The 144,179-nt window shown below is 39.2% G+C and overlaps 5 protein-coding genes, 3 long non-coding RNA genes and 1 pseudogene across 11 annotated transcripts; 3 read left to right on the top strand and 6 right to left on the bottom strand.

Annotated features, from left to right (window-relative positions):
• Positions 1 to 15,247: 15,247 nt before the first annotated feature.
• Positions 15,248 to 17,224, bottom strand: LOC127939396 (zona pellucida sperm-binding protein 3-like; annotated as a pseudogene).
• Positions 17,225 to 17,767: 543 nt separating this feature from the next.
• Positions 17,768 to 19,194, bottom strand: LOC128026025 (zona pellucida sperm-binding protein 3-like). Its single transcript, XM_052612731.1, has 8 exons — positions 19,044 to 19,194; positions 18,858 to 18,979; positions 18,685 to 18,788; positions 18,439 to 18,616; positions 18,256 to 18,373; positions 18,104 to 18,189; positions 17,943 to 18,031; positions 17,768 to 17,875 (listed from the first exon to the last, which is right to left on the bottom strand). The coding sequence occupies exons 1-8, from the start codon at positions 19,044 to 19,046 to the stop codon at positions 17,808 to 17,810; spliced, it is 768 nt and encodes a 255-aa protein (XP_052468691.1). The 5' UTR covers positions 19,047 to 19,194; the 3' UTR covers positions 17,768 to 17,807.
• LOC128026066 (uncharacterized) lies at positions 19,077 to 23,725 on the top strand. Its single transcript, XR_008186324.1, has 2 exons — positions 19,077 to 19,238; positions 23,642 to 23,725. It is a non-coding gene; the product is annotated as an uncharacterized LOC128026066 (long non-coding RNA).
• LOC128025906 (zona pellucida sperm-binding protein 3-like) lies at positions 22,170 to 24,048 on the bottom strand. Its single transcript, XM_052612512.1, has 8 exons — positions 23,448 to 24,048; positions 23,259 to 23,380; positions 23,087 to 23,190; positions 22,841 to 23,018; positions 22,658 to 22,775; positions 22,506 to 22,591; positions 22,345 to 22,433; positions 22,170 to 22,277 (listed from the first exon to the last, which is right to left on the bottom strand). Exons 1-8 carry the CDS (start codon positions 24,015 to 24,017, stop codon positions 22,210 to 22,212), a joined length of 1,335 nt encoding a protein of 444 aa, XP_052468472.1. The 5' UTR covers positions 24,018 to 24,048; the 3' UTR covers positions 22,170 to 22,209.
• A 2,469-nt stretch (positions 24,049 to 26,517) lies between these two features.
• Positions 26,518 to 39,796, top strand: LOC128026119 (uncharacterized). Of its 2 annotated transcripts, none has more exons than XR_008186354.1 (2): positions 26,518 to 26,930; positions 39,551 to 39,796. It is a non-coding gene; the product is annotated as an uncharacterized LOC128026119 (long non-coding RNA). The 2 variants fall into 2 exon arrangements; XR_008186353.1 differs by lacking the exon at positions 39,551 to 39,796 and adding an exon at positions 33,268 to 33,513.
• Positions 39,797 to 41,848: 2,052 nt separating this feature from the next.
• Positions 41,849 to 49,860, bottom strand: LOC128025932 (zona pellucida sperm-binding protein 3-like). 2 transcript variants are annotated; one of them, XM_052612556.1, is made up of 8 exons: positions 49,333 to 49,860; positions 49,144 to 49,265; positions 48,972 to 49,075; positions 48,726 to 48,903; positions 42,334 to 42,451; positions 42,185 to 42,270; positions 42,024 to 42,112; positions 41,849 to 41,956 (listed from the first exon to the last, which is right to left on the bottom strand). In XM_052612556.1, the coding sequence occupies exons 1-8, from the start codon at positions 49,792 to 49,794 to the stop codon at positions 41,889 to 41,891; spliced, it is 1,227 nt and encodes a 408-aa protein (XP_052468516.1). In that variant the 5' UTR covers positions 49,795 to 49,860; the 3' UTR covers positions 41,849 to 41,888. The 2 variants fall into 2 exon arrangements, with proteins under 2 accessions (XP_052468516.1, XP_052468522.1); XM_052612562.1 differs by lacking the exon at positions 42,334 to 42,451 and adding an exon at positions 48,543 to 48,660.
• Positions 49,861 to 58,937: 9,077 nt separating this feature from the next.
• LOC128025803 (xenotropic and polytropic retrovirus receptor 1 homolog) lies at positions 58,938 to 96,425 on the top strand. Its single transcript, XM_052612329.1, has 15 exons — positions 58,938 to 59,357; positions 65,591 to 65,642; positions 84,045 to 84,146; positions 85,132 to 85,352; positions 85,862 to 86,011; positions 86,155 to 86,238; positions 86,330 to 86,411; positions 86,612 to 86,808; positions 87,125 to 87,304; positions 87,447 to 87,615; positions 87,710 to 87,904; positions 88,182 to 88,342; positions 88,464 to 88,591; positions 92,039 to 92,260; positions 94,844 to 96,425. Exons 1-15 carry the CDS (start codon positions 59,289 to 59,291, stop codon positions 94,896 to 94,898), a joined length of 2,067 nt encoding a protein of 688 aa, XP_052468289.1. The 5' UTR covers positions 58,938 to 59,288; the 3' UTR covers positions 94,899 to 96,425.
• An 8,301-nt stretch (positions 96,426 to 104,726) lies between these two features.
• Positions 104,727 to 107,160, bottom strand: LOC127939413 (lipoamide acyltransferase component of branched-chain alpha-keto acid dehydrogenase complex, mitochondrial-like). Its single transcript, XM_052536121.1, has 5 exons — positions 107,149 to 107,160; positions 106,784 to 107,045; positions 106,495 to 106,565; positions 105,425 to 105,496; positions 104,727 to 104,843 (listed from the first exon to the last, which is right to left on the bottom strand). Exons 1-5 carry the CDS (start codon positions 107,158 to 107,160, stop codon positions 104,727 to 104,729), a joined length of 534 nt encoding a protein of 177 aa, XP_052392081.1.
• A 2,271-nt stretch (positions 107,161 to 109,431) lies between these two features.
• Positions 109,432 to 114,398, bottom strand: LOC128026085 (uncharacterized). 2 transcript variants are annotated; one of them, XR_008186338.1, is made up of 4 exons: positions 114,073 to 114,398; positions 112,910 to 113,031; positions 112,710 to 112,810; positions 109,432 to 110,937 (listed from the first exon to the last, which is right to left on the bottom strand). It is a non-coding gene; the product is annotated as an uncharacterized LOC128026085 (long non-coding RNA). The 2 variants fall into 2 exon arrangements; XR_008186337.1 differs by having other exon boundaries at positions 112,910 to 114,398.
• Positions 114,399 to 144,179: the final 29,781 nt, after the last annotated feature.

Here is a 144,179-nt window from a genome sequence, read left to right on the forward strand (position 1 = left end):
CCGGTATTACATATATTCAGTGCACACTGACTGAAGTAGTTTAAGTCTTTGGTTCTTTTAATTGTGATCATTTTGGCTCACATTTAACAAAACCCCACCAATTCACGATCTCAACAAATTAGAATATGGTGACATGCCAATCAGCTAATCAACTCAAAACACTTGCAAAGGTTTCCTGAGCCTTCAGAATGGTCTCTTTGTTAGGTTCACTGGGCTACACAATCATGGGGAAGACTGTTGATCTGACAGTTGTCCAGAAGACAATCACTGACACCCTTCACAAGGAGGGTAAGCCACAAACATTCATTGCCAAAGAAGCTGGCTGTTCACAGAGTGCTGTATCCAAGCATGTTAACAGAAAGTTGAGTGGAAGGAAACAATTTGGAAGAAAACGATGCACAAACAACCACCAAGAGGATTTTCAAGCAAAATCGATTCAAGAATTTGAGTGAACTTCACAAGGAATGGACTGAGGCTGGTGTCAAGGCATACAGATGTGCTCAGGAATTTGCTGAACCACATACAACGTCATAGGTGTCTTACCTGGGCTAAGGAGAAGAAGAACTGGACTGTTGCCCAGTGATCCAAAGTCGTCTTTTCAGATGGGAGCAAGTTTTGTATTTCATTTGGAAACTAAGGTCCTAGAATCTGGAGGAAGGGTGGAGAAACCAATAGCCCGAGTTGCTTGAAGTCCAGAGTTAAGTTTCCACAGTCTGTGGAACCTGTTTACTGCACCTGTTTACGAATACATTTTGGATCACTTTATGCTTCCTTCTGCTGACCAGCTTTTTGAAAATGCCGATTTCATTTTCCAGCAGGATTTGGCACCTGTCCACACTGCCAAAAGCACCAAAATTTGGTTAAATGAACACGGTGTTGGTGTGCTTGACTGGCCAGCAAACTCACCAGACCTGAACCCCATAGAGAATCTTTGGGGTATTGTCAAGAGGAAGATGAGAAACAAGAGACCAAAAAATGCAAATTAGCTGAAGGCCACTGTCAAAGAAACCTGGGCTTCTACACCACCTCAGCAGTGCCACAAACTGATCACCTACGTGCCACGCAGATATGCGGCAGTAATTAAAGCAAAAGGAGCCCCTACCAAGTATTTAGTACATGTACAGTAAATGAACATACTTTCCAGAAGGCCAAAAATTCACAGACATTTTTTTTTTATTTGTTGAGATAGTGAATTGGTGGGTTTTTGTTAAATGTGAGCCAAAATCATCACAATTATGTGCTGTAGGGAATATTTTTTTTTACATATTTATTAAACCTGTCCTGACAGTAGAATATGAGACAGATAATCTGTGAAAAAAATCAAGCTCCTCTGGCTCCTCCCAGTGGTCCTATTGCCATTTGCAGAAACTTTTTTTTTTTTTTTTTTTTTTTTTTTTTTTATTGAACCACACAACAACAAGATACATACTCTAGCAGAGGAACAGAAAACAGTACAAACGATTACAATAAGGGGCATATTCAGGAAAAAAAAGAACCAAACCCAGCCACATATACATGTCACGAACAAACAAAAAAATAATAATAAAATAACAAGGGAGCTATAAATTAACCTGTAGAAAAACAACCTATATAAACAAAGGAGCAGGAGCAAAAAAAAAGTTTGAAATCATTGATGAAACAATTAAATGACGGCTTAGAATTTTTCCATTTACTACAGTGAATATGATATTTACACAGAAGAATGATCACATTAATTAAGTCCGATAGGGACAGATCCGAATTATCCACAAAATACAGAATATCAACAGTATCAAGCAAAAGAACACCATCTATTTTTAGAGACAACCAATCCTTTCCAAAATTATTTGGTAACCGGACAAAAGACAAATAAATGTTCCACTGTTTCCTCAAATTTTCCACAAAATACACAAGCGTCCACCACGAATTTAAATCGTTTTTTAAGAAATTCAGCAACTGGATAAATATTACGTCTTATTTTAAAATGAGTTTCTTTAACTTTGGGAGAAACAGGCCATCTAATAAATTTTGAGACAGCCTTTACCATAGTGGACTGAGATAGAAATTCAGGAACCAGCAGTGGTTTGTTAAAATCTGTATATATTTTAGATCTTAACACCAAACCCATTACTTTATTATTACATTTCTTATCAACTAAATCTAGACCATTAATCAGTAGGGCCGGAAGAGAAGGCATGCTATTGTAATATTTTAAAATACCACAAATTAAATGTAAAAGGGGAAGAGGAACGGCTTTACAGATTTTGTCAAATTCTTTTGTTGTACAAGCCAAGTTGTATTTCTCTTTGAAACACTCAAAACTAAGGAAATTACAACTGTGATCAAGGATATCAGTCACAAATAAAATGCCAAAAATGAAGGATTTGTTTATGGAAATTAGACAATCTAAGAGGGATTTTATTAACTTCAAAATCACACCTTAAAAGAAATTCCAGGCCACCTAACTTATGGAACAACCTTCTGGGAATGTGGAACCACATTGAATTTGGTTGAGAAAGAAACTCTTTAATCCACTTAATCCTAAACACACCTACTAGTGCCTCAAAGTCAATGGCCTTAATTCCACCTTCATTATAATCTCTGACTAGTTGAGATCTCTTAATATAGTGGGTTTTATTTCTCCATAAAAAAATGGAATAAAACAGAGTTGGCTTTACTAATATTGCTGGAGGAGACATAAAGAGAGTGACAAGGATAAGATAATTTGGATATACCTTCAGCTTTAGACAGAAGAACTCTACCAAATACTGTTAAATCTCTGGTTAACCAATGACTTAGGACTTATCCGTAACAATTATTCGATTGGCAATATTTACATCTTGTCTTCTAATTGGGTTTTTAGATATTGTGATTCCTAAATATTTTACTTCTTGAACAACTTTAATATTACTAATGGTAGAATCCACACTTGTATGAACTGGAAGTAATTCACATTTATTTAAATTAAGAGTTAAGCCAGAAGCTTTAGAGAAAGTTTGAATGATATTAATTGTTTTTTCAACCATAGATTTGTCTTTTAAAAAAATAGATGTATCATCAGCAAATTGGATTAACCTAAACTCTTTATCAAATATAATAATACCCTGTAAATAATGTGAATTATTAATAAGTAATGTTAATAACGGAGTAGTCAAAATGAAAAGTTTTGGAGAAATGGGGCAACCTTGTCTTATTCCTCTTGACACTATAAAACTAGAAGTCATACCAGAATTTAACGAGACATTGCTACTAATATCAGTGTAAAACATTTTGATAATGCTACAACATTTCTCTCCAAAACCAAGAAAACGTAAAGATTCTAAAAGGAAGGGATGTTCAATAATGCCTTAAAAAAGTCCAAAAACATAATATAACTGTCTGTGTTAATAAAGTCACTATAGTCTAAAATATCCAGTATTAATCTAGTATGGTTATGAATATTTCTACCTTTTATAAAGGCAGATTGACATTCATCAATAATTTTAGCCAAACCTTTATCCAGCCTTCTCCAATAAACATGTGCTAATAATTTGTAGTCATCACATAAGAGTTATGGGTCTCCAGTTGTCCAGCAGCAAATGATCTTTATTGGGTTTAGGGATTAATGTAATGATGCCTCTTTTCATGGAAGGTGAAAGGTTGCCCCTAGAAATACATTCTAAAAAAGCATTATAAAGCAAAAGTCTTATGTCTGTCCAAAAGTGTTGATAAAAAGCCACCGATAAATCATCTAAACCTGGCGATTTACCCTTTGACATTATAAAAATAGCAATGTCGAGTTCTTCTATTTTAAGGGGCTCCTCCAAATATGATTTGAAATCCTGTTCTATTTCCTCTTTTCTTAGTTCTTTTATCTTTGTGAAAAATAATGAAGACTCAATACCGGAGAATTTAGAATTATACAGATTGCAATAAAAAGTTCTTATTTCTTTGTTAATCTGATCATCATCTTCAATAATTAAGCCATTGATTGACAACTTCTGAATCTTCTTTTTAGTTTGTCTTTGTTTCTCCAAATTAAAAAAATACGAAGAATTTTTTTCCCCTTCTTCTAACAAACTGATTTAAGGAAGGAAAAGGATAGCAAAACTGCACAATGATCGGTTAAGGGAGAAACTGAAATGTCACATTTCGATACGTTGTTAATTAGATTATTAGATATCAACCAGTAGTCAAGTCTAGAGCATTGGGCCTTATTAGAAGAACTGAACCATGCAAATTGTGATTTATGAGGATTACTCCATCTCCAATAATCTGTTAAGTGTAAATCTGAAATCAAATCTGAAATAACTTCCTCATAACAATGACAATTTGCTTTTGGAGGAGAACGATCGAACCAAAGATCATGAACTAAATTAAAATCCCCTCCCAAAATAATTCTATCAACAGCATAGGTGATTCTCCATTTTTTGACAGACTCCTTAAGAAAAACAAGCAATTCCCTATTCAGTGTTTTTTGGTTATATCCATAAATACACAGCAAAATAAAATTAACACCTCCCTGTTCAATTACCACCATAAGCCAATGACCCTTTGAATCACTTAGGTGGCACATAACATTACCTGGTAGCCTATTAAACAGAACCATGACACCTGCAGAATGAGATGTACCATGACTCAAAAAAACTGAATCCCCCCACTGATTCTTCCAAAATTTAACATCAACTTCCTGAGAGTGAGTCTCCTGTAAAAAAACACAATTCGTCTTTTGCTCCTTGCAATAAGGAAAAATAGCCTTACGTTTTAAATTATCTTTTAGCCCCCTACAATTTAAAGAAAGAAATGATAACACCATTAATTCGAACCTCAATAAACCAAACAATAAGGACGATGCGCAGGAACGAGAAGAATATTTTCCTTTAAATTCTCAGCAACAAAGAAGATGCAACAAACCAGAAAAGCACTTGTCATCAAGTCAAACATTACCTCAGATTACAAGGCATTAAATCAGTCATTCGGGGTCCACACGCTGGTTATCAATCAAAGCGTAACCTTCTTTAAGGAACGCTCGCGTCCCCCTCTTCCGAGCCTCTTGAACCAACGGCCATAACTTTGCCCGAGCTTCCCGGTCTTCTTAGGAAAAGTCCTCCTTGAACCGAATATGCATTTCTTTGCAAACTCTCGCGTCCTTGGACTTTCTCCACACATCATCACATACATTTCTCATTCCGAACTGAATGATGATAGGCCTTGGCGTGCCATCACTTCTCTTGATCCCCAAACAGTGAACAACATCCACCGTGTCTCGTAGCTGATCAACAGAAAGCGGAACCACTCTGGTTAAAATCCCAATCACCAGTTCTCTTGCATCCTCTCTTTCTTTTTCTTGTAGACCTATCATCCTCAGATTCCATCTTCGATTGTAGCGAGCTTGTTCCTCGTGGGCTTTCTTGAGCGAGCTGTTCACTATCTGTAATGCGGCGACTTTCTTCTGCAACACGGAGATTTCTGCCTTGTTCTCAGAGATGGCGCCCTTGTTAACTTCAATACGCTTATCAAAGTCTTTCAACAGCTCGGTCTGCTCATCCACTTTTTGGGTTAACAGTTGTAAGGCACTGAGAATAGCCATACTAGTTTCACCTTCTTCCACGGATCTCAACCTTTTTAGGAGCGGGCTATCAATCGGCGTGTGAGTAGGATTGGTAGATTTTGAGCTGGCTACAACCATGCTTTCTAAATCACTATCGTCGCAAGCCTCGTGCAGGACTAACAGATTATAGTTTTGAACAGACATCTTCACAAAACAAAAAAAAACAAAAAAGAAAAAAAAAACCTTCAGTGCGAGTGATAAATACTCCAAAGGTATTAAAACAATACTTCCAATGAAAATTATATTTGCTGCATCTTTGAATGTCAAAATCTGGGAACTAAATAACAACTAATATACAAAAGTTAGACCTCTCATTCTGCCATCTTGGACACTCTCTGCAATTTGCAGAAACTCCATCGTTCCCGGTAAAAAATAACCAATCAGAGCTGCGGTCCGTAACTTTGTTTGTGTTCAAAATGTAGAAAAATGTATATAATAAGCGAGTACACCATGAAACCATTTTCCAAACCGTGTTTTTAGCTTGGCCTGAATCACTAGGGTGCACCTATAATAAGTGTTTATATTCGGACTATTTCAGATTGCTTCGGGATACCGCGGCGGAGTAACCCAGTACCTTTGTGATTCTTCATAGACATAAACAGAGAGAAGTAGTTCCGGCTATGATGTTCTTCCGCAAGACGCAAGCAGTTCTGTTTATTAACCGCTAGAGCGTCAAAAGTTCCCTACCGCAGCTTTAAAAGAACCAAAGACTGAAACTACTTAAGAATCTAATAAATAATTTATTTAATACATTTCACAATTTGAGTTGAATTTCTGAAATAAATGAACTTTTCCATGACATTCAAATTTTTTGAGATGCACCTGTATTTGTAAAAACACGAAAAGTCTAGAAAATACATTTTTGTTAAACATAAATCAAAAGGCCATGAAAGTATTTAATTATATAGGCTAATACTTTTAAAGTATTTTATTTCCATTCAAATTGTATTCAGCTGTAGACCGCTTTCATTTTCATAATGGGTATTATATATGTTACTATTAGAATTATTAATTATTTTGCATTGAATTGATAACCTTCTGTTTCAATAGGTCTATTGCAACAACATGTATACATGGGGAGTAAAAATGTTCTAACAGGCCATTTGTTACTTCCATTCGGATTCAGATTGGGAGCCAAGTCCTGTGGTTTCTAAGCCAAAAGCAGACAACATCAGTCCAAGTGCTCAGTTTGTCACGGTTGTCCTTGGCAACCGCATGGCCAGCACAATCAGGTACCGTTTTGCATTCAGTGACATCTGGATGATGTTCAGTGAAATTGCTTTCCATTCAGGTAATAGATGTTGAATCATGCTGCATGATCTTTCTTTTATCTCCAGTGCTCCTTTTCTTATTTGTTCACTTTTTCATGATTCATTTTAGCATAATAATAGCCTCCTATAAACAAAGTAGCCAACCTCTGCAGTTCAAAATGCCTAAAATTAAATTCCTAATCACCTAAATTCGCCTTTCAGATACAGCAGTGTACAACACCTCTCTCTTGTTCCTTGTAAACGTAAATAAACTCCAGGGATTCAGCCAGGTGAACATTGTCTTAACCTTTTTCAGCTCGCGGCCCACACAACCACACAAACATTTGCGCGGCCCACTTAAAAAAATTAACTGCCCCCGCTATTGTTGGGTTAATAACTAATTACTCAGAAGCTAGATTGTTAACTGTATTTATTGAATGAACTAGGGCTGTGAGACATGGACAAAAAAACAATTATTTGATAAATGTTGACACACACCGATATGCTTTTGCAGTCATAAATGCATTCAGGATTAATTTGATACATATTTCCAAAAGAAAACCAATTAGAGCTTTATCAAAAAGTTGTAACGTCTCTAGAACAGACATAAGTCAAAAGTATCACTAAAGATGTAACAGAATGTGGGGACTTTTTTTTTCTTTTTTGCCATGCATTGTGAATAGAGCTCATTAATTGTAGCGGGGCCTCAGGTTTTTGCAGTGTATACAGTATGTGTATGCAGTCAGCAGCAAGAACTAATAAATATAACCTTAGAGCACATTAAAATAATGCATTAGCGTGAATCTCTGTGTTCGCACGCAGATTTCCTTTGCGCTGTCACAAAACCAGACGTACTTGCTCAGATGCACGCTTCTCTGCGCGGAGAGAGTGTGCACACTTAAAAAGTGTCTCCTCTCACTTAAACTACGTCCTGTGCACTCACAATTCTCTATGCTCATGTGTTAGATATTAATTATTTTCGCACGTTTTTATTTCTAGCCTTTTACCACGTGCAGTGTGAATGCTCTGATCCGTTAACATGGGCTCGGAAAAAAGGCCCATCACAGACAGTGTGTGAACCTAAAGTTAGGCATATGGCCAGTCTGTTCTGTTCTCCCGCTAGGCGCAGTGCATTCTGATTGGATTGGATAGCATACTATGGGAGGTCAGGTCCGCGGAAAATCTTGCTATAAAGCGATTTAGAAATCGCGCACGCTCAAATCGTGATTTTATGACGATTTCTATTAGATCACAGGTTGAAAACCACTGAGTTAGAGCATAAATAATTCTCAAAGTTCAATGCAAAGAAATCACTGTTTAAGGACTAAAAAAAGACTGGTAGGGACTAGAGATCGAACGATATGGGTTTTTCTATAGCCGATGCCGATGTTTAGAGGTCAGGGTCAGCCGATGGCCGATATGTGCTGCCGATTTTTAGGGCCGATATCTTGGAGTTTTCCCCTTGATTTGCATGCTAAAATGTCACACTAATAATAAGTGGATGCACAACACATTTTTTCTAAACCTATCATAATTTATTGAGCACTGACTTGAACCATCTCTTCATTCATCTTAATTTAGTGCACTAAAATTAATAAACTGACCAAGTATTAAATATATAAAACAGGTAATATATATATATATATGTCAATCATTTACATAAAAGTTTTAGAGCATTTACATTTATCAAGTAGAATTTTTCAAGTTTGTTGGAACATAAATGTAAACTTAATTATACATTTAAATAAATACAATTTTAGAAATAAAAATCAATTAAACTGAAAAATATAAAAAAATAAATATATAAAAAATACATAACAGTAGTGCTGCAAAGACACTAGCAACCAGCAACATTTGTGTTTGGTATAAATGACACAGAACATCTAAAGTGCATTCTAATTTCGAACTTACATCGCAGTCTGTTCATTATTAAAATAAAGTAGAGTCAACCAAACATTTAAAAACTTACACTGGTCTGTTTAAATACACCCTATACCGGTCCTCTCTGCTGTTATGCAAAGGACGTTTTTGCTCATGTGAAGAGGATGATTTTTCCGTCTAGTTTATGTCACACCCAGGGGCGGCTATGCTTTGACTAAGCCACACCCCTTCTCAACTTCCACCTCGAGGAGGTCCCCAAAGCCAACCCAATGGCCAAACAACACGAGAACCAGTAAGTGATAAAACAATCTTTATTTAAATATTTAAAAATAGCTTGGGGAATAGGGAAAGGGCAATTAAAACTAAACTCTGACTCGGTCCTCCAGATGGGCTATGGCCGGGAAGAGGTCAGGGAGCAAGGGGGCCACGGGGATCCGGGGCGTGGGGTTCGGGGCCAGGCCAGAGTCTTAGGTATCCGTAGCGCCCTCCTTCTTCCTCCTCTTCGCTGAATACAACTCACGGTAAGTACTGGTTCACACAGTTCGTTCTCGGGGTGCTCACTCTCTTTCTCTTCCTCCACAGGCAACGGCTGGGACGCATAGGCACAGTTAATTCGGCTTGGTTTTGCTCTCACCTCTTCACTGATTTCAGCTCACAGTAAGTACTGGTTCACACAGTTCGTTCCTTGGGTGCTCACTCGCTTTCTCTTTCTCCACAGGCAGCGGCGTAAGTACAGGTTTCCTCGGTCTCTCCTCGTGTTACCCACTCTCTCTCCTTTTTTCTCTCCACAGGTATCAACTTGGGCACAATAGCACAGTTAGTTTGCTTTGAATGGCTCTCACCTCTGGGCTGGACACAGCGTACTGTAAGTACAGGTTTCGCTCTATTTCTCCTCGCGTTATCCACTCTCTCTCCTCCTCTCTACAGGTATCAACTTGGACACAAAACACAGTTACTCTGCTTTGGATGGCTTTCACCTCTGGGCTGGACACAACGTACTGTAAGTACAGGGTTCGCTCTATTCCTCCTCGTGTTATTCACTCTCTCTCTCTCCTTTTCTCTCCACAGGTATCAGATTGGACACAAAGCACAGTTAGTTTGCTTTGAATGGCTCTCACCTCTGGGCTGGACACAGCGTACTGTAAGTACAGGTTTCGCTCTATTTCTCCTCGCGTTATCCACTCTCTCTCCTCCTCTCTACAGGTATCAACTTGGACACAAAACACAGTTACTCTGCTTTGGATGGCTTTCACCTCTGGGCTGGACACAACGTACTGTAAGTACAGGATTCGCTCTATTCCTCCTCGTGTTATTCACTCTCTCTCCTTTTCTCTCCACAGGTATCAACTTGGACACAATAGCACAGTTAGTTTGCTTTGAATGACTCTCACCTCTGGGCTGAACACAGCGTACCGTGCTATCTCCGGAGATCTGAAGCACGCTCACAACATATACTGTACTGAACTAGGCTAGAACCAGCAGTCTCCTTGTCCTCCCGCGGCGGAGTGCGTGAAGGCGGGGGTTTATCTGACAGGACACACGGCAATACACAGCAACCCACAGCAATATACAGCACCACGTCAAAATTATAGGTTTTCACAGCACGAAGACTCACCCACCACACTCAGTGTACGAAAAGGACACCCGTCTTCCTTCACTTCGCTTGGTTCGGATCTGGCGATGGAATATGCGGCCTAGCTAGTGATGTCGTCGTTGTGACTACTTCAATAAGTATTCCTTCGGCTCTCCCACCACGCTATATTAGGGGTAGGGCCGCCCTCCTCCTCCTGGGGAGATCTACACAACGCCAGGTCAATATACAGGACACTTTCGGCTTGCTCTTAGTACTCACATCAATGCCGCTTCCAATCCCCTTTTTCACGTCGTCTCAATTCGCCGTATAATCCGTTCACTTCTCAACCTTTAAGGTTCGCGATGTCTTCACAATCATACAATTCCAGCCTGAGGGAGAGAGAGAGAGTTAGACAGCCACCAGCAGCGCACCAAGGCGGGCACGACACAGTGCTTCACACACACCAGAAAGAGCTCCCAGACTGTGAAATAACTTGGCCTTAAGTACTGCCTTGTCCAGCGTATCCTCCAATCACCAACCGCTGTCCCTAACTAGGCACAGGTGCATCGAATTCCCTGATTTTCCCTCTTACGGCGCTACCGGAAGTTCCGGTGTTCTGTTTTTCCGGTCCGGGCGGAAACACTTCCGGGCGGAACCAAACTTCCCGAATTTTGGTTCCGCCCCTAAAGATCGTCACCTTGTGACATTTACATTAAAAAAAATATTATAGTTTAACATTCAGATACATTGCGAATATGGAAACATTTGGATATGTGCAGAACGAGACGTGAGCAATAACCTCCAAATACATCTAGTCAAACCCGCGCTCGCTCGTCCTCGTATGGACTTAGTGCACATGGCATAATATCTTCTTTTTAACATAATAATAAGGACTTCTCATCTCCCAGTCTGCTGTGATGAAGTGAGCAGTTATCATCACAGAGCTCTCCGTCCCCCTGGACGTCCACCCGTCTGTCGTGAGCGCAACAGAGGATGCTCGGGATAGCTCATCCACAACTTTTTTCTTCTCCTGTTCATAAAGATCTGGCACAATCTTTTCACTCTAACCTCTTTCCTTCATCATTATATCTGACAGGGAAGCCAAAATGCGCGGGGCGTTCAAGCTCCTCCGCTCGGCATTATCACTGACTGTGGACTGAACATGCGCAACTTTTTTTTTTTTTTTTTTCATAAATCAATCCGCGGGTCACGCGTATTGCCGAACTGAAGATATTGATCTGAACGGATCACGGATCAATGATGATCCGTTGCACTACTACTATAGTGTCATTTGAAAACATTGCAGTTGCGTTTCAAAATACAACAACGAGCACCACGAAACCATTTAAAGAGGCGCATTCAGCGGTCTCCTTGACAGAAAACATTCAGCAAAGTAAAATGATCTCAAACGTATGGCGCGCTCTCTTCATTTTATCAAACGATCATAATCACATTTATTCATTTTACAGTCCTGCTACTAGCATTTTATTAATACTAAAACCCCTTTAATTCAGGTGAGAAAGCTTTTTTTCCAAGTGGCTTTTGCACATAATAATAATACCGCTGCAGACGCATTTTGCAGCATTAAGGTTATTGCTTGACCGTTAATTTAAACGACGATCGATCATGGAAATTATCAAATATTGACATCCCTAAATAAAAATGAGTTGGATGGAAAACTGGTTATTGTCTGCATCAAACCATGCTTCCGAACACATGTGATTCACCGTTCTGGGCAGCTCCAGGACAGCTGTCTCTCAGAGCGCAGTGCTGTCTGTGAGCGGGGCGGAGTAACGGAGCCCTCAATCACGCTGCAGTGTTTGTAAGAGCTGACAACTTCTCCACCCCATTTACAGAGTGAAATTCTCTGACTACCTTTATCTCGCAGGTCTGTTGTTGAATCTTCCAAAAGCTTCACATGCAGTGGCTACAGCAGCACTTTCCACCGCGCCAATAACAGGGGGCTGTCCGCAGACGTGCCTGACTTTAAATCGGCGCTACTAAACACGGATATCGGCCGATGCCGATATATTAAAAAATGACAAATATCGACCCGATATATCGGCCGAGCGATATATCGGTCGACCTCTAGTAGGGACCACAACAAGCCTCTTCCCAGGATTGAGACATCACTAACCACAATGTTTACGTCAATCTGCCCATTAGGGCTGCACGATTAAGACAAAAAAATCATAATTGTCGTTTATTCCCTTGAAATTGTAATAGCGATTATTCATTACGATTATCACAATTTACACTGAATGATGTTTATGCCATTGATGCAACTGCATGGCATATTTTTATATCAAATAAGATGTGCTTTTCTATAGTATTAAGCCTCAAATGTCAAATATACATCGGATTGGTTTCTTCTTTAAATTATATAAAAATAGGAATGCTATTACAATGATATACTTATGCTAAAACATTGAAAAAACCCTTTCTAACTTGCAGAAAAAAATGACTCTGAAGCAGTCAGAATAACATAAGTGGACTTTGAACAATTATGTAATTGTGGCATCCATAATTGTGATTGTGATTAGAAAATTTTTTAATTGTGCGGCTTTACTGTCAATGGGATGGTAATGGTAAGGACGCGTGATGTTTCCGGACAAAGTGCAAAGCCGCCCAAACGGAGCACAATTATGTATTATGTAGAGGGAGTGGCTTCATAGAACCAGGAACTCAACAGAAGGTTCTAATGAGAACAGAAACAGCGGTGTAAAATAAAAGGTCAAATATGTTAAAATAATGTGCTTTTTTTAACAACTAAACATAAACACGTGTCACATTGCACCCCAAAAACACAATCAAGCTGATAAACCACTTTTTTAAGAGTGGGTGGCAAAAGTAATTCAGTGAAAGATGTGACCAAGACAAAATAAAATAAATAAATAATGATAATAAAATGTACCTGAAATGCTTGCTTCAGGGCAGACATACGCTCTCCCATGGCCCCAGTGGAGGGTTTGTAGGCTTCATAGTTACCAAGAGGAGAACCAGCACTACTATTGCACTCCTGTATGAATAAATTTAAGATATTATATAGCTAATGCTTTTATTATATTTCTAATAAGTGTGGTTTCTGTCCGCAATTGCGAAAAATAATTGTAGACAAAATAACATGGGGGGTGGGCAGAATAATAAAAAAAAAAAAAAAAAAAAAAAATTGTTATGAAATTACTATGTTACTAAATTACTAAAACATGACTATGAAAATTGTCATAGTCACACTGAAGGCATCAAGGGCTATTTGACCAAGAAGGAGAGTGATGGTGTCACCACAGTCACCGGACCTGAACCCAATCGAGATGGTTTAGGGGTGAGCTGGACCGCAGACAGAAGGCAAAAGGGCCAACAAGTGCTAAGCATCTCTCAGGGAACTCCTTCAAGACTGTTGGAAGACCATTACCATTTGCCAAGAGTGTGCAAAGCAGTAATCAAAGCTAAAGGTGGCTACTTTGAAGAACCTAGAATATGACATTTCACAATTTATTGTTATGTATATAATTCCATATATAATTTCCACATGTGTTAATTCATAGTTTTGATGCCTTCAGTGTGAATCTACAATTTTAATAGTTATGAAAATAAAGAAAAATCTTTGAATGAGAAGGTGTGTCCAAACTTTTGGTCTGTACTATATATATATATATATATGTGTGTGTGTGTGTGTGTGTGTGTGTGTGTGTGTGTATAAAAAAAAAAAATATACATAAAGCAAGCAAGCAAGCAAAAGTAAAGTCAAACTAACAGTGGATTCAGATCCAAGGCCTGGTCTCTCTCTGTAACCCAGGCCTCCACCTCCAATATTTGGCTTCTTCCCTTTCCCTCCCTTAAACCGGGACTTCCTGAACCAGGGATTCTAGAGAAAAAAATAACAACAGTAATGTAAAGTTGATGAGCAAGTCTGTGAAACATGTTGAATCAAACATGTTGTATCACAAGCTGCATCACTGTGTGGTATGGCGCCTGCAACGCGTCCTGCGGAAAGACTATGCAACGCATAGTGAGAGCACCTGAGAAGATCATTGGTGTCTCTCTCCCCTCCCTCCAGGACATTTACAGATCCCGCCTCACTCGCAAAGCCCTCTGCATTGCAGGTGATCCCACCCACCCATCACACAGCTTCTTCATTCTGCTGCCATCAGGGAGGAGACTGCGGAGTCCCCAGGCCAGGGCCAGCAGACTGAAGGACAGCTTCATCCACCAGGCTGTGAAGCTGAACTAGCTCCTGAACTTTCCCCCTTTCACCATGGAACTGACGTCATTCTACTACCTCATCAGTCAGTTAAACAAAATAACTGCTGTTGAGCCCTTTGTCAGTTTAATCAGACTGAATAAGTCTCTTTTTGCACTAAAAATCTTTTATCTGCACTGTTTGTTCACTTCACTGATTTGCACTCTATCTGCCATGTGCCTTGCACTGCTTTTTACATTCCCTTATTGTATAGTTGTATCTACATTTTATATTTGATCTAGATTTTTAGGCTCTACTGTTAGTGTTATCTGTATGCACCGGGGGTCTGAGAGTAACGCAATTTTGATTCTCTGTATGTATGTACTGTACATGTGGAAGAATTGACAATAAAGCAGACTTGACTTGACTTGATTTCAGGTCATTGTTTTACCTGCATTGCCAGGTCCATCAGCTCCTTTGGAACACTCTGATTTGCTCCCTCTAAATTCCTAACCAAGTCACCAGCAAATTAAGTGTCTTTAGAGGTGAGCAGAGTGTAAGCTAAAGCCTTCTCTTCTGCACGACCTATTCTACCAATTAGATTTGTATGTGTGTCAATGTCTCGTGCTTCATCATAGTTCACAACTGTACGGATAGATGAGATATCCAACCCTCGAGCTGAGAAGTGCAAGACAAATTTGAATTAATACATAAAAGGTGACAAATGGAAATAGTTCATTTATTCTGAACAGATAAAACTAGACAGATAAAGTAAGAACAACTAAACGGCAACATCAGTAGCTACTAATATGGGCAGATTCTTCTTCAAAGTCAGCGATGAGTTTGTTCCTCTCGCTCTGATCCATGTCTCCATGCAGCAGCCCTAGGATATAACCTTCCTGATTGAGATTTGTAGCCAGTTCCTCACAGTTAGTCTTTTTAATGACAAAAGATGAGCACAGAGCCAGCTGATGTGAACTCAACACAACACAAATGGGGTCAACCAAAAATATCTTGTGCCAGCTTTTCAATTTTCTTCCGAAATGTTGCACTGAATAACAAAGCTGTGAGAGATCAGAGGTCATGAAGAGCTAGTAAGTACAATTAATGCATTGGATTGGGTTAAGGCAAGAATGTATAAGAGCTTTAAAGTAGCAAATTAATATAATATGAGAGGTAATTACTCTGTCGATCAGTACTCGTTGGAAATATAACACCCCTTTCCATAATCGTGAGCTTCATCTTTCATCTTAATTTACTAAATTATGTCCTTAGTTTTACCATCAGTTCAAGCATGAAATGGGAACACAGTCGCGTGACAGAGACAGTGATGAATCTCGAATGTGTTTGCAGTACACAAGACATGGACAGTTAAGACAGCTGACTCCACTGTGTGACCGTCTCTCTCTCTCTCTCTCTCTCTCTCTCTCTCTCTCACACACACACACACACACACACACACACACACACACGACATGAAAAAATTAGGGACTGGCATAGCAACATAGGTGTCCACAAACACAGAGAAAGGAACATGAATGTATGACCTTACGGAGGCTTCAAATTTGATGATGTCATTCAAGAAGTATTGATTAGAAGGCCTCTCAAATCTTCAATCATCTCCTGAGAAATTATATAAGTTAAGGTTCACACAAATATGGCACTAGTGAAAGTTGCATTCTACCAACCAGTCATTAGGACACCTAACAATCTGGAATTTAGTCCTTACCTTGTAGAGTGACACACAATACTAACTACTCACCCACTGCTCCTGATAATAGGACCACCATATGAAGCCTCAGTGTAGATGATGGAAAATGTATAGACAAGCTCATTTTTAGTCACCTATAAGGGTTAGGTGTTGCTCAGAGAAACCTACAAACATCCAGAAAACAAGAACAACATAGCATCACTGTTGGTGAGCTGTCACATCCATGCAGTTTAGACTCAAAGATGAACACTTGAGTAGAAGGCTCTTCTCCAGTTGCAGTACGTACAGCCTCCCAGTCTAAAAGCAGAGGGCATTAGCAGACATGTGGTCCCAAAGATGTCTTCCATCACCTCCAGATATTGAAGCCTCTCCAAACTGAGCTGCTTCACTGTTGGCAGGGACAGGATGGCACAACTCAAAGGGAGTGTGTTGCTGCTATGGTTCTTCTGGAAGGCTTGGAAAGCACCATGTCACTTTTGACACTGGATCCAGCAGAAGTTATTTTGACTGAACACCAAAAATATGTTGAGAAGGCTTTCCAAAGTCTCTCCTGGCTTGTCTCTGGATAGGAAACCTTTGTGGTGCTAATACAGTACTGTTATTAGCATCCTGGTTCGATGCTGTTGAAGGTTAAGCATTACATTGTTTTGCATTGATCTATCTTGCCATTGTGCTTCAGATGAACCAGTAAACACCAATAACTTTCCAAATACTGCTTGCCTAAACACTATAGCCATTTTTTTTTAAATCACAATGTTTTTTGTCTCTCAGCTGAATGAACTCATTAGGTGATTAGTGGAGTACTCAATCTGTGAGTGTCTTATAAAAAGAAATATACCACTGGGGAGGCTCCAGGAACAGTTTGAAAATATTTTAAACTCAAGCAGCCCATTGTTTTCATCTGTTAATTCTTAATCACATTTAAAATTGTTAAACCAAACACCTTATTGGAGGTTTTATTTGCTTTGTAAAAAAAAAAAAAAAGCTCAATACGACCAAGCACGTTTGCATTTCCACTAGGGTTTAGGAACGCTTTAGAGATGGAATCGTTCCACGTCATCTCATCAAGCGCTCACTGAATCTGCTCCTCTATCAAGGAGCGGGAACACCTGTACTTCCACATCCAGTCACAGCACACTTTGGGTTTCATAATGTGGGCCTTTTGATACAGGAACCATTTGATTGGTTCATGCCAGACTGGGCAAGTGTGAGGTCCTGTTCTTATAAACCTCCAAAACAAGATCAATACTATGTAAGGGAGCATAATAGGGGAAGTCATGGCCTGGTGTTTACAGAGATTTTCACTCCTAACCCCAGGGAGGTGGGTTTGAATCTCAGGCCGGCAATACCATGACTTAGGTGCCCTTGAGCAAGGCACCAAACCCCCAAATGCTCCCCAGGCGCCGGGTTTGTTCGCCTTTGAAATGTACAAATGGTCAAGTCACTTTCACCCCCCACTTAATAGAACCCCTTTATAAGACCCTCAAGATGGTAAACTTGACAGTAGTCACAAGCAGTTTGGCTCGTATGGGAGTGCCAGCAAAGCCACATAACAGGATTCAAATTGTAGATTTGAGGGAGAAAAGCGCAAGACAAATGCACAACCCATTAAGATCCCTTTAATAAAGTCACAGCACTTCCAGTTATTTTTGGCCATAGCCAGATTCCTTAACACTGATGGGCCCAACAGAGTATTTATCCCACCGCAGATCTGAGGAACAAACAAGCAGTTAGAAGAAGCGGTGCATAAAAATAAGGTCAACCTAAACTAATCCGACCTTTATGGGGCTGGTCACTTCCTCTTCTGGTACTACATGTGGAGTCACAGCAGCCACACACCTGGTCAGAACCATCTGTAGACACCCAACTGACAAGACACCCTTAAGTTAAAAGCATTTCCTCAGTCACCTGTACACTTTGAGTTGGTGGGGGATCATACCCATTAGCAGAGAAGGAACAAGCTTTCTGTTCAGGATTTGGAGTCGTTGTTGCTACAGCCACCTTCACCATGCATGTGATGTAAACCTGTAGAGACTATCATTTGTAGATCATGATAGCACATCATATAAGAGCATTGCACAAGTCACATACCAGTCCACTGTCTGGTTGCTGGAACCTGAAAGCCTCTAGCTGAAGCTGCAACTTGTCACCTTGAGTTCGGGGCATGAAGTGAGATCTGGAGCCTGTGAGCTTGGCATCAACCAGGCACCTGGGAAAGGAACCAAGTTAATCTTCAATACACCTAGTGTGGGACACATGAGGTGCACCACTTACCCATTGTTCTCAATAAATGAGTATCTGGGGACAGATGTGACATCAGGGACTATTGTAGCCACACAGCTGTCCACAAACACACGGATGGGAACATGGCTGTATGAAAGCACAGATGCTTCAAGATTTATGATATCACCCAGGAAGTATTGGTTAGAAGGCCTCTCGAATCTCCAGTCATCTACAGAGACAACTTTTAGAACAGGTTCACAAGCACTGGATAGTTACAAGAGCATTTCGTACACCAACCGGTCATGAGCTTGAGGGAGAAGACGAAGACCTCCTCTGCAGCTTCAAGAGAGGTATATGGGACCCAATTGGGCACTAAGGAATCGCTGCTCACATTATCCTTTCTGCAAGGGAGTCAGACTATCACTTTACTCTGCCTTCAGTCCATCAGCAACCTTGAACCCTGACCTCACCTCGAATAGTGACACTCGATTCCAACCACTGCACTAATGCTCCGAACAATAGGAACACCAGATGAAGCCTCTTGTGGGGTGTGGAGAAGTTTGAAGGTGTAGACAAGCTCATCGTTAGTCACCTGAAGATAGAGTCCTGTTGGTCAAAACACTCCAAGCCACTGAAATGGAACATTGAAACCTCACCATCACTACACTGCCACATCCATGCAATCCAGACTCAAAAGACAAGCACTTGAGCAGAAGGGTCTTCTCCAGTTGCAGTACAGCCTCCCAGTGTAAGAGCAGAGGAGCTCACTAGCTTCCCAATCCCGAAGAAGTCTTTCTTGACTTCCACATATACGGAACCCTCTCTACACTGAGCCGCTATGCTGTTGGGAGGTACAAAGTGACTAGGATCAAAAGGGATGACTGGCTGCTGTGGTTCTTCTGGCAGGTTTGGAAACTGCCATGTCAGTTTTGTCACAGGACCAAACATCTGTTCTTTTGACTGAACACCGAAAACATCTTGAGAAGGCCTCCTAAAGTCACTCTTGGCTGGTGTTTGGACAGGAAGTCTTTGTCAGGATTGTGGGTAATGAAGTACTTAGCCAAGACATCGCGAATAAAAGGCATTTATATCAAAACAACGTTAGTGCCCCATGATCCTTTTGCGTTTATATGAGCATATACTATCGTTTAGTACAGCCGTAGCTGGTTTTAAGTCTACCATGTATGGTTATGTTTTTATGGCTTATACCCCAGATGTCAATGCAGAAATTGCATTGAATTTTTACTTCCGGCACCAGCTGTGGGGGCAGGACTGTGACGCTCTATAGGCTATGCCTACTGAATTGTCTTTATCATCTTAGTCTGTTATTAGGCCACATTAAGCATTCACGTTGTATTCATAGCCATCTGCGGGCCTTGTTGTACATTAAATAATAACTATATATCGAATTTGGTCTTTTAATTGAACTTAACGTATCCGAATACATTATGCCATTTTAAGAGTTTGTTTTTTTCTACAGGAGGAAAACACTTAACGAAAAACTTTGTGTATTGTATTAGTCCTACTAATTTAGTTTTAATCGTTTAATCACCACCACAGCGTCTTTTCTCCATTGGAAACAAGCACGATTTGTGTTGATTGCAAGTGACATCACATGTAGCGGAGAGTGCAAGTAGCGATTGCAAGTGACAATGGAATTTAGTTTCTTTTTTCTTGTCTTCACCACCTGGCTACTGTTGTAAAATGTTGAGAGATTCAAACAAAAAGTTATCAATAAATAGAAAAAAAAAATAATAATAAAGTCTGCAAGTGACGTCGCTAGCGGAAGCACAAGTGTCTGAGAGTGCAAGTCTGAGAGTGCAAGTGCAAGTCTGCAGCCAGACCCTTCTCAACAAGCCTGAATTTAGTCCTTACCTTGTAGAGTGACACACAATACTAACTACTCCCCCACTGCTCCTGATAATAGGACCACCATATGAAGCTTCAGTGTAGATGATGGAAAATGTATATACAAGCTCATTTTCAGTCACCTATAGGGGTTAGGTGTTGCTCAGAGAAACCTACAAACACCCAGAAAACAAGAACAACATAGCATCACTGTTGGTGTGCTGTCACATCCATGCAGTTTAGACTCAAAGATGAACACTTGAGTATAAGGATCTTCTCCAGTTGCAGTACGTACAGCCTCGCAATCTAAAAGCAGAGGGCGTTAGCGGTCATGTGGTCCCAAAGATGTCTTCCATCACCTCCAGATATTGAAGCCTCTCCAAACTGAGCTGCTTCACTGTTGGCAGGGACAGGATGGCACAACTCAAAAGGAGTGTGCTGCTGCTATGGTTCTTCTGGAAGGCTTGGAAAGCACCATGTCACTTTTGCCACTGGATCCAGCAGCAGTTCTTTTGACTGAACACCAAAAATATGTTGAGAAGGCTTTCCAAAGTCACTACTGGCTTGTCTCTGGATAGGAAACTTTTGTGGTGCTAATACAGTAAGTTATTGTTTTGCATTGATATATCTTGCCATTGTGCTTCAGAGGAACCAGTAAACACCAATAACTTTTCAAATACTACTTACCTAAACCCTAGAGCCATTTTTTTTAAATCACCAATATAAAGTTTTATTTTATTTTTTTTGGGAGTCTCTCAGCTGAATGAACTCATTAGGTGATTAGTGGAGTACTCAACTCGATCTGTGATTGTCTCATAAAAAGAAATATACCACTGGGGAGGCTCCCAGAACGGTTTAAAAAAAATGTTTATACTCAAGCAGCCCATTGTTTCCTTCTGTTAATTATTCACATTTAAAAATGTTAAACCAAACATTTTATTGGAGGTTGTATTTGCTTTGTTCACGAGTTCACACTTACATACAATTGGGAGGGTAAGATTTAATGCGTATTTGGCGTGCTGTCCGGAGGGAGGGCTCCGAGCTCGGAGTTCGGCCCGAACCCAGAGTACTCCCCCCTACCCTATGTAAGTGGTTTAGGATTAGAAGTGTGGAGAAGGGGTGGTGGGGGGATGCTGCGAGACTGTCAAATGAATTGAGGTGAGACTGCTGTATATATACACCTCTTACCATTGATTGCTGAGTGCTCTCCACCTGTGTTAATTATCTGCTCGTGCTTCTCCCGAACTTTGTTAATAAAACATCATTTAAAAAAAAAAAAAAAAAAGCTCTGTACAACTAAGCATGGTTTGCATTTCCACTAGAGTTTAGTATCGATTTAGAGATGGAATCGTCAGTTCATGTCACCTCATCAAGCGCTCACTGAATCTGCTCCTCTATCAAGGAGTGGGAACATCTGTACTTCCACATCCAGTCACAGCACACTTTGGGTTTCATAATGTGGGCATTTTGATACAGGATCCATTTATTTGGTTCGTGCTAGACTGGGCAAGTGTGAGAACCTGTTCTTGTAAACCTCCAAAACAAAATCAACACTACATAGAGCGTAATAGGGGAAGTCATGGCCTAGTGTTTAGAGATTTTGACTCCTAACCCCAGGGAGGTGGGTTTGAATCTCAGGCCAGCAATACCATGACTTAGGTGCCCTTGAGCAAGGCACCGAACCCCCCAATGCTCCCCAGGCGCCGGGTGTGTTCGCCTTTGAAATGTACAAATTGTGAGTATGGGTCACCATACTTGGAAGGTCAAGTCACTTTCACCTCCCACTTAATAAGACCCCTTTATAAGACACTCAAGATGGTAAACTTGACAGTGGTCACAAGCAGTTTGGATCGCATGTGAGTGCCAGCAAAGCCACATAACAGGATTCAAATTGTAGATTTGAGGGAGAAAAGAAAGCGCAAGACAAATGCACAACCCATTAAGATCACTTTAATAAAGTCACAGCACTTCCAGTTATTTTTGGCCATAGCCAGATTCCTTAACACTGATGGGCCCAACAGAGGATTTATCCCACCGCAGATCTGAGGAACAAACAAGCAGTTAGAAAAAGCGGTGCATAAAAATAAGGTCAACCTAAACTAATCCGACCTTTATGGGGCTGGTCACTTCCTCTTCTGGTACTACATGTGGAGTCACAGCAGCCACACACCTGGTCAGAACCATCTGCAGACACCCAACTGACAAGACACCCTTAAGTTAAAAGCATTTCCTCAGTCACCTGTACACTTTGAGTTGGTGGGGGATCATACCCATTAGCAGAGAAGGAACAAGCTTTCTGTTCAGGATTTGGAGTCGTTGTTGCTACAGCCACCTTCACCATGCATGTGATGTAAACCTGCAGAGACCATCATTTGTAGATCATGATAGCACATCATATAAAAGCATTGCACAAGTCACATACCAGTCCACTGTCTGGTTGCTGGAACCTGAAAGCCTCTAGCTGAAGCTGCAACTTGTCACCTTGAGTTCGGGGCATGAAGTGAGATCTGGAGCCTGTGAGCTTGGCATCAACCAGGCACCTGGGAAAGGAACCAAGTTAATCTTCAATACACCTAATGTGGGACACATGCGGTGCACCACTTACCCATTGTTCTCAATAAATGAGTATCTGGGGACAGATGTGACATCAGGGACTATTGTAGCCACACAGCTGTCCACAAACACACGGATGGGAACATGGCTGTATGAAAGCACAGATGCTTCAAGATTTATGATATCACCCAGGAAGTATTGGTTAGAAGGCCTCTCGAATCTCCAGTCATCTACAGAGACAACTTTTAGAACAGGTTCACAAGCACTGGATAGTTACAAGAGCATTTGGTACACCAACCGGTCATGAGCTTGAGGGAGAAGACGAAGACCTCCTCTGCAGCTTCAAGAGAGGAATATGGGACCCAATTGGGCACTAAGGAATCGCTGCTCACATTATGCTTTCTGCAAGAGAGTCAACTATCACTTTACTCTGCCTTCAGTCCATCAGCAACCTTGAACCCTGACCTCACCTTGAATAGTGACACTCGATTCCAACCACTGCACTAATGCTCCGAACAATAGGAACACCAGATGAAGCCTCTTGTGGGGTGTGGAGAAGTTTGAAGGTGTAGACAAGCTCATCGTTAGTCACCTGAAGATAGAGGAGTCCTGTTGGTCAAAACACTCCAAGCCACTGAAATGGAACATTGAAACCTCACCATCACTACACTGCCACATCCATGCAATCCAGACTCAAAGACAAGCACTTGAGCAGAAGGGTCTTCTCCAGTTGCAGTACAGCCTCCCAGTGTAAGAGCAGAGGAGCTCACTAGCTTCCCAATCCCGAAGAAGTCTCTCTTGACTTCCACATATATGGAACCCTCTCTACACTGAGCCGCTATGCTGTTGGGAGGTACAAAGTGACGCGGATCAAAAGGGATGACTGGCTGCTGTGGTTCTTCTGGCAGGCTTGGAAACTGCCATGTCAGTTTTGTCACTGGACCAAGCATCTGTTCTTTTGACTGAACACCGAAAACATCTTGAGAAGGCCTCCTAAAGTCACTCTTGGCTGGTGTTTGGACAGGAAATCTTTGTGGGGCTGATGCAGGTTTACTGGGGCCATATTTCTTGGGAATTGGAGGCATCCTAGAGTCGGTCTTCTGAACTTTTGCCCTAGGCATAAAGTCGCTTGGGCTCCAATAATTTCTCTCGCTGGGACTCCACTGTGCTTCAGAAAATCCCAGCACAAAAAGGAACACCAATCCAAATCCAACTTGCCCAAACCCCATTGTTGTTAAGTTTGCAGTTCAGTAATGTATTAGTGCTCCACCATCCAAATTTATACAGCTGAAAATCAGGATGGCTCCACCTCTCTCGTGACAAGTATCATTTTCCTCTATACCAGCTAATTTACTCAATCAATTTGTCACAGGTGAAAACCATTTATTTCTCTTTACTCAAAATAAACTATGCCCCATTTAAGGACATGTTGTATTGGAAGCTATACCAAATGATTGTTTACTTCAAATATAAAAATGACATAAATTCTCTAAAACACAACCAATATCTAAGCCTTTTTGTGTCCTCTTCTTATTAATTCAGAAACATGATCACAGACAGAACTGTAGAAGTATTTTCAAAATAATAAAGATCATTTTGTTTCTACACAGTCAGGCTTAGATTGTGACACAATTGCCTCACATCAGCACATCAATCTTCACAAGAGATGGAAAGGGAGCGAGGGAATGCAAGATCATAGTATAGTACATAGAGTTTATTGTAGATTCACTAAAATGTTTCTCCTCCTTCCCATTGTTTTATGACTTGGTTGATCAGTGTGTGTGGATTTACGGTAGACTTCCTTCCTTCAGCTTGAACTACTGCATTCTGAAAAAAAAAAACTGTTAATGGACATTAAGAACAACACACATTAAAACACACTGGAAAATGTCTGGATAAGTCTTAAACTAAATATATCGTTGACAAATAGTTTGTGAAGCACCGCACACACACAGAAAAAAGTTGGCAACTATTAACAAAGAGGTTTGGATTTTTTTTTGCTGTTATTTTTTTCTGTTACACAGCTAAGATTTCTCATTCGATTCATTTCTTCAGAAAGAAACAACTAGCGTGCCACTGAACAGTCACATTTACTTTAACACAACACTTAGGCTCATGGTGCATTCTTTTCATCTTGCCAATTCGTCCCCTTGGAATTATAAGGTTCTATCTGCATTCCAAGTAGTTTTGAGATATTGAGCTTCAACGTTTTTGCATTCCACCGTGTAGATAGAACCTTATTGTTTTTTAAATAAAAATCCCATAATGTATACAACATAAAAAAAATCTATCACATAAAGTAAATAAGTTGTCACAGAATAACAATATGGGAATAATTCAATTTTCACAAAAATGTCAGATAGAACCTTATAATTCCAAGGGGACGAATTCTCAATTCAAACTTGCAGAAACAGCCTGTAATGGATGCATTTATTTCTGGTAAATGACAAGGGTGATGGAGTGGAAGTCTCATAGGCACCATTAAAACAGCTTCAACTTACATACAGACATAAAGACAAGCAGACAGGTAAAGACACTGCTAGGGAGACTGGGTCAGCTTTGTATTCTGATCAAAGAACAGTTGACGGCTGCTTTCCTGTACACTTTAATTTTCCCATCTGGATTTCTTACGTTTGGGGGGATCAGGAACTGCAAAGCTGTCTTTATGTGTCGCTGAACTCTCGCCGCCATCTCTTTCTGACCGTCGCTCTCTGTCCTTATGGCTCCCTTCAACGTTTCGGCTTTGACTGTGACGATCTCTGTCACTTTGATGGTCCCTCTCTGCGTAGCGATCACGGTCTCCACCACTTTGCTTGCCACTGTGACGATAATGACTATCTCCACGATGACCCTTGTCGTCAGCATTCCTATCGCTACAAGATCCCTCTTTTGCAGAAGAGCTAGAGTAAGAGTCTGAAACTGAGCTCAGGGAGCTTGAGAACTTAAACTTCTCGCACTGGTCCACCCAGAGGAGCTGCTGGACTTTGTGGTGAGTTTTGGAGGAACACCAGATGCTGCCACAAAGTGGTTTTTATACTGAGCCTGAGGGAAAGCAAGAGCAGTCAAACTAAATCCAGAAATTGGTACATGCAACTACAGTATATATCTTTACTGAGTAATTTAAAGGGGTGGTTGAGTATGATTTCACTTTTTTAACATAAGTTAGAACAGAGATTAAAGATCCAAGGCCTGGTCTCTCTCTGTAACCCAGGCCTCCACCTCCAATATTTGGCTTCTTCCCTTTCCCTCCCTTAAAGCGGGACTTCCTGAACCAGGGATTCTAGAGAAAAAAAATAACAACAGTAATGTAAATTTGATGAGCAAGTCTGTGAAAAGTGTTGTATCAAACGTTGTATCACAAGTTGCATCACTGTGTGGTATGGCGCCTGCAACGCATCATCTGCTGAGAAATTATATTAGTTAAGGTTCACACAAATATGGCACTAGTGAAAGTTGCATTCTACCAACCAGTCATTAGGACACCTAACAATCCGAAATTTAGTCCTTACCTTGTAGAGTGACACACAATACTAACTACTCCCCCACTGCTTCTGATAATAGGACCACCATATGAAGCCTCAGTGTAGATGATGGAAAATGTATAGACAAGCTCATTTTCAGTCACCTATAAGGGTTAGGTGTTGCTCAGAGAAACCTACTGTAAGGACGAAAGAACCTGAGAGACTTTGATCTCCTGAGAAACAGACAATACAAACATACAAAGGCATCTTCAAGACACCCCACAGAGTGGAGGAGCAGGAGACCTCCTCCCCTTCTGGCCATTTGTTTCATTTCAAATCCCTTCACCCATTCTTCCTTCTACTCAGTCTGCTCAAAATGATTACATGAAAATGTCAATGCAAGTGAACTAACACTCATGTCTGGTATCATTGGAAATGTCTCAGTGCAACTGGTACAATGGTCTCAATCTTACAAAAGTAGATTAGAAGATGATACAGATCTGAAGAGTCAAGAGATATCTTGATTACTGTGATGGGAGTGTCCTTTCCTAGGGCCCTCCATGTAAATTACCCCCTGTTCCCATTGAGTTGTAAAACCACCCAGGCTTGGGACCTGAGTTAATGCAAATTCCAATTGTTAGTTTCTGTCTTCATCTCGGGGGATGTTTGTCTTGGTCTAAGGTATTTAAAGGATTGCAGCAAAAGGATCAGGGCGATTTCTGTAGCCAGAAAGCCAGTAGTGTGTTGTGTGTCTCTTCACTTCTTACTATGTATTTTCTAAGGTCAGGTATGCATATTTTACTTTTAGATTCATCTTTGAGAATTTGATGTTTTGTATTGATATGATTTGATGTGTTTCAATTGGATATGTAATTGGCAAAATACATATCTACCTGACTGTAAATAAATTGTTACATTTTGATTCTATTCTGTCTTACTCTGTAATTATTGACTAGTAGATTACGTTGTATCCTTGTTAGCAACATGAGCACCCGAATGAATGAGTTAATATAAAAATAGAGTTAACTAGAATAATCAAATGTCAGAAGAATATTAATTAAAAAGGCATACAACCAATTTGCATTTCAACCTAAATTCGAGGTCATAAGAAAATGGAGTCAGATTAAATAATAAAATGGAGTCAGATTTGAGCTTAACCTAAAATGAATAACTCTATGCGCTGAAAGACAGAACACGCAGGAAACCTTCATCCAGCACCGGATACCTTCCTTGGGCCGAGTGTCTGGACCTTACAAAGTGGTGACCCCGACGTGATCTCCCTAATTATGCGAGTGACGTCTTTCCAGTGCTAATTTCAAATTGATTCTCTCTGAAGATATAAGGTTTGAGCTTCTTCCCTGTCTACAACTGCTGTGGTAAGTTCATTCATTTTTCTTATTAGAAGTGTTGAGGGAAAGCTTTTTGCATTTCACATACAGACACATTTTTAGAACGGGTCGACATACCCATTGTTAGACCGGAGACCGTAGAAATCCGGTGGGGGGAAAATTAACCGGGAAACATGGCTTTTCAGGGACAATACAGTGACAGTGCAGATCAGGAGATCATGGAAATTCAGGCATTACAAATAAAAGACACACTTCTTAGTTTAAACGATAAAGGATTCAATCTTAAATGGAAAAACAATGAAATTGTAGCTTGGTTTTTGGCCGAGGGCAAAAAATTGGCATCTAAATCGAAATATAAGAATATCCCAACTGCTATCGTCTACCTGCTTCGTAAAAATGACCTCGAGACAATAGCTGAAAACAAACGAACAATAACAAGCATCAAAGAAATTGAAAAAGGGCGCTCTGAAGAATTGCAAAAACTAAGAGCACAGGTCGAGGCATTTACATTCGAAAGACAAGGTTGGGCAAGACAGAGTGAGATGATGTCAAGAAAACTCGAAGGGCTTCAAAAGAAACTCCAAACCGGCAATAATTATATATCAGCTCTTGAAGACTGCTGTAATAATGCAGGCTTCCCAGTGGCTGCAGTTAAGCAAGCGGCACTGGATGAAACCTTTGATTATGATAGAAACAGCGATAGTGACGATGATGATGTTGCCGCATTAGATTTTTAGAGAAACCGAGATCCCGTTCAGAGACACGGAGAACAAAATCAGCGAAGTCCGATTAAAACCAGAGCAAAATCCAGCGAAAAACCATCCAAATCAGTTAAAATTGCTGTACTCAAAACCATAACAAATACAAACGATGAAATAACCACGATTAGCCGCCCATTAACATGCGAAGAGTGTACAACACACAAACAGATTGTGGGAATGATGCCCAGAAGAGGGCCATTCCAACCCTATTGGGAAACACTGATGCTACAAGCCACAGTGTATAAATTGGAAACTAGGGATGTATGGCAAATCGCACTCTTAACCATTCCTGAAGAACTCCGATCTAAATTAACTCCTCAAATGAAATCTGGAGACATAATCAAGCGAAACAATAACGAAACTGACGAAAGTATCTTTGAACGATTAAAACAGGCATTGCTAGATATAAGGGGTCAAACAAGCGCAGATTGGAGCAGGATACTACAAATTAAGCAGGAAAGCAATGAACCATTTGAAACATTCGCCGAACGTCTGTGGACGACATACAAAGAATATTCCGGTCTAGAAAATGCAAGCCGTGATCACGAACCATTGTTACAACTCATAAAGAACAATGCTGGCACTCCAGTCCAAAATGCTTTGTTAAACGGAGCAGATTCAGCCGAAAACACATTCAGATTCGATTGTAGATTGGGGTTCAAGGATAGAAAACAGATGGAAATCAAAGCCCCAAACCATTGCATCTGCACAGTGGATGACAGAAGGGAATTATTCTAAAAGCAATGGGGCTGAAAAGCATGTCCACTTCTTGGAGGAGGTGACTTGCTGTGATGAATCTAGAACTTTTAGTTCAGAGGAAGCCTGTGCCACTGCTCAAGATAGTGTGCCGATTTCAGTTCTTAAGGAGATGCAGCACCATAATAGCGCAGAGTCGTGGACCAGTGCGCAAGGTGTAAAAAAAGCATTAGAGATTCATAAAAATCCTCAAACTTCAGGAGAACACAGCAAACAAACCTGTGGCAAAGATAGCAGGTTTTGTTCTTCCTGTCAGAAAATAGGCCATACAGAGGAAAAATGCTGGTCACTGGGAAGGGGTAGACCTCCACCTTATTTTCAGAAACGTAGGATATCACTTTCTAAAGGAAAAGATCAGGGGTTGACATGTAACAAGTCTACCTCTGGTAACACTCTTAGTGAGTTGACTGCATTGTTAATGTAAGGCCTTCAGCTACTGACTTCACTTACTAGTGGGTTAGCAGTTTAATAGCAATGAGTTTAATATGGAAACATCCAAATTTCAATAATCCTGCTTGCATTTTCAAATTTATAATTGTGCTGAACATTGTGAGCATAGAAAACACATTATAGTTGTTTGTGCTACTAAATGTACACATAGCTTAGTTTAGCTTATTATTTAAAAAACACATGACTGCTTTACTGTAAGTGTGTAAACACTTAGGTTTAAGGTTGTAGATGCTACATGCATTCTAGACCATGTGTCTTGTGTAAAATTGGAATAACTTTAATACTGGAATTGCATCGCAATTTCAAGTTGCATGTGTGTCTGTGTTGAATTTGTTTGTCTCCTGAGTGGTACACTCTGCTATTTTCTGTATAGCTGCAGTTAAACCATGTAGAGGAGCATAGAATAGCCATGTGGCCACAGTGTGATTTCATAAATGTCTCAATGAAAATGCTCACATGTGAGAACTTAAACCATGTGGCAGATTGATTTGCTTCACAGTGCCAAAAGGGAGGAAGTGTGATTTCATTTCAATAGTGTGGCACAAGCGATAGCAAACCAATTCATTGTTCACTGAGGAGCACCAACTAAAAATTTGATCTGATCAGAGAGAATGGCTAACATTATTTGGAAATGGAAACTCTGAATTTGCAACTAATCTTGCAATAATAAAAACATTTTATGGAAGTATTTTGAGCCAGATCTCACCTCACACTCGCTCTTAGAGGCTATTACCTGTTACAGCAACAGGACCAAATTTACATAACAATTGTAAAACTTCCTTTCCTTTGTTTGGAGCATGACAGCATTTACACAAAGCCACAGTCGTATACAGCCACAAAACACCATTTGATCTTTTAATCTTTTAAATTGACTTTAAAAATAATGAGAGGGGGGTGTAAAATACAAGAAGTTTTTATGTGCCACAGAGATCTGCATGTGTGAACAACACCATAAAACAACAATTGTAAAACAGACAACACCGAAACAGGTGAACACATTTCTGCCCACAGATCTGACTGTAATGAGAGCAACAGCAACTAAAGCCATGGACATTGGTCCATTGGAATGCATGATGACATGGGTGATAAAAACACCAATTAATCTAGAAAATGTCCCCAGTAGAACTGGGATCTCTAATGCTCATGACACAGCAGACTGTGAGGGCTCTACTGCAAGAGCAGCATCAGGTGTTACACACTCAGACTGCACTGAAACAGGAGCAGTAATTCAGATCTGACCAACCGAACTCCGTTTCATGTGACATCTGGATTAAAACTGCAGTACATTAGGATGAATGTAGTTAAAATAATTCCACATGCCTGGACATGAAACTGATGAAAAGTTCAAAATTAACTGTGGTTATCTTTGTATCTGTTTCTGTCACAGGTTGACCACTGCAATTCTTTGGAGGACAGATACCAGGAGGGTGTCTTGTCCCCTCTGCACCAAGCCGGGACAACAGAATTGTTACATAACCTGAAATGCGGGAGATGAATGTGAAGACACTTGAAGGAGCCATTCACACCTCACAGGAGAATATCACCACACACATATCTCCATGGCCTCCCGGATTAGAACCGGAACTAAATTTTTGCAACACAGATTGCTATAGATAAGACTCCATTCATCTCCCAGACATGACCATAGAACACACATTTCACCCATTGCATCACCTCATCTAGACTATCCAGTCTGTACACTACAATCAGTAGACAATGATGGCTTAGATCACAAACGTGGTACTCCACTAAAGATCTATTGTCCATCATCACACTGACAGAACCACATAGCCTCACACACACAGGACAATAGAATTAATTACATTCCCAAAAAATATAAAATATCTACTATCTGCAACTGTCTAAAAAACTAATGGAACAACACTGTAACACATTTGTACGACAAGTCACAGATCGATGGTGCAAATTTTTTAACACCGAGGCAGACAAGCCTTTACAATTTAAAATTTTGAATCTTTCAGATTGTTATTGGGGTGGTTGACAAGCCAGAGGGCCCCTGGTTTCCCAACACATCACTAATGACAATAAACATTATTAAAATGATCAAATATGAAGTGCCTGCACTTCATCTCTATCAATCAATTATAAAATTAAACATTTTACCTAACCATCAACTGTGACTTAGCCTTTATATCTTTACATCAGATACCCATTCTCACACACACACACACACACACACACACACACACACACACACACACACACACACAAACACACACACACACACACACAAACACACACACACACACACACACACACACACACACACACACACACACACACACACACACACTGTTACAAGGAATTTAGGATTTACATTGTAGAAAAATGTTTTAATCATGTTCTAAGTCACTTCTTAAAAACCTTAGATCATCTAAAGTGGCTTGCAATAGAAGATTCCTGAATTAACAGTGTGATTATTGTATATACCTTCATAATTGTGATTGAATGTTCTTATTGTCATTATATGACTTGTTTATTGATTGCATACCTCTAAATTTATGCTCAAGTTACTGACCTCTTGCTGCATTTCCTTTGAGTCATTCATACCAAAATTTATGTTTACATGGGACCACTTTTAACATCAGATGTACCACTTGCACTGCTGACATGAATTCATCAGGTTTCTTTTTTGTTTTATTGCTCTTATGTTAATTTATGACCTTTTTATCTTACTCCATGGGTGATGACATTAAGCTGATCCGAATTCAGTCATTGAATGGCCACTAAGATGCTTTTCAGGTGTCCCACACAAATCGGTGTGTAAGCAAGGAGAACACCTTCACCTACTGAAGTCTGCTTAAAAAACTGCACCGCTGGAGGTGAGAGGATTCACGAAGATGGGTCAGACTATCGTCCTAGAGAAGGTGCCATAAGGAACAGAGGTTTCTCCACAAAGGAATGACACGTTAACTGAACAAGTCGTAAAGGCTCAGATTGACCCACTGAACTGTGCTCACATGCTGAGCTCAACCACAGGTAGAAACCCTGGAGATATTCATCCACCTGCCAAACCCAAGCGACACACACATGCTGAGACTGAGTGTTCTGCAGATGAATACAGCCCTCAGAAGGTTTCTAAAGCTGCTTACATCACAAAGACAATTTTGAGATAACATCTCGAAGATAAACAATCATCTAACGGTGACCCCATTGGATTCATCTGAATGTGACCCATTGGGGGTCAAACGGAGGAACTGTAAGGACGAAAGAACCTGAGAGACTTTGATCTCCTGAGAAACAGACAATACAAACATACACGGGCATCTTCAAGACACCCCACAGAGTGGAGGAGCAGGAGACCTCCTCCCCTTCTGGCCATTTGTTTCATTTCAAATCCCTTCACCCATTCTTCCTTCTACTCAGTCTGCTCAAAATGATTACATGAAAATGTCAATGCAAGTGAACTAACACTCATGTCTGGTATCATTGGAAATGTCTCAGTGCAACTGGTACAATGGTCTCAATCTAACAAAAGTAGATTAGAAGATGATACAGATCTGAAGAGTCAAGAGATATCTTGATTACTGTGATGGGAGTGTCCTTTCCTAGGGCCCTCCATGTAAATTACCCCCTGTTCCCATTGAGTTGTAAAACCACCCAGGCTTGGGACCTGAGTTAATGCAAATTCCAATTGTTAGTTTCTGTCTTTATCTCGGGGGATGTTTGTCTTGGTCTGAGGTATTTAAAGGATTGCAGCAAAAGGATCAGGGCGATTTCTGTAGCCAGAAAGCCCGTAGTGTGTTGTGTGTCTCTTCACTTCTTACTATGTATTTTCTAAGGTCAGGTATGCATATTTTACTTTTAGATTCATCTTTGAGAATTTGATGTTTTGTATTGATATGCTTTGATGTGTTTCAATTGGATATGTAATTGGCAAAATACATATCTACCTGACTGTAAATAAATTGTTACATTTTGATTCTATTCTGTCTTACTCTGTAATTATTGACTAGTAGATTACGTTGTATCCTTGTTAGCAACATGAGCACCCGAATGAATGAGTTAATATAAAAATAGAGTTAACTAGAATAATCAAATGTCAGAAGAATATTAATTAAAAAGGCATACAACCAATTTGCATTTCAACCTAAATTCGAGGTCATAAGAAAATGGAGTCAGATTAAATAATAAGTCAGATTTGAGCTTAACCTAAAATGAATAACTCTATGCGCTGAAAGACAGAACACGCAGGAAACCTTCATCCAGCACCGGATACCTTCCTTGGGCCGAGTGTCTGGACCTTACAAAGTGGTGACCCCGACGTGATCTCCCTAATTATGCGAGTGACGTCTTTCCAGTGCTAATTTCAAATTGATTCTCTCTGAAGATATAAGGTTTGAGCTTCTTCCCTGTCTACAACTGCTGTGGTAAGTTCATTCATTTTTCTTATTAGAAGTGTTGAGGGAAAGCTTTTTGCATTTCACATACAGACACATTTTTAGAACGGGTCGACATACCCATTGTTAGACCGGAGACCGTAGAAATCCGGTGGGGGGAGAATTAACCGGGAAACATGGCTTTTCAGGGACAATACAGTGACAGTGCAGATCAGGAGATCATGGAAATTCAGGCATTACAAATAAAAGACACACTTCTTAGTTTAAACGATAAAGGATTCAATCTTAAATGGAAAAACAACGAAATTGTAGCTTGGTTTTTGGCCGAGGGCAAAAAATTGGCATCTAAATCGAAATATAAGAATATCCCAACTGCTATCGTCTACCTGCTTCGTAAAAATGACCTCGAGACAATAGCTGAAAACAAACGAACAATAACAAGCATCAAAGAAATTGAAAAAGGGCGCTCTGAAGAATTGCAAAAACTAAGAGCACAGGTCGAGGCATTTACATTCGAAAGACAAGGTTGGGCAAGACAGAGTGAGATGATGTCAAGAAAACTCGAAGGGCTTCAAAAGAAACTCCAAACCGGCAATAATTATATATCAGCTCTTGAAGACTGCTGTAATAATGCAGGCTTCCCAGTGGCTGCAGTTAAGCAAGCGGCACTGGATGAAACCTTTGATTATGATAGAAACAGCGATAGTGACGATGATGATGTTGCCGCATTAGATTTTTAGAGAAACCGAGATCCCGTTCAGAGACACGGAGAACAAAATCAGCGAAGTCCGATTAAAACCATAACAAATACAAACGATGAAATAACCACGATTAGCCGCCCATTAACATGCGAAGAGTGTACAACACACAAACAGATTGTGGGAATGATGCCCAGAAGAGGGCCATTCCAACCCTATTGGGAAACACTGATGCTACAAGCCACAGTGTATAAATTGGAAACTAGGGATGTATGGCAAATCGCACTCTTAACCATTCCTGAAGAACTCCGATCTAAATTAACTCCTCAAATGAAATCTGGAGACATAATCAAGCGAAACAATAACGAAACTGACGAAAGTATCTTTGAACGATTAAAACAGGCATTGCTAGATATAAGGGGTCAAACAAGCGCAGATTGGAGCAGGATACTACAAATTAAGCAGGAAAGCAATGAACCATTTGAAACATTCGCCGAACGTCTGTGGACGACATACAAAGAATATTCCGGTCTAGAAAATGCAAGCCGTGATCACGAACCATTGTTACAACTCATAAAGAACAATGCTGGCACTCCAGTCCAAAATGCTTTGTTAAACGGAGCAGATTCAGCCGAAAACACATTCAGATTCGATTGTAGATTGGGGTTCAAGGATAGAAAACAGATGGAAATCAAAGCCCCAAACCATTGCATCTGCACAGTGGATGACAGAAGGGAATTATTCTAAAAGCAATGGGGCTGAAAAGCATGTCCACTTCTTGGAGGAGGTGACTTGCTGTGATGAATCTAGAACTTTTAGTTCAGAGGAAGCCTGTGCCACTGCTCAAGATAGTGTGCCGATTTCAGTTCTTAAGGAGATGCAGCACCATAATAGCGCAGAGTCGTGGACCAGTGCGCAAGGTGTAAAAAAAGCATTAGAGATTCATAAAAATCCTCAAACTTCAGGAGAACACAGCAAACAAACCTGTGGCAAAGATAGCAGGTTTTGTTCTTCCTGTCAGAAAATAGGCCATACAGAGGAAAAATGCTGGTCACTGGGAAGGGGTAGACCTCCACCTTATTTTCAGAAACGTAGGATATCACTTTCTAAAGGAAAAGATCAGGGGTTGACATGTAACAAGTCTACCTCTGGTAACACTCTTAGTGAGTTGACTGCATTGTTAATGCAAGGCCTTCAGCTACTGACTTCACTTACTAGTGGGTTAGCAGTTTAATAGCAATGAGTTTAATATGGAAACATCCAAATTTCAATAATCCTGCTTGCATTTTCAAATTTATAATTGTGCTGAACATTGTGAGCATAGAAAACACATTATAGTTGTTTGTGCTACTAAATGTACACATAGCTTAGTTTAGCTTATTATTTAAAAAACACATGACTGCTTTACTGTAAGTGTGTAAACACTTAGGTTTAAGGTTGTAGATGCTACATGCATTCTAGACCATGTGTCTTGTGTAAAATTGGAATAACTTTAATACTGGAATTGCATCGCAATTTCAAGTTGCATGTGTGTCTGTGTTGAATTTGTTTGTCTCCTGAGTGGTACACTCTGCTATTTTCTGTATAGCTGCAGTTAAACCATGTAGAGGAGCATAGAATAGCCATGTGGCCACAGTGTGATTTCATAAATGTCTCAATGAAAATGCTCACATGTGAGAACTTAAACCATGTGGCAGATTGATTTGCTTCACAGTGCCAAAAGGGAGGAAGTGTGATTTCATTTCAATAGTGTGGCACAAGCGATAGCAAACCAATTCATTGTTCACTGAGGAGCACCAACTAAAAATTTGATCTGATCAGAGAGAATGGCTAACATTATTTGGAAATGGAAACTCTGAATTTGCAACTAATCTTGCAATAATAAAAACATTTTATGGAAGTATTTTGAGCCAGATCTCACCTCACACTCGCTCTTAGAGGCTATTACCTGTTACAGCAACAGGACCAAATTTACATAACAATTGTAAAACTTCCTTTCCTTTGTTTGGAGCATGACAGCATTTACACAAAGCCACAGTCGTATACAGCCACAAAACACCATTTGATCTTTTAATCTTTTAAATTGACTTTAAAAATAATGAGAGGGGGGTGTAAAATACAAGAAGTTTTTATGTGCCACAGAGTTCTGCATGTGTGAACAACACCATAAAACAACAATTGTAAAACAGACAACACCGAAACAGGTGAACACATTTCTGCCCACAGATCTGACTGTAATGAGAGCAACAGCAACTAAAGCCATGGACATTGGTCCATTGGAATGCATGATGACATGGGTGATAAAAACACCAATTAATCTAGAAAATGTCCCCAGTAGAACTGGGATCTCTAATGCTCATGACACAGCAGACTGTGAGGGCTCTACTGCAAGAGCAGCATCAGGTGTTACACACTCAGACTGCACTGAAACAGGAGCAGTAATTCAGATCTGACCAACCGAACTCCGTTTCATGTGACATCTGGATTAAAACTGCAGTACATTAGGATGAATGTAGTTAAAATAATTCCACATGCCTGGACATGAAACTGATGAAAAGTTCAAAATTAACTGTGGTTATCTTTGTATCTGTTTCTGTCACAGGTTGACCACTGCAATTCTTTGGAGGACAGATACCAGGAGGGTGTCTTTTCCCCTCTGCACCAAGCCGGGACAACAGAATTGTTACATAACCTGAAATGCGGGAGATGAATGTGAAGACACTTGAAGGAGCCATTCACACCTCACAGGAGAATATCACCACACACATATCTCCATGGCCTCCCGGATTAGAACCGGAACTAAATTTTTGCAACACAGATTGCTATAGATAAGACTCCATTCATCTCCCAGACATGACCATAGAACACACATTTCACCCATTGCATCACCTCATCTAGACTATCCAGTCTGTACACTACAATCAGTAGACAATGATGGCTTAGATCACAAACGTGGTACTCCACTAAAGATCTATTGTCCATCATCACACTGACAGAACCACATAGCCTCACACACACAGGACAATAGAATTAATTACATTCCCAAAAGATATAAAATATCTACTATCTGCAACTGTCTAAAAAACTAATGGAACAACACTGTAACACATTTGTACGACAAGTCACAGATCGATGGTGCAAATTTTTTAACACCGAGGCAGACAAGCCTTTACAATTTAAAATTTTGAATCTTTCAGATTGTTATTGGGGTGGTTGACAAGCCAGAGGGCCCCTGGTTTCCCAACACATCACTAATGACAATAAACATTATTAAAATGATCAAATATGAAGTGCCTGCACTTCATCTCTATCAATCAATTATAAAATTAAACATTTTACCTAACCATCAACTGTGACTTAGCCTTTATATCTTTACATCAGATACCCATTCTCACACACACACACACACACACACACACACACACACACACACACACACACACACACACACACACACACACACACACACACACACACACACACACACACACAAACACACACACACACACACACAAACACACACACACACACACACACCTGTTACAAGGAATTTAGGATTTACATTGTAGAAAAATGTTTTAATCATGTTCTAAGTCACTTCTTAAAAACCTTAGATCATCTAAAGTGGCTTGCAATAGAAGATTCCTGAATTAACAGTGTGATTATTGTATATACCTTCATAATTGTGATTGAATGTTCTTATTGTCATTATATGACTTGTTTATTGATTGCATACCTCTAAATTTATGCTCAAGTTACTGACCTCTTGCTGCATTTCCTTTGAGTCATTCATACCAAAATTTATGTTTACATGGGACCACTTTTAACATCAGATGTACCACTTGCACTGCTGACATGAATTCATCAGGTTTCTTTTTTGTTTTATTGCTCTTATGTTAATTTATGACCTTTTTATCTTACTCCATGGGTGATGACATTAAGCTGATCCGAATTCAGTCATTGAATGGCCACTAAGATGCTTTTCAGGTGTCCCACACAAATCGGTGTGTAAGCAAGGAGAACACCTTCACCTACTGAAGTCTGCTTAAAAAACTGCACCGCTGGAGGTGAGAGGATTCACGAAGATGGGTCAGACTATCGTCCTAGAGAAGGTGCCATAAGGAACAGAGGTTTCTCCACAAAGGAATGACACGTTAACTGAACAAGTCGTAAAGGCTCAGATTGACCCACTGAACTGTGCTCACATGCTGAGCTCAACCACAGGTAGAAACCCTGGAGATATTCATCCACCTGCCAAACCCAAGCGACACACACATGCTGAGACTGAGTGTTCTGCAGATGAATACAGCCCTCAGAAGGTTTCTAAAGCTGCTTACATCACAAAGACAATTTTGAGATAACATCTCGAAGATAAACAATCATCTAACGGTGACCCCATTGGATTCATCTGAATGTGACCCATTGGGGGTCAAACGGAGGAACTGTAAGGACGAAAGAACCTGAGAGACTTTGATCTCCTGAGAAACAGACAATACAAACATACACGGGCATCTTCAAGACACCCCACAGAGTGGAGGAGCAGGAGACCTCCTCCCCTTCTGGCCATTTGTTTCATTTCAAATCCCTTCACCCATTCTTCCTTCTACTCAGTCTGCTCAAAATGATTACATGAAAATGTCAATGCAAGTGAACTAACACTCATGTCTGGTATCATTGGAAATGTCTCAGTGCAACTGGTACAATGGTCTCAATCTAACAAAAGTAGATTAGAAGATGATACAGATCTGAAGAGTCAAGAGATATCTTGATTACTGTGATGGGAGTGTCCTTTCCTAGGGCCCTCCATGTAAATTACCCCCTGTTCCCATTGAGTTGTAAAACCACCCAGGCTTGGGACCTGAGTTAATGCAAATTCCAATTGTTAGTTTCTGTCTTTATCTCGGGGGATGTTTGTCTTGGTCTGAGGTATTTAAAGGATTGCAGCAAAAGGATCAGGGCGATTTCTGTAGCCAGAAAGCCCGTAGTGTGTTGTGTGTCTCTTCACTTCTTACTATGTATTTTCTAAGGTCAGGTATGCATATTTTACTTTTAGATTCATCTTTGAGAATTTGATGTTTTGTATTGATATGCTTTGATGTGTTTCAATTGGATATGTAATTGGCAAAATACATATCTACCTGACTGTAAATAAATTGTTACATTTTGATTCTATTCTGTCTTACTCTGTAATTATTGACTAGTAGATTACGTTGTATCCTTGTTAGCAACATGAGCACCCGAATGAATGAGTTAATATAAAAATAGAGTTAACTAGAATAATCAAATGTCAGAAGAATATTAATTAAAAAGGCATACAACCAATTTGCATTTCAACCTAAATTCGAGGTCATAAGAAAATGGAGTCAGATTAAATAATAAGTCAGATTTGAGCTTAACCTAAAATGAATAACTCTATGCGCTGAAAGACAGAACACGCAGGAAACCTTCATCCAGCACCGGATACCTTCCTTGGGCCGAGTGTCTGGACCTTACACCTACAAACACCCAGAAAACAAGAACAACATAGCATCACTGTTGGTGTGCTGTCACATCCATGCAGTTTAGACTCAAAGATGAGCACTTGAGTAGAAGGATCTTCTCCAGTTGCAGTACGTACAGCCTCCAAGTCTAAAAGCAGAGGGCGTTAGCGGTCACGTGGTCCCAAAGATGTCTTCCATCACCTCCAGATATTGAAGCCTCTCCAAACTGAGCTGCTTCACTGTTGGCAGGGACAGGATGGCACAACTCAAAGGGAGTGTGCTGCTGCTATGGTTCTTCTGGAAGGCTTGGAAAGTACCATGTAACTTTTGCCACTGGATCCAGCAGCAGTTCTTTTGACTGAACAGCAAAAATGTTGAGAAGGCTTTCCAAAGTCACTCCTGGCTTGTCTCTGGATAGGAAACCTTTGTGGTGCTAATACAGTACTGTTATTAGCAGATTTTGTTGGACTCCGAGACATTCTCGATCGATGCTGTTGAAGCTTAAGCATTACATTGTTTTGCATTGATCTATCTTGCCATTGTGCTTCAGATGAACCAGTAACCACCAATACCTTTCCAAATACTGCTTGCCTAAACCCTATAGCCATTATGGTAGCACTTTATTTTACAGTCCTGTTCCTCATGTACATACTATGTACTTATTAAAGTAATTACAATAACTATGTATTAATTAGGTACTAACCCTGAACCTACCCCTAAACCTAACCCTACCCCATGTAGTTACATTGTATTACCAGAACTTTCTCGGCTAAATACACTACAAGTACATGCAAGCACACGTACTGTAAAATAAAGTGCAACCGCCATTTTTTTTAAATCACCATGAAGTTTTTTTTTGTTTTTTTTGGAGTCTTTCAACTGAATGAACTCATTAAGTGATTAGTGGAGTACTCAACTCAATCTGTGAGTGTCTCATAAAAAGAAATATACCACTGGGGAGGCTCCCAGAACCGTTTGAAAACATATTTAAGCAGCCCATTGTTTCCTTCGGTTAATTCTTCATCACACTTAAAAATGTTAAACCAAACATTTTATTGGAGGTTTTGTTTGCTTTGTAAAAAAAAAAAAAAAAAACAACTCTGTACAACTAAGCACAATTTGTATTTCCACTAGAGTTCAGTATTGCTTTAGAGATGGAATCGTCATTCCACGTCACCTCAAGCGCTCACTGAATCTGCTCCTCTATCAAGGAGCGGGAACATCTGTACTTCCACATCCAGTCACAGCACACTTTGGGTTTCATAATGTGGGCCTTTTGATACAGGAACCATTTGATTGGTTCGTGCCAGACTGGGCAAGTGTGAGATCCTGTTCTTGTAAACCTCCAAAACAAAATCAACACTACATAGAGCGTAATAGGGGAAGTCATGGCCTAGTGTTTAGAGATTTTGACTCCTAACCCCAGGGAGGTGGGTTTGAATCTCAGGCCAACAATACCATGACTTAGGTGCCCTTGAGCAAGGCACCGAACCCCCAAATGCTCCCCAGGCGCCGGGTGTGTTCGCCTTTGAAATGTACAAATTGTGAGTATGGGTCACCATACTTGGAAGGTCAAGTCACTTTCACCCCCCACTTAATAAGACCCCTTTATAAGACACTCAAGATGGTAAACTTGACAGTGGTCACAAGCGGTTTGGCTCGTATGTGAGTGCCAGCAAAGCCACATAACAGGATTCAAATTGTAGATTTGAGGGAGAAAAGAAAGCGCAAGACAAAATGCACAACCCATTAAGATCACTTTAATAAAGTCACAGCACTTCCAGTTATTTTTGGCCATAGCCAGATTCCTTAACACTGATGGGCCCAACAGAGGATTTATCCCACCGCAGATCTGAGGAACAAACAAGCAGTTAGAAAAAGCGGCGCATAAAAATAAGGTCAACCTAAACTAATCCAACCTTTATGGGGCTGGTCACTTCCTCTTCTGGTACTACATGTGGAGTCACAGCAGCCACACACCTGGTCAGAACCATCTGCAGACACCCAACTGACAAGACACCCTTAAGTTAAAAGCATTTCCTCAGTCACCTGTACACTTTGAGGTGGTGGGGGATCATACCCATTAGCAGAGAAGGAACAAGCTTTCTGTTCAGGATTTGGAGTCGTTGTTGCTACAGCCACCTTCACCATGCATGTGATGTAAACCTGCAGAGACCATTTGTAGATCATGATAGCACATCATATAAAAGCATTGCACAAGTCACATACCAGTCCACTGTCTGGTTGCTGGAACCTGAAAGCCTCTAGCTGAAGCTGCAACTTGTCACCTTGAGTTCGGGGCATGAAGTGAGATCTGGAGCCTGTGAGCTTGGCATCAACCAGGCACCTGGGAAAGGAACAAAGTTAAACTTCAATACACCTAGTGTGGGACACATGAGGTGCACCACTTACCCATTGTTCTCAATAAATGAGTATCTGGGGACAGATGTGACATCAGGGACTATTGTAGCCACACAGCTGTCCACAAACACACGGATGGGAACATGGCTGTATGAAAGCACAGATGCTTCAAGATTTAATGATATCACCCAGGAAGTATTGGTTAGAAGGCCTCTCGAATCTCCAGTCATCTACAGAGACAACTTTTAGAACAGGTTCACAAGCACTGGATAGTTACAAGAGCATTTGGTACACCAACCGGTCATGAGCTAGAGGGAGAAGACGAAGACCTCCTCCGCAGCTTCAAGAGAGGAATATGGGACCCAATTGGGCACTAAGGAATCGCTGCTCACATTATGCTTTCTGCAAGAGAGTCAACTATCACTTTACTCTGCCTTCAGTCCATCAGCAACCTTGAGCCCTGACCTCACCTTGAATAATGACACTCGATTCCAACCACTGCACTAATGCTCCGAACAATAGGAACACCAGATGAAGCCTCTTGTGGGGTGTGGAGAAGTTTGAAGGTGTAGACAAGCTCATCGTTAGTCACCTGAAGATAGAGGGGTCCTGTTGGTCAAAACACTCCAAGCCATTGAAATGGAACATTGAAACCTCACCATCACTACACTGCCACATCCATGCAATCCAGACTCAAAGACAAGCACTTGAGCAGAAGGGTCTTCTCCAGTTGCAGTACAGCCTCCCAGTGTAAGAGCAGAGGAGCGCACTAGCTTCCCAATCCCAAAGAAGTCTTTCTTGACTTCCACATATATGGAACCCTCTCTACACTGAGCCGCTACGCTGTTGGGAGGTACAAAGTGACGAGGATCAAAAGGGATGACTGGCTGCTGTGGTTCTTCTGGCAGGTTTGGAAACTGCCATGTCAGTTTTGTCACTGGACCAAACATCTGTTCTTTTGACTGAACACCGAAAACATCTTGAGAAGGCCTCCTAAAGTAACTCTTGGCTGGTGTTTGGACAGGAAGTCTTTGTGGGGCTGATGCAGGTTTACTGGGTACATATTTCTTGGGAATTGGAGGCATCCTATTGTCGGTCTTCTGAACTTTTGCCCTAGGCATAAAGTAACCTGGGCTCCAAAAATTTCTCTCGCTGGGACTCCACTGTGCTTCAGAAAATACCAGCACAAAAAGGAACACCAATCCAAATCCAACCTGCCCAAACCCATTGTTGTTAAGCTTGCAGTTCAATAATGCATTAGTGCTCCACCATCCAAATTTATACAGCTGAAAATCAGGATGGCTCCACCTCCCTCGTGACAAGCATCATTTTCCTCTATACCAGCTAATTTACTCAATCAATTTGTCACAGGTGAAAACCATTTATTTCTCTTTACTCAAAATAAACTATGCCCCATTTAAGGACATGTTGTATTAGAAGCTATACCAAATGATTGTTTACTTCAAATATAAAAATGACATAAATTCTCTGAAACACAACCAACATCTAAACCTTTTTGTGTCTTCTTCTTATTAATTCAGAAACATGATCACAGACAGAACTGTACACTAGTGTTTTCAAAATAATAAAGATCATCGTGTTTCTACACAGTCAGGCTTAGATTGTGACACGATTGCCTCACATCAGCACATCAATCTTCACAAGAGATGGAAATGGAGCGAGAGAATGCAAGATCATAGTATAGTACATAGATTTTATTGTAGATTCACTAAAATGTTTTCTCTTCCTTCCCATTGTTTTATGACTTGGTTGATCAGTGTGTGTGGATTTACAGTAGACTTCCTTCCTTCAGCTTGAACTACTGCATGCTGAAAGAAACCCGTTAATGGACATTAAGAACAACACACATTAAAACACACTGGAAAATGTCTGGAAAAGTCTTAAACTAAATATATCGTTGACAAGTAGTTTATGAAGCAGTGCACACAGACAGAAAAAAGTTGGCAACTATTAACAAAGTGTTTTTTTTTTTTTGCTGTTATTTTTTTCTGTTACACAGCTAAGATTTCTCATTCGATTCATTTCTTCAGAAAGAAACAACTAGCGTCCCACTGAACAGTCAAATCTACTTTAACACAACATTTAGGCTCATGGTGCATTCTTTTCATCTTGCCAATTCGTCCCCTTGGAATTATAAGGTTCTATCTGCATTCCAAGTAGTTTTGAGATATTGAGCTTCAAAGTTTTTGCATTCCACCATGTAGATAGAACCTTATTGTTTTTTAAATAAAAATCCCATAATGTATACACATAATGTATAGGATAACCAGCTACGGCTGAACTCATAAGCATATAACATATCATTTCGAGTGAAAAATGTAAGTCAAAGGTACAAGACTGTGTACATATTTTCATTTCGAGCGCAGGAACTACTCATCCCATAAACCACCGCACCTCATTGAATTCGACTGGAGCCCACAGCCGCTAACGAGCCTTTTGAGCGACTTCCAAATCTGATGACGGCCGCTCGCGCGAACTCTTTCCTGCAGTCAGTTTTATTTTATATAGTGAATGTGCAGTAATAGCAGTTCTTTCAGTATTAATCGTGTAAATAAATCAGTGTTTTATATAGGTATTTTGTATTGATTTTTATATTTATCATCGTGTATTTTATATATTGGGCGCGTGTGTGAAAGCGGTTAACAATAACATCAGCAACATGGTGCAGTGCTTTGTACCTGACTACAATACCCTGCTCAGTCGTCAACACATGTCGTTGCCATTACACAAATGTTCAGTAAATGCACAAAAAGGTATGCCTAGGCTGAATATTGTTTTGAAAGTGGCATTATAAAATGCTTGAGATGACTCATGCCATACGAAGGCTACAGTAGCCTAGCTAAAGTGGACGATAATAAAGTTACCAACCTCCCTGCAAAACTCTCATGGCAGCCAAGGAGATCAAGATTGCACTGATAAGTCTACTGTGCAAAAACGCAACACCTGTTTTTATTTTATTTAATTTTTTATTAATGATCTTCAGTCTTTAGGACCTTCGCTGGGTTTAACCAGATGGTTACACAGGCTCCACCAATCAGATGCATCACTGTGGGATTGTGGGATTGTTCAGGATTGTGGGTAATGAAGTACTTAGCCAAGACATCGCGAATAAAAGGCATTTATATCAAAACAAGGTTAGTGCCCCATGATCCTTTTGCGTTTATATGAGCATATACTATCGTTTAGTTCAGCCGTAGCTGGTTTTAAGTCTACCATGTATGGTTATGTTTTTATGGCTTATACCCCAAATGTCAATGCAGAAATTGCATTGAATTTTTACTTCCGGCACCAGCTGTGCGGGCGGGACTGTGACGCTCTATAGGCTATGCCTACAGAACTGTCTTTATTATCTTAGTCTGTTATTAGGCCACATTAAGTGTTCGCATTGTGTTCATAGCCATCTGCTGGCCTTGTTGTACATTAAATAATAACTATATATCAAATTTGGTCTTTTAATTGAACTTAACGTATCCGAATACATTATGCCATTTTAAGTGTTTGTTTTTTTCTACAGGAGGAAAACACTTAACGAAAGACTTTGTGTATTGTAGTAGTCCTACTAATTTAGTTTTAATCGTTTAATCACCACCACAGCGTCTTGTCTCCATTGGAAACAAGCACGATTTGTGTTGATTGCAAGTGACGTCACATGTAGCGGAGAGTGCAAGTAGCGATTGCAAGTGACAATGGAATTTAGTTTCTTTTTTCTTGTCTTCATCACCTGGCTACTGTTGTAAAATGTTGAGAGATTCAAACAAAAAGTTATCAATAAATAGAAAAAAATAATAATAATAAAGTCTGCAAGTGACGTCGCTAGCGGAAGCACAAGTGTCTGAGAGTGCAAGTCTGAGAGTGCAAGTGCAAGTCTGCAGCCAGACCCTTCTCAACAAGCCTGAATTTAGTCCTTACCTTGTAGAGTGACACACAACACTAACTACTCCCCCACTGCTCCTAAAAATAGGACCACCATATGAAGCTTCAGTGTAGATGATGGAAAATGTATAGACAAGCTCATTTTCAGTCACCTATAGGGGTTAGGTGTTGCTCAGAGAAACCTACAAACACCCAGAAAACAAGAACAACATAGCATCACTGTTGGTGTGCTGTCACATCCATGCAGTTTAGACTCAAAGATGAAAACTTGAGTAGAAGGATCTTCTCCAGTTACAGTACGTACAGCCTCCCAGTCTAAAAGCAGAGGGCGTTAGCGGTCACGTGGTCCCAAAGATGTCTTCCTTCCCCTCCAGATATTGAAGCCTCTCCAAACTGAGCTGCTTCACTGTTGGCAGGGACAGGATGGCACAACTCAAAAGGAGTGTGTTGCTGCTATGGTTCTTCTGGAAGGCTTGGAAAGCACCATGTCACTTTTGCCACTGGATCCAGCAGCAGTTCTTTTGACTGAACACCAAAAATATGTTGAGAAGGCTTTCCAAAGTCGCTCCTGGCTTGTCTCTGGATAGGAAACTTTTGTGGTGCTAATACAGTACTGTTATTAGCAGATTTTGGACTCCGAGACATCCTGGTTCGATGCTGTTGAAGCTTAAGCATTACATTGTTTTGCATTGATCTATCTTGCCATTGTGCTTCAGAGGAACCAGTAAACACCAATAACTTTTCAAATACTACTTACCTAAACCCTATAGCCATTTTTTTTTTAAATCACCAATATAAAGTTTTTTTGTCTTTTTTTTGGGAGTCTCTCAGCTGAATGAACTCATTAGGTGATTAGTGGAGTACTCAACTCGATCTGTGATTGTCTCATAAAAAGAAATATACCACTGGGGAGGCTCCCGGAGCAGTTTAAAAAAAAAAATTATACTCAAGCAGCCCATTGTTTTCTTGTTAATTCTTCATCACATTTAAAAATGTTAAATCAAACATTTTATTGGAGGTTTTGTTTGCTTTGTAAAAAAAAAAACAAGCTCTGTACAACTAAGCACAATTTGCATTTCCACTAGAGTTTAGTATTGCTTTAGAGATGGAATCGTCATTCCACGTCACCTCAAGCGCTCACTGAATCTGCTCCTCTATCAAGGAGCGGGAACATCTGTACTTCCACATCCAGTCACAGCACACTTTGGGTTTCATAATGTGGGCCTTTTGATACAGGAACCATTTGATTGGTTCGTGCCAGACTGGGCAAGTGTGAGATCCTGTTCTTGTAAACCTCCAAAACAAAATCAACACTACATAGAGCGTAATAGGGGAAGTCATGGCCTAGTGTTTAGAGATTTTGACTCCTAACCCCAGGGAGGTGGGTTTGAATCTCAGGCCAGCAATACCATGACTTAGGTGCCCTTGAGCAAGGCACCGAACCCCTAAATGCTCCCCAGGCGCCGGGTGTGTTCGCCTTTGAAATGTACAAATTGTGAGTATGGGTCGCCATACTTGGAAGGTCAAGTCACTTTCACCCCCCACTTAATAAGACCCCTTTATAAGACACTCAAGATGGTAAACTTGACAGTGGTCACAAGCGGTTTGGCTCGTATGTGAGTGCCAGTAAAGCCACATAACAGGATTCAAATTGTAGATTTGAGGGAGAAAAGAAAGCGCAAGACAAATGCACAACCCATTAAGATCACTTTAATAAAGTCACAGCACTTCCAGTTATTTTTGGCCATAGCCAGATTCCTTAACACTGATGGGCCCAAACAGAGGATTTATCCCACCGCAGATCTGAGGAACAAACAAGCAGTTAGAAAAAGCGGTGCATAAAAATAAGGTCAACCTAAACTAATCCAACCTTTATGGGGCTGGTCACTTCCTCTTCTGGTACTACATGTGGAGTCACAGCAGCCACACACCTGGTCAGAACCATCTGCAGACACCCAACTGACAAGACACCTTTAAGTTAAAAGCATTTCCTCAGTCACCTGTACACTTTGAGGTGGTGGGGGATCATATCCATTAGCAGAGAAGGAACAAGCTTTCCGTTCAGGATTTGGAGTCGTTGTTGCTACAGCCACCTTCACCATGCATGTGATGTAAACCTGCAGAGACCATCATTTGTAGATCATGATAGCACATCATATAAAAGCATTGCACAAGTCACATACCAGTCCACTGTCTGGTTGCTGGAACCTGAAAGCCTCTAGCTGAAGCTGCAACTTGTCACCTTGAGTTCGGGGCATGAAGTGAGATCTGGAGCCTGTGAGCTTGGCATCAGCCAGGCACCTGGGAAAGGAACCAAGTTAATCTTCAATACACCTAGTGTGGGACACATGAGGTGCACCACTTACCCATTGTTCTCAATAAAGGAGTATCTGGGGACAGATGTGACATCAGGGACTATTGTAGCCACACAGCTGTCCACAAACACACGGATGGGAACATGGCTGTATGAAAGCACAGATGCTTCAAGACTTATGATATCACCCAGGAAGTATTGGTTAGAAGGCCTCTCGAATCTCCAGTCATCTACAGAGACAACTTTTAGAACAGGTTCACAAGCACTGGATAGTTACAAGAGCATTTGGTACACCAACCGGTCATGAGCTTGAGGGAGAAGACGAAGACCTCCTCCGCAGCTTCAAGAGAGGAATATGGGACCCAATTGGGCACTAAGGAATCGCTGCTCACATTATGCTTTCTGCAAGAGAGTCAACTATCACTTTACTCTGCCTTCAGTCCATCAGCAACCTTGAACCCTGACCTCACCTTGAATAATGACACTCGATTCCAACCACTGCACTAATGCTCCGAACAATAGGAACACCAGATGAAGCCTCTTGTGGGGTGTGGAGAAGTTTGAAGGTGTAGACAAGCTCATCGTTAGTCACCTGAAGATAGAGGGGTCCTGTTGGTCAAAACACTCCAAGCCACTGAAATGGAACATTGAAACCTCACCATCACTACACTGCCACATCCATGCAATCCAGACTCAAAGACAAGCACTTGAGCAGAAGGGTCTTCTCCAGTTGCAGTACAGCCTCCCAGTGTAAGAGTAGAGGAGCTCACTAGCTTCCCAATCCCAAAGAAGTCTTTCTTGACTTCCACATATATGGAACCCTCTCTACACTGAGCCGCTACGCTGTTGGGAGGTACAAAGTGACGAGGATCAAAAGGGATGACTGGCTGCTGTGGTTCTTCTGGCAGGTTTGGAAACTGCCATGTCAGTTTTGTCACTGGACCAAACATCTGTTCTTTTGACTGAACACCAAAAACATCTTGAGAAGGCCTCCTAAAGTCACTCTTGGCTGGTGTTTGGACAGGAAGTCTTTGTGGGGCTGATGCAGGTTTACTGGGGTCATATTTCTTGGGAATTGGAGGCATCCTATTGTCGGTCTTCTGAACTTTTGCCCTAGGCATAAAGTAACCTGGGCTCCAAAAATTTCTCTCGCTGGGACTCCACTGTGCTTCAGAAAATACCAGCACAAAAAGCAGAGGTGGGTAGTAACGAGTTACATTTACTTCGTTACATTTACTTGAGTAATTTTTCATGGTAACTAATACTTTTCGGAGTATATTTAAAGATGGGTACTTTATACTCTTACTTGAGTAAATTTTGGGGGAAAAATCTGTACTTTTACTTCGTTACTGTGGGCGACGCCCCTCTCGTTACTTTATCTTCATGCAATAAATGTTATAAATGCTTCGGTTTATTCCAAACGCGCCGTCTACTTTTCTCTGGGCAATGAGCGATGCCCATTCGCGAATGATTCATTCTTTTGAGTCAATTCTGTTCAAAGGCTTGATGAAACCAATTGGCAAGCGAGTGAATTGGTTTGTGAATCAGTTTGAATGAGTCGTTCAGTTCCCTGCCGCACGCGCTGAGCGTCTGAAGCGGTTCACTCAGAGAGTTGTAACGTTTAAGATCATCAGCAGCGTTGAAAACGGGGCTATGGAACTTCACTGAATTGAAAGCAAATCTGCAAAAGCCATTATTTGCTTGCGATGGAGATCCTTATTAGATGAACGCGTGTGCTGTCTACTGTTTAACAGGTAATAACTTGGGCTACATTCGATTACAGTACATGATACCACTGTTACATTAGTTTGTTGTACGTGTGTGGCTTATAACATAGGGGATTCAAGTTGAATGCATCTTCCAAAAGACAAAAAATAGCCGATTAAGATTTTATTAATTTTAATACAATCACACCGGTACGAGTATGTTCAGCGAGTCATATCATCAGCCGCTAAATTCAGATCTGTGATCGCTTGCTGGCGCTGAGCCAGAGACAGACGCGTTTTTACAGCGCTGCACATTAACCAATCACACACGGTTCTGTTGAGCTTTTGAATGCAATGGCCAATCAGAGGTGTTCCGATGAGTCATCGCTGAAATGTCGGTGCTTCCTTCACTCGATCACTGACTGAATACCTCTTCCTGGCTAATTCTCTCGTCAGAAACAACAAAGTGCAGATGTGTGTACGAATCTATAATTAAGATATTGATTTCACAGTGTTAACAGTTTCAGTGATTTTAATGGGAGTTTCTGAGAGTGATTGAACTCTAGACTGTCAGTGAAAATGATCTTTAATAATGTAAATGTTATTTGCTCTCTTTCTGAACAATGAAAGATTAGTAGCAATATTTATATCACATTAACTTTCAATGTTAAATTCACATTTAATATAAAGTCAGTTGTATTAAAAATATGTTATGGCATGACATCTCTGTTACTTAAGTAAACAGACAGGGTTTTATAATAAATTACATAAATTGGAGTAAAGGCTGATGAAATATATACATTTATATACACACACACACACACACACACACACACACATAACATACATTTTATCTATATATCTAAATAAAAATAGGCTCCGTATATATGACCCAAAGTAACTAGTAACTAACTACTTGAGTAGATTTTTTATCCGATACTCTTTTACTCTTACTCAAGTAACTATTCAAGACTAGTACTTTTACTTTTACTTGAGTAAATATTTCTAGAATTACTTTTACTTTTGTAAAGTTTTTGGGTACTCTACCCACCTCTGACAAAAAGGAACACCACTCCAAATCCAACCTGCCCAAACCCCATTGTTGTTAAGCTTGCAGTTCAAATAATGCATTAGTGCTCCACCATCCAAATTTATACAGCTGAAAATCAGGATGGCTCCACCTCTCTCGTGACAAGCATCATTTTCCTCTATACCAGCTAATTTACTCAATCAATTTGTCACAGGTGAAAACCATTTATTTCTCTTTACTCAAAATAAACTATGCCACATTTAAGGACATGTTGTATTAGAAGCTATACCAAATGATTGTTTACTTCAAATATAAAAATGACATAAATTCTCTGAAACACAACCAACATCTAAACCTTTTTGTGTCTTCTTCTTATTAATTCAGAAACATGATCACAGACAGAACTGTACACTAGTGTTTTCAAAATAATAAAAATCATCGTGTTTCTACACAGTCAGGCTTAGATTGTGACACGATTGCCTCACATCAGCACATCAATCTTCACAAGAGATGGAAATGGAGCGAGAGAATGCAAGATCATAGTGTAGTACATAGATTTTATTGTAGATTCACTAAAATGTTTTCTCTTCCTTCCCATTGTTTTATGACTAGGTTGATCAGTGTGTGTGGATTTACAGTAGACTTCCTTCCTTCAGCTTGAACTACTGCATGCTGAAAGAAACCAGTTAAAGCTGCAGTAGGGAACTTTTGACGCTCTAGCGGTTAATAAACAGAACTGCTTGCGTCTTGCGGAAGAACATTGTAGCCGGAACTACTTCTCTCTGTTTATGTCTATGAAGCATCACAAAGGTACTGGGTTACTCCGCCGCTGTACCCCCGAAGCGATCTAAAATAGTCTGAATATAAACACTTATTATAGGTGCACCCTAGTGATTCAGGCCAAGCTAAAAACACGGTTTGGAAAATGGATTCATGATGTACTCGCTTATTATGTACATTTTTCTACATTTTGAACACAAACACTGATTGGTTGTTTTTTACCGGGAGCTGATGACTTTCTGCAAATGGCAATAGGACCACTGGGAGGAGCCAGAGGAGCTTGATTTTTTTCACAGATAATCTGTCTCATATTCTACTGTCAGGACATAATGACAGGTTTAAAAAACATGTACAAAAAATATATTTTTACAAAAGTTTCCTACTGCAGCTTTAATGGACATTAAGAACAACACACATTAAAACACACTGGAAAATGTCTGGAAAAGTCTTAAACTAAATATATTGTTGACAAATAGTTTGTGAAGCAGCGCACACACACAGAAAAAAGTTGGCAACTATTAACAAAGAGTTTTTTTTTTCTGTTTTTTTTTTCTGTTACACAGCTAAGATTTCTCATTCGATTCATTTCTTCAGAAAGAAACAACTAGCGTGCCACTGAACAGTCACATCTACTTTAACACAACACTTAGGCTCATGGTGCATTCTTTTCATCTTGCCAATTCGTCCCCTTGGAATTATAAGGTTCTATCTGCATTCCAAGTAGTTTTAAGATGTTGAGCTTCAAAAGTTTTTGCATTCCACCGTGTAGATAGAACCTTATTGTTTTTTTAAAATAGAAATCCCATAATGTATACAACATTTAAAAAAATCTATCACATAATGTAAATAAGTTGTCACAGAATGACAATATGGGAATAACTCAATTTTGACAAAAATGTCAGATATAATCTTATAATTCCAAGGGGACGAATTCACAATTCTAACTTGCTGAAACAGCCTGTAATGGATGCATTTATTTCTGGTAAATTACAAGGGTGATGGAGTGGGAGTCTCCTAGGCACCATTAAAACAGCTTCAACTTTCAGTCAGCAGCAAGAACTAATGAATATAACCTGAAAGCACATTAAAATAATGCACAAGGGTGAATCTCTCTGTTCGCAAGCAGATTTCACAAAACCAGACGTACTTGCTCAGATACACACTGCTCTGCGCGGAGAGAGTGTGTGCACTTAAAAAGTTTCTCCTCTCATTTAAACTACGTCCTGTGCACTCACAATTCTCTCTATGCTCATGTGTTAGCCTTTTACCACGTGCAGTGTGAATGCTCTGATCCGTTAACATGGGCTCGGAAAAAAGGCGCATCACAGACAGTGTGTGAACCTAAAGTTAGACATATGGCCAGTCTGTTCTGTTCTCGCGCTAGGCGCAGTGCATTCTGATTGGATCGGATAGCATACTATGGGAGGCCAGGGCTGCGGAAAATCATGCTATAAAGCGATTTAGAAATTGTGCACGCTCAAATCGTGATTTTATGACGATTTCTATTAATCGCACAGCCCTAGAATGGACTGGAAATTAACAGAAAATAACTCGGGCTGGCACCGCTCAGCAAAACGGGAAAACCTGATCCAGGCAGAGCTCGGCAGCGGGTAGATAGTCACCAGAGCAAGCAGTCAGGAGGAAACACAACAGCCATTTATGCATGTTTGAATTTGCGAATTTGAATTTGCGGACCACAGGTTGAAAAACCACTGCCATACAGAATTCTTTGTCAATAATTGTTTGCTCTCATAACTCTCATTATGCTGACTGCAAGTCCCATCCTAGAGTTAAAAGAGCCAGTCGCATTTTCTGATCAGTATGGCACTGAAGGATGTCCTTTTGAAGAAAATTCAGAATTTGATTACTCTGAACCTTCTGCAGGTTGGTGATCCCACCTTCAAAATTTATGAAAGCAACACAAGGATCTTAATAGGTTGTTTGCTGGCCATTATTGTCATTCTGTTGGCCATCATATTAATCATACTATGGAGACAGGTCTGGCAGAAGATGATTGAGAAGGTAAGATTATCATCTTCAGCATCAACTTCAGAGTCAACATCATCCTGGTTATTAAACTTGAGTTTGAAGCCTGCTGTATTTTTCCTGGGCATATGACTATTGATAATCTTGTGCAGTAAAAAAAAAAAAAACTGTACAACATGATAATTTGATTCACCCCGTCAGCCAATGTTATTTTAGTATCACTAATGTACACAAACACACACACACACACATATTTATTCCGTTTTAGTTTTAATTTTAGTTAAAGTTTTAATTTTGTTGTGTTTTGTAATTTTTCTTACATTTTTTTCTTTTTTTCAGTTATAGTTATTTTAGTACAAATTAAACTACATGAAAATAATAAAAGTTGCATTGGTTAGTACATAGCTCATTAAAAATAGATTATTTTCACTTTATTTTATTTAAAATTAAACAAGTTTTGTATATTTTTAATTTTAATTTGAGTTAACTAATAAATAACCCTGCTGTCAGCTTGTGGTTATTAATGTAGAATGTATGTATCACTCTTGTTGAAGGCCTTTCGGCGTATGCTGTATGATGAGCTGACTATGCGTCAGTCTGTTCAGAGAGAGGCATTCATCCACTGTCACTCTTCTCTATCCAGTGACGTTGAATCAAATTCAACATATAAAAATATTTTCTCCATGGGATCTGACTACCAGGACACGTCACAACTTTTACACAAACTACCAGAATTCCAGGCTATGGAAAACATCTCAGGTTACGCATGTAACCATGGTTCCTTGAGGGCACGAGACAATGCGTCGAAATGCTTTGGGGAATGCCCTCTGCGTGACTGTGCTCTGAATCACATGTGTAATCAGCCCAATGGAAAGCCGAGACGTCATGTGCGGGTGACGTCATTGACCAGAAAGCTTAAAAGCACGTGTGCCAGTGCTAACATCAGCCTCTAGGAATGAAGCAAGCACTGGCAGGGGTGCAGGGAATATGGTATCGAGACACAGCGTCTTGTTCCCTTGAGGAACCATAGTTACATGCGTAACCTGAAAAGTTCTTCTTCAGAAACTCGAGCCAGCCTAGTGTGATTCCGAAGAGCACAGCTAAGACGAGAGAACAGAAGAGCCGGAATGGCTCGCATATCAAGGTCATTGAACCTCACAAAATTGGAAGGGAGTGGACTCTCCTGCAGCGTTGTAGATGTCCTGCATGGATACACCTGCTAAGAGGCCTTAGAGGCCGCCATACACCATGTTGAGTGAGCCTTTACTCCCATGGGCAAGGGGAGATCAGAGGACTCAAGGTCAGATGATGGCCTCAATTATCCAACGGCTAAGGTTCTGCTAAGTTGCAGGAAAAATTCCACTTTGGTAGGACAATAGCACACAAGCAGTTGGTCCGTCTTTCTCCACAGGGCAGCTCTGTGGACGTATGTATCTAGCGCTTGAGCTGGATACATACAATTAGCTTCTTCTGGTCAGACTCCCAGAAGGGAGGAGGGCAGAAGACCTGCAATACTATCGGTTGAGGTGTGACAGAGAGAACTTTGAAACATAAACCGCTCAAGGGTAAAGAAATGCTTTGGCCATGCTGGGCACAAAGCTGAGATGAGTAGGGGCCACTGAGAGGGCCTGAAGGTCTCCAAGCCTCTAATACCATAACCAAGTCCCAGGGGGAACACGGGAGCATACTGGAGGCCTCAGCCTCAGTGCACCACAGAGGAAACGTGTCACTAGGGGGTGTCTGCCCACTGACTGGTCACCGAAGGGGACATGGTAGGCCGCAATGGCCGCCACGTAAACTTTTAAGGTGAAGTCGGTCACCCCAGCAGCAAACCTGGCTTGTAGAAACTCCAGAACTGTACCAACTGGGCAGTTAGCTGGGTCAAGCTGGCAGTCTCTGCACCATGAGGTGAAGAGTTTCCACCTCAGGGCATACAGTTTCCTCGTTGAGGGAGTTCTGGATTGGAGGAGAGTCTCGACAACCTCAGTTGAGAGACCGGAAGCTATGAGCTGTGCCCCCTCAGGGGCCACACCCACAGTTTCCACAACTCCGGGTGGGGGTGAATTATTGTGCCCTGCGCCTGTGAGGGTAAATCTGTCCTGATCAGTTTCTCCAATGGAGAGCCAAGAGCGAGACCAGATCTGAGAGCCATATTCGGCCCGGCCAGAACGGGGCTACTAATAATAGGCGAGCCCCGTTCGGCGTACTCTCGCCAGAACTCTCGGGAGCAGAAAAATCAGTGGAAAGATGTACAGATAAAGCCTCTGCCAAGTCTGTACCAGAGCGTGCAGTCCCAGAGGAGCTGGATGAACTAGAGAAAACCAGAAGGGACATCATGATATCTCCTAAATCGCAAAAAGGTCCACCTGGGCCCTGCCAAAAAACTCTCCATATCTGCTTCACCACCTCGAGGTGGTTTCTTGACAGGACATCTGCTCCTACATTAGGATTTCCAGGAATATACTGTATACTGCTCTGAGTGAGAGGAATTTGTCCTGGGACCACCCAAGGATCTGGTGCGCCAACTTGTACAAGGGTCGCGAACGCAGACCTCCCTGGTGGTTGATATAAGAGACCACTGATGTGTTGTCGGTGCGCACCAACACATGGTGACCTCTGAGGTCTGGGAGGAAATAGAAGTAGAGCACCGTTCCCAGCAACCAATCTAACTGTTTTAGAAACCCCCAAAGGGGTAGCGAGCCTCTCAGCTTCGCTATGCTTGCGTATCATTATAATATTTTTGTCGCTTTTTAAAACTTAAATTCACCATCAACAAAAGCTAAATTAGCAATAATATGAAAGAAGAATTTTCACATAAGATAAAAATAATAAAATTTTGTTAGTTAATGTTTAATTTAGTTTACTTACTATGAACAAAGACTGCTAGGACTTCTAGAATTTTCTGCTAGGACCTTATCCAGTAATCTTATTGAGATTTCCAGTAATCATGAAACACGCTGCGTTGAATGCAAAATTCTAAATACAGGTAAAACACCTGTAATAAATATGGACATTTCCTTTATTGATTTTTTTTACAGCATCATCTTTATTATAATATTATAATAAATTAATATCATATTTTCTGTTAAGGGAAGAAACACACACACACACACAACAGAAAGATTTATGATTTTTTTTCTGCAGTCAGAAATTAGCCACAAACTGATAAAAAAAGGCTTAAAGAGATACTTGGGTTCTATATTCAGTGTCTTCTGAAGCCATGATAGTTGTTTTGTTTGATGAACAGAACAAAATTTAGGATAAAATATTGTAAATGCCTTTTACTTTCTCTGCAGCTACATTAATACTGATCTACATGGCCTCTCAGATTTCCTCGGGAATGAAGTATCTGAAGTATCTTTTGTTCACCATGATCTCGCTAAATGTCATTGTTTAGTGGGCACAAATAACACAATCAAGATCGCTGACTTCGGCATGAGCCGGAACCTGTATCGTGGAGATTACTACTGCATACAGGGACATGTTAATTAATATGTTTAAATGTTCATTTGTTTATGTAGGACATATTTTTATTTGTGCATAGTAATTGTTAATCATTTAAAATGTTTATTCAAATGATTTGTATTATTTGTTTTATTTGTTGTTTATTATTTAATATATTTATTATTTTATTATACAATTTAGTGTTAAATATTAATAAATATACAATTATATATATATTATTATTATTATTGACCTCCTATGCATTTCTGCAGTATTTCGATGTATTTTTCAAATTCTTGTATTGACATATATTTATGCAATTCCCCCCTATGCCTAAGAAGTCAAAAAACATCCATGTAATAAGTTGGAAAAAACTAAAGGTGTCAGTGCTGAGCTGTGTTTTTTAACCCCCCCAGGTCTATCTGCCGAAACAGTACTGTTGTCCTGATTCAGTGCACACCATCATGCTTAGCAGTTGGGAAAGAAATGCCAAAGAAAGACCCACGTTCCTGGAGATCCACCGCACCCTGATGGAACACCAGGACTAATTCCATGCTGATGTACAGAGCAACTCCAAACAACCACATAATCAGCCCTTCCGTTGTTTCTATTTTATTATTATTATTATTTTGAGACAGTCCAGCTAAATATTATAGCAATATCCTTATTTTTCAGAGCAGATTAAGAAAATCATAAATGATGACCTATATAAATATAAAATATTAGATGCTCTGAAAATGGGAATATTAGTTTAAAATGTTATTTTGTTCTTATTTTTCATGTTCATTTTTCCTTTTTCATCTGTACAGAAATGCTATTTCTGTTTATTTGGTTGTTGTTGTCATTGTTTATTTGCTCACTTAATAGAGTAAAATACTTCTTAATTTGGGAAAAAGAATAACGTTATTGCCTCATTAAATATTTGTGCTGTCTGAATGAAAAGAATCTGGGAAATATCATAAAATGTTGGAATATGTTTTAAACTATTTACATGTCTCGTGCCATTTGATCCTTTTACCAATATTTAACTCACATTTAAGCAACATAAAAAATAAAAATAATGAATGCATAAATACGTTTTAACAAAACTGAGTTGGGAAAGCACAGAAATATAAGGCAGTAGTGCCGCTTTGTGTCAATACTGTCAACCATAAACAAGCTCAAGTGAAATGAATTCCAATGCACTTTGTGTGACGAGGAACGATTTAGGTTTAGCCCTATAAGGTTAAGAATAACCTGCCCTTGATTTCACATTTCTTTAATTCAAAGTTATTATTTGGTATGAGGGGGTCAAACCGCGAGCTGGAAAACATCCTCTGTGGTGACGTTCTGTGACGTCATTGCCCGACAACGATGGCGGCGGCTGGAGCTTCAGCCTCAGATGTCAGGCAGAGAGAGCCTCGATCTAGTGCTCCTTCGTCCCTCTAAACCACTGCAGCACTTGAAAAAATACCTGAAGGGATAATGAGGAAAACCGGCGTCGGCTGTGTGAAAATGTCGCAATATTTCCCCTGAATATGTGTCTCGCGGAGCAGCGAAGAACATCCGTTAATCTGAGGGTGATTTTTAAGCTCGCGATGATTCACTGGTAAATTTCCAGCAGCGCGAGACTCCCCTTCTCAGCCAAAAAACAAATAAATAAAAAATACGCTCCGAAAAAATAATAAAAATGAAATTTACCGAGCACCTGTCTGCCCACATCACCCCGGAGTGGAGGAAACAATACATTCAATATGAGGTAAGAGCCGAAGAAAAGCAGCCTTGAGCTACCTCAGACAGTTTATCTTCAGGAACATGTCGGAAATCTGTCATTATAATGTAAAATTTGAGCAAAAGACAGGCTTAAGTTACATCTGTATCTGTGTGATTTAATGACTGTCATACCTGTTCAGGGTTAGTCTGTAACTGAAAGCTAACTCCTGGTAAGTTAGCCTTAAAGCTAATGTGAGTCTTAATGATCATCAGGGATGCAGGTGAAACAGTCCATGTTTCGCAGTGCTCATCATCTGCTTTATTAATATATTATATAACACGTCTAAACCAATAAGAAGACTAAATAAAATAAAGTTTCAAATTGCTCAACATATGCATGTAACTGTACGTATGAATTCGAAGGACAGTATGTTTTTTTCCACTTGACTGCATGGATGCAGTTTAGAGGACAGAACTCTCTAAACCATCTGTTTGGGTATTAATTATGTTTGATTATGTTTCTGATTCTGATTAGCCCCTTAGTTTACATCAGATTTGCCCAAACCCTGTAACGTTACATTTTTAAATCCACCTTGAAAACTTACCTTTTCTTAATGTCTTTCAACATCCCTTGAATCAAGCACTCCTCTTTTTTTTTTACCTTATTCCATAGGTTAATTATTATTATTTTGTTTTTACTGTCTGTTTTCCTTTAGCTTTTGTAAAGCACCCAGTTGTTTTTAAAAGTTATATATAAATAAACTTGTATTATTGTACTGTTAATCGATTCAGATATTCAAAAACAAGCTGTTTATCCTTAATATTAGGATTTATATTAATGAGGAGTAGGAAAACGTAATATTTGAGAATTTACAGGGTGAACAAGTTCATCAAGTTTTAACACTGACCGAAATCAAGCACACTAATTTTTTTAACCTCTGCTTTTTGCTCATAAAGAAAATTTAGTAGTGGCAGTGTAATGTGTCAGTGCAATAAATCTATTTAGTTTTTTTTTTCACATTGCCATGCAGCCGTTATCAGCCTCGTTTTTCAAGTCTGTAATTACCTGCAGGAGTTGTTCCATAGAAACAAACCTATATGATGGTGATACAGAGCTTCAAAAAGCAGTGCTGAGCGGACTAAATTATTGCATTATTTCACATGAGGCAGTTTTCTTTGTCTTCGACACTGGACTGGGTTAGAGTTGACAGGGCTTTAGTGTGCTGCAGGGTTTAATGGCCTACACATAATTAGATTATTGCCTTCCTCTTGGACATTTGCTAATTAATTAGTAATCGTCTCTTTTTTTGGGAGTAGTACAGCGGATTGTGTTTTCGAGGGATGCCCGCATCACAAATAAATGATAGCGGAAAATTAACCGGTTAAGGATTTGCTTTCTCCGTCATACTTAGACTTTATAATGCTCTTTCACCTGCCTCAAGGACAGATCAGTTCTGATCTCAAGGATAATTTTTTCCCCTCTCTTTGGTGGTAGCACACACTTGTTTTTGCCCGCAGTGACTGTGTCCTATGAATGTGTTGATTTGTTGTGTTCTGTGGCCTTTTGTGGCACACAGTCTTGACATTGCTGATGTTAGCTTATTTAGAGATGAGTGTTTTTGCTGATTTTTGTGTTCTGAGTGGACTATCCCATGATTCCTGACGTTTGGGAAAAAAAAAAAAGTTTCACTGTCTCAAAAATCTTGCTGAAGTCAAGACTAAAGGCAAGGCTGCCACAGAGTTTAAGACCTTTTTCTTAGTCATGGGAATGTGGTGTATGCTGGCCTGAGTGTAGAACTGTGCAGGCCTGCTGCTAGAACAAGTAAACATCCCAACTGTCAAGGCCACGCTCCCTCTGAGCTCATGTTATCTTACAGGATTCTGATTTTACAACAGGCTTCTGCAGAATCTGTGCTGTAAACTACAGAACTGCATTTGCATGTGAGTTTGACATCACTTGGACAGCATTGTTTTTGCAAGAGCATTTTCCTCAAGCTCCACTCTGGGTATTTTCTTTTTTTCACTTAGGCTATGTTTACACTTGGTTCTTTTTTCATACATTTATATACAACATAAAATGTAGTCCCGATTCTCTTAGTGTTCACACTTTTTTAACACTGATCCTAAAAAATAGAAAACAAAATGCATGAGGATACGGTCACAACCTGTTTGGACTGCTTTTATGACATATATTTTGTGAACTTAGCAGACATCCAAAACTGTTGCTAAAGAGCGTGATTAGTTACTTCAGGTGAGATTAGGGATGCAACTATACCATTTTTTCAGAACCAATCCGATCTGATCCTGAAAATTCTGAGAATGTGCCAATCCAATCCAATCCAATCCAATACCAGCAGTTTTTTTTTTTATTCAATATAGAATTTTTATTCTTCTTTGTTGACCTGATCATCATTCTTTTGTGTTAATCACAATCTACCACATATACACAACTTCATTTTAATGAAAAATAACAAATAAAAAAATATATAATCATAAACGATTTGAAAAATATTATAATAAACTAGGTTGGTAGATAATTCAGCAGCAAAAGATACTCTAGATTCTAGAAAAGTATATACATTTATATAGAAATCTAAAATGTGTTTCTTTTAAATCTATAGCACAGTAATAAAGGCAGCAACATATCATAGATAGGACAGAACAAGAAAGACTATTAATAATCTTTGATTTCACAGAAAATATGATACTGAAGGCGCCAATAGAGCGCAACAGAGCGCTTATGCGCATCTTGTGCGCAGAATGATGAACTTGAAACAACACAGAGTCACAAGTGCGCAGTTGCGCAGCCCTCCGAGTCCAGATAGAAAGCTGCTCGGCTCGTGTTCATCTTCAGTTCTCTCTTCACAACAGTTCAGTCAGTGTACTGTTTAAGTAAATGAATTACTCCGGGATATTGGTTTATTTCGAATCAGAGGGAGTGTTGGCAAAGTCCTTTTAGGCATGTCTTGCCACTCGGCCGCCATCTTGGCCATGCCTCCGGGCAGTTATTTCAGACTAACAAGACCAGGCTCCTATCTAAATGAATGGGCAGAGAGTCAGAACTGCACTGTCACTGGTCACCGGGACATTAAAAACTGCATGTATAGAAACAGCAGTAAAATATGATAAAAATCGCTACAAAATTTTGTTGACTTTTAAAAATAAGGTTTAAAACGCCTTTTCCCCACAGGTTATACTTTTACTACGCATGCACAAGGGTTCCTCAGCTGTGCGCATATGTCAGTGGAACCAGACGGTAGGCTTAAATGTTTCCCGGCTTGACTGTTAAAAGCAATTTTTTTTTCTTATGTAGTTGTATTGAGGATTGAGGAAGTGGTATGTCTCTTATAAATTGTCTCTGGTGTTGGCCACGTTAAAAAAGTAATTAAATTGTGGATTAATGCTAAGGACTAGTGGAGTCCTTAGCTTAGACTAGTGGACTAATGCAGACATGAACCGTTTCAAGCGATTCAGTCCTACTTGGTGAACTGGTTTAACCGGTTCACAAAGAAGAACCGGTCAAATCAAACGATTCGTTCGCGAACCAAACATCACTTGTACAAAGGGAAGATATATTGATACATAGTCTATTAAATCTGTGCGTTAGTTTAATGAGCCTTTTCTTTGAACAGTTTTAAACCTCAGTTATTGTGCGCTCTTGAAGAGAGTCTCATTGTTTTGTCTGTAACCGAACATGACACGCTGTTTGAACAGCAGCGGAGAGATGAGTTTATGGGAACGTGAATTTAATGAATTCAATATTAATCTGTACCTCACATTGAACTATGGAACCGCTTCAGAACACTTGAAATATGTTCTTGAAAACGTTTTGGTGCTTTATAATGTTTTTGTGCCTTCCGTGTGGCTCAACAATAACACAATAGTATGCGCACAATATCGGATTTGGATCGGTCTCGACTGTCCGATACAAGATCCACAGAAAATGCCTTGATCGGAGCCGATACCGATCCCGAGTATCGGATAGATGCGTCCCTAGGTGAGATAAGAGCTGTAGGTATGTCTTTTGTCTGCATCACTTCTATATTTCTGGTGGCTTCTTTGGTGTGCACTAAAGTTCAGATGGTAGCATTCACACTTATTCAAATGAACCGGACAAGTGTAAACATGCCAGTAGTCAAAAACTATTTGCATTCTTATGCTGTATTGTGTTCCAAAACTCACATTTCTCACATATTGGGGAAGTCGTGGCCTAATGGTTAGAGGGTTGGACTCCCAATCGAAGGGTTGTGAGTTCTAGTCTCGGGCCGGACGGAATTGTGGGTGGGGGGAGTGCATGAACAGCTCTCTCTCCACCTTCAATACCATGACTTAGGTGCCCTTGAGCAAGGCATCGAACCCCCAACTGCTCCCCGGGCGCCGCAGCATAAATGGCTGCCCACTGCTCCGGGTGTGTGCTCACAGTGTGTGTGTGTGTGTTCACTGCTCTGTGTGTGTGCATTTCGGATGGGTTAAATGCAGAGCACAAATTCTGAGTATGGGTCACCATACTTGGCTGAATGTCACTTCACTTTCACTTTACTCTGATTAGTTAGTAGTTCAGGTGTAGAGTTTGTTGAGGTCTGTTTCACAAATACTGTGCTGAATGTGGAGGATTTAAATCTTGTTCTCCACTTTAAATTATTACATTTCTTAAATATTACAATATTAAAAATATTTTTTTTATTCAAATAAACTTTCACAAAAATTCTCAATGCAGTTATAATACAGAGAACTCTCTATGACTATAGCCCTATTCAGATGGGCCTGTTTCTTCTGTCAGTATCTTGTAATGTAACAATGAGGCATGATAACTAAGAGGACAAGTAAAATATTGATGGGTTGTTATTAATTTGTGCTTCACAGGCAAAATTGCTGCCTCTCTCACCCCTTAGTGCTTCTACATTGGATATGTATGACCTTTCGCCTAGTGATGTGCATAAAAGCAAGTAAAATACTCCTCTGTCCACAATATCATTGCAGTTTTGTATTTGAAATAAAATCTTAATATTAATGTAGAAAGCATGCTACCAAAAAAGCTAAAAAATAAGCTTGTATGGTTTCTGGTGATTATGCACTTTGTGCTAAGCTGTGGTTGGACTCGTATCATAATTACTATTGGTGCACCAATCAAGAAATTTTAAGCTCACACCAATGACTTAGTTTAGCCCCAGGATAGTTTTATAAGCTATATGTAAAAAATGCATCATACTAAAAAGCTGTATAGGAAGATACAATGTAAATAATAAGTTCATCATGCAGTTTAGAAGGCTACATTTATTATAATAGGAGTTCTTGTGAGAAAACGGACATCAGTGAGCTCATTCTTTGCTCACTTTGGTCACTTTCTGAATGTCATCTTCAGAATATAGTATTTTCATGCTGGTAAGAGCCCAGCAGCAACATACACACGGCAAAGTTTTCTGAGTGATAACCACGTCTAAAAGCAGTTGTGAATGCCTTAAATTATAGTTCCGTATAACATTGTGAGTCACTCCTGGAATTGTGACTGTTAACAGTGATGACAATAGCAACGTCACTGTCTTGATTTACCGATGCATAAAAAGGAATTACATTACGTTTTCCAATGCAAATTTTTTTTTTTTGCACATTTTGTAAATTAAAATTGTCTTTCTAATTTCTGGTTGTAAATTTGTATTCTTCTAACCAACGTTAATGATCGTGATTACAATATCAAGGGAAATAATCAACAATTATGGCTTTGTCTTGATTGTGCATCCTTATTATGCAGTTTATTTTCCTCTCAGCCTCTAACTGTGCAGTGATTACTCCTGAAAATGGACAAATCACAATTCACACAAATTTAATATTGATGTTTTAAACTCATTTAGTAGAATTGGAGTGCACGTGTGTTATAATTAAAAAATGGCACACAATTTTAGCACTGTCGGTCAGTCTCCAGTCACAGGTTTAAATTTAATATTGGCAAGTCGATTGGTGAATCCCTGTGGAAATGCTGCAGAGTCTCCTATGCTTGTATGTATTGTAACCGATGCTTTGTCCTTGTTTTTTCAGTTTCAAGGACATGGTCTGTTTCTTACAGAGGGGATATCCAATTTTAGATTTGGACAAAGTTAAAAACAGCCATTTCCTCTATTTCTTTAGTACTTCCTCATCTGTACTCAAGAACTCATGTCTATCAGTCTTACTCCGTCTGTATCTTGGCAGGGCGTCTCTTGTCAGTCACATGCTACTGTGTAAAATGGAAACCAGTTGTCTGACCTCTGGAAATTGTGTTTCATGTTCTTCTCTTCTCCACAGGCGTTTAAAGAAATGTTGTACTCTGCCCAGGATCAGGCCCCATCACTCGAAGGTAATTGAGTTTAATACATGCAAATATACATCTAATGTGTCCCACATGATTGGACTCCAGAAATCAGCCCATAAACATAAAAATACAATGTAAATACTAGGTTACTGTTCTTTTTGAATAAATCAAGAAGTTAAAAGTGGACTGTTTGTTTGATCATATTAGATCTTAAATATCTATATTATATATAGATACTGGGTTTTCTTATTTTAGTACTATAAGTACTATAAGTCGCACCTGAGTAAGTCGCATCAGTCCAAAAATACGTCATGATGAGGAAAAAAAACATATAGGTCGCACTGGACTATAAGTCGCATTTATTTAGAACCAAGAGCAAATATTACCATCTACAACTGCGAGAGGGCGCTCTATGTCTTCAGTGTAGACTACAGGAGCAGTGAGCAGCATCTCTGGCAGCACAGAGCGCCCTCTCGCGGCTGGAGACGGTAATGTTTTCTATTGTTTAATTTCTCTTGGTTAATTTCTCTCGGTTCATGTCAAATTAATTTTGATAAATAAGTCGCACCTGACTATAAGTCAAAATGCAAAAGCGCCTGTTTGGTAATATTTTGGATTTTGAAAAGCCTGTTGACTTTTGCCGCTTATCTAAAGTGATTTTGGAAGTTTAAAAAAAGAAAAAAATATATATTTTGTTGCGCTTAATTGGTTCCACATTGTTTGCAGATTTTTACTTTATTTAATCTTTATTTAAACTAAATTTTAACCGGTGGGAAAATTTTCTCACCAGACTGTGCCTAAAATGGTCGCAAAATATCTTAATTTGACCAAATATCTTAATTTACAACTGAAATTTTTGCTGAGATCGCCATTTTTTGTTATGTTGACATTATAAACTAAGACGATGCACATCAAAGTTTCAGTGGAAAAGCAGTACTCATCTCTACCGAAAACCAAAGAGATCAAAAATGGAGTAGTGCAAAGTACAAGTTAGGGCTGCACGATGTGTCGTTTAAGCATCGATATCGCGATGTACGAATCCACGATAGTCACTTCGCAGTATGTGCAATGTAGGCTGTCATAGTTGATCCGTTATTCATTAACTGTATGGGCCAGCTGCTCCTCAGCCCTTGAAGAATGTGATTCGCTGTGTTGTTAATGCGTGAACGTATAAATTATAAATATAAATTATAACTTACAAATTCATAACAAAATTCAAACAATAAATACTGTTTTGCCATTCTTTAGTACCTCAATTAAAGTAGCATGCCGACCCACCATGTCGTTCTCTTTAATACTATAGTAAAAAATAAACTTGAATGGACATCGAAAGGTTTATTATAAGATACAGTTCAACTTACTGAAATGTCTCGTGTAATCTCTCAGTGTTTCAAGCTTGCCACATAACAATACATTTACATCAGAATAACCATTCGGCGTCAATAAGTTCAATAGTCAGCTAGAAAAAATAACTATAAAGAGGAGCATTTTTCTAAATATATGCACTATATTGCATGGGCAATCCAAGGTGAAAAAACAACACTATCATCACTTAACTCTGTACTTTCTGTTATTGAAGAAAATACATTGTAATCGGCTAAAACACATACACAAGTCACTTTACTTCCTGAACAAGTACGAACCCGAGTCCATGTTGCTTTCATATTCACGTGAACTGTGTGCAATCAGACTCCGACCACCTGCTTCAGGTAGACTCTGGTTCAGTACCCCAGTGTGCACCCACGTTTGCTCTCATTTTGTTTGTTCTCGTTTGTTTTTGTTTTCTCTCTCAGGGTTGGATCTAAACTCTGAATAATGAGAATTATGTCTCATACTTTCCAGAGGTCGCAACGCAAAGAGCAGAAAAAAAGGTAGCAGGCTCGTTATAGCAGGTCTGATTCTAATTGGCTTTCAGTGTTTTTATCTTTCATCAGCTGTAAAAAATCATTCTGAAAGTGATTCCAACAATAACTTGGGATTCCAAAAATAACCAGGCCCGTTCACACAAAGAACAAAACTATAAAGATAACTACATTAGCATGTACACCAGTGGATGATATAATCTGTTTATTCCAAGCACACGCTCGTCTGCCACTTTGAATTCTCAAGCTTGTTATGGCAGGATTGATTCTGATTTTATAGCTCATCAGCTGGAAAAAAAAAAGTTCTGAAAGCGATTCCAATTATATAGTTTCTCTTTGCCTTTATCATTAAAGCTGTGGTGTGGACTCTTCTATTCTTTAATATTGAGAAAGATTTTTAGAACTATATCTTTATAGTTGTCTAGTATATGTCCTTGGTGTTAACAGTAGTGTTTAAAACCACAGAGCTGCTTTGCTTTCAGGGAGTAAATTTGCATCTCATTCAGCCCATCTGCTGTTTTCGTTTAGTTCAGATGTGTTTTATATAACTGCTCATGCAGCATCAGTTTGACCAGTAGGGTTCTGACGGTGAAGAAATGTTCCCACTGGTAATACCGGTATCATCATTATATTGCTCGGGCTTTCCCTCTTTCCTCGCTTGTTTTCACTTTTAAATAGCTTGTAAATGTCAGTGCAAATTTTACTTTCACTTTGGAATTAGCTGCAATTCGGCATTAATGGACAACAACTAAATTCAAAGGATTCTATTTCCCTGAGCAATGAAATTCTTACTTTGCTCTCCACAATGAATGCCAAGAAACTGCTGAACTATACACACACATACAAAATCATACACTATAAAACTATACACATACCTACAATGTAAGAAACATAATAAAAACTATGCTGCAGTAGCATGAATATAGAATATGAAAACAAATAGAAATATAGACTAGGGGTGGCATGGTTCAACTTTTCACGGTTTGATTTGTTTCATGGTTTTAGAGTCACGTTTTCGGTACCAGTCGGCTATGTCTGCTGTAGTATACTTAGCAAGATGGGCATTTTGACATAATATTTGTGCAAATTGGTCAATTTAAACAGAACTTCAGAGCGAGCTTAATATTTACAAATCTTGACACTGCAGACGTAAGTTGCGTCCTCTGGCTCCTAAATGTTTAAACTGACAAAGCTTAAATGAGTTTAGTTTAAACAAAGATATCAACGTGTGTTGTTCAGGTCTCATCTGTGAGCGCGCTATCAGCACCTGGCTGATAACGGTATAAATGACTGCTCATAATCCAGCATAGGCCTACAGCATTCCCACTGAACAAAAGTGAATGGTTTGTCCAAGGTTTTTTTTTTTTCTCTCATCGCTGTTAGTGTAAAGTCTGGGAAGCCAGAATGCGCATCCATCAACAGAAACATATATTAACTGAACCCTGTTTGGTTTACGTGTAGGGCTGTGATAAACGATTATTTTTTAAACGATTAATCTAGCGATTATTTCTTCGATGCATCGATTAATCTAACAATTAATTTTTTCAGACTGATTCGATTTCGATTATCTCCCCATTAATTGACTACTAACAATTTATACATGTTGATTTACATATATGAATGAAAAAAACATGAATTCCTTAACATTGCAATATATGTTTATTGCTCTTAAAATTACAAAATAAAAGACTGACTAAGAATACATTACTTTGCACTTAGAGATAGCATTCAATAAAACCTTGAAGCCTTGGAAACACAGCTTACTGAAACAAGCTTACTAAACACATAGGGCCTAGCTTACTGAATTTTTTTTTCTTCTTTCAGATGAAAATAACAACAACTTGATGTCTAGCATTCAATAAAAAAAGGTCACCCAAAATACTTGTTTAGAGCAATTGAAAGAATACAGTAACCAATGTAAACTTTTCCAAAAAAAAAAAATTAACAGTGGGAGCCAGCAGCCTGTCATGGAGAGAAAAATCTCTGAATGCTCCACGTGAAACTTTGGCGTTCCGCCCTTTTTTTTATCGTGTCTAATGATTTTGGTTAATATGCACGAGGGAGAGAGAGAGAGAGAGAGAGAGAGAGAGAGAGAGAGCGCGAGCAAGACCGCGCTCGTGTAGTTTGAAGACTTTGAGTGCGCGAGCGCGCGTGAAACTTTGGTGTTTTGCCCTTTTTCTATCGTGTTTAATGATTTTGATTAATATGCACAAGGGAGAGAGAGAGCAAGAAGTGCTCGTGTTGTTTGAACTGTGAATGACAACATTTATTGGATGCATTGATTAGGAGCCCAAACTACACTCAAAGGCCAAGTGATGCCGATATATTTGTGGTCCGTGATATTGGCACAGATTCTGGGTAATAAACAATTCTTTGTGAATATAGTTCTCAAGTTGGAAAAAACATTTAGTTCCCACTTTAATATGGATGCTGTAAAAGGAAGGGAGACATAAACACATGACTGAAATGTTTAAATGTAAAAAAAATAATAATAATAATAATAATAAAGCATGATTATTCTGTGGCACTTAAAAAAAAAAAAAAATCATGTGTCGCAGATTTTTGTAAATTGATTTTTTTTTCTTGGTCTTGAGCCCTGCATGGTTTAATCAGATCACAGCAGAGCAAAGAGCGGATTGTGCATTTGCATCTCTGATTAAAACTCAGCTATGCAGGGAAACAATTCACTAAAAGGTTTATTAGTAATGTTAGGTAATACATTACTAATACATTGAACTAACAATGAAAAAAAAAAAACCTTTATGGTATTTAATAATGTATATTAATATTGAATACATGTTGCAAATTTAAAAATGTGTAGTGTATTTATATTCAACATTTATATTTAATAATTACCCTGCATTAATGATGTAACATTGTTGACCTGTTTCTTTCCATGTGTGTGTGAACTTTACAGCCCATCAGCCATTACATTGAAATTGCTTTGCTTGCAGTTCTCTGGTGTTTGTACAAAAACAAACACCTGTTAGTGTCTCTGATACTCAAGCTTGTGACGGTTGGGTTTTGGGAAAAACACAAGGTGAGGGCAGGATCCAATTTGCAGGTACGTCGTTTATTAGGGATAGGGAAAAATACAAAATAAACAGTCATGAGAGACAAAACCAAACAAAAAGGGAACCGGATGAAACGGATAGGAAACTCGGAGGAACAAGAAGGTAAGGGAAAACTCGGGAGACGAGCACAACTCACACATAGGGTAAGGACTCCATACAGATGACAGAGAAAGACAGCTATACATAGAGAGACTAATGACAGAGGATTGTCAGCACCTGTGCGATTCTAATTGGAGTGCAATTACTGTGAAGACACAACCAGACTAGAGGAATTAAAGTGCCTATGGTGAAGTGCCTAAGGAGAAGTGAGCTCACTAGGGAACACCCAGGAAAACAGAGACTGACAGCGTGACATTACCCCCTCCCCTACGGAGCAGCTCCCAGATGCTCCACCTGAAACCCCGGAAAACCCAACAGAAAAAGAGGTAGGAGGGAGGTGAAGCGGCGGTGGACTAGGGGGAGGGACGGAGGGTCAGGAAACAGAGACAAACAACCAGGTGGAATGGAATGGCAGAGACAGGAAGGTGTAACACAAAACAAGGAGTCCAGGAGGGTGGTGGACCGGCGGAGGGAAAAAGGGGAGGGACGGAGGGACAGGTCAAAAAGAGGAAAATAGAAAAACAAATGAAAACAACATGGGTAATAAAGGACATTAGGCGGAACAGAGGGCCATCACACCCATGTGGTTAAAGCAGAAGCCCCCCCAGGGCGGAGCGGAAGACCACCACGTCCTCACGGTCAAGGCCAGAGTCCCCCAGGGTGGAGCGGAAGACCACCACATTCTTGTGGCCGGACCCATGGGAGGACGAAGATCACCGGTGACTTGACTCAGTCCTCGAAGATCACCGGTGACTAACCTTGTCTCTGGAAGGTCGACGGTGACTAACCCTGACTCTGGAGGGTCTACGAACACCTGACTCGACTCAAGACTGCCTGTGGAGACGTGAGACACCTCTACTTCGGGCACTGCCTCTGGAACGGCCTCCAGCACCGCCTCGGCCTCCCGAATAGCAGCGGGCACCGCCTCTGCCTCTGGAACAGCATCGAGCACCTCCTCGAGAACAGCCTCGGGAACATCATCGGGCACCACCTCGGGATCCGCATCGGGCACCGCCTCGGAAACTACATCGGGATCCGCATCGGGCACCGCCTCGGAAACTACATCGGGCACCGCATCGGGCACCGCCTCGGGATCCGCCTCGGGCACCGCCTCAGAAACTGCATCGGGCACCGCCTCGGGATCTGCATCGGGCACCGCCTCGGGAACTGCATCGGGCACCGCCTCGGGAACTGCATCGGGCACCGCCTCGGGCACCGCCTCGGGAACAGCATCGGGCACCGCCTCGGCCTCGGGAACCGCATCGGGAACCGCATCGGGCACCGCCTCGGGAACCGCCTCAGAAACTGCATCGGGCACCGCCTCGGGAACTGCATCGGGCACCGCCTCGGGAACTGCATCGGGCACCGCCTCGGGAACCGCATCGGGCATCGCCTCGGGAACAGCATCGGGCACCGCCTCGGCCTCGGGAACCGCATCGGGCACCGCCTCGGGAACCGCATCGGGAACCGCCTCGGGAACCGCATCGGGAACCGCATCGGGCACCGCCTCGGGAACCGCATCGGGCACCGCCTCGGGAACCGCATCGGGCACCGCCTCGGGAACAGCATCGGGCACCGCCTCGGGAACAGCATCGGGAACTGCATCGGGCACCTCCTCGGCCTCGGGAACTGCATCGGGCACCTCCTCGGCCTCGGGAACTGCATCGGGCACCGTCTCGGCCTCGGGAACTGCATCGTGCACCGCCTCGGCTTCTCGAACAGCATCGTGCACCGCCTCGGCATCTCGAACAGCATCGGGCACCGCCTCGGCATCTCGAACAGCATCGGGCACCGCCTCGGGAACGTCCTCCTGGACGGCAGCGGCCCGCTCGGGAACGTCCTGCTGGACGGCAGCGGCCCGCTCGGGAAAGTCCTGCTGGACGGCAGCGGCCCGCTCGGGAACGTCCTCCTGGATGGCAGCGGCCCGCTCGGGAACGTCCTCCTGGACGGCAGCGGCCCGCTTGGGAACGTTCTCCGGACCTTGAGTAACGGCAGACGCCTGTCTCCTCCTCCATCCTTTATGATGGTGAGTCGGTGGCACCTTATCAGGAGACTCAGGTGTTGAATCGGCCATCTTGTGCTGTGGTGCTAGGCTGGCGGCCATCATGGGTTGTGGCGCTGGACTGGCGACCATCTTGTACTGTGGCGCTGGACTGGCAGCCATCTTGTGCTGTGGCGCTGGGTTAGCGGCCATCTTGTGCTGTGGCGCTGGGTTAGCGGCCATCTTGTGCTGTGGCGCTGGGTTAGCGGCCATCTTGTGCTGTGGCTCTGAGCGGGCGGTCATCTTGTGCTGTGACACTGGGTCGGCGGCCCTTTTGTGCAGCAGCACAGGACTGACGGCCATCTTGTACTGTGGCGCTGGACTGGCGGCCATCTTGTACTGTGGCGCTGGACTGGCGGCCATCTTGTACTGTGGCGCTGGACTGACGGCCATCTTGTACTGTGGCGCTGGACTGACGGCCATCTGGTTCCATGGCGCTGGTTCGGCCGATCTGCGTTTCCCCCCTCCTCTCGGGACATACTGGGGAACTGGCAGCCCCCAACCGAATCCCGGGTCGACGGGCGCCCACAGTGGAGATCGCTGCCGGACCTCCTCCCGGCTGTTTGTTCCGGAGCGACCTCCCCTGGTTCCCCGGAACACCACTAGGCGAGAGCCCTCGAAGCCACCTTTCTCCCGCTTGCTGGCTGGGGAGAACATGGCAGCAGACATACCGCTGGATCCTTGTTTGATGGAGTCCTTCTGTGACGGTTGGGTTTTGGGAAAAACACAAGGTGAGGGCAGGATCCAATTTGCAGGTACGTCGTTTATTAGGGATAGGGAAAAATACAAAATAAACAGTCATGAGAGACAAAACCAAACAAAAAGGGAACCGGATGAAACGGATAGGAAACTCGGAGGAACAAGAAGGTAAGGGAAAACTCGGGAGACGAGCACAACTCACACATAGGGTAAGGACTCCATACAGATGACAGAGAAAGACAGCTATACATAGAGAGACTAATGACAGAGGATTGTCAGCACCTGTGCGATTCTAATTGGAGTGCAATTACTGTGAAGACACAACCAGACTAGAGGAATTAAAGTGCCTATGGTGAAGTGCCTAAGGAGAAGTGAGCTCACTAGGGAACACCCAGGAAAACAGAGACTGACAGCGTGACAAAGCTTCTGTGTTTGACCTCACCCACATGTTTTCAGAAGAAAACTTTGTTTTGGGTTCAGTTTGTGCAGTTTCAGCAGATACAAATTGTTTTCAATGTTAATAATTTTCTCTTTTGCTCACATGTCAGTAAGGCTTGAGCAAGACTCAGTCGCCTGTTTAATCACCAATACAATTAATGACGTCCGTTTATCCCGTTTCACAGATTAACTGATGTTCACAAAAGCTTAAAACTACATAAAAATTCACAAAAACACACAAAAAAAAAATCTTGAAGTGTACATTTTAAAACTGTTAATTTGCAGAGAAGTTAAAATGTTATTTTCTAGACCTAGTAACCTATACTTGAAATAAGCACAGAAAAAAATACATCACAGTATGCCATGTCTCTATAGTATAATACAGAATTACAAATGAAACGAGCTGAAAACACAATACTGCTGTATATTTATAGACATTATATAAAAGATACAGCATGTTACTGTTTTATGACAGTATAATACTGTTAAAATGTACCTGTAAATTTACTGTAACATTTCCCATTGTAGATACAGATACTTACTAGTGGCCTGGTGTTCTATAATAGGTAGTGGATTAAACTTTCAGATCAGAGATTCAATTAAAAGAAGTAAATAACAGTCAAACCCCCAGTGGCATCACCCCATGTCTTAAGACTAGGGCTGCACGATATATTGAAATATTATAAATGTAAATATGGCGTGTGCCATCTGAATCATTTTAATAATATGCTACTTAAACCACAATGTTGCAAAAGGTCAGCATTTTAATTAGACGCATTTAGCAGAGAATTGCTTGACATTAAAAAGTTACGTGCAATAAGTTGCAGAAAACAACTCTTTGGCGTCTCTTTTTTTCTGTTTGACTCACACCAGAAGCGCGCGCACAAACCACATCTCGCACAGCGTCTCTTCAGTTCTGCCGCAAAGAACTGAACACACACACTCACACAGAAAGATGCGTTTCAGAAGGCGCGCGAACACTGAGTTGATTTGTCTTTTACATCTCCATATATATGTTTGAACCGACACATACACACAGAATTATGTCAATAGTACCCATCTCGACGAGTGATGAATATAAACCGCTGAGAAAGAAATCGGATGTTTATCATTATACTGGATCCATGCAGTCAGTTTTAAACGAACAGCAGGCTTATAAATACCATGCTACTGAATATGCAGTGTTAATTTAGACAACAAAGACAAGGACGAAAAATATTTGTTAACTTGACAATTTTTCTGGGACTTAGATGACACTTTGACGAGCTAAATCTAATATCTGATCATAAAAACTTTGACGAAATTTATGCCGCGTCTTTATTAAAAAGACGAGATGGGACTATAATGTTATTTGTGGACTAACGGACATTCAAAATGCGTCCTATAGGCTACTGTCTTGTCCATCAAAATGTGCGTCCCTGTCATTGGATTGCATAGGCTATGGTGGTTGAATAGGCTACCAAAACTCGAAATAGCGATCTGAAATTATGGCATCAGCACCCGAAGTGGTAGGGATGTGGTAACCCATAGTTCCCAGGAGTCATAATTTGTTGTCGATTAACTTAAAATTAGTTAAGGAGTGAAATGCGGAATCACCCTGATAGAATTCCTCTCTCGTGCGTGCACTCTCCACTTCTTCAGTTCTCATAAACAGCGTGCAATCAGTTATCAGCACTCAAATACACAAAAAGCAGTCCAAATGTCTATCGTGTAGAGTATCTCACATAAATACAGTCAGCTATAGGTTAAGTGAACATTCACAGGTGAGTGAAAACCGAACGTGTATCAGTTTTAAACGCATGCCTTTCGTCTTAAAGGTACAGCATTCCTAGCCTTGTCATTAAGGGGGGGGGGGGGCGTGACGTGTGGGCGGAGCTAAAGAATCACGAGCGCGAGTAGGCTTTTGCGTTGAGAGCGTTTGGAAGCTGTGACATTACTGTGAGGAAAAAGACATCATCCAAAACAAACCATGGCTAACAGTCAGATTCAGCGTATATTTATGATCCAGAATCAGATCCAGAGGCTGAAATTTAACAAGAGCAGCATCAGCAACGATGTCTCTATGTTAGGGCTGTGCGTTTTTAGCAGGGTTGCCTTGGTAAAATTCACATTTTAGGGGCTAAATATCACGTTATTTGTATTGGGGTCGCTGTGACCCGCGGACATGAAAAACAACCACCACAGACTTGGCAACACTGGTTGGCATTTACTCCACAGAGCCGTAATTCACTGACAATCTACACAAAATCGATGTTAAAATCGCAGGCGATTCTTTGTCAATTTTGAAAGCGATTTCGTGTTAGTTGTCAGTAGACTACGGCTCTGTGTAGTAACTGCCGCTCCACCTGAAACAGTGTTGCCAAGTCTGCGGTTGTTTTTCATGTCCGCGGTTTGAAGCAATCCCAATACCAATAACGTGATATTTAGCCCCTAAAATGCTAATTTTACCAGGGAAACCCTTCCCAAAAATTTATATTTTAACCCCGGGAAGCAATTTTTAACTCCATCCACTGGTCCCTTAATGCTGTTTTTTTTTTTTTTGGTAATCTGTGCAGGGTTGTCTTGCCCTGACAACCAAAAACACACTTCTTTTGTGACAATTCGCTCTCGCTCTGATCAGTGAATGTCTCTGCTGTGCTCTGCTCTACGGGAGCGCCCGCTCTTCCGGCAGAAGTGCCCTTAGGACCCATATAAGGAAATTCCGCTCCATCTAACGTCACACAGAGCCTTATTAAAAAAAAACTTTCCGAAACTTGTGACAAACCGGAAGAGGTATTTTTGGAACAAACGTACAACTTAATTTTTGAAACTTTGTCCATGTTTAGCATGGGAATCCAACTCTTTAACAGTGTAAAAAACTCAGTATGCATGAAATAGCATTTCACCCCCCCTTTAAGGTTAAAAAAACAAAAGATGTTAAATGTCGAAATGTTAAGTAAACTTACTGTAATTTGTCTCAAGATAAAGACTAGGACTAAATCAAAAATGCCTGTCAAAATCAGCACTGGTACGGTTTATTTTATCTATATTTATCTCTGTTTTTTTTTTTTTTTTTTTTTTTTTTACTGACTGTTCACTTGCCTTCATGTTTGAACTTTCTCAGACTATAGTTTTTACTGTGGTATATGAATGAGTACTAAAAGTGCATGGAAAGCAAAGTTACAATGATATAAAATTAGTGTTATTGATTTATTTGTTTGTATGTTCACTTTGATGTTAAAATTACATTTTCTGATTTGTGGCTACTTTTTGTGTACTGCTAAAACTGCTGGTTACTTTCAGAAGTTGTAATGATTCTTATTTTTCCAAGAAACAATGTGAAACAAATTGGTTATTTTCATTTTTAAATATTTTAAAATAGTTTAAATAGATTTTTCACTCATTAAGCAATATTCGCATATCGAATATCACATTTTTTAAACAATGTATCGCATTTTTCTTCAATATTGCGCAGCCCTACTTAGCCCTACTGTCCCGTTATACTTGACTACCATCAGGCATTTTCATATTCACAGTCCGCAGTCTTTTTTGGTTTGTTCCATCCTGTCTTAGTAACTGGAAATGACAAATCCTGACCTAAAAATGAGTGTAAGGTTACCACACCACAGTGACATTTTGAAGAGTAGTTATCCTTAGCAAAGTGTGTAATTTAATTGCTTTGTCAGATTATTACATCTAAACCCGAGTGATAAAGAAATCCTTTGTCTCGGTTGTAATGCCATGCTATCTGTTAGTTCCCGGGGTTCATCTCAAGACCCACGGCTGATGGATAACTTATGGGGGACTGTTTTAGCGCTCCGATAAGCAGGGATTTGCATCCAAAGGTTACAGCATGTGCAAACACACACACACACACAAACACATGACCAGATGTAAATTTTTTCCTACAACAGTGCTGAAGCTCACAAAGAGCCATAAACCTGCATACTGAGTGTTTTTCTAAGCTGTGGGATAATGGTAGTTGTGATTATCTAGAAATAACTGTAATCTTCTGTCAAAGTTTGTGGTTTTTATGGGTGGTGATAAGTGTAGCTAATGGGATTGTTTAAGTAAAGCTATTATTTTGGAGGGGAACTTGCATGACCAGGGTTTTTCGTTAATAAGATGCTGATTTTTTTTGATGACTGACTTCAGAAAGGGCTGATAGTGCAGGTGTTTGAAGTCATGAACCTCTAATTTTAAGTGTTTGCGTACAGTGTTACGTGAGTGATTATGACCATCTTTACTTGGCTTAAGAGTGAGATCATAGTCCCTAGATTTCTTAATGGAGATTTCATCACTGTATGCAAAAAGGTGTAATATGTAAGTGCATTTTACCTAGAACTACATCTAATGATTAATTCAGTGTCAACTGTATTGTCATTTTAGCACATCTCATGGCAATAGATAAAAAGCAAATCACAGTTCCTTCAGGAAACTACACTGTGAAATATACAACAGACAGAAGGACTAAAGATAACAATAAATACAACAATAGTATCACAAGGTATAGAGTAAAAGAGAATTGACCATGATAAAGTCATCATTACCCAAAACAAATTATATTTTATGTTTAACCACAAAGGAGACATCAGAGCCAGCTGCACATATCATAAGGTCTAGCCGAGGTGAGGCTACTTCGGCAGATACATGAGGACTGAGCTCTCGCTGATCGTGTGGAGCTCACTGTCTCCGAGATCGAAGAATTTATTTTTTTAAATAGGCGCTGTCTTTATAAATAAACCACAGATTTGAGACCTCGATGAGCATAAGAAACTCCTTAAAAAAAAAAAAAAAACATTAAAAATCGTTCTGATCCCAAACTTTTGAGTGGTAGTGTATGTACCCTACAGTTCAAAAGGTTGGGACAGGTAAGATTTTTTTTTTTTTTTTTTGTATAAATTGTATTTTCTCTCTCTCTCTCTCTCTCTCTCTCTCTCTCTCTTAGTCCCACTAATGCTGTGTTTATTTGATTAGAAATGCAGTTAAAAAAAATTATTTTTACAATATTACAATACAATGTTATTTTTAATTATATTTTTTATAACTGTTTTATATATATTTTTTATATCCTATTTTAACATATTTAAAAATAAAATTTATTCCTGTTGGAATTTATTTTTATGGAAACTGTGCTAATTTTTTTTATTCTTTTTATGAATAAAACAACATTTATTTGAAATTAGAAACTTTTGTGATCTTATGTCTTTAGTGTCTCCTTTGATAAGTTTATTGTAGGGCTGTGAAAAAAAAATCTAATGCGATTGTCATGCACATCTCATCAGTAAAGACGCTCTTTTAATTAGAAGTATTATCTCCAGCACGTGTGTTCAGATCATGGTTGCCAGGTTTTCACAACAAATCCTTCCCCGTTGCTTCTCAAAACTAGTCCAAAACTAATCGCGATTCCAGGAGGTTCCCAGATAAAAAAAACAATGCTTCCCGGGGTTAAAATATGCAGGTTTTTTTTTTTTTTTTGCATGGTTGTCTTGGTAAAATTCACATTTTAGGGGCTAAATATCACGTTATTGGTATTGGGGTTGTTTCGAACCGCGGACATGAAAAACAACCGCATACTTGGCAACACTGGTTCAGGTGGAGCAGCAGTTACTACACAGAGCCGTAGTCTACCGACAACTAACACAAAATCGATTTCAAAATCGACAAAGAATCGCCACCGATTTTAAAATCGATTTTGTGTAGATTGTCAGTGAATTACGGCTCTGTGTAGTAAATGCCAACCAATGTTGCCAAGTCTGTGGTAAGTTTTTCATGTCCGCGAGTCGAGGCGAAAATACCAATAACGTGATATTTAGCCCCTAAAATGCGAATTTTACCAAGGCAACCATGCCATTAAACTAAAATTTAAACCCCGGAAAGCAATTTTTTATCGGGGAACCTTCTGGAAGCGCAATTAGGCTAGTTTTGGACTAGTTTTGAGAAGCAACTGGGCAGGATTTTTTGTGAAAACCTGGCAACCCTGATCTGAACACACGTGCTGGAGATAATGCTTCTAATTAAAAGAGCGTCTTTACTGATGAGATGTGCATGACAATCACATTCGATTTTTTGCACAGCCCTAGTTTATTGGTAAAGAAGATGCACAGGGCACATACCCAACTAATCAATAGTGACATTTGTTGATAGTTTGTGCTGTCAATTCAATTTATTAGATTTCGTAGTCTAGTTTTAGCTAGTGTTGTGTGAATTTAATCAATGACCTGGAATGACAAAAGCAGTAGCTCGCTGATATGGGCTTTTTTCACTGACCATTGTAAAGCAGATACTGTTATCGGGTAATAATGTACAAATAAATAACCAGGTAGCTGATACATTGATCAAACACTGGTCAAAAGTACAGAAAGCAGCAAAGTCCAGAATTGTTGTGTGTTAGGTTTAAATAAAGGACAGGGTATTTCTGTAAGTTCAGTCATTCCCTGGAAGATTACAGTTCACAAGTTCTAAAGTAGTTTATTTTTCTCTCCCAGGAGGGAGATAGAGCTGTGTATGTTCATCCCTGCATGGCTGTTATGAAACTGAGCTGTGCTTTCATAGCAGGCCAGACACAGTGACCGAGCTGAAGGTCTCACTGGGGAGGGTTACCTAAACCAGTGCAGAGAGGGACTTTCTGCTGGATCAGATCAGATCAAACAGTTTATCGTGAGAACAACCCAGAATCATCTTAACCCTTTCACTTCAAAGTGTTTTTACACAATGAACTCACTGAACCTCAAATGGCCATCATAACCCAAAATATTTCTTACAATACTTGAGGGTTTTATAGTAACTGATAGGTGTCATGTGATAAGGCAACTGCTTACTCTGAGAGATTTTTTGACTCATTACAAATTTTGTAACTTTCTGTTGGTGACAGCTGTGGTTTAGTACTTTGATCAAGGAAGCAGTTCCTTATAAATCTTATATACCTTATAGAACTTGCATGTTATGATTCCTGGCAGATTGAAACCTGTGACTAATCTAAATCTAATCTAATAGACTCCTGTTTGTTGTGGAAGTGTAGGGTAATGGGTTGTTTTGTGAGTCTAGTGTTTCAAGGATCACAGCTGAGAGTCATATTGTTTTAGTTTTGTCAGATGACACGTGTTTTTCAACCACATACAGACCACAGCACTTGAGCTTTGGTAGATGCTAAATTATGAAAGACCGTAGTATCAGTAAGATCTGACGGTATCGGTTCTGCTTTCGGTACTGAAGGAAAAAAAAATTATGTACTATGTATTTTTGCTTAATAATGTTGTCGTGCACATTTAATCTCGCCAAACATTTCTAATGTGCGATCATATTAAGACGTTTGTCCGTGAGATCTGCGTGAACTCATGCACGCCGCGGAGGCTGTCTGTCAGTCACACACACACACACACACACACACACACACACACCAACAAGTGCACACACATGCATTAACTGTATGTAAACTTCTGCTTAATAATAAAGAGTGACGATGGCGAAGAGATTTGCTTAATGTTATCGTGCACATTTTATCTTACCAAACATTTCTAATTTGTGATATTATTAAGACATTTGTCTGTGAGATCTGCAAGAACTCGCATGCACGCCGCGGAGGCTGTCTGTCAGTCACACACACACAAACAACAAGAACGAGCACGGTACACGCATAACAGTACGAAAACTCACGCTTGATACAAAGAGTGACGATGGCGGAGAGAGCAAAACGTTCCAAAGTGTGGTTATACTTCACTAGAGTTAATGCTGACAACCCTCGTTGTCATAAGTGCAAAACAACATTTGCATGTAAGGGCGGAAACAGAAGCAATCTGTCAAAGCATCTTTCAAAAGTGCATTATGTGTATCGACTGCCTAGCTAGCTCGTCTCTGGTTGTTGCCCCATCTACGTCAGGTATGTATGCTAAAAATGTTGAATCAAAGTTGTTCACGTCATTTAAAATAAATGTAAAATCTCCCTGGTTTGCTAACCTTACGTAGAAATTCTGTTGATTTCTTTTGGGAAAAATGAGAATGAAATCAACATATTTTCTACTTGTTTTTAAAATTCCATATATATATATATATATATATATATATATATATATATTATTTATTTATTTTTTTTTTAAGCTGCAGCTACTATGAACCAACCAACTCCTCCTAACACCTCTGGTCCAAGACAAGCCCATTATTAATTTTACATAAAAAAATATATATATATATAAAGAAATTTTAATTCTGTTCTCAACTTGTTCTTAAAAAAAAAACACACAGACACAACACAAAGTACCGATAAGAATACCGTGAAAGTACCGGACCGTTAAGCAGTATCGGTAAGAGTAGTAATATCGTTCAAACCTTAACAATACCCATCCCTAGTGGATACCACACACTCATGTAACAATATTCTCCTCACTGACCTCTTTGTTTTAAGAGTTACTCTAAAATGCATCTGTACACCAGTGTGAAACTCTTAATCTAGGAGGCTATGCTCCTTAAATGTTCTTAGGATAAAGTAATGCAGGTATTTTGAGCCATGAGTCATTTTCCCAAGTCTGAGAGTCCTGAGATAGTGATTCATTGTCTGTCTGTCTGGACAGTATCAACCAGACTTACTGTCATTGTGCTCTGTGTTTTGTCCCGCAGAGGGGAATATCATGCAGTGACGTCTAAATGGTGTCAAAAGTATTTACAGTCAACAGAAACTTCACATGCCCCACAAACTGTATATGTTTGAAGTCACAACCTGTGAACTGTTAAACCTGTGATTTAAGACCATGCTGACTTAAATAGTCTTGACTCTTAGTTCTCAGACTAGGGATCTTGAAAGACATGACGCAGAATAATTATACAGGGATACCTTAAGCCTGGCTCACACTACAGGATTTTTAGCCCGATTTAGCCCCGATATCCCCCTCCCGAGAATCGGAGCAAACATCTTATCGAGCACCTCGATCTGTCCCGATGTTCGGTGCGGATTATCTGGTAATGTGAGGCATTCACCGATCGAATCTCGCACCTGCAGATCTGCTCGCACACAAATCGGGGCAGCCCGATTATTATCAAACATGTTTGATATTTAGGATTTAAATCGGGATGATCTGTATATGATTATGTCAGTACTTTCACAGCCAATGCGCAAAACAGCTGATGCAGGGCTTCTTTGGATAGTGGAGACATGTTACTTGACAAACACAACTATGTAAAGTGTCAAACGCATCACAACTGTAAGGAGAAATATAAGTGCTGGAGTGAATTGAGTGAAAACTAGGTGAGTGCAGAAAGCTAGAATGTAAAAAAATAATAATAACCTGATGATCTGCTGCGTGAGATCACTTGAGGCGCTCCCTCTGGCAAGATCTTAACGATATCTTGCAGTTTGTGATGTGCCACGATGTTCAAATATTGTAGTGTGTGCATGTTTAATATTTGAGGGAAGATAATCTGCAAAGATTCTCCTTATGTGTGAGCTGCAATCAGATTTCAAAATCGTTTATGATTTTAAAACTCCTGTAGTGTGAGCCAGGCTTTAAAGTGCATACATATATATATATATATATATATATATATATATATATATATATATATATATATATATATTTCTGCATCACGCTGCTGCTTGTGTCTGGTGTAGACCTGGCGTAAAGCTCAATTTTAGAGAATTTAGATGGGTCTTTCCAATTCTGTAGAAATCTGTAGAGCTTTATGTGGAGCACTGCTAGTGCAGATTCTGTGTGGAACTGATAACAATGATTTTTTGGAATTGAAAATTACTATTTTTTTTGTACAATTAATTCAACCGGCTTGCCAGATGAAATGATTCTTGTTGGTGCAAAGTGGTATCCTTAGTACAATGTAGTCTTATTTTCTCAACCTGGATGATGACTTCATTTTATTCATGCTGTTTTAGACCCTTATTTCACTTACAAAAAGGTTCATTTGAATCTTCTCTAAATGCTTGTAATGACTCCAAACTCCTATCCTTGACATCTCTTGCACAGAAATTGTGATCTAAACAAGAATAACATTTTCTGTGGGCAGTGTGTACCTGCTACTTTTTAGCCAGTGATTTTGACCCAGAAATCATATTCACAAGGTCCAACATATGAATCTGATGTACTGCTCTGCAGAATGAGCTTCACTACTTGTTTTCTCTTTCCCACAAACAACCTCAGGCTTTTGAGCTGTGTTTCATTTCTTCTTTTTCTGCTCAGTATATTTCCTTGTTTTTTGAGTGTGTGTGTGTTTTTTCCTAAGTAACTTTTTTCACACTTGCTTCATCCTTTAGTCACAGATGAAGACACTGTCAAGAGATACTATGCCAAGTTTGAGGAGAAGTTCTTCCAAACATGTGAGAAGGAGCTGGCCAAAATCAACACATTCTATTCAGGTAACTAAGTGTAAACATTAGACTTGTTTAAGGTAAAGCTCACAGTTTTGTGTCTGCTACTTGTTTCGATTTTTTGTCCTTAGTATTTACAGTGACAGATTACACATCACACAGAGATTTACCTTTGAGAAAACAAACATTAAAGCTCCCTAGCTAAAGCCAGGACTGCCATTAAACCAGCACTGCTGTTATTTTTTATATCCCAATAAATAACCACCTGCTTTTACTTTCTTTCACTCACACTGTTCTCTTACTTTCATTTTTGCCCATGACCATTTGTTTATTGTCTAACCAATGGCTTAGAGATAATTCATATTCATAACCAATCATGTAAAGTTAATGTAAAATAGGCTTTGCGGGTTATATTGATGAACATCCCACCGCTGTGGTACAGCAAAACACATTTTTGCACATTGCACATGTGAATGTTTGGACATGAGTGAAGTACAAAGCATTGTTTACAAAATAAAAAATATTGGTTAGCAGCCAAGTGTTACATTGTGACCTTGGAAACATTTGAATTCATGCTGAACGAGAGAGTATACGAGCCCATAAATTTGAATTGAGTCATTCACGGTTTTACGGTTTGTGGGTTTGTTTCTCAGATAGTTAAAGAAGGCTTTGTAAAAAGAAATAAATAAGTAATAATAGTTTTCCCGTTCAGTAAATGTCAGTTTACATAAGTGATTTGTTGAGAAATTAGACATTACTGATCCCTGTGCAGGACCTATGTTATAGAAATAGGGTTATAGTTTCAGTCTTTATTGCTTGTCAAATTCAGTATAATCACAGTTTGTACTTGTTAAACATACAGTTTTATAACGCTTTTAATGTTTATATATAATATATAATATATTATATATATTATATATATTATTATTTATATATATATTATTTATATATAATATATGGAACCCTGGACATGATATTTACATTCCATCCATCCAGTTGTATTACATATGATGTTTCCATTCTTTTGACACAGAGAAGCTTGCAGAAGCACAGCGGCGATTTGCCACTCTGCAGAATGAGCTGCAGTCGTCTCTGGACGCACAGCGGGAGAGCAGCCGAGCCACAGGTCTGCGCCGCCGTCGTACTGTCTTCCACCTGTCACAGCAGGAGCGTTGCAAGCATCGCAATATCAAAGACCTGCAGCTGGCCTTCAGCGAGTTCTACCTCAGTCTCATCCTGCTGCAGAACTACCAGGTCTGAAAGCATACAAAACACTGGTTTACAAGACTTAGTGCTCAGTTCTGATTGGTTGCTCACATCTGATTTTTTTTATTGGCTGTTCACAATGTTTTTATTTATTTATTTATTTATTTCTTTTTTTTTTTTTTCAAGTGACAGGTTGAACATAGCCTCAGTTCTGATTGGTTGCTCACATCTTTTTTTTTTTTTTTAATTATAATTTATTATTTTATTATTATAATTTTTTTATTATTATTATTTTTTTTTTTTTTTCATGTGGCAGGTTGAACGTAGCCTTAAATATTTAAAAAATGTTTTAATATTTAAAATTGTCATGACATTTGGTGGAACTGATTACATGGAATCCTGTGCACATGATAACTTAATGATTGCCTTTGTTGCTGCTTTTTCAGTAATTCCCATTTGATTATGATCCAGCTAGTGTCACTGTTTTTTATTAATTTCTGATTATCTGTTCTTTGAACTCAATCTCATCTAAAGTGTTAATGGTTTCTCCCTGTCAGAATCTAAACTTCACAGGCTTTCGGAAGATTTTAAAGAAACATGACAAGATCTTTGAGACGGCAAGAGGCGCTGATTGGCGTGTGGCCCATGTTGAAGTGGCTCCTTTTTACACCTGTAAGAAGATCACTCAGCTCATCTCTGAAACCGAGGTACCATACACTCAAATGACTCATTCCACTTAAAGTATAAGGATTTCAGAAAAACTATATCTGCTTTAAAGAACAATTAAATTGTATCTGATCAAAATAGCACAGTGGTTAGTTATTCTGACAGCATGTTCTTAAATCCCCAGGGCCTTGTTACCACAGAGTTGGAAGGAGGAGACCGACAGAAAGCCATGAAGAGGCTCCGAGTGCCCCCATTGGGAGCAGCACAGGTAGGACACTCTGTGACTTTCACCAAAACATCTTTCATTAGTAGTGTTAAAAGAACATGAACATCTCACCATCCTGTGCTCCTTATCTTAGCCTGCACCAGCATGGACCACTTTTAGAGTAGGACTCTACTGTGGTGTCTTCGTTGCTTTAACCGTCACAGTCATCATCACAGGTACATACTCTCTGGTATGCCTTTTAGAAAACTGCTATTTTAATGGAAGTTTGAAATGCTTTTAGTTACTTTGTAAGGTCTAATATTTTCACCATCTGTAAAGACATTTTACAACATTAATATAACTTTGTGATCAGAATCTTTTTCAAGGATTCAGTGGTTTGGATATTTTAACAACTGTATGTTTTGCACATATGTAGGTGTTGTTAAACTTGTTAACGGAGATGAGAAGAAGGTCTGGCCCCTGGTGAGAATGTATCGAGGTGGTTTCCTGCTAATAGAGTTCCTTTTTTTATTGGGCATCAACACCTATGGATGGAGGCAGGCTGGAGTGAACCATGTGTTAATATTCGAGCTCAACCCCCGCAACAACCTGTCCCACCAACATCTCTTTGAGGTAATTGGAAATCTACGATTGAAGTATAGAATTACACTGTTTATTAGGCATTGACAAGAGATGATTTGAAATAATTATGTTCCATTTTTGAGTCTTTTATTCTGTTTGACTTTTTGAATTTACAAAAATTTTAAGTGGAAAAAGAACAGTTGTATGTGCTTTTAAAATAATCACAGATTGCTCACATTTATTTGGACAGCTACTTCATACATTTAGAGATTTTACAGTGCACAGATCTTGTCAGACTTCCTGCTAGACTAAAACCAATGTAAAAAGAACCAGATTTTTACGTTTATTTCTCTCTGTTTTTATGCAGATTGCTGGTTTCCTTGGAGTTCTATGGTGTGTTAGTATTCTGTCTTGCCTCTTTGCCAAGTTCACAATGATCCCTATACAAGTGAACCCTCTAGCTCTCTATGGATTCTTCTTCTTTTTCCTTATCAACCCTTTCAAAACATGCTACTATAAATCTCGCTTTTGGCTACTCAAATTATTGGTAAGAGCCAGGAGAAACCCATTTCATAACACACAACAGCATTTGTCACAGTTTTATGATACATATTAATATTCCAAATTGTCGATTAAGCTGGTCACCTCCTATTTCTCCTGCATTATTTTCCACCTTTTTCTGTTCATAGTTTCGTGTGGTCACAGCGCCATTTCATAGAGTGGGTTTTGCAGATTTCTGGCTGGCTGACCAGCTCAACTCTCTAGTAGTAGTTCTGATGGACCTGGAGTACATGATCTGCTTCTACAGCATGGAGTTGAACTGGTCCAAGTCTGAGGGGGAGCTGTGGATTAAAGAGGGTATACAAATGCACGTTAATCTTTTGGCATATTTAAAAAGGTTTTTATTGGGTAGTTATTTATGACATGATGTATGTTTTTTCTTTCAAATCAGGTGGTGAGATATGTCATTCATATTCATATGGAGTACGAGCTGTAATCCAGTGTTTGCCTGCCTGGTTCCGGTTTGTGCAGTGCCTGAGACGTTACCGGGACACAAAGCGTGCCTTCCCTCACCTGGCTAATGCTGGCAAATACTCCACTACTTTCTTTGTGGTCATATTTTCTGCACTGTATAAGACGCATGAAAGTAAGCACATGAGCTGTAACATTCTTTACCTCAACCTCAGATTCTTTGGATACTGTATGAAATTCTTTGTTTACCCAACATGAAATTTTATGTTTCTATTCAAAACAAGTCTGAAAGACAGTTTGGGTCAGGTAGAATATGGTTGATGATATTGTTTACAAAGTAAAAGCGGACCACACACGGATCCTTGAGGAACACCATGCGGCTAAATGTAAAGTCCTGTGTTTCCTTATATCTTTAGTGTTCTCTTATGTTACTCCCTCTCTGTTATCATTAGCTCTTCCAGAAGGTCAGGTCTTCTTTTACCTGTTAATTTCCTGCAAGATCATTAACTCCTGCTACACCTTAATGTGGGACCTGAAGATGGATTGGGGTCTTTTTGACCGTAACGCAGGGGAAAACACCCTCCTCAGAGAGGAGATTGTATATCCACAAAAAGTAAGTAACACACACCATTGGTTTTCATGTTTTACCATTTAAATGGGAACAGTCCCCTTCACATCATTTACACTGTTGACAGTCTTATCGTTGTGTTAATTTTTGTGCTTTCTTTGAACAGGCTTACTACTATTGTGCCATAATAGAAGACGTAATCTTGCGCTTTGCTTGGACAATTCCACTTTCTCTTTCACAACTCCAAATTTCTGATATTTTGGCAACTGTCCTTGCACCACTGGAGGTGTTCAGGTGAGCATACCAGCATATATCATAACACTCATTAACCATTTCTACCCACAATCTGTGGTTAAAAGAATACTTTTCCCAAAAACTTAAGTTGAAAATTTGCTCACACTCAAGCCATCCAAGATGTAGATGGGAGAGTTTCTTCATTAGAATTTTGGAGAAAATAACATTACATCACTTGCCCACCAGGTGATACTTTGCATTGAATGGGTTCCATCATAATGAGAGTCCAAACATCTGATAAAAACATATTTATCCACAAGTAACAAATATTTTCTGAAGGAAAAAGCTGTGTCTTTATAATAAACAGTCCGTTAAATGTATTCAAAGCTCAAGGCTTAAAGTTCTCAGGCACCATGCCGGATCTCCGTTGTGCAGTGTTTGGCTGAGGAAAAAAAAAAAATACATTTTATTTATAAAAAGATATAACTTTTCGAGTCCATGAGTTCATCTACCAATTGTAAGAAAAAGTCTAAAGGACATTGAAGATGTTTATTGCAGCATAGCAGTGACAAAGTACATGCAGTACCTTGGGCTCAACAGAGTTAGAATGAACCCAGAACATCCTTAGTTCAAACCTTTTATACATTTTCAATTCACTACCCTTCATGTAAATGAAGTTGCTCCTGTTGAAACAGCTGTACTCTGTATGTTAATAATTAAGGTCTAAGGACACCCCTTTGTCTGAGGTGGTTCTCAGTGTCCCACGCCATTCCAATTCTACAAATGGTCACCAAATGATCTACAAACAACATAACTGTTGATTTTCTTTTTCTCTATAATATTTAAGCCATTTTAGGAAATGAGCATGATCAAACATATTGTGGATTGGAAGCTGGATCGAGGCAGACAATAATTTCTTACACAATGGTTTGAGAGGAGCACAGCTTTCACTCTCAATCAAACCAAACTAACATGACTAGCCAATCAGAATCTTTTGCTCTTATAAACAAGAGACGTGCAGTCAGCACAGCCCTAGTACATGGAGAAGCGTGACACTCTGAAAAAGCTGTAAGTCGCAATGGTCAAAGATGTCCATTTAGTGCACATATACAAAAATAAACAGCTCAGAGTAATCATGTCATCACCAACAGAACGACATGATTGCCAGAACAAATTTACTGGGATTTTTGAAAAGTTCCTGTTCACACATGATCTCTTTTTGTGTTGATCTTAATTTACCAGTAAAGACTGTAACTCTTTGTCTGCATATGCTGTGAATTTGAATTGCTTAACGTTCATCTAGAAAAACTGTGCATTATTACACTAGATTTGTAACGTAAATCATTAATAAACCTTTGCCAACACAGGAGAATACATCAACCCATTTCTAAATATGCCATATATTGTACATCGCGATTTAAAAATAAAAGTATCTGAGTCTCCATGTGGCCAAATATTAAAATTCAGTGGATCAAAACATCTTTTATCATGCTGTAAAGTGAAACGGCACCAGGATGTTGGTCCCTTCTGCAGGTATTTATGTTCATATTATGTATAGGCATATTGCATTTTGTATTTTAACAGTGTTGTTCAATAAAACCATGTAATACTTGGTGATATTTTATTTATACGAGTTATTATTGTCTCATCATTAGTTTATAAATAAATAATCATACTGAAGCCTGGTTTTCACTTAGGTCTATTTGTGTTACTAAAAAATATCAGATTATTTAATTGTCAGAATAATCAGAAGATTACTTGATTACCAAAATAATCATTAGTTACAGCCCTAAAAAAATTCTAAATATAACTGCATTGTTTTACTTTTTGTAGTTAAAAGACAAGTATTTTGTAATTGAAAATGTATTAAATATTCTATTAAAATATTGTCTCATTCTAGTGAACCAAGTATCTGTATTTTGTAGGGGTGGGAATCAACAGAGGCCTCACTATACGATATTATCATGATGCTTGTGTCACGATATAATATTATTGCGATTTCAAATATATTGAGATATTCTGCAATATATTGTGATTTATTATTGTGTAACTTGAGCTGGTACAAAAAAAGTTCAGACTTTTCAGCAATTGGGGCATTTGAAAGTAAATTACTTTTAACTTTCAACTGTATTCTCATTAACTAATATTAAGAAAGATTAATTAATACTTTAATAATTGTATTGTTCATTGTTTGTTCATGTTAGTTAATACATTAACATTAATGGAACCTTACTGTAAAGTGTTACCTTAAAATGAAATATCAAAATATTATTTTTTTATTTGTTTTTTATTTTTGATTTTTTGTTTGGACTAATTTTCCAAATATGTATAGTTCTACAAAGCTGTTATTATCAAAGCATATTAGCATAGCATAGCATCACTTAAGGTAACATCATTTTACAAGCGTTGCCCAGTACAGCTGTACACCATGTTACAGCAGAGTAGCACCACTGCAACAGGAGCAAGCATACAGCATATACATTTTCTGTCTGCGTTATTTGAGCAAAAATATTAAAAATTCTGTGCATCCCATACAAATACAAAGTCTACACATCCGATTTAAATGCAGAAGGGGCTTTCCTGATAACTTTCCACAATGCTGAAGGTGACCCAGCTGACTTCACTAGAAAAATACTCAACACCACCATCTAGTGATTGTCAAGAAATGTTTTATTATTCTACCAAATAGTATACTAAAAGATCGATACTTGCCATCTGTGTATCGATACAGTATTGCTGCGGAAAATATCGCGATACTATACTGTATCGATTTTTTTCCCCACCCCTAGTATTTTGTCTCATCTCATGAGCTAAGTGTACTGCTAGTGTCGATAAGCATTGATATAGCTCATAATTTTCCAAGTGTATGATATATCTTTGATTCTTCAGGTCAACCATTTGAAAATAAAAATTAAAAATCAGTTTAAATAGGGAGAGCAATAACTTTACTATAGTATCCTTTCAAATGTTAAAGTTGCCACAGACATTGCATGCTTTGCATATGCATGTTGTTTTAATGTTTTTATTTGTACAGTTTATATGTAGGCTAACAAAATTTGCTCAATCAGGGCATAAAAATATATGCATCGTAACTTATTCACAGGAATAACGCTGACTACATATGGTACGGACTTAAAGACATGAATAGTAAGCTTTGAATTTCAATAAAATATAGAGCAATATATTAAAAGTTACTTGGTTTGTTATATTCATATACATTTCTGATACTAATAACAGATATATGTTTGTGTTTAATTTTTCTGCATAATTACGTGCATAAATGGATTTTGTTCAAAATATTCCAGTACCTGTGTTGGCAGTGCGCAGCAGACCCACCCGCCTTAATGATTTCAATATATTTCTTTTCCTGTCCAAAAAGACCATAAACATTGCAGAATAACATCTGAATTAAAAATGTATTGACATGCACATATAATAATAAAAACTAATCCTGTGTGATTGAAACAGTAAAGTAACCATCCTAATAATCTGTTTCATCTCTTTTAGGCGCTTTGTTTGGAACTTCTTCCGTTTGGAGAACGAGCACCTGAATAACTGTGGTGAGTTCAGAGCTGTGCGGGACATTTCAGTAGCACCTCTGAATGCAGATGACCAGACTTTGCTGGAGCAGATGATGGACCAAGAGGATGGAGTGAGGAACAGACAGGGAAAGAAGAACTGGAAGAGAAGCTACAGCATGTCCTTGAAAAGACCACGCCTCTCCTCCCAGTACGCTCAGCCTCACAGACACGAATCCAGACATGAATACATAAGAATAAGATTTGTACTGCTAAACCAGTAGACAATATAGGCGATATAAAGAAACCTCACGTGAATCTAAATGTGCTGAATTTAATTTTAAACACAAAAAGATTTTGGGATGTGTTGTTAGATGGTTTTAAATATTTTTGGTTCTCTAAACCCCCTCCCCCTCCCTTGTCCACAACAATATTCAAAGGCCGACATTCCTAGTTTCTGTAAATTACATTTGAAGAGTTTTGAAGTTTTAAGGAATAAATGGAGATCTTTGGAGATCCTATTCTTTTTAATAAATTAATTCATCTGGCTTTTCCAGTTATTTGTGTTTTACTGGAAAATAATTAAGGACAATAATCTTTTATTTTTTTTACTCTCAATTTGTAGTAAATAAAATTTTATAAAGCTTAGTTGAAAATGTATATTCATTATAAAAAGACGTGGAGTTTAAAGATTTATTAATTTCTAGTATTTTTTGAAGCAATTAACTAAATGGCAAATCTTAGGCTACATCCACACAAAGCCAGAGCTTTCCCTATCCAATTTTTTTTTTTCCTCTCGTCTCAAGAAATATCGGTGTCTGCACAAAACTAGGGCTGAACAATTAATTGCATTTATGATAATATGAAATAATTGCAGTAATATGGAAATTGCAGATGCTGCGATTATGTGCCAGAGTAAAGAGATATGTTCGACTGGACACGACGATTGATCAATAAGTAAAGGGCTGCCCTCTTATAGCTCACAGTGCTTTGATGGCACGCACCAATCGGTCTAATCAGCGCTGCTTTAAGTTGAACACATCTAAGCTCATTCTTCACAGAAAGCATCAAGTTGGCACGCTACAGTGTTGCCAAGTCCGTGGTTTGGGCAACTCCTCCATAAAATGTGTATTTTATCACCTGGAATACCGTTGGACACCCCTTGAAACGCGATTGGGCTAGTTTTGAGTAGCAATTGGACCAATTAGCAATTAGCATGCTACGCTATTTGCTTATTATATAATATATATAATAAGGTAATATATATTCTTATTTATTTATTTATTTAAAGTCTTTCTAAAGCAGTGGTTCTCAAAGTATGTGGTGCACGAGTATTGCAGGGGGCACGCAGCCATCAGCATAAAAAAAAAAAAAAAACGTAAACAGCCAAAGGTCGTAACTTAAAATGGGAGATGGATGGGTTTGTGAAAGGGAAGAGAAAAGCGATAGGTGATGTCTCACAGTCGCTCCACGCTGCAAGTTTAAAAAAAAATTTTTTTTATCAAAAACATTTGAGAACCACTGGTCTTAAGTTAACAGACAGTTTAAAAAGTGCAGTCCACATGTTTACATATGTTTATTACAGTGACTTTGAATTATCTAAAGTAGTTTTGCAATCTACTTTAGTTTGTGTGATATGTATATTAATGTTTACACCAGGCTTATTTGTCAGTGCTTTATGTTGTCATAATTATTACATTCTTTCAAGGTTGGAAGTTCATCAAATCAGTCAATATACTACTGTGATTGTAGTTGTTTAATAAAAATGTCATTCATATCAATTCATGCATTACCTAATTTCATCGTGACATAGGCCTGGCCTACAGAAAATAAAATGTATTTTTAATCTTTCTAATATTGTGTTGGTCATACTATACAATGATTTTTTTTTTTAGCTCGTCTTTGTTGAATAATACAGAACATAAAGAGCTTATTGCATAAAATTGCATATTAAATCGCAATCGCAATATTGGTAACAAAAAAATCGCAATTAGATTATTTTCCAAAATCATTCAGCCCTACACGAAAACCACAAAACTGACACAAAACGATGTAGTATACATGCCAGGCCAATATGTAATTCTGCCACAGAGATACACTAAAAATAGAGAAGCCTGTGCACATAAACCTTGCACGCGGTATACAAACTAACATGGAACAATACATTTATTTATTTGTGTTAATGTTAGTTAATAAAAAGACAATCGTTCAGTGTTTGTTCATGTTTTTGTTGCTGTTACATGACATGGTGTCGGACTAGGGGCGAGATGTGGGCTGATGACGTCATCGTTTCAGAAAATCACTGTCCACATGAAAATGTGTCCCAAAAATCCGGATCTGTGTGGACAGAACCCCTATATGATACAAAATTTAATCATATACAGCTAAAAGAGTGCCCGTGTGGACAGGGCCTTAGAATGAGTAACAGGGTTGCAGATTTAGCCTAAATAAAAATGTCCTGCTGTTTAGAACCAAATGTTGCTTTGTTGTTATTGATCAAATTAATGTGTTTTTCACATAACAGCGAAAACATTCTTCCTTAAAAGAGCCATGAGAATGAAGATAAATTGTTGAGATAATCAGTTTTGATTTGTTAATGTACATGAGGTAATGGCTTTTAAATTAAATTTAACATTTAATAGTTCTTTCTTTACAGAACATTTTAATAAAGGGATTTGTGCCTTTGTTAAAAAGTAACAGGACATTTCTGTTGGACCCTGTTTGTGGAGAGTTGTAAACCTCAGAGCACCATCATACAGAGTTCTCAAGGATTTCTTTTCTTTTTTATTTTCAGGTCGAAGGTCCGAGACACCAAAGTCCTGATAGAGGACACCGATGACGACACCTGACCCTTGCGTCTACAGTGGCTTGAGAAATTGTTTTTTATAGGACCATAGACCTCAATGAACCTCGACTCTTCAGAAGCTATCCAATCAATCCATCACAAAGCTGCCTGACTATGTACACACACGCACAAACACACACCCGTTTCACACCGAGACCTCACTGACTAACACACGCAACAGGAGTGGCCACTTAAGTTACTGTACTGTTTTTGATTCCTTCGTTACTGCCTTGATCATTTTTGTAAAGATCCAATGTGTGGAAGAAACAAAAATGGATTCAGTGGACGGTGTATGTTTGCAAACCGCTTGATGTGGCTGTGCTCATATAAATCAAGCATCTGACTGTGGACAACGTCATTGCAGCATGATCGATCAATCAGTTTGGATATTTTGTCTTTAAAGACTTTTATGATAAGGGTTTAAAGACATTCATGTAGCAGACACATGGACTGGTTTACCCTTCATGAAAATGCCAATTTATACGTGTACTTTACATATATAATTTATAAATATATAATTTCATTCTTATTTATGTGTAGAAGAGATACCTTGGACGTTGCTTTAAATTAAATATTTTAAATATAGCAAGAATTTACCTTTTACCTTTACCCAGGACCTCTGCACGCTTTTGGACAACCCTCGGGTGGCTTTGAAGGAGAAATACTAATTTGATGTATATTTATTAAACACTTTGCCAGTCAATTCAAACACAAAGCACCAACGTAATTACCTGCTCTAAAATCCCAAACGGGAATTTCCTGTGCCTGTGTTTATTTTAAAACATTGTTCCTTCATGTGTCTTAAAGTCAATACAGGTTGAAGAGGTGCTGCTCTGTAGACCCAGAAAGAGAAGAAGGCCCTTTGTTTTAAAAGTGTCATGCTCATGTTAAGAGCAAGCCAAATTTCATAAGCATTCCTCACTAACTTCTCCTTACCTGTTATCTTACTTCCTACATACAATCATCCTGAAACCCCCTTTTGTTGTTACTTAAAGCTTGTTAAACACGCACAGACCTTACCAATCACATTCCACTGAAGTAGCATTCCATATTTGTGATCTTCTGTTGTTCTTCAGTGTCTTCCAGAGTTTGACCAATTCTTAGACCCACCTGAGGGTTTGAGAGGTTCCTGGGAAAATCAACACCTTCCTTTTCTTTTCAGCTTTGTCTTTGGCTGATACAAAAGCACTAGCATTTTTTTTTGTTTGTTTGTTTTTTGTGAATTGTTTGTAAAACTTGTTGCATAAGTCATCACATTCATTTCAGTGTGATAAATTATCTAAGGATGGGTTTCTGAACGATTATGCACAGGGAGTTCTCATATGATGGTTTATAATCTTTTCCAATCAAAGATGTGTATTTGTACCTCTGAAAGCCTAGCTGTCTGTGAACGAGATCGTTGTAAGACAGGAGGTACTGCATACATTCATGCAATACTCAAATGACTCACAGGCTACACCTCACATACTATGTCATGTACTACTGTCCCAAGTAAATGCTTGGACCAAAAATAAAAACAAGGTTTTTCTGTTGTTTTCTCATGGCATTATTACTCATTTTAGACTGGCATTTAGGATTTAAAGTTTCTAAAGAAAAATAGACAAGATTGCTTCATTCACTGCCAGTTTCACCAATGCATGCTATCCAGTATCTATCCAACCAGTGTGAAAGCTGTGTTTGTGTGATAAGTGGAGGGAATGAGGGTCAGAACCTTCAAATCTGAGGCCATGGTTCTCAGCCAGAAAAAGATGGAATGCCCACTCCAGCTAGGGAGTGAGTTGCTTCCCCAAGTAGAGGAGCTCTTGTTCATGAGTAGCCTAAGGATAGGCTGGAACATGAGATTGACAGGTGGATCAGTGCGGTCGTTGTACTGGGCAAAGTGAGTGTTTAGCCTAAAGGCGAAGCTCTTGATTTACCAGACGATTTATGTTCCAATCCTGACCTATGGTCAAAAGATTTGTGTCATTTCTAAAAGAATGAGATTGTGGGTACAAGACCAGACCAGACCAGATCAGTGGTCTGGAATCAGCACCTAAAGATGACCTCTAAATGTCAGTGGAGACCATATTAACTAGATGAGCCCAAGAGACAGATCCTTTGCAAAGACCTTGTCAAGAGGACCATCAGCACTAGACCACAGGAACCTGAGTCTGCAACACAATCTGACCTCTGTTGCAGCCTAGAATTAAACCACACCATGCTGGCTTCGTCTAGCCAGAGAAGAATTAGCCCTCCAACTGACCCTGGTTTCTCCCAAGGTTTTTTCTCCATTTCTGACACCGGTGGAGTCTTGGTTCCTTGCCACTGTTGCCTTTGGCTTGCTTAGTTGGAGACGCTTGACTGATTGCACAGGCACTATTGGTGGAGAGCTAAACTGGATGATGACATCACTGAATCATCAATGAACTGACTGTAACTTATTTATTTATATATTTATATAATATTTATTTATTATGTAAATATATAGAGAATTATTCTCCTCTTGCATTATTGACAAAACATTTTCCTGTTTGTCACGGTTAAGTTGCTTTGACACAATCTGTATTGCTATATAAATAAAGGTGACTTGACAAGAGGCTGAAATTAGTTCTCCTTCAAGAACTTGAGCTGTGTCTAAATGCTTTAGAAATACCTCGGAGAGACCACATTCTGAAGCATGAATGAAATCATTCCAATAGAGAAATAAGTTGTCACAAGCAGGTTGATGTAAGCAATCAGGAAGTATAAAAGCATATCTGGCAAACATGTTAGCTTCTGCTATACAGTAAGCGCGTCTGTGTGTGTGTGTGTGTATGTGTTTATATGTGAAAGCAAGCACTCAGTCAAAGTACAGTATAAGATGTGAGGATAATGGCAAAATCAAAGGCGAAATCTATGGCGAGTGGATGGCCTTTCAGTTTGTTTGAGAGTGGAGCATGCACTGTCACCTCTTGAGCAGGATGACTGTCATGATTGTGAGCTTTTCCCAATCCATGTTTTCCGCTCCTGCCTGGCCTTCTTCAAATCAGCCAGGTTCGGGATCCTACAGGGTCTGGCCCCACTGTTGCAGAGGCACATCGGCAGCTGTTATGGTGGGTATCGCAAGTAGAATTAGAGGAGGGATCCGAGACAGGCTCATCCTTTCCTCTGTCCTCACTTTCTAAATCTATGCCTCCCTCTCAGGGATCAGAAGCCCGCCCCATGGTTGCTTCCCCAGGCGTGAGAGCCAGACGCTTCATCTTTCTTCCCCTGAAGAGATTGACGTGATGAGCATCGACGCACTGGATACTGTGGACTTGCCACCACAGTCCCTTACATATCAAAAGCTTGTGGAGGTTTTTGACTCGCATTGTAGCCAAATTAAATATCGATTGTCCAGCCGAGGAACAGGACGCTTGTCTAAAGAGCAAGCAGGACGAGCGTTTCTGTAGATCTAAATCACAGTCTTCATGTCGGGGCCTTACATTTTCCCCTTATCTCCATTGCTGAAGTATCAAGATCATGGAAGAAACCGTATTCGTCCCGATTCATCACCCCATTGTATTAAACTATTCTGACATTATGAGGCTGAATGAAATGGTATATGGGGTGATTCCGGCAGTGGAGCAGACACTCTCGAACTATCTGTCACAGGCAGGAACGGGCACCTACTGAATGTACCACCTCAAGGAGTTTACCCAGAGACACCACAGACAGACAGCAAGGTAAGTAATAAAAGTTCAGTTTTATTAATATTAAGATCCTAAATACTAAAACACATAGTGAAAGTTCCAACTCCGTTCCCCTTGGTCCAGCTGCGGTGGGAGCTCTTGGTACAGTGGGCACACCAACGGGATAACAGAATGGGAAGCCGATGCAATCCTTCCATGGAGCAGATAATGGCAACAGATAGGGCTAAAAGATCTCCACTCAGCAATTCCTTTCTAAAGCAGTCGATGGTAGGTATAATGATTCCTCTTTGGGACAGCCAATGGTCAATACCTGCATAACAATGGCAAGGGATTCTCACAGCAGTTACTCCCAAAAACAGTGAATGTTATGTATCTGTATAGGCGATAGTAAGGATCGAGCCCACGACAGTCCCTCTTTGAACAGACACGGCAGGTGATCGTACAGACAGCGATACAAGGATCTTCGCCTAGCGGCTCCTCTTCAGGGCAGACAATGGCAGGTAATAGAACAACTCGTAGTAAGAGACTTTCACATGGCAGATTACCTTCAGAGCGGACACCAGATAATGGAACAGACAATGGTAAGAGATTCTCACAGCTGAGGCTCGTCTCTTCATTAAATCACTGTGCCCGGACACAATAGGCATTTCTCAATGTCAAGGATACTTCCTTGGTAGTACTGATCCTTCCAAGTCACTTCCTTCAGAGGCTAGGTGGGACTCCTCTTTAGCATACGGAGAACACGTAAATGGAACAGGCTAGCAAGTGCACGTAATTGCGTCATTACATCAGTGAAAAGGCCATTTGAATAACGCTGTGAATGGTATCATTAAATTACTTTGGACAACTTAACTAGTTATTTATAAAAGAAATGCCTTTGATGCAACCAATTGTTAAATGACAGGTCCGGTTCAGTTAACCATTTGTATTTGTATAATTTACAATATCAATACGGTAGTAATTTGTACTGGCATTTAAACGGCAAACTTTACTTATATTTACTACAGTATTAACAAATGTTAGGTAACGTAAATAAAAATCGTTAACGCTCCGACTACGTTAACGTTCGACATTTTTTTATTTTTTAACTAACGTTAGATAGCAAAGCTGCGTGCATAGGATTGTGGGTGATTTGAGAGCGCGAAGAGTGCGAAGGATACACGTATGCATCCTTTCTTGTGTATGGGATATTCTTCGAACGAAGGACTCAGTCCTTGGTTGAGATTCCGAGGATCCTAGACATTGGAACAGTCCTTCGACGGATGTCGATGACGTAGCATCCTCGAAATACTGGCTTCCGAGGATCCTTCCTTGACATTGAGAAACACCTAATACATGGGGGAAACCCCGGAACCGGCCTGGTGTCTCGCCACACTGCTCCCACCCAGAAACATTTCCTGGGAAAATAGTTCCTCTTCGTCCATCACCCTGTGACATATCTCTCCCCATCCTCAGCATCTTCCCTGAAGGCCCCGAAGCTTCCCATTGGGCCAGTAAAGCTGACATCAAGCATGGTTGGGAAAGCTTATATAGCGGCACGTCTGGCTGGTGTCATAGAAACAGCCAGAGCCATTGGCTGTTCAATGACAGCATTGGTGGCCACATAGAAGCACCTGGGGTTGAATCTGTCCGAGCTACAACATAAGGAAAGATTCTTCCTGCTAGATGCCCTGCTATTGCCTTCTGGCCTCCTCAGCAGCGAAGTAGACACTGTCGTCGAGAGGTTTCAGGAGGCAAAGAAGCATGCGCTGTCATTCCAGCACTTCTTCCCTCGCTGTTCCCAGGTCTTTAGGACAGCTAAGCGGGAGCAGTCCCAGCTGTCCAGCTCCTCATATCACCAGACCCACAGGCAGGGGTCCTGGGGAGGAAATGTAAACACCTCAGATTATGGTGCCCGATCCTCCACAGTGCCCTCAGGGAGCTTTTCTGATACCCCTGCCTCCCCCAATGTTTCAGGGCTCAGTGAGCTCCGACGAGCAAAATTTCCAGCTCCGGCCCAGTGACGGTATCGCACGGGAAAGCTTTGCCCTTTAAGTTAGGTAGCTAGAGTAGTCTGGTTGGTCATTCCCTGCCAGTCATCCACTTCAGGGCATAGAAGTGACTACTCTAGCAACACCAGAGGACAGTCTGGAGAGACTGGTTCCCTAAGCAGACTTTCTGGTAGCATTGAAAATGATAGAGAAATTTTTGGATAAGATGATTTTTCAAAAGTATTAACTCAAAAATGTTTAACAACAGATATTTTTTTAAACACAGTATTTAATGAAATTTAGAATAAAAATGAAAAAATTTGTATTGTAATAAAACATTTATTCCCGTCACGTTTCAGTAATACATTTACATTTATTCATTTAGCTGACGCTTTTATCCAAAGCGACTTACAATTGCTATATATGTCAGAGGTCGCACGCCTCTGGAGCAACTAGGGGTTAAGTGTCTTGCTCAGGGACACATTGGTGTCTCACAGTGGATTCAAACTAAGTCTCTCAAACCAAAGGCACGTGTCTTATCTACTTTGTCAACACCACCCCTACATAAGTGGTGTATTTGTTCTTTTAACAGTTAAATGATGGTTCTTTCTTCACAAAGACATCCAGACACACTGTAACACAAGTCGTTTTTGGTGAAGTGGCTGTCTGTCAGCTCGCATGAATTGCCGCGTTTCCACCGCAGGAACTTTACCCAGGAACTAGGGACTTTGGCCTGGTACTCAGTGGGTTTCCACCGCAGGAACCAGGAACTAAATAAAGTTCAGGGTAAAAAAAATGCCCCTCAGAAAGTCCCTGCTGGCGAGGTAGTACTTTTTCAAAGTACCTGAACTTTCGGGGGCGGGACTTGAGCGCTAAACATCCTGATTGGTTGAGTTCACGCAGCATTGGCAACATGAGTTCAACCACCATTTATTCGGATCATTTTCAAAATATTACTGTTATTGTGTCATGAAATTTAATTTTAAAAGTATTTCAAGTGAGAATGTAGTTGTTTAACCTGTTAACTGTCACCCGTCCGCTCTGTGGGACGCCTACATTTACTTCACTATATTACAATTATTCTAATCTAATCTTGACAAACTATATATCGTTGGAAAGGTCTAAGACTCCCAAATATATATTTTATCAATGTTTTTTGTTAAAAAATTATTTAGGAAAAGTAATAGATTAATTTATGACAAGAGTGCACCCTCAAAAATCTACATTATAACAGGAATTTTGACCTTTGTTAAAAAAACAAGACGACTTTGTTGCCTTTTTCTCTATCACATTTTAGAAATCATGAGAAATTATATTAGAGCCCGACCGATATGGATTTTTGGGGGGCGATGCCGAAGCCGATATTAACTCGAAAATAACCGATTTATAAGCCGATATTTTGATTTTGGAAATAAACTGGATATTAGACCCATTTCCTATAAACTGCACTCACACAACATTCAATAGCAAAATATCTGCCTGTTCTATGTATGTGGGCTGTATAAACCATTTTCCAGAAGGGATTTATGTAAAAAAAAAAAAGCCTTAGATTACGGTCTCAATGACTAAACAATTGCACATCAAAAGTATATATTTTTTAATTATCAAAAAACAGTCTGGTTTTAAACATTTAACACTTTTACTTTCTTCCAGTTGAAGCTGGTTTTAAGAGTCTGTGTGTGTACTGTAAATAAATTATAATACTAAAGTTAAAGTATTTGCAGAAGTAGTCCCACACTTTGCTGCTACAGCATTCACCTTTTTCAGGTATCTGTAGGGCAGAAAGAGAGACAGAGAAAGAATAAGCATGTGTATTAATAATATCACCATGTATCATTACTCATGTCATCATTAGAATTAGAATTATAATAAAAAGGAATCTCCTACCTAGGCAAAAATGAAAAATTTATATATTTTTTTATTTGTCAAGCAATAGGTATTACCTACTTATATTTAACTATATTATTTCAACATTTTCCTGTTATGTCTGTAAAGCTGCTTTGAAACAATATGTAAAAAGAAAAAAGCGCGTGTTCAGCTCACATTTATTTACATGTCCCCTCTGGTTTAATCATTTCTGACGCACCTACTGTAGTTACTGTAACTAAACTATATTTTCTCTCACAGACACATTCACAACGGACCCGTATATCTTCTCCTCTTCTCTTTGTGCAGTCTGAATCAAAACATCGTCATGCGCTGGTGAACGTAAAGTTAGCCTACTGTTACCGGAAGATTACGGAATCAATTCGAAGTTGAATGGTTAACGTTAGTGTCATGAACACACCGCTGTCAATTTTGAGAAGAACCACCTTCAAACAAGTTAATAGCAAGCATTTAAGGGGCCTGCTAAAAAGGAAGCTATATTAGCGTTAGAGTAACGTAACCAGCCTGAATTCACCAAATTGTTCTCTGGACCTGAGGGTAGCCTCTTCTTCCTTGCTTCTCTCTTAATTATCATCAGCTGGACTAGCGCTATCGCTCGCTTCTTAAACGGGACAGATACATGTTTGCTGCTGACCGAAAGGAGGAACAACAGACTATGAAAGAGCTCCCGCTAAAAGTTTTTAAAACTCCGCCAACGCCATAGCGCAGCGCAGCGCAAATCGCGTTGTATCTGAAGGGCAACGCTGAACCCAGCATACCGCGTCCTGTGTGAAAGGACCATTACCTGGTCATTATGTGGGAAACACACCGCAATAGAATAAGAATAATTTAAATTCTAACGTTATAGTTTGACCTAGTGAGGCCAGCAGGGGGTGCTCACCCTGTGGTCTGTGTGGGTCCTAGCGCCCCAGTGTAGTGATGGGGACGCTATACTGTCAACGAGCACCGTCCTTTGGATGAGACGTTAAACCGAGGTCCTGACTCTCTGTGGTCATTAAAAATCCCAGGATGTCTTTCGAAAAGAGTAAAGGTGTGACCTCGGCATCCTGGCTAAATTCGCCCATTGGCCTCTGACCATCATGGCCTCCTAACAATCCCCATATCTGCTGATTGGCTTCATCACTCCGTCTCCTCTCCACCAGTATGCTGGTGTGTGGGGGGCGTTCTGGCGCAATATGGCTGCCGTCGCATCATCCAGGTGGATGCTGCACACTCGTGGTGGATGAGGAGATACCCCCTGTCTATGTAAAGCGCTTTGAGTGCCTAGAAAAGCGCTATATAAATGTAAGGAATTATTATTATTATTATTATTTAGTGGTTAAACATAACATATAATTCGTTTTTGGGTAAATCTAACAGGTTATCTTTGGTCTGTATTCAATTTATTTATATGTTAAAATGAAAATAAAAAAGGCAAATTTATATAATATTTAGTTTCATTGTAATGGCTGTATATATATACACATATCCCTGAACTAAGTACATTTCTGCAGCTGTTTAAATGAAAACGAAAGGAGGCAGTGGTATTTGATATCCTATTTCGTTTTATTGTAAATATACAGAAAGGAAAATTGCAGTAGCCAAGGCGAGCTGACTGAACTTATCAAATTACCGGTCTTGCGTTGTCGCGGACATCACACTCCCGAGTCGAATGCACAAAGTCCACACTACCGGAGGAGGCACGTCCAAAATCAGCGTACTTTGTATTGAGAAACGCACGCAGACCTACGTCACCAGTCTATTTGCCTAATCTTCCCGGTACTTTACACCGCGGTGGAAACGCAGAAAGCAACAGGTCTGGGGGAAAAAAGTTCCTGGTAAAAAAAGTTCCTGGTACAAATGTTCCGGGTAATTTCGGTGGAAAAGCGGCAAAAGCGGTCTCAGAAAAAGTCAGCAGACAATGAGATGCTACAAGAATGTTTGTCCAGGAGCCAGTAAGTCTCAGCCTCCTTCCTCCATTTACAGGGTCTCTGCATTAGAAAAACCTACAGGTGATTCAGACTTCTAACAATGAATGATGCATTACAAGACAACAAACAATTTAAATGTGCAGCACCTGCTCCTTAAAAAAAACACTTTCATTATATGACCAGTCTTTTGTGAAGCAAAGTTACAGTAAATCTTTAATCTGAATTAAGGCAACTAGAGAAAATAACTTCAGGTTGTTTTATATCCTCACAGATGAATGTGATAGCAAAAATAGTCTGTTTTGCTATGAGTAACCTAAAGACACTCCAGTAAGTAACGGACAGTGATATCTAATTTCCAGAGCAGCGTTCATTTGAGGTCTAGGACCATGGAAAATGGGTTCTCCAGCTATGAGCGCTAGAGGATTGAGAAGCAGGACATGGTGGCAACGTTTATCACATGATGATCGACAGACCAGCTGACGTTCATGTATGCCTTCACTACCTCATCACAGGAGTTAAACCTGGGCAGCACCTGAAGCAGAGCAGAGAATTGGCTTTTAGCTTAAAGGTGTGAAATATATTCAAAAATTAAAAAAAAAGTATACTGTCCATGTATGAAGTACATATCAAACTCTTTCTAACCAAGTATCTTTCTGTTCAACTCAGTGATTTTGCATGACTAACTTGAATGACATGGATTTAATAAAAGATTATTCCAAACTAATCTATACATTAAGCATGTCAGTTTTATCACCCTGACATTTTCTTTTTTTTGTTTATTTTACGAATTCATGCCCAGTAAAAATAAAAAATAAAATAATAATAATAATAATTTTTGTTCTGAAACCATACCATTAAGAGGTGTGTTCAGTTTACAGTATGTATGAGTTCAATTTTTTCATTTATTTTTGAATAAATTAATAGATATGATTTTAAAAAAAGTATAATTTAATTGACTCTTATGATACTGCTGATATGTTGGGCAACATTTAGGCATATAGGGGTTATTATAATCAAAGAAAAATATATAACAATTTATTGTAGACCCAATAATTTGCCTCCTTAAATACAAATACATATTTTATTAAAGGGTGAATTAAACAAGCAGCTCACCTGGATCTTTTCCAAAGCTCTGACGGCCACCTCCGGGGGCAGAAGCATTGGCTTGGCATACATCCCTCCAACCTAAAAAAAGAAAAAATAATGATGGTTTTAATTCCCTTATGATGACAGATCCAATCATTGCTAGGTAGCAAATAGAAGCTCATTGAAAGCCTGCTCTTGTTTCGGTGCTTAGCCCATAAAAGAATCTCTTAGACTTTCCAGCCTCTCAAATATAACCTTAAAAAATAACAGCATAATGATCAAAAAGCCCAAGATTCAGGGGCAGAAGGCAGTAGAGACCCAAAATAGAGTGATACAGTGTTACAGACCAAATACAGTGTGTAATCTATGCACCACTAGTGGCATCAAAAAGAACTGCAATCTGCTTGTGCTGTGAATGACATTATAAAACATGGAGATTTTTCGGAAACCTGTTTAGTCACAGTTATTGTTCCAAACTATTTTGTGAAGCTAGGGCTGCAGTAATAGCACACTTGGGAATCTGCATTCAAAGTCTGAAATCAGGCAGGTGGAGCCTCATCAAGCAGATGTTGGACAGGGTGAAAGTTCCTCCAGTGAGGTCAGCGGTGTCCAGCTGTTCAGCTGATCCTTGAGCCTGCAGATGGTTGAGCTCCACAGCAATGTCAAAAACACTGAGGGCCTGAACAGAACATTTTTTTAGCAAACCGTGGCCTCAAGTGATTTATAAGTGAGTGAATGAGTGACGTGTGGCCCCACACACACACAAAGTGTGAACGCACACTTGGATCAGTGGGAATATCAGTGAAATCGAAGTGTTTTGCATATTTAATTTTTTTTTTTAAGTTTAACTTATAAAAGGCATATTTGCATATCGTTTTATTAATTCATTTTTTATTTAGATTTCCATGTCTTGAAAAGATTTGATCAGATAGCGTGATGGTCCTTTAATTTTGAATGTGTCTGAATAGAAACAGCTTGCAGTGTTGAAAGGTAGGAGAGCACGTTGATGAAGAAAGTTTGACATCACGACTCACAAGACTCCGCAAGGCACTTTAACTCCTAGCGTAACTGCACTTTCTGCAACAGGTACAATAGACCTCATCAGAGGAACCGAAGTGAGGAATCTTCAGAGCAGCAATCATGGTCTTCACCATGGCATTCTGGAAACCTGTGTGCATGAACTTATGGAAGAGATAAATATCATGATAATAAAAGATAATAAAATAAAGAAGAAATAAAATATTACTAAATAAGATTTTCTTATTTTATATATAACTTTAAACATAAAATAATTTAAATTCATAGAAGAGGTGTTTTTTTTTTAATTAATTGTATTCATGAATTGCTTTTTTGCATATGCAATTTTTTTTGTATTTTTTATCTCACCATTCAGAGGCTCTGTCCTATCTTCCCTGGTCTCAGGATCGCCAGGAGAGACAGGCATCTTTTTTGGGGTGTGGTATCTGCAGCGGGTGTTGGGGGTTTTCTGGACTACATGAGGGAGGATAGCTCCTGTCTGTTTGGCTAAGAAATTGATATGCGCACCTTCTGTGAAAATTAGTGATCTATCTATAAATGATCTATTTATAAAGTCCTCTTTCAAAATACTACCGTCTTCTCCTCTCCCGACCACCTCACTTAGTTTAATCTAGTAGAGGACAGATTTAGAGATCAGAATTTACCAAAAACACAATAAAGCTACAATGGCAGGGTATTGTGAGTGGCTACAGCTTGATGCAATTAAAAATTACATTGTTCTCCATGGCCAGAAGGCGCTCTGCTTGTGTCGCCTTGTTTTTTTTTTGGCCCTTGATTTCCTGATGTGATTGCTTATGGGATATTGCTGGGGCGCCCTCTGCAGGACAACAGGTCAACTTGTATTTCTACACAATGACAGAACTGGAAGGACATTTCAATGTCTATGATCCACAGCAGATCCCCATATATATATACATATATATATATATATATATATATATATATATATATATATATATATTGTTCTGTCTGTCCATCTGTCTATCCATCCAGCCATCTATCTATACATCCATCCATCCAGTCTTTGTATCTGTCTCTCTATCTGTCTGTCTGTCCACCCACGTATCCACCCACCCACCCGCCCATCGATCCATCCGACAGTCTATATCGATCCACTTTAAATCATAAACTATATACACTGTGTACACACTGCATCTCTATACATGTAGGTCTTCATTGTTATTTGTAAATGCTGTTATGCTAAAATGAACGTTTATCTTTCGACAGTGCTTTTATGAAAAACAGTTTTTCCAGAAATACAGTTTTTCTCAGTCACTTTGGTGCATTTCTCAAATCAGAAATGAAATTCTCAAAACTACTTGTACAACCTCCACATCATCTAGTCATTTATACACATCATAAAACCAGTTTCTCATTCTTTTGAACAAGTTGTGATTGCTTTTGTACATTCATGCAATTGATTATGCACATTTATCTGTTTCCTATCGGTTTCCTACATTATCAGTTGCTAATGTCATGTTGCTCAAAATGTATTACATAGTATTCTGTGCAATAGTCTTGCTCCTCAAAACATCTAATTTAGTTCATCATATAAGTCATTAAATGCAAAATGGTTAATCTAGTTGTCATAAACTGCCAAGCATACTTTTTATTTATTTTTTTTACACATTATTATCAGACTTTTTGTCAGTTTGGCATGAATTGTGCAAGTGAATCTTGACTAATGAAGAGAAAGTAGATGATAAACCAACGATAAATCATTTCTCTGAAATAGCTCAAAGGTTAATCTAATGAAGGACAAGACGAGTTACAAATTCTGAAAATGGACTTATTTTCATCTTTGTGCCCAAATTTCCTTTTCTATATCACAATGGCATTACAAAGGTGTTTTTTTATTTATTTATTTTTTTTTTTTTGGGGTCAGAACACTAGTAAAAGTGTAACTGGGAATTCTATCCAGTCTCTTTCAACCAATATCCCACATACATTAATGTGTAAATTTGTACTCTTGAAATGAATATATGGCATGCATAAGCATATGGCATACTGTTCTATACAGTAACTGTCATCCAAAATGTTCCCATTGTTTACATCAGAGCATCCCTCCAGAGTACACTGTTATATTGACAACATGACTAAGCGATTTGACTGTCTTATCCATAAACTATGACACAAGGACTTGTCATTCTGATGGCACTGACATGTTCATTAACACAGATATTTATTTTTGAGAGATGAACTAAGGATTTTGAGCAAGAGACTGGCTTTTGCAGGTAATCCATGGTGTTTTGCTATTTGTAAGAGTAGTTGGGAGAAATGCACTTACTGTTTTGCAAATTTGATGATTCGAGAAATGTACCAAAGCAACTGTGAAAAACTGCAAAAAGACAAAATTCCATGGGGTAATTCTTTGATATACATAAGAATATATAAAAGAATGCATGCAAATACTTTTCCAGGAAACCACAAAGGCTAATCCCCTGCAAATGTATGTAGGTTAAGTTTGCAACAAAGTAATGAAAATGACCATTAGTTCAGTTTTGTAAAACCTTAATATGTGCTCTCAACTGTTCACCATCAGCAGCCAGCAATAGTTTACCTTGTTCCTGCAGTGAGCAGTAGAGAGCGCTCTATTCCTGTGAGTTATACATCTGTATAATGATGGGACAGAAGTTTCTGGCATGAATGATTGAACTTCAATGACCGTATTTGTATCTGGAGCTGACAGATTAAGGGGAATGGCTGATGTTTCTCTATGTGTGAAGTGAGTTAAAAAATATCTGCACATCTACACTCTTAAGAAATAACTAAAATGTACTTTGTTAGGGAACTGTATTTGTATTATTAAAATAAGTAAATCTCTGTAAATGTGACAGAAAAGCTCCCGGTAATTTTGTGCCAAGACAAAATTGTGCTAGGTTTTTCTGCAAATTTTTGTCTTCCATTGTAAGCCACAGATAAAATGTCTTGACGTTTATTGAGTTGGTAATGGTACAAATTGTGAGACAAAAACAAATGTCTGCAAAATGTACACTGTAAAAAAGAATTTGTTGAGTCAACTAAAAATATTTTGTTACCCCGCTACCTAAAAATTTTTTGTTATCTTGACAAAAAATTTCTTGTTGAAACAACTTCAAATTAGAGTGGAGTTAGTCCAGGTAACAAATTTCTTTAAGTTGACTTGACTATTATTTTCTAGTCCAGTCAACTAAATCATGTTGTGTCAACAGGGATTTTTTTTTTTTTTTACTTCGATCAATAATCATAAACAAATTTTAGCCCACTGCCTTAAATGTTTAAATAAAGATGACAAAACACTTTTTTTTATGTAATTTATTTAATGATAGAGACAACACTTTCATTCACATTTAAATTGAACAAGCAATTTGCTGTCAACACATCAACTGATAATTGATAAACAAAACAAAAAATGCAAAATACAAACACGTCTAAAGATCTGAACCGACACTTGAAAGTGTGATGTATAATAAATAACATTGGCATGGGATTGAGAAACAAATAGTTGCATTTCAATTCATCAGATCAAAACCACAGGGATTGTTTTTAATTTCATAATGCAATATGAAAATCAGAAGGTTGAACTCTGCATATTAACCCTGCACAAGTTCACATGCACTCCCCCCACCATAATGCAAGTCATGGTCAAAATGAGAAACCAAGATATATGTAATATAATATCACAATTAGTTACAAAAAATGAGTGTACTGTACTTCTGTATAATAAGATATAAATGGAATGAATGCACATGGAAGCACAAAGATCTAAATAGTCAGATTCTAAATTTCATAGCACAACATGACCAGACAGAGGTGTTAACATCAGAAGGATCTTGAAAGTTTCCAAACTCGTCCCCCATCATAATGCTACATACTGAAAATGTGTACATACTGTTTAAGAAAATGAGAGGGGAAACAACATTTTTTTACATGAGAACATGCATATTCCAAGTCATGACATGATAAACTTTAATGTACATTCTAAAAAGAGTGCTGTGGAGCTGATGGACACATCATGAACACTGAAAAGTGAAAGTGACATGACATACATTTGTGCTCTTCATTTAACCCATCCAAAGTGCACACACACAGCAGTGAACACACACCGTGAACACACACCCAGAGCAGTGGGCAGCCATTTATGCTGCAGCGCCCGGGGAGAAGTTGTGCCTTGCTCAAGGACACCTTATTTGTGGTGTTGAGGGTGGTGAGAGCGGTGGACATTCACTCCCCCACACCTACAGTTCCTGCCGCTGTAGCGAGCACATGGTGGGAGCAGCTGGTCTTCACAAGTTTTTGCAGAGCCTCAATGGTGTATTTAATGAGCTGAAGGTAGTGGATGTTCTCTGCATACAGACCCATTAAGAGTCCAATGCCTTGGGTGATGACAGGATGATGACAGGATGTCCAAATGAGACCAATGTTGGTTATTCCTTGGGAAGCACATCACGTTGCTGTTCTTCAGATACAATCAGAATGCCCTCTTCAATTTCTTTCTCAACATCCTTAATGTCACTGGATGGCTGGGATAAGAAAAAAATATTACATTACTTAATAAATTTATAACAAATGAACACACATATGTACATACACTATTAAAGTTGTGTGTTTTATTAAAAGCACAGCTACCAATAAATGCAAATTGTAATTCACCTTCAAGTGGAAGATATTTTGAAAAATTTAACCAAAAATGAAAGTCAACTGTAAATGCTGCTCCTCAACGGTTTCGTTTAGAAACATTCAAAATAACTTCCTGTATTAAACTGTTTAAAGCCTGTACTAAATTCTTTGTTCTGCTGAACACAAAGAGTTTAAAATCCCATGGGAAGATAAGTGTAAAATACACCCCCAGAACCAACTATGCTAAAAATGGGGGGAAATTATTTTCTTCACTGGTATTCTACATGATTTCTGAATGACATATAATGTGACAAACCAATACAACATATTCAGTTTTTTTTTTCTTAATCCAATTCTAAGTGTCTAATCTGTCACACCATTTATACAATGATCAGAAAATATAGTATTCCTTTTAAATAATAGTCTGTTGGACTGCATGTTCAGAGTAAAGCATGACTCTTAAAGGGTTGGTTAACCCATGAATATTTTACTCACCCTCATGGCATCATAAGTGTGTATAACTTTCTTCTTTCAGACAAATCCAGTCGGATTATATAAAAAAATATTTATGGCAATTGGTGGGTGTTTTTCTCAACAGTCCAAAAGTAGTCAAATAATGTGCATCAATTCATAATAAAAAGTACCTCACATGGCTCTGAGAGGTGAATAAGGGCCTCCTGTAGCGAATCCATGTGTTTTTGTAAAAAAAATATACATATTTAAAATGATATTCAAAGCATATTTAAACCCTTTTCTCTAACTTTCGTGAGAGCCATTCCGGTTGGATGAAAATAGGACATATGGGTCATGCATGCACCGATGATAAGTGACGAACACGGAAGAGTGGAGGAGAGACAACAATACGCCAATCACGAAGTAAAATCACAAAATTAGGCTTGCAAGTATGATAGTCAGTGGAAGAGAAAAAAAAGTGTTTACAACTTTTTAAATATGGATATTTTTCTTACAAAAAGCGCATCGATTTGCTACAGGAAGCCTTTATTCACCCCCCAGAGCCATTTGAGACACGTTTTATTGATGGATGGGTGCATTTTATTTGACTATTTTTGGACTGCTGAGAAAAAAACACACCTGTCGACTGCCATTAAATAACCTGGAAGAGCCAGGACAATTTTTAATTCAACATACGTCTGAAAGAAGAAAATCATATACACATAGGGTGCCTTGAGAATGAGTAAAACATGGCCTAATTTTAATTTCTTGGTGAAATAATCCTTTAAGCAAAGTTGCTAATGGCCAATATGCTAGCACTGAACATTTTTCAGGATTCAAAACAGTATTCAGCAAAATAATAAAGAATGGCTATGTCCAAAAACAGGGTTTCTGGTGGTTTTATGAAAATAAATTCAACACTTTATAAAGACATTTTAAATACCAATTATAGAAAATTCAAGGAATAAAACTGAAGGGAAAATAATGTCAAATTATGTTCTCTAAAATTTGAAGCTGTTTTCCAATGCAAATATCTACATTTTCGTAAAGGGTTCACTCAAAAAAGAAAAAGAAAGAAAATTGTCATTTACTAAACCTCAAGTTGTTTTAAACCTGAATTAGTTTATTTCTGTTAGACCCAGTCCCAGATAGTCTAACACAGTACACAACCCCACAACGTGTTACAACCCCAGATCACACAGATTTCTTCTTCTTCTTTTACCTGGATCACATCACTGCAGACTGATGGTGCTCAGTTTGGTCATCCAGAAGCGTAATCCCAGCAGTCATGTCCTTGATGAATTCCTGCGCAGAGCCTGTGTGCTTTAATAAAAACAAAGGGATGCATTAAACAGGGCCTTACAATCATAAAGCATATAGACTCCAATAGATGTGCATTTATAAATAAATAAATTTACTTACAACTTTGTCCAAGCTCTACAATGTAAATACCATTTCCATTATGTCTGCATAGCATTTTGATGGATAACTGCAAAAGGACTCGCTGCGGTCCATCCACAGGATTATTGAATTCTGCGCTGAATCTTCAGTCATCCCAAAATATCATAAACATGAAAAATACAAAAACATGTTAAAACACTGTAAAATAATAAACATACATATAAATAAATCTTTACAGAGAAAGTCAAATGTATTGACAAGTTTGTATTAAATGCCAAAGACAAACTATACCATCCAGACGATGCTTTTAAATGACACAACACATAATTATAACACAATAAAAGGAAATTTAACACATTTGTGTCGATCGTTATTGTATCTCTATTTATACAAGATATATGCTATTATTACTTTTATTCTAAAATATGTAGATTTGAACGCATGCAATTTACTTATGACCGTATATTCACCATAGACTATATAAAAACAGATATTCACGCAGCATTACACTGGGTACTAGGTTCTAGTGAGGCACTTGAATGACTAACGTTACTTCAGAAAACTGAAAGAAGAGTTTGTAACGCTACCTTCAGAACTTCATCTGAACTGTAGACTGTAAAATAATCATCAGCACTAGGCTTATGTCAGCGATATCAAATGTAACGTTAAGTTACGCGCTCCGGAAGAACTCTGAGGGAGGTGCTCATTTGTTTCCCTTATAACATGCAGAAAAGACACAGTTCGAGTAGGAATCTTCTTTTTATCTCCTAATTTTTCATCGTTGTATATTCTGACGGATGTCTTACGCTGTCAGGTTAAGAGCAGTTCCTTTTTTTTAATTCCCGCCGTTCTTAATCCATACAGTGATCCATTGAGCTCTCGCGCTCTGTTTGAACGGTCTCTAACGCAGCTCTGGGCTCAAATAATACATACAGACTGTATTTTTATTGTTCTCCACATAAGTTCAGCTCCGCTGTCCCGCATGGGGGAATATCTGTTTTGATATTTATAAGGAGAATACTGTGGAACCGCCTGTATTTTGAGGCTTCAGAGTGCCGCGAAACGAACATTTACATACAGTAACTTATATACAGAATGTAAGACTCTTTAAACCATACTTACTCTTCTGAGACAACAAATGTAATTTTACACATTAAGCCAATGAATACGAATATTTTACTTACCAAAGTTGTATTCTAGTAAAATGTCCAAACTTTGAGGAGAAACTGACTAGAATGGCTGACGACCTTCTTCTCTCTTCAACAGCCTTCACGAGAATGACGAGATCTCGCGTTAAGTGATGTTGTGAACGTGATATTGCTATTGAATTGAGTCAACAATTTTTTTTTAGTTATGAGGACAAATAACCTAGTTCAGTCAACTTTCAAACTAGTTGAGACACTGAAAACTTACAATTTTTAGTTGAATGAACAAATTCAGTAACTGCAAGTTGTGTCAACATAAAAAAATTCATTGAAACAACTAAACTGCTAAATAATTTTTTACAGTGTAGTTACTCACCCAAAACATTTAATTCATGCTTCAAAACCTAGTTATTGTGTAAATAATTTAGCCAAGGCCACCAAAATCGAAAGTATTTTTGTCATTGTGTGACCCACACTGGTCAAAATGTTTAGTTGTTTTTCACCATAACAGTCAACCATGAAAATTAAGGGTTTAAACAAAAATCTCATATTTGTTGAGAAAAGTCAATAGCATGTAGAAAAAAAAGAAGTCTATGAACATTTGTATTTTTAGAGTGTTTATTTTTGTACTTCATGTGTATATACAAAATACAAGTGTATTTACTGTACATGTAAAGTAACTGACAAGAGTAACAAGATTTCACTTTACATTTAATATTTGTGTATTACCACAAATACACAAACAACAAATAACATTCATGGGAAAAAAAATAAAAATAAAAAATATATATATATACATATTCTTGGTGGACATCTTGTCGCTTATGTTGGTCAGGCCAAAGATTTTTCATCAACAGCACATCTGATGTTTTCCATTGCAACACACCGTGGAAAAAATCTCACTGAATGCCGCACACATGCCCTGCAATGGTCAGCTGTGATGTCCTCACATGCAGCATTCATGGCATCCAACAAAGACATCTGATTTTGTGGTCTATGATCATACACTTTCCACCTCCATGCTGAAAAAAACTCTTCTATTGGATTTAGGAATGGAGAGTATGGTGGAAGGAATTCCACTGTTATCCTTTCATGTGCAGCAAACCAGTCCCTAACACTGTTGGTTCGGTGGAAGCTGACGTTATCCCAGACAACAACATAATTAGGCAAATGTGGTCTAACTAAACCTCTTTCTTGTTCTGGAATCAGGTCTCTGTAAAGTGCATTTAGGAAGGCCAGGAGAAGTTGGGTATTATAGGGCCCAATGTATGGAATATGTGTGCTCACACCGTTCTCTGAAATGGCAGAACACATTGTAATATTGGCCCCACGTTGGCCTGGTGTGTCAATTGTGGCTCGGTTTCCAATGAGATTGCGACCACGTCTCTGGTCTTTGGACAGATTAAACCCAGCCTCGTCCACAAAAACAAGAATGTGGGTCGTTTCATGTACTTCTAACTCCATGATTCTCTATGAAGAAACACAGAAAAAATTTAACAGTAAATGTATTTTCTTATGGGTTTCTGAAACTTACAGTAAAGCAATACAGGCATCTAATAAAAACAGGAAAACTCACTAAGTGCACACCAATGGTTTTACCTGGACATACTGGTACCGCAACGCCTTGACTCTTTCACTGTTCCTCTCAAATGGCACCTTATGAGCTGTTTCATAGTCATCTGATGTCTTTTTAAAACTGTCTATGGTGGAAATGCTCACATTTATATTTTAAAAGACATTATTGTCATTTATGATTGCACTTTGGATCTCTCTTAGCCTGATGGAATTGTTGGCTATGACCATGTTGCAAATTTCTTGTTCTTGCAGTGGGTTAAATACTGCTGCTCTGGCACCAGTGCGAGGTTGCCGTGCAGTTCTATAGAATAAACAAATAGACTTGCATTTACAGTATTGTTCAAAATAATAGCACTACAATGTGACTAACCAGAATAATCAAGGTTTTTCGTATATTTTTTTATTGCTACGTGGCAAACAAGTTACCAGTAGGTTCAGTAGATTCTCAGAAAACAAATGAGACCCAGCATTCATGATATGCACGCTCTTAAGGCTGTGCAATTGGGCAATTAGTTGAATTAGTTGAAAGGGGTGTGTTCAAAAAAAAAAAAAAAATAGCAGTGTGGCATTCAATCACTGAGGTCATCAATTTTGTGAAGAAACAGGTGTGAATCAGGTGGCCCCTATTTAAGGATGAAGCCAACACTTGTTGAACATGCAGGTGTGTAACCAATAGGAACGCTCGTAGGAGAGGACGCTACGATAAGGGCACAGCTTATTGCTTAGGCGTCGTCTTGTGTGAAATTACTGATCCATTTGCAGTCAGAGGCGCGCGGGAAGACACATTGTTGACGTAGAGCAGAGGCAGGTGGCGCCAGAGCGGAGGTGTGACGGTCTGAGAGATGGCAGAGGGAAGTGATGTGTCAGGAAGTGAAATCGGAATGGAAGTAGGTGCCAGTGGCGGGGAAAATGAAAAAGATGGTATATGGCATACTCAGAAAGGTAGGCGAAAACGGAAAAAGACTAGAAAGTTAACTGAATCTTCCCAGTCTGATAAGGATGAGGTACACAGTGCGGGATTAGTAGAAGTAGCAACGGAGTTTAAAGTAGTTGTGAAATTGATTAAAGAGGGCGAGTCGTTTAGTAAATGGAATCCGGTTAAGCTTACAAAAGAGATAAACACTCTGGTTGGAAAAGTGAAATGTGCGAAAATCTTGCGGGATGGGTCTTTGTTAATCATCTGTAATGATGTCAAACACAAAGAGAGAGCACTTAGTATGAGTAAAGTTTTAGGTGAAAATGTGAGTGGAAAATTGCTGGACAGTGGAAAGTATTTACGTGGTGTCATTACAGGCATTCCACCTGAGGTCCCAGTCGAAGAAATTAAAACCAATGTATCTGGAGGAAAGGTTGTAGAAGTTAGACGACTAAAAATGAACAGAAATGGGGAAAGGAGTGATAGTTTTTCAGTCATGTTGAAATTTGAAGAGAGGGTTCTACCAGATAAAGTCTATGTTGGATACATGAGTTATGGTGTTCGGCCGTTTATTCCTCCACCACTTCGATGTTTTAAATGTCAAAAGTTTGGACACGTAGCAGCAGTATGTAAGGGGAAGCAGAGATGTGGGAGATGTGCTGGGGATCATGAATATGGGAAATGTGAGGAAGGAGCTGCCTTGAAATGTTGTAACTGTGGAGGTGAACATAGCTCAGCTTACAGGGGATGTACAGTTAGCAAAAGAGCTGAAGAGGTACAGAAGGTTAAAATCCAAACTGGGGTCTCATTTGCGGAAGCGGCTAGGAAAATACCTGCTCAATCAACTGTACAGGTGAATAAAACAGCGGCTGTAGAGGCATGCAGTTCTGCTTGTCAGGGATGCAGTAAGATCAAAGAAGATACTCTACTCATGAGAAAAGATGATTTTGTTTTGTTCATGGTAGAGATTATTAATTGTACTGCTCAAGTCGAAAGGAAGACGGAAAAAATTAAAATAATTGTAAAAGCAGCGCAGAAGTACCTCGGTTTTAAAAATACTAGCTGGGAATTAGTGGAAGAGAGATTAAATGAGAGTCAATTTTCATGTCAACCTCAAACATGGAGTGGTGTACCGTCTGTCTCATGATAATTATTCTCCAGTGGAATGCGAGAAGTCTCATCAGCAATGGTCTAGAGTTTAAGAAGTACATCTCTGATTTGGGAGATAGGCCCCATATAATATGTATTCAGGAGACATGGCTCAAACATCAGTTAGATTTTATTATTCAAGGTTACACAGCAATAAGAAATGATAGGAAGGATAGACAAGGTGGGGGAGTAGCAACATTTGTTCAAGATGGTTTGAGGTACAAAGTTGAAAATATGGGACAGGAGTATGAATCAGTAGTTGTTAAAATCTGGATGGGTAATGATCAAGTTTCAGTGGTTAATTTTTATAATCCTAATAAGAGGTTGAGTATTGAGGACCTAGGTGCTGTAAGTGGACAGATTCAAGGAAAGATAGTATGGTGCGGTGATTTTAATTCTTATAATGTATTATGGGGAAGCCTGAATACAGATGCAAATGGTGTGATTATTGAGGAGTTCCTTGAATTGAATTCGCTTGTTTGTGTTAATGATGGTAGAGGTACAAGATATGATTGCTGTAGAAACACAGAGAGTTATTTGGATTTAACATTTATATCGAGTGGAATGGCAGGTATTACATCATGGGAGGTGTTAAGTGACTTACCTATGGGTAGTGATCACTTCCCCATAATTATAACAGTTGGAATTGATGTAATTAAAGAAGATGAAGTGCGGGTACCGAGATGGAGGTTAGATAAAGCCAACTGGGAATTATTTCAAGTTTTAGCTGAGAGCAAGTGTGATGAATTATATGAAAGATGTTTGAATGATGTGGAGTTACTTAACTCTGAATTTGTGTCTAATATTCTTCAGGTGGCTGAGATCTCAATTCCAAAGACTGGTGGAAGAGGAATTAAAAAGTCTGTACCATGGTGGAATGAGCAGTGTAGCACTGCAATAAAAGAGAGAAGTAAGACATTTGAGCAGATAAGGAAGAATCATACACTTAAGGCTTTAGTCCAGTATAAAAGAGCGCAGGCTATTGTTAGAAAGACTGTTAGAGCTGCAAAAAAGGCTTTCTGGAGGGAATATTGTAATACAATTGGGAGAGAAACTAAGTTGTCAGATGTATGGGGAGTTATTAGGAAAATGAATGGTGTTAAAAGGAATTATTCTATGCCTGTTTTGCTTTGTAATGGACAGACTGCTGTTAGTAATAAAGAAAAAGCAGAGTTGTTGGTGGAGACTTTAGTTAAAGTACACAGTTCTGAGAAATTGTCAGACACTGCTAAGTGCTGTAGAGAAGAGGCTTTAGCTGAAAATCCAGGAGTTATTGTTAGGAAAAGAATTACAAGTCAGGATCTTGATATGCCTTTTTCAATTTTTGAATTGAAGAAGGCTGTCTCTAATGTGAAGCAATCTACACCTGGCAAGGATGGTATTTGCTACTCTATGCTTGGACATTTAAGTGACAGGTCTCTTAATGTTGTCCTGAAGCTTTTCAATCTGGTTTGGGAAACAGGAAGGATTCCTGGTGTGTGGAAACAGGCAGTCATAGTGCCAGTGCTGAAGCCTGGTAAGAATGCAAATGACCCTTCTAATTACAGGCCCATTGCGCTTACCTCGCAGTTAGGGAAAACAATGGAGAGAATAGTAACAGATAGGCTGACATATTATATGGAAAGTAATAACTTGTTCTGCCCTTTTCAAAGTGGTTTTCGTAAGGGAAGAAATACGATGGACGCAATTCTATGTCTGGAGTCAGAAGTGAGAAAAGCCCAGACAAACAAAGAAATAGTGGTTGCTGTCCTGTTTGATATAGAGAAAGCTTACGATATGTTGTGGAAGGAGGGATTGTTGATGAAGTTTGAGAAACTTGGTATTGGAGGTAAGCTTTATAATTGGGTACTGGATTTTTTATTTGGAAGGAAAATTGAGGTTAGAGTTGGCACGGCCTATTCTAGTACATATGCTGTGGAGAATGGTACACCGCAAGGGAGCGTCTGCAGTCCAGTACTTTTTAACATAATGATAAATGACATTTTCGATCGAATTGACAGAAGTATAGGCAGGTCTTTATATGCAGATGACGGAGCCCTTTGGATGCGGGGACGTAATCTGAAGTACATGGAAAAGAAGATGCAGGATGCAATCGTGGTGGTGGAGGAGTGGGCAAATAAGTGGGGCTTTAGAATGTCTGTTACTAAAACCCAAGTTATTTGTTTTTCAAGACGACATAAAGACATTACATTAAAACTTTATGAGCAAAAGTTAGAACAAGTGAGTGTTGTGAAGTTTTTGGGAGTTATATTTGACGAGAAACTTACATGGAAACAGCATATAGAGTATGTTCAAATTAAGTGTAAAAAAGTCAATAATTTGTTGAGGTGTTTGTCTGGTCATAACTGGGGAGCTGCAAAAGGGGCATTGTTGAGGATTTACCAGACTCTCATGAGGTCTTCCCTAGATTATGGCTGTTTATCATACATGGGAGCAGCTGAAAGTCATTTGATTAGGTTGGACAGAGAACAGTCACAAGGGTTGCGTATTTGTTGTGGAGCTTTTAGATCATCTCCTATTGCTGCTTTGCAGGTTGAGACTGGAGAACTTCCAATGCGGTTAAGGAGAGTTAAGCTAATGTATGCGTACTGGGTCAATCTCCAGGGTCATAGCTGTGTTCACCCAGCAAAAGCTGTGTTGAATGATTGTTGGGAACATCAGAAGTCTAACTACTATAGTTTTGGGTGGATTGTAGATAAAAAAGCCCAGAATGTAGGCCTGACGCAATTTAAGTTCAGTTCGACAGTACCATGTTCATCAATACCTCCATGGCTGTTTATTATGCCAGTAGTGGACTTGCAGCTACAACTGGCATTGAAAAAGGAAAGTAGCGGTAACCCAGAATGGCTTGTTGTTCAAAATTACTTTGAGCAGTTTAAAGAACACCTAGTACTGTATACTGATGGGTCTAAAGATCCAAACAATGGCAGAACAGGAGCGGCAGTGAATATTCCACAATATAACATCAAAATTAAAAGAAGAACTTCTGATTATCTTGCCGTGTATACTGTCGAACTCACTGCCATTGCTTTAGCTCTTAATTGGTTGGTTATGAATTATATTGGGGGCATAAACAGAGCTGTAGTTGCCTCAGACAGTCAAGCTGCATTATTGAGCATAAAAACAGGAAAGTCATGCAGACTAGATCTAATATACAAAGTTTACCATATATTGTTCCAGCTGCATAGTAAAGGTGTTTATGTTCAGTTTGTTTGGGTCCCTGCCCATGTAGGTATTGATGGAAATGAAGAGGTGGATATTCTAGCTAAACAGGCCTTGAAATTGGATGAGGTTAACATCAATGTCCCTCTATGCAAAGCTGAAGGGAAATCTATTATTCAGGAAAAAGTGATTGGGATGTGGCAAGAGCAGTGGGATAATAATGACACTGGCAGACATCTTTACTGTGTGCAAAGAAATGTGGGAGGGGGAAGATCTAGGGATGGAAGTAGGAGAGAAGAGGCAGTGATGACACGTTTAAGAATTGGCCATTCAGGTCTCAATAGATCTTTACTCCATATAGGGAAACATCAGACAGGAGGTTGTGATTATTGCGGTCAGCCAGAAACAGTTGAACATGTCCTAATAGAGTGTAATAATTATATGGAAGAGCGTAGTTGTTTAACATCAGTCCTATATAAAGAAGGTAAAGCGCTTACTTTAGTTAATTTATTAGGAGACAGTGTTGTAGTCGAGACCAGCTCATTCGAGTCCGAGTCCAGATCGAGTCCAGAGAGGGTCGAGTCCGAGTCAAGACCGAGTTCATAAAGGGTCGAGTCCGAGTCAAGACCGAGTTCAGAAAGGGTCGAGTCCGAGTCAAGACCGAGTTCAGAAAGGGTCGAGTCCAAGTCAAGACCGAGACCAGAGAGATTGGGTCTGAGACAAGACCTAAAGAAATCTTCAAGAGTATGTAAAATGTTTGGTGGAAACAATAAAGGGTAAAAGGGCCACATAGTATGTGGTGTAAAGGTAATTTTATTAGTATTATGAATTGTAACTTGTCAATATTAAGTGCTCATTTTCACATAACATCGTTGTACCACTATACACATCCATATAACCTTTCTAGTACAAGTAACATTACTGTACCACTATACCTGTAAATGTTCAACTGTAACAGCTTTTACATAACTTTTAACATTGAAGCTTAACTAATGACTGCTAATATCCTTACAATGTCTTGGATTATGTGCACTTTAGATGTTGTGAAGATTACAGATGGGCATAATTACTTTTCAAAAAAATAAGTGAGGAGACCATCCTGCTACCCAACCAAGCACGATGTGGTCTCATGATCAATCCACCCCAACTAAAAACTCTCTCTACTGGCGCAGAGGAAGCGGGGACTGACAACAGTTACCATTTTATCACTTTCTGTAACAGCAACGGATAATCTAATGCTAATTTCCCTGGATGGTGCGTTTTAATGCAGGGTAAAATACACACTAGTCCAAGTTTTTTTTTTAGTTACGGAGGGCATACACACAAGAGCCGACTGACTGTCCAGGAAAATTTCATGCAAAAGTGTGTATGTGCCAGGGGAAGAAAGCTGGATCAAATGCCATATTAGTTCAATGCATTCTGTCAGACATGTTTTTGGGGGGAGATGTTTAGTGTTGAGACAGTCAGTCTGTGTCTGTATTCATTATATAATTTAATTAAACTATATTTTTTGTGACCATTTTGTCCTACTTTGTAAAAATAACACAGTTGAGAGAAATAATGTAGCAACGTGGCTTTCTGGAAAGCGGGATCACTACAGGCGGATGGCAGGAGGGTAACTTAAGGCCGGTGACACTGGCTGCGTGGCGTCTCTGCTGCGTGCCAGAAGCGTGGTGGCTGCTTCGCGTTTTCTGTGTCTTTACACACCAGAAGCGTGCCTGCACGCGGCGCTTGGCGCGCAGCTGCTGCTGTAGGTGACATGCCTCTCCTTTTTTTTTTTTTACACACCTACTGATAGGACACCGTCAACAGTATTGACGGCACAACAGAGTATGTTTGACAGGTGCAATATTTGAAAATCGTACATTATTAATTTATTTTTTAAATTACATTTATATCTGAATTTATGCCAACCTATAGACTTTCAAATATCAAAATGTCATGAATTAATATGTATTTATGTACAAAATTATATATAAACATATTTTCCTAGTATATTTTGCCTGGAAACGCTTCCAACATGCACGCGTGTCGCGTGAAAAATAGGCGTCGGTTCTATTTCTAGCATGCACGGGTTTTCCGCGCGTCTCACGCAGGCAGTCTGCAAGATCTAACCTGTTAACATGGGAGCCGAATTAAAAACAGACGCGCCACGCAGCTGAGACGCTTGCGCCACACATCCAGTGTGTCGCTGGCCTAACGTCTCACGTCAAAAGAAAATCACCAGTCATTGGATGTCTCAAACATACATCAATTTAAGTAAACATTAACATACAGTAATAATCATGAAATATTTTGATTGGGACTCGAGTGGACTCGGACATAAGTCCGATTCCTAATATGTTCGAGTCCGAGTCAATACCGAGTCAAAATGCACACGAGTCCATGACAAGACCGAGACCATTAAAATACGGTCTCGAGACCGAGTCCAAGACCGAGTCCGAGTCTCGAGTACACAACACTGTTAGGAGATGTATCTAAAACTGTTAAAAATCAAGTTATGAGGTTTCTCAAAAATACGGGGTTGTTCTACCGTATTTAATATGTACATATTTATATAATAAGTATGCGCATAGGTGAATAATTCCCTCTGACTATTCTCGACGACCACACTCCTGTCTGGTAGATGGCGGTAAATGCACCTGAAGTTGGTTTGCCAACCGCCAGTTAAACTCTAAAAGAAGAAGAAGAAGAAGTTGAACATGCATTTGAAAGCTGAGGAAAATGGGTCGTTCAAGACATTGTTCAGAAGAACAGCGTACTTTGATTAAAAAGTTGATTAGAGAGGGGAAAACCTTTAAAGAGGTGCAAAAAATGATAGGCTGTTCAGCTAAAATGATCTCCAATGCCTTAAAATGGAGAGCAAAACCAGAGAGACGTGGAAGAAAACGGAAGACAACCATCAAAATGGATAGAAGAATAACCAGAATGGCAAAGGCTCAGCCAATGATCACCTCCAGGATGATCAAAGACAGTCTGGAGTTACCTGTAAGTACTGTGACAGTTAGAAGACGTCTGTGTGAAGCTAATCTATTTTCAAGAATCCCCCGCAAAGTCCCTCTGTTAAAAAAAAGGCATGTGCAGAAGAGGTTACAATTTGCCAAAGAACACATCAACTGGCCTAAAGAGAAATGGAGGAACATTTTGTGGACTGATGAGAGTAAAATTGTTCTTTTTGGGTCCAAGGGCCACAGGCAGTTTGTGAGACGACCCCCAAACTCTGAATTCAAGCCACAGTACACAGCGAAGCATGGAGGTGCAAGCATCATGATATGGGCATGTTTCTCCTATGGTGTTGGGCCTATTTATCGCATACCAGGGATCATGGATCAGTTTGCATATGTTAAAATACTTGAAGAGGTCATGTTGCCCTATGCTGAAGAGGACATGCCCTTGAAATGGTTGTTTCAACAAGACAATGACCCAAAACACACTAGTAAACGGGCAAAGTCTTGGTTCCAAACCAACAAAATTAATGTTATGGAGTGGCCAGCCCAATCTCCAGACCTTAATCCAATTGAGAACTTGTGGGGTGATATCAAAAATGCTGTTTCTGAAGCAAAACCAAGAAATGTGAATGAATTGTGGAATGTTGTTAAAGAATCATGGAGTGGAATAACAGCTGAGAGGTGCCACAAGCTGGCTGACTCCATTCCACACAAATGTCAAGCAGTTTTAAAAAACTGTGGTCATACAACTAAATATTAGTTTAGTGATTCACAGGATTGCTAAATCCCAGAAAAAAAAAATGTTTGTACAAAATAGTTTTGAGTTTGTACAGTCAAAGGTAGACACTGCTATTTTTTTGAACACACCCCTTTCAACTAATTGCCCAATTGCACAGCCTTAAGAGCGTGCATATCATGAATGCTGGGTCTTGTTTGTTTTCTGACAATCTACTGAACCTACTGGTAACTTGTTTGCCACGTAGCAATAAAAAATATACTAAAAACCTTGATTATTCTGGTTAGTCACATTGTACTGCTATTATTTTGAACAATACTGTACCTTTACAATATTGTTGTTTATGCTGTAAAAATACTTTACATACTGTAAAAAAAAACAAAAAACAAAAAAAAAAAAACACACATTTACCTGTTTTCCCTACGAAAGGTTTGCACAATTGAAGACACTGTGGACCTGTTTACATTAGGCTGTACTCTTCGACCAGCCCTCTTCCATTGTAAAACCATGATTTATGACATGATCCACAAGTGTGGCTCTGATTTCATCAGAGACTCTGACTCTTCTATTTCCACCTCTTCCTCAATTATTTCTTCCTCTACCACCACCACGTATTCTTACACGCCTTCCAATTGCTCTTCCACGAGCATGTTGCTGCAGTTCAGGGTTGTGAACGTCCTCCATTCTCAAAAACTGCTACACCAGTGATTGTGCTGTGGGCAATCTACATATATACATACATATATATATATATATATATATATATATATATATATATATATATATATATATATATATATATATATATATATATACTCCCAAAGTTGATTGGTTACGTAAATGGTTAAATGGTTGATTCATATTAGAGGTAATTTGCAATTAGATTGCGAAAGCAATTAGAGGTCATGTGCCAATTTAGCAGACATTACAAATAATGTCAATATGTCAGATATATTTTAGAATATACATTCATGCATACTAATTATGATAATTGAATAGATCGTTTTCAATGTGATGGCTTACACAATAAAAATGTCTGAGAAGTTCTGAAGTGTTTGACAATGTAAGTGAGAATCGAGTCATCAGTTTTGATCAACAAGCCATATGCAATTATTTGTTGTCCAAACTGCAGACAGTTGTATGTACTCTTTGCACACATGTGCCAAAGCATTTGCAATTTGCTCAAATCAATAAGAAATTCCAATCTGATGTGAAAAAGAAGTGAATTGTTCAGAGATCTGAACTTAATGTTTTGGGAAATAAAAAAAAAAAAAACATTTGAGAATTGAGCCAAAGCAATTGAGAAAAACTGTAATTAAATAACAACAACATTTTCTTAAAAGGAACACTCCTACTTTTTGGGACTTTAGCTTATTCACAGTATCCCCCAGAGTTAGATAAGTCCATACATACCTTTTTCATTTCTGTGCGTTCTGTAAGTGTTATTTGACGCACCCACCACTAGCCTTGCTTAGCACAAAGACTGGATGTAAATGGATAATGGTAGCATAGTAATCCCAATAAGTGACAAAATAATGCAAACATTTTCCTATTTACATGTTGTGATCTGTATAGTCACAGCGTGTACAAATAACAAGGCTATATGAGACAGAGACCATTTTTAATTGTATAAATACTGGGAACTATATTCTCACTAGGCGTAGGAGCACAGCTGACATTACTTGGGCGGAGTGGCTACTTGGGCAGAGTGATTAGCGCAGCACAAGACACGCCCTGTTGATGGTTCCGTAAACAAACAAACGTGACTAACTAGCTAGACATGACTTGTGATCATGGCTGACTTTGAGGAATTGTCAGACTCAGAGGAATTTTACTGTGTATCAAACCAAGATCCAGAACCATATAGTTTTGAGCCAGAATACACAGACGAGGAGTTACAAACTTTGGAAGCTGTAAGACAAGATGCCAAATAGATTGATGTCGAAGGGAGAATCAGAACGAACACGGACTGGTGGTGTAAATGTGGATGTAATGAATGGGACCGGGTATTGCCATCAATGTCAAGGCTTGATGACAATCAAAATATTTGCGTCACTACCACGGAATATTTCTCTGCCCTAATACACCCGGCATGTCCTGTCTTTATTATCGATGGGATGGCTGTATCCTTTAGCACACGTTTCATGGTCCATGTGGCAACTTGCATTTTTTCAAAATAGTCGTCTACAGTAAAATGTTCAGAGCAAACGCAATACTTTGTGATGGTGTTTACAGGTGTGTTTGAAACTATACCCAACTATATGTAGACATCGATTCATCAGGTCTACGTTTTTGGTTTGAATTCTATGAAAAATCATAGTATTACCTGGTCTCCCCTGTTTATTCTCGCAGCTCTTTACAATAGAGCAAACACCCATGATTGTACACTATAAATTTACTATCTAGTAATTGCTTATTCTATTACTCCAACTCTGAGCGAACTCTCTCTGCTCCTCACCACAGCGCGTCTCGTGTGCTGCGCTAATCACTCCGCCCAAGTAGCCACTCAGCCCAAGTAACGTTAGCTGTGCTCCTACGGCTATTGAGAATATAGTTCCCAGTATTTATACGATTAAAATAGTCTCTGTCTCATATAGCCTTGTTATTTGTACACATGCTACCATTATCCATTTACATCCAGTCTTTGTGCTAAGCTAGGCTAGAGGTGGGTGCGTCAAAATAACATTTACAGAACGCACAGAAATAAAAAAGGTATGTATGGACTTATCTAACTCTGGGGGATACTGTGAATAAGCTAAAGTCCCAAAAAGTCGGAGTGTTCCTTTAAATCTAATTCTATGTAAGAAGGTATAAAAGGAAAAGTTCACCCAAATACGAAAATTCTGTCACCAATTACTCATGTCATTGCAAACCTGTCTGCCTTTCTTTCTTTCATCAATCATGAAAGGAGTTGTAATAAAGTGCTGCAGTGATTACGTGTTTTTAAAGGCAACCATCGAAGTTAGCAGCATTACCCAGGTTCCCTCCACAAAAACCCAGTAGGATTAAAAATTAAAATAATGTGTATTAAAAATAAACTCTCTCATAAATGCAACAGTGCGCTCCATCTGCCGGACTTTCAGCTGTTTATAGCGCATCGCGAATCAGAACAATGGGGAAATCGCGCGGCAGCGGGAAATGTTTTTACATCAATGAACGCTGGTGTACAGATGTAACTGTGTTAAAGAAGATGTGCTGCTCAAACCTTAAAACACTCTTCATTAACTGCAAGCCATTCTATTAGCCGCAGGAGTTTCACTCCTTCATTCTGGTGAGTGTTTACATCCCTCCGCAAGCGCACGTGAGCTCAGCTTTACAGAAACTCGCTGATCAGATCACAGAGAGAGAACAACAACAGCCGGACTCTGTTTTAATCATTCTTGGGGACTTTAATAAAGCCAATCTCTCCCGTGAACTGCCAAAATACAGGCAGCATGTTACATGTCCCACCAGAGACGGTAACATACTGGATCACTGTTACACCACAATAAAGGATGCATATCACTCTGTTCCACGAGCAGCTTTGGGACGTTCTGATCACTGTCTGATTCATCTTATACCGTCCTACAAGCAAAAACTTAAATCTGCTAAACCTGTAGTAAGGACTGTGGAGAGATTTTTTTTGACCTCACTGATTGGAGTGTTTTTGAAGCTGCTACCACCGATCTGGACGAATTCACAGAGACTGTAACATCCTATGTTAGTTTCTGTGAGGATTTATGCATTCCTACCAGGACTTATTTAACATTCAACAATAATAAGCCATGGTTTACAGTAAAACTCAGACATCTTCGTCAGGCCAAAGAGGATGCCTACAGAAATGGGGACAGAGTCTTGTACAATCAGGCCAGGAACACACTGAACAGAGAGATTAGAGTGGCTAAAAAGACCTACGCTAAAAAGTTGGAAGACCAGTTTACTTCCAATGACTCAACTTCAGTGTGGAGAGGACTGAGAGCCATCACAAACTACAAGACACCATCCCCTTGCACTGAGGCTAATTAATGACTTGCTAACGACCTGAATGAGTTTTTTTGTAGATTTGAAACCCCCAACACCCATTCTGACCAGCTCCCTACACAACCATTAACACCTCCTGCAATCCCCCTCTCCATACCTCCTGCTCTTCAAATCTGTGAAGATGATGTACGCCAGGTCTTCAAGAGGAACAAAAGAAGAAAAGCACCAGACCCAGATGGCGTTACACCAGCCTGTCTGAAAATCTGTGCTGGCCCCCATCTTTTCACAGATCTTCAACAGATCCCTGGAGTTGTGTGAAGTGCCTTCTTGCTTCAAACGCTCCACTATAATCCCCATTCCTAAGAAACCCAAGATAACAGGACTTAACGACTACAGACCTTTGGCTCTAACGTCTGTCGTCATGAAGTCGTTTAAAAAACTGGTTCTGGCTTATCTGAAGGACATCACTGGACCCTTACTGGACCCCCTGTAGTTTGCGTACCGAGCAAACAGGTCTGTGGATGATGCAATCAACATGGGATTGCACTTCATCCTGCAACATCTGGACAAAACAGGGACTTATGTGAGGATCCTGTTTGTGGACTTTAGTTCGGCTTTCAACACCATCATCCCAACAACCCTCCAGACCAAACTGACCCAGCTCTCTGTTCCTAGCTCTATCTGTCAGTGGATCACCTGCTTTCTGACAGATAGGCAACAGTTGGTGAGACTGGGGAAATTCATGTCAAACAGCTGCTCCACCAACACTGGTGCCCCTCAGGGATGTGTCTTAACAGTCTTAACAACCTGGAGCTGAACACGCTCAAAACAGTGGACATGATTGTGGACTTTAGGAGAAACCCCCCTGCACTTCCTCAGCACTGTGGCTTCAGTGGAGTCATTCAGATTCCTGGGAACCACCATCTCTCAGGACCTGAAGTGGGACAATCACATTGACTCCATTGTGAAAAAGGCCCAGCAGAGGTTGTACTTCCTTCGCCAGTTGAGGAAGTCTAACCTGCCACAGGAGCTGCTGAAACAGTTCTACTCAGCTGTCATTGAGTGTGTACCTTGTACTTCAATAACTGTCTGGTTTGGTTCAGCAACAAAATCAGACATCAGGACTACAGAGAACTGTTCGGACTGCTGAAAGGATTATTGGTGCTCCTCTGCCCACCCTTCAAGAACTGTATACATCCAGAGTGAGGAAAAGGGCTCAGAAAATCACTCTGGATCCTTCACATCCAAGTCACCCCATCTTTGAACTTTTGCCATCTGGCCAGCGCCTCAGAGCCACAAATACCAGAACAGCAAGGCACAAGAATAATTTCTTCCCCCAGGCAATCTACCTCATGAACAGTTAAATGTTCCCCACTTATGCTTATTCAAAAAAATGTGCAATATCCTTATATTTATTTGTTACTCCTCCATCCTAGTACATCCATGCATCTTATTCAATCCTATTCCATTATAATTTATAGCACAATTGTTTATACACTTATTTATTTGCCTTATTTTTTTTTTTTTTTTTTTTTTTTTTTGTCTGTGTGTTGTTGTCTCTGCGTACTGGAAGCCTATGTCACTAAAACAAATTCCTTGTATGTGCAAGCATACTTGGCAATAAAGCTCTTTCTGATTCTGATTCTGATTCTTTCTGATTCTAAGCTTCAACAACTCTTTCAGTCTTTTCCTCAAAGGTTTGTTAGTAGAGACAAACAGTAAAAAAAAAAGTGTTATAAAACACAGAAATATCTTGAGTTTGCTTTAACCACAGACTTTATTTCAGGCATCAACAAGTTCACATGTACAGTAAATATAATCAGATGGGGTAAAGAATAGGCATATTTAGGGATGGGTTAAGCTGAGATATGGCCCAAACCCAAAGTACTCCCCCAGACAGAAATGAAGGGTCTAATTTTTATGGTATATAATTTTTAATGTGGTATAATTTTTACAAACATGGAGGTGGAAACATTATGCTTTGGGGCTGTTTTTCAGCTAAGGGTACAGGATGACTTCTGCTAGCTGTCTCTTGTCACAGAGGTCAGCTTATTCTCAGCACATAGAGACTCTTTCACCTAGATATCACACTATAGAAAATCAAACAAACGTCCAAACCAAGTTAAGATTAACAATTTAATTGAGGTTCAAAAAATAACAAACAGATGAAATACGGATTAAACAAATGATAAAGCTTGGCTTACTGAATATCAGATCCCTTTCTACGAAAACACTTTTTGTAAATAATATGATCACTGATCATAATCTAGATGTGCTCTGTTTGACAGAAACCTGGCTAAAACCTGATGATTACATTATTTTTAATGAGTCCACCCCCCAAGATTACTGTTATAAACATGAGCCACGTCTAAAAGGCAAAGGGGGAGGTGTTGCTTCAATTTATAACAACGTTTTCAGGATTTCTCAGAGGGCAGGCTTCAAGTATAACTCGTTTGAAGTAATGGTGCTTCATATAACATTACCCAGAGAAACAAATGTTAATGATAAATCGCCTGTTATGTTTGTACTGGCTACTGTATACAGGCCACCAGGGTACCATTGTGAAGACCCTGAGCATTACGTTCAGCACTAAGTTTTTCTGCATCAACACATAACTGTTTCTCTTGCAACGACATGTCACTAAACTTCACATTTTGATCGGCAGCGTGAGAAGGAGAGGTTAAAGACTCTTCAGAATGACTAGCTTGAGCTCTCACCTTAAAATCACCCTGCCCAGAAAGTGCGTTTCTCACAGTTCTCATCAGCGTTTCTTTAAGCTTTTTATCATTAGGCTACTCGTTACCTCCATTCCAAAACGCTCTGCAATCTGCAACATCTCTTCCTTCGTACATCTCTCCAGTAAGATTTCAGAAGGAAGTTTGAAGAAATCCTCGATTACAGACAACATTTCTGCTTTAGGATATGCAGCAGAGAAACACAACAGCAAAATATCAATACAAACACAGGTGAGATGCCGCTAAACTAGAGCAGTAATAATACAAATCCCATCAGCCACTTCGCCCGGAGTTGTCACACATACACGCTCCGGGTGCAAACCCTGCTTAGTTATGAGATAAATAACTTACCACAAGTCATTCCTCAAATTATCTTCATACTTCAGCAGGCATCACAAGCACAGATAGAGAAAACAACAAAGTGTCACCCTTAATGAAAATGAGAGACTCCAGTTCCTAACTCTAAAAAAAACTAACTAAACCTACCTAATCTTCAAAGGTGTACCGGACTCGGGAGGCATTTAAACGCTGAACTCAAGAACAATTGGCTTTTAAACCAAAAGTCTGAAGCGTACCCCCGACAGAGATTTAAAACCTCCACTCAGAAAAACCTTCAAAAATAAGAAAGGCAAAATAACAAACAAAAACAAAAAACACAATCTGAAAGGGAGGAAAGAGATTTTCAGTTGAGAAGAATTAGAGCTGAATGCCCAAACAGTTGGAACTTCACTTCACGTGTCATCTGTTGAACCTAGGTTGGCTGCACCTGTTTTTGATGTTTATAAAAACATTAGACTAGTGCCGCCATTTTTTGAGAAGGAAGTAGAGAAGTATTTCCAACATTTTGAACGTGTTGCAGAGTCTTTGAGATGGCCAAAAGAGTTTTGGACCTTATTGCTGCAATGTGTTTTAATAGGGAGGGCACAGGAAGTTTATTCAGCGTTGACTATGGAGCAAAGTGGTGATTATGAAATCGTTAAGTCTTCTATTTTGCATGCTTATGAGCTGGCACCTGAAGCATACCGCCAGAAATTTAGAAGTCATTTTAAGGCTGAAAAGTGCACATATCTTGAGTTTGCTAGAGAGAAAGAGAACTTGTTCGACCGTTGGTGTACCTCGTTGGAAGAGCTTAGAGAGCTAATTCTTTTAGAGGAGTTCAAAAGCTGTGTTCCAAATGCTGTTGCTATGTCTCTTAATGAGCATAAAGATACATAAAGATACAAAAAAAAAATGTCAGAAGCTGCTCTCATGGCAGACAAATTTACTCATCAGCTTTCTGCTAGTCACTTAAATGATCTGAGCAGATCTAAGTTGAGTGTTACTGTTAAAAATAAAAACATGGTTGCACGCCAGAAGGCTGTGTCAAACTTCGCTGATAATATCTCAGTCACACGTACGAAAGCTGATTTGCTTTTATTGTAAAAAGCCAGGACATAAAATTTCTGATTGTATTGCTCTTAAAAAGAAAGAGAAAGGGGTTAAACATGTTGGTTTAATTTCTAGATCAAATGTGAAGCATATTCCTGCTCGATTTAACCAGCAGATTGAACGGGTGGATGTTACTGAGATGGAGAGCTTTAAAAATAATGCTGATTTTGCACCATTTCTCACTGAAGGGACTGTGGCTTTGCCTAATTCTGATGAGACTGTGCCTGTACATATCCTTCGAGATACTGGGGCGGGGCAATCCTTTCTGATGGAAGGACTTTTGCCCTTGTCTGAATGAATGCTAGGGGAACAAAGGTGCTGATGAGAGGACTTGAGATGGGCTTTACCGAAGTTCCTCTACACCGCATTCATCTTAATTCCAAACTCGTGTCAGGTGATGTGGTAGTTGTAGTTATGGAGATGAGTATTATATTTATTGTATATTTGCACTTAAAAGGTTGTTTTGCCTTTTTGTACTCTTTTTCTTTTTTTATCTTTCGGTTCTTTAGGAGAACCTCCTTCTGGAGTGGGAGGTGTGAGTCTCCTCCCCCTGATTCCATTGGTGCTGACCATGGGAGTTCCCGATTGGTTTTCTCATTGTTAATTGATAATTAGTTAGAGTATATAAGAGTGCTGTGTGTTATTTGGAGCAGGCACTCTCTGGGGAAGTACTCTTCCGGAGTGTCTTTTTCGTATGTTTTTCCTTACACATGTAGCGTCAATTTTGTTATAGTTGTTTGTATATTTCTTTGTTTTCTCTTATCCCTAGACTTCTGTTATTGTTATTATTTGTGGCATATGTTGAAATCAATAAACAAATTGTTGATGGAACATTTTGCATGATCCCTCTTTCATGTTGCGATTTAAAACGAGCAGGTCGTAACACCATACAGACTTTATTAAAGAGTTTGGTGATTTTACATCCGAGTTACTTCTGGCTGCAGATAAAGTTTTAATAGTTGGTGATTTTAATATCCATGTTGATAATGAAAAAGATGCATTGGGATCAGCCTTTATAGACATTCTGAACTCTATTGGGGTTAGACAACACGTTTCAGCAGACAGCGGAGACCAATACAACTAGAGCTCCAGATACAGATCCCCTGTAAAGACCTTGTCTCAGAGGACCACCAGGACAAGACCACAGGAAACAGATGATTCTTCTGCACAATCTGACTTTGCTGCAGCCTGGAATTGAACTCCTGGTTTCGTCTGGTCAGAGGAGAACTGGCCCCCCAACTGAGCCTAGTTTCTCCCAAGGTTTTTTTCTCCTTGCCGCTGTCGCCTCTGGCTTGCTTAGTTGGGGTCACTTCATCTACAGCGATATCATTGACTCGATTGCAAATAAATGAACATAAACTATTTAACTGAACAGAGATGACATAACTGAATTCAATGATGAACTGCCTTTAAATATCATTTTGCATTATTGAGAAACTGTTTTCCAAATGAATGTTGTTCAGTTGCTTTGAGGCAATGTATTTTGTTTAAAGCGCTGTATAAATAAAGGTGACAATGACAATTGAAATGACACAGCCAAGTGATGATATCTCAGATCATTATTTAGTTTTGTGCAAACTTCATATAGCCAAAATTGTAAATTCTACTTCTTGTTACAAGTATGGAAGAACCATCACTTCTACCACAAAAGACTGCTTTTAAAGTTATCTTCCTGATGTATCCAAATTCCTTAGCATATCCAAAACCTCAGAACAACTTGATGATGTAACAGAAACTATGGACTCTCTCCTTTCTAGCATTTTAAATACAGTTACTCCTTTACGCTTAAGGAAGGTTAAGGAAAGCAGTATGACACCATGGTATAATGAGCATACTCACACCCTAAAGAGATCAGCCCGAAAAATGGAGTGCAGCTGGATGAAAACAAAACTAGAGGTATTTCATATTGCTTGGCGGGAAAGTAACCTATCCTGCAGAAAAGCATTAAAAAATGCTAGATCCGATTACTTTTCTTCTCTTTTAGAAGAAAACAAACATAACCCCAGGTATTTATTCAACACAGTAGCTAAATTAACAAAAAATAAAGCCTCAACAAGTGTTGACATTTCCCAACATCACAGCAGTAATGACTTTATGAACTACTTTACTTCTAAAATCAATACTATTAGAGATAAAATTGTAACCATTCAGCCATTAGTTACAGTATCGCATCAGACAGTGCACTATAACATGTATGTTAGACCCAATGCCATCTAAGCTTCTGAAAGATGTATCATATCGATCACAAGTGCAGTATGGAGTACCTCAAGGCTCAGTACTAGGGCCGCTACTTTTTACTCTTTATATGTTACTGTTGTGGAAATTCTAATTCAATAACAATTTGTAGAGACTGAGAATGAAAAACCAAACAGAGTTTTGTCTATGTATTGCTTTAATTCTCTGCAGAGAATGATCTGGTTTACACACAGCTTGAGTCTGTGTGCAAAGAGATAACACACAGACTCACAGACCACTTTTTATAGTATGCAAAAAGATACATTGAAGGACAGACTAGGACCTTTGAGCCAATCATGTTGCTCAGTGCACATCACCTCATAACACATGCACATCTCATGCACATCTCATCGTAGATGCCTGATTACTCTCAAAAACTGCCTGTCCTTGGTACACAGTTTCCCCTTAAATGTTGTTTAATTATTTTAATTATTGTAATGCTTTATTGGGTGGTTGTTCTGCACGCTGAGTAAACGAACTACAGTTAGTCCAAAATGCAGCAGGAAGTATGACCATATTAGCCCGGTCCTGTCAACACTGCACTGGCACCCTATCAAACATCGTATAGATTTTAAAATATTGTTTATTACTTATAAAGTCCTGAATGGTTTAGCACCTCAGTATTTGAAAGAGCTCCTTTTACATTATAATCCTCTACGTCCGCTACGTTCTCAAAGCTCAGGCAATTTGATAATACCTAGAATATCAAAATCAACTGCGGGTGGCAGATCCTTTTCCTATTTGGCGCTTAAACTCTGGAATAACCTACCTAACATTGTTCGGGAGGCAGACACACTCTTGCAGTTTAAATCTATATTAAAGACCCATCTCTTTAACCTGGCTTACACATAACATACGCTTTTAATATCCAAATCCGTTAAAGGATTTTTAGGCTGCATTAATTAGGTAAACCGGAAACGGGAACACTTCCCATATGACCAGATGTACTTGCTACATCATTAGACGAATGAAATATATGCGAATATTAGTCTGTTTCTCTTATTCCAAGGTCACCGTAGCCAACAGATCCAGTCTGTATCCAGATCAGAGGGTCACTGCAATCACCCAGATCCAGTACGTGTCCAGACCAGATGGTGGATCAGCACCTAGAAAGGTGCTTGCTTAGTTGGGGTCACTTCATTTACAGCGATATCGTTGACTTGATTGAAAAAGAATGCACAGACACTATTTAAACTGAACAGAGATGACATCACTGAATTCAATGATGAACTGCCTTTATCTGTCATTTTGCATTATTGACAGACTGTTTTGCTAATGAATGTTGTTAAGTTGCTTTGACGCAATGTATTTTGTTTAAAGCACTATATAAATAATGGTGACTTGACTTGACTTGACCACATTGAGGGGCAAATGAACGGGGCCTTGTTTTGTAAAATCTTGGACAATAACCTTCTTGAGTATCGAGGTATAGAGACTGGCTAGGCCTCTCCATGACCTTAATGTGCTTCTTCTTGAGTCACTCATTTGTTGCATTGGTGATGTGTTTCCGGTCATTGTCATTCTGGAAGACCAATTCATGACCCATCTTCAGTGTTCTGGCTGGGGGAAGAATTAATTAAATAAAAAATTCTTCCCCCAGCCAGAACACTGAAGACCGAATCTTTGGGTTTTTCTGGGTTTTGTCTTTAGTCTTTTCTGCAGCACTCACAGGACGAACGTCCTACACATTTAAATACAGGCAATTGTAAGGTGGCTGTCAAACTCCAAAAGGCACCATGAAAATACTACAACAGCATTCCATATGCATCATGCACAGTATTTTCTGTGTGGAACAGAATTAGGTCATTACTCACCAAACTGATTCTAATTTTCAATTTAAATCGAGCACAGCATTAGTAAAGTCAGGCCACTGAGGCATAGGCTGCGACCAGCTGATGCGGTCAGGTGGCAGGATTCCCACAGAGCATCTCACCAGATTTCAAGTCATGGACTGTTTGTCAAGCGATGGACTGAAAGTGATATGAGCGAGCACTTGATATAGACACTTTGTCCACGATTAACCGCCAAAGTTGTACTAATACGACTGACCCAACAACTTTACACGAGATCTGCTTCCCCACTGGAAGAAGCTAGATATTCAAGAAGAACAAAAGCATCCACAAACAACTGGCCATTTCACCTTTAGTTCATCTACAGACGTCTTCACGAAGCTAAGCAAAGTTTCTTTCATTTTATTGCCTAGTAATAATTATAATAAATTTTATTTGTAATGTGCTTTTCTTAAACCCAAAGTGCTACAGTAATAAAGTAATAAATAAAATAAAACAAAACACCAAAAGCAATACAACAATTCATTAGAGAAAGACATTCTTGAATAAATGTGACTTAATCAACTTTTTAAAGTCACCCAACATTGGTGCATTTCTGACCTGCAGAGGAAGTACATTCCAAAGCTTAGGGGCTTTATATGAAAAGGCCTTTCCCCCATGGTCTTTAGCTTACAGGATGGCTGGTGAAGTGAAAGAGAGTTAGTAGAGCCAAGAGAGCGTGATGGAATATAAGGACTGATGAGATCACAAAGATACTCAGGTGCAGTCCCATGAAGTGCCTTGTATGTTAAAATAAGAATTTTAAAATCAATTATCGCATTTACGAGAAGCCAGTGTAATTGTGAAAGAACACAATTCAGTAAAGAACACAATTCAGTAATGTGTTCACGAGGAGAAGTACAAGTGAGCACACTAGCGGCAGAATTTTGTATATACTGAAGCTTGCTCAACGATTTAGCTGGAAGGCCAGAGAACAAGGCATTACAATAATCTAACCTAGTATGAAGGCATGTATAAGCCTTTTTGTGTCTGCAAAAGAGAGAAGTCGAGCTATGTTTCTCAGGTGGAAAAATGCAGTTTTAGAGATGTGTTTTATGTGTGCTTCAAATGATAATTGTGGATCAAAAATGACACCAAGATTTCACACCTGTGAAGTGGGGATTACCGTACAGGAATCAACAATCAAACTGATCTGCTCGGCCTTACGAGTATCTGCCACTGTGCCAATCTGCATCAGTTCAGTTTTGGAGCCTTTCAGCTTCAGGACATTTTTATGCATCCAGATACTGATCTCTGCTAAACAACGCAAATCAATTTTCCAGCCTGTCAAGCAGAAGAGAGTGACATATAGTGTCAAAAGCAGCACTGAGGTCTGACAAGACCAAAATACTGCATGCACCTGAATCCGCGTGGTAAGACGATCATTACGACCCTAATTAAAGCAGTTTCACACTGAAAAAATTTTTTCATTCAACCAATTAAAAAAAATTAGGGTAATGGTTCACATCTATATTTTATTACTTGTACCAATTAAAAATAAATAACTTGCTCTAAACAATATTTTCTCTGTCTATGAAAACTATTTAGTAAAACCTGATAGAAAGTATATTTTTCTTGTTGATGAAAGTAAATTAATTTAAATTCTATTTTTGATCTAAACAAAAAGATATAGATTTAATTAAAACAAACTTTCTCATTTAAGAAATATTAGAATAATTTAGTTTTCTCAATCAAATATATAAAGATTCAATTAAACAATTGTTTTAAATGTAAGAAATATGTATTATAAATATTTAACTTTATCCAATCCAACAAATATAGATTTAATTTATCTTAATAGAATAGTTAATAGAAATTTAGTTTTATACAAATAAAAACATTAATTTAATAAAACATGATTCCCATTAAGAAACATCATTAATAGCATCTGATACAAATCTAATCCAAAAAGACATCAATAATTTTCAATACATCATTTTATTAACATTTTACATATCCGTAACTTGCTACTAAAGTGTCAGATTTTTAACATTCTTCTGAGTTTGACATTTTCAGATTTTTTTAAACATTTTTTAACATTTAGTAGCTGGCAAACATTGACATTTTCTTAAATCTGTGGAATTCGACAAGCATTGAATTAGGATTTTTTTTTTTTTTCCCATCAGAAATCTTTTTTTTTTTATGATGCAACAAATAATATCCACCGGCCAAAAAAAAAAAAAAAGTTTGAAACAGAACGCAAGTATGGAGTTGTTGCGTACACCGTCATAATACAATGTAAACTTAAATAAATTGGCAGCATTTAGAACAGCTGATTGCCAAGGCTTGACAGATTATACTACTAAAAATACTGAACCAACTGCCGAACCATAGCCAGCTACTCAAACACAAAATGAATTGCAGGGTAAACATTTGCAGGGATGTGTGGGAACCCTGAATTAAGCTCTATTGTAGAGTTGGTCGTAGAGCCTCTTGACTTTATTGGTCATGCCTTTTGGGTCCAGCTCCATGATGACTTTCTGTATGTACTCAAATGTCAGTTTCAGTGTCTTTGGATATTCCAAATTGAGGGTATAAAGGAGCCCCAGGAGAATGGCAACAGCATTTGCAATGGAAGGCAACTCGCTCAGAACCTTTTGTCCCTCCAGTACGATGCCAATGTCTTTGGGTACAGCTTGGGCATCTCTAAAGACAAATATTGCCATGGTTTCCTGTTGAAGAATTGCTTCAGCCTCTTCCTTCTCTGACACCTGGTAAAGAATTTAAAAAGGAGGAAAAAAAAAGAAAGAATCAGAAATCAAAGCAGTTTGTATTTTCCCCCAGATTAACCTCCTAAAATTCCAACAGAGGGCATGGCAGCTTTTGTTACGTCCACACATCTGCTATGTTTACATTGATGCACACTACAACAAAATATTGAACTGACTTTAAGGTTGCCTTACCAGGAAATCTTTGATGAGGTCCTCCACTGCTTCTCCCATGTTAAGGATGAGACATTTAAGTGCAATCTCTCTCTTTGTAGCCGTGTCAGTATCCTGCATCAAGAGAGTAAAAATTAACCCCCTGTAGTCAGCAAAGTCACTGTAAAGTCATTTTAAAAATGTGAAATTAAAAATAATGTAATGTAAATAAAATAATTTATTTTAATTAAGAAAATATTTTTATTCTTATTATGCAATAAATGCCATTTCTTATTCATAGAATCTTGAAAAATGTATCTTATTATTGAGGACCTGAGAGGACATGTGGGTGAGCAAAAAAAGTAAAAAAAAACATCTATACCTTTTCTACAACTGGCAGCAGCCTTGTCTTCTCCCGAATGGCTCCTCCCTTCTTTCTGATAACCTTCATCATTTCAGTGCATTTCTCATCAAGGTTCTGCATGAATCTTGCTTCAAGTGGTATTGTGGTTAATCTCAAGAACTCTGCGTTCACCTTGGGAATATACATAGTGTATATATAATCAAACAAATGTACATAAATAAATAAAAAATAAAAAATAATAAAAAAAATTTAAATTCATATAATAATGCTAGTGTACCTCTTGAATGTCAATGAGTGCCGGCCATCTTTCAATGATACTGAGCAAAGGTGTTTTCTTGTCAACAATTTCTTGCCTCCTAAATGCGAACGTCTGTGCCATCTTCTCTCTAATTGTTTTGACATTGTTCCTTTTCTTTACCTCAGACAATAGGGCAATTCTCTCTTGCTCCATCAACTCCGGGGTCTTGTTGAGAGGTAGAGATGGGTAATGGTTAGACTCAGCTCGCCTGGGTTTCTTTATGTTCTTTGCAGGGTGAGAATCCATCAAGGACTTTCTTTTCACTGTATTGACAGACAGCTCATCAGATGATGAACATACTTTACAAAATTATTACCAACTACAATCAGCTGCATGGCAGCAAACGTTGTGGACAGGTGTCTTAATGTGGATAGCTGTGGGCATCTCCCAAATAAAGGATTTCGCTCTCTCTGATGAAAAGAAAACCAAAGTAACATATTGTAAAGGTTATCTATGAATTTTCCTCTTCTTGTCTCTTTTGTAAGACAGATTTTGTTTTTTTCAGCGAGCTGGAAGTATTGTACAGGTGCTTTGCTAAACCTGCGGCACATCTTTGATCTCTTGCCTGCTCCTTTGTCATGAGTGTCAGTATAATGGTAATTCTTTCTCTGTAGCTTAGATGATCTATGTTTGAACATTAGTATCAAGTGCGTTTTCTATCCAGACAGCCATTAATACGGGTAAACGACGTATAAGTGTCCTTGAGAAAGAAAAGGAAAATATTTGTAAAATCTAGTTAAACACATGTGCTTTGTTCTTAGAAATTACTTGTTCTATTCATGCTGGTTTCATGTGGTTTTGAAAAACTCCGAAAATGTCAAACAAATCTATGATTTTTAAGTTTAAAAAAAAATATTTCTATATAACTGATGTGGCTGTATTTTGGATGATATATATGCAGGTTTATAGATTGAAAAGAAAAAAAAAACAACAACAACAAAAATGTACCAATCAAAACACAAATACAAACCTTAAATGTGAATATATCGTTTGAGTGTAATAAGCCGCATAGCCCCAACTGTGTAGTCTACCAGGGGATAAGGATCGGTCAGTTTAGATGGCTCCAGAACTTCAATCTCCTTTGAAGGTGAGGTTTCAAGTTGAAAAGCTCTGAAGTGTTCTATGTACCAAGAACTTAGTTTGCGAACAACAAAGGCCAACTCGTTTTTGAGGACCACCATCTGGATGATTTCAGTGAAGGCAGGAATTCCTTCAATTGAGCCATATGAAAGGATCATTCCAAGTCTGTAGTTAAATCCATTATAGATTACATTTTCAGTCAAAGAAACTTCCTTCACATTTGGGTGTTTCTGTTTAACAGCCTGTGCAATTTCATCTTTCAGGACATCAGTGCTAACAGTTGAGCAATGCTTAACTTCCAAGAGAGGTTTAGGAAAGTTGAATGAGTAGAGCTGGTGTGCCAGAGATAACTGGTGTCTCTCTGCCAAGGAAAACAACACATTTTTAAAGCAGCTAGTGTGTCGTACAACTCTCTTAAAAAAGCTATGTTTCCCTTCAAATCTTAAAGTCCAGAGCAAAACAAGAGGTCCAAACTGATAAATTAGCTGTGGATAGTGTTCCAAAAAGTGATGCTTTGGAAGCAAGTTTGAGTCTGGGAAAACCTCTTTGAACCGTACTCTATGCTCAGAGATTTTGAAATTTAAGTAAGCTATTGTTTCATCAGTATGCACAGGTGTGACAACAAGGTCAACAATGTCCTTTAAGTCTGTGAGGAGATTCCAAGCAGGTTCGTCAGCAGGTACTTTATGTCCCAAGAGAAGTGGCAAAAACCTGATCAAACTCCAATTCTCATGAGAATTGCCACCAACTGTTTTTCTTTTTGCATATGTAGGTGGCACAGGATGGGGAGAATTTGCTTTATCTTTCCACTTGAAGGGGAATGTATTTATGGAGTCATTCAAAAATTCCAAAGTGAAGTATTTCTTTGCGGTGAAGACAGAAAGACAAAGAGCTATTTCGAAAGGAACTCTGTCTGACTTTCCTCTGTCCTTAAAGAAAATGTTCCACTGCCCACGTCCCTTGTCTGAATTTCTGGTTTCGAGGCCGTACAAAACCTACAAACATAAGCACTCGAAAAACTCTCCACAAAACCAGCACAACCATGAGCACCCAGGTTGTCCGCAACAACACATTGCACTGTCCCCTTTACACATTTTCCTAACTTGCTCACAAATATACCATGTTGCTCTAAAATAACCAAGTCCTTAATTAAAGGTTCTAGAGCAGCGCTATATCCATACTCATTTACATCCTCACTTTTGAACAATGCAGCCAAGTAGATTGATGACAATGCAGAGTGCAAACCAGGCGGCAGATTGCCTAAAATCCAGTATAGGGCACAGATTTTATGTTTTTTTGCGTGAGGTGCCAAGAGGATTGCAAACCTCAAAATCATCTATGTACAGAATTATTGAAATTGCACACTCGTTTGAGAAAAGGCTGTGTTCTTTAAAAATTTCACCATCCCAGAGACATCTGTAAACCTGCTTCTCACTTGACACCGATTGAAGTTTCTCCTTTAAATTAACTGCATTGCTGAGGATAGTCTCACAATTTAAAACCTGCTGCAATAATTTTAATAAGGGAATATACTGAAATGATCTTCTGTTCTTTTTATCCAATACATATTCCACAGGTTCCACTACAAAGAAATTACGTCTATAATATTTGTTGCGCCTATATGCAGTAGATAGAGGGCCGTCTTTTCCAATAGCAAGTTGAATAGGATGTGCGGTACAAAGTTCTTTGGCTAACTCTTGGACTAATGACCCAACAACCTGACAATTATGATCCACTAAAAATTCAGTAATTGTCTTCTGAGTGTCTGGAATAGACACAGTCCCAATGACATACTGCAGTTCCTCAAGGAGTACATTTACAGCTGCACTTGACACCAGGTAACTATGTTCCAATTTCAGTAGAACTGAGGCTAACTTTAGCTCAACTTCTTCTGTATAATGTCTAGGTTCTTCCAAAGTTGGTTCTTCAACTAGTAGATCCTCATTTAAATCAATGTCAGTCAACTGAATCTAAAGCAGATGGATTAATGTGTGATCTATGAACAATTCCAGGTTTTAAATCTCTTGTTGTACACACTTTGTGTTTTCTCCATTTGTGAGTGTGGAAACTTCCATATACATTGGTTTGATATGAACAGCCAACATACATACAATTAACTGATTCATTATTTTTTAAATGTTGGCCAATATGGTGAAAAAAGTCAGTTTCAGAAGCAAGTTGACTGTAGTCACAAACGTGGCACTTAAAATGTGAGATGTCTTCTCTTGAGGAATGTGAAGAAGGGTGGTGTGTAGATAGATGCTTCAGCAGAGCATTCCATGTTTTGCTTGAAAATGGGCAGTTTTCATACAGGCAGAGAAAGTGGTGCCTTCCATAATGGTGATGACTGAGTCTATAATGTTTTAGCAGTTCAGATCTTCTGGTACAACAATGTCCACAATGCTTGCATCTCCACATCCATGTGTTTACCAAGAACCCTCTGCCCCTACCAAAATAAACAAAAACAAAAATTACCCCAAAACTGCCAAAATTTGGAGTCTGCAGAAATAGTTTTAGAAGGTTTCTCCCACCGTAACAGCAGCTATGATAAGGTTATGGTTGATCAGATGTTTCCACCTCGGAACTCAGATATCCTGCATATAAGTGAGAGTGAGTGAAAGGGTGAGATAGAGAAAAAAAGATTCTCATATTTGAACAGTCACATATTTTAATCCGTCTTAACTTAAGATGCTCAGATCAAAGGGAGCCATCACACCTGTTCATACTACCCACTACCATAACTACATTTCTTAAGAGCAATTTTTGAATGGGAAACAAATACAGCCAATATTGTACTTGTAAGAGATGTGTACACAGCATGTGTGCATAACATGTTTAAAAATGAGATTCATAGGTTATATTGTAATTAA

Source organism: Carassius gibelio, chromosome A2 (assembly GCF_023724105.1).
Source record: "Carassius gibelio isolate Cgi1373 ecotype wild population from Czech Republic chromosome A2, carGib1.2-hapl.c, whole genome shotgun sequence".
Classification (NCBI taxonomy): Eukaryota; Metazoa; Chordata; class Actinopteri; order Cypriniformes; family Cyprinidae; genus Carassius; species Carassius gibelio.

Excerpts from the sequence above, each read along its gene's own strand:
- LOC128026025 (XM_052612731.1), bottom strand. Across the intron at positions 18,789-18,857 it reads ATCGAGTGTCACTATTCGAG|AAAGGATAATGTGAGCAGCG; the intron begins GTGAGGTCAGGG and ends ACTCCCTTGCAG. Across the intron at positions 18,190-18,255 it reads AGCAACCAGACAGTGGACTG|GTTTACATCACATGCATGGT; the intron begins GTATGTGACTTG and ends TAGTCTCTACAG.
- LOC128025906 (XM_052612512.1), bottom strand. The coding sequence starts at position 24,017 with ATGGGGTTTGGGCAAGTTGGATTTGGATTGGTGTTCCTTTTTGTGCTG. Across the intron at positions 22,776-22,840 it reads TCATTTATTGAGAACAATGG|GTGCCTGGTTGATGCCAAGC; the intron begins GTAAGTGGTGCA and ends TTCCTTTCCCAG. Across the intron at positions 22,592-22,657 it reads AGCAACCAGACAGTGGACTG|GTTTACATCACATGCATGGT; the intron begins GTATGTGACTTG and ends TGGTCTCTGCAG.
- LOC128025932 (XM_052612556.1), bottom strand. The coding sequence starts at position 49,794 with ATGCCTAGGGCAAAAGTTCAGAAGACCGACAATAGGATGCCTCCAATT. Across the intron at positions 49,076-49,143 it reads ATCGAGTGTCATTATTCAAG|AAAGCATAATGTGAGCAGCG; the intron begins GTGAGGTCAGGG and ends ACTCTCTTGCAG. Across the intron at positions 42,113-42,184 it reads TGTTCCTTCTCTGCTAATGG|TTGGGTGTCTGCAGATGGTT; the intron begins GTATGATCCCCC and ends GTGTCTTGTCAG.
- LOC128025803 (XM_052612329.1), top strand. The coding sequence starts at position 59,289 with ATGAAATTTACCGAGCACCTGTCTGCCCACATCACCCCGGAGTGGAGG. Across the intron at positions 65,643-84,044 it reads TCAGGCCCCATCACTCGAAG|TCACAGATGAAGACACTGTC; the intron begins GTAATTGAGTTT and ends TTCATCCTTTAG. Across the intron at positions 88,592-92,038 it reads GCACCACTGGAGGTGTTCAG|GCGCTTTGTTTGGAACTTCT; the intron begins GTGAGCATACCA and ends CATCTCTTTTAG.
- LOC127939413 (XM_052536121.1), bottom strand. Across the intron at positions 105,497-106,494 it reads ACTTCGGTTCCTCTGATGAG|GTTGGAGGGATGTATGCCAA; the intron begins GTCTATTGTACC and ends TTCTTTTTTTAG. Across the intron at positions 104,844-105,424 it reads GAGCTTTGGAAAAGATCCAG|GTGCTGCCCAGGTTTAACTC; the intron begins GTGAGCTGCTTG and ends GCTCTGCTTCAG.